We start from the raw sequence: 140,000 nt of genomic DNA, 5'->3' as shown, positions 1-140,000 counted from the left end.
CTTTCTTACCTTGCATATTTTCTGGGGTGTGATATGCCAGGCTTGAAGCAGCCTTCTGAGCAAGTCTCAAACTAATTTGATATGCAAGGGATCAAAACACTAGTGAGCATCCAAGAAAGAAAAACATTCATCTATTTTGATTTTTCCAAATAATGATCTTCGCTCAAATCCCAAAGGACGGTCGAGCCACAATTGCCTCTTTCAATCAAAAATTATACTTGAGTTTTTAATGACGTCAATAGCAAAGAAGTGGCAATAAATTGTTTTGTGTCACTATAAACAGCCATAAAAATCATAATTAATAAATAATAATGTTATACAGTTAAAAACTTGCTCTCAAACAAAGATTAATCATCAAATTTTAACATTTTCAGAAGAAGACGTCATTTTATTAGTAAAGTCAACAGCTCGCGTAAGAAATATTGTGTTCAGGGATCTCACCGTCATGTGAATTACGTGTTCAGGGTTTTCACCATCATGTGAATTAACCGTAAGTAGGGTTCATGCTCACTTTTAATCTAGTTCCATTGGCTTCGTTGATCAGCATTTTCTGTAAGCGGTCACTCACACACCAGTTAGAACATAAAGCGCCAGTTTTATATTATGTAATTGGACTTGCCGAAAATCCAGAAATACATCTACGAGTTATTTTAGATAATATTTTATGAAGCCTTTACCTGCCTTTACCTAGGCGTGATTTCTTTTTCTATTAACTGAAAGAATTACTGAACGCTCGTCTTCAATAGCTGTAAGGTGCTCTCCTAATGACCAGGTGAGATTGATTTGAGAGGGATGTGACAATGCAACATGTTGCATTTTCTGAAACTGTCAAGCTCTTGATGATGAAGGAACAATTGGTACCTATAATTAGTATTCTGTACCAGAGTGCAAACTTTCCTACAGCAAATGGTAAAACCATTACAGATTTTCAAAGGCTTCACCACTTTCAATGTTGCTGGGCATCCTTTGCATGATTTTTACAGGCTAGACTGCTTATCAGAATGTAAGATTAATGATTTAAAATTTTATATTTGAGTACTTAAGATTGAGCTTGAAATCTCACAGCCGTGGCCACAGCCGTAGCCGTGTTCTTGGAGATATTTGCAGCCGCCCCGGCCCACAGCCGTGGGGCTGCAGCCAGCCGCGGCTGCAGCCGGCCGGTGCAGACCTCTAATGGAGACCATGCTTGCACCGTCCTGAAGACCAGACTTGTAAACGACTCAAATTTTTTTGAGTCGATTCTTTGTTTGAGTCTGGAAATTTGAATCGATTCATCAAACGACTCATGATGTTAAATTTAATTGATTCGAATCAACTCATGACTCATCAAGTTCCTCGATAAAATGATTCGAATCAACTCATGACTCGAGCAACTAGCCAACGGAATGATTCGAATCAACTCATGACTCACATTTTGATGAATCGATTCAAATCAACTCATGACTCACACGACCTTTTTATTGAACTTATTTCATTCAACCCATGACTCACTATAGGCATTTGTTGATTATTTGACTCAAAGCTATGACAAAATGAATATGCCGCATACCACAATTGTATTAAGCAGCATAGTAGCCTTGACCAAAGATTCAAGCAGCTACCTAGTAGGACTAGGTAGAAGGTACATAGGTACCTACCTTACACCTACCTATCTTCAACACTCAACAGTCAACAGTGCAATATCAGATAAATTTGTAAGTAACTCTGAGAGACAATTATAATATAAGTGAGGACTAAGGAGTAGCATAGTAACCTATCTCTTATTATTACCTAGAAAGTCTTTTTGAAAATTCAAAAGCACAAGTTCCGAGAGGCATTCATGTTTTTTTTAATCAAACTTTTTCTACATGATAATGAAACAAATGTTACTACTTCTTACTTATCACATAAAATTATTCAAACAGTACAACCTCAAAAATAGGATTAATCCCACCTGTGACACATTCAGCATCAGCAGGGACTCCATGGGCCACGAGGAGCAAACGAGGAGGCCATGACCTTGCATGGGTGGCTCAGGCCTCAGAATCAGATATGATCTTGAGTTGAGACTCGAAAGTGGCGTCACCTTGGGCGTCACCGTCGCCTTCCCGCCGCGTATTTACAAATTGCAACCGAGCTCCGCCGTGGGGTAAGGTGGGCAGGGGTTTTCGCACTACGGCTGCGGTTGAACTACCGTCTGTGGTAGAAACTTCAGAACGATGGCGCGTTTCATACGAAATGTGGCGCAATGTTTGTTTGCTTCTGAACTTGTACTGTTATTGCTGTGAATTCTTGAAGTGGGAGTGTTTCAATAACAATTTGTGGATTATTTGAGTTTCTTTATATAAACATAGAATAGTATTATGAAACATTGTGTGGAAACTGCAAATACTGATATGATCAATTACTTAGTTTGGGAATTGATACACATTTTGTAGAGATTTGTCTGGCAAATGGTGTAACAAACCTCAAGCCTATCATGATCTGAAGCTGTTGTAACAAATCAAAATTGCTTTGATGTTACATAGTACCTTGTTGGAAAGACTGGAGCATGGTTCAAGATGATGTGTAAAAATTCAAGATTTGTGGGAAAGCTTGTGACTGAAGAACGAAAACAGTTCTATATGTTGGCTCAAACAAACATGGAAATGGACGACAAAAGTAGAGTTTCAACATTCCAGCATGTGAGAATAACTTCAGAAATTCATAATTCTTGTAGTATTGCATTCTTCTTATGTACAGTTATAGGTTTTGTTAGGGTATTTGAAATTCATTGTGTCAGTTGAGATAGATGGATTGCGGACAAATTTTAGAATCATTGCATGGTAGCTAGGTATAAGGTACTTGTTCGGTAAAAAGGTATGTGATGAATGCCAAGAGGAGTAGTAAAGTAATCTTGGCCATGAGAAGGTTTTTATGATTTAATATATGGTCGTTGTTGTACCTACAAAAATGCAAGCTTACTAGCAACTAGTTTCTGAATCAAATCGAAAGTGTTTGCCGTGAATGTAAATATGTACCTGCAAAGCATGTCAATAAATTTGTGTGATGTTGACCAGAGAGCTTTATCATCTGGGCATTTATGTCGCTTCTTACATTAGGTGTTAAGCATAGTAATTACGGATGAACTTTGTGCCAATATCTTCAATGCACAATGTATGTAGCATGTCTACAACCCTCACTGATCCTGCTATAGCTATAGGCATTTGACACCAGCAAGACCAAGGGCATGAACTTCACAGTTGCTCAACCTTTTGTCATGTACCACCAGTCACTTTTTTACTTAAGGTGCACATAGCAGTGCACACAACAATGTGCAGAGGGCCTACACAAAAACAACATGATTAGTGTGCACTGTGCACATGATTGTACCTTGATTATTTGAATATTTTGATCACTCAACAGTCAACAGTCAGGAGATAATTATTAAATATCACATTTATTATACATCACTTGTCAAACAAGAGCATGATGACACACATTTTGACAAGCAATCATGGTAGTATTCCAATAAGTTGGACAGCCATCTCCCTGGGCGTCATTTTTCCAGGAAGGTACCTCTGCAGGTGTTGTGGTAGGCCTAGGTTGAATTGGGTCAAGTTAGGCGAAGTAAGGTGGTTAGGACCCGGTCAGACCGTAGGTAAAGCCTGGTCAGGTTGATTTTAATCTTTCATTCTAATTTGACATAGATACCTATTACCTATGTTTTTGCTCCAGCCTGAATTTCATTAGGTAACTAGAGGGACAGCATTACGCGCAGCGTAATAAACCAAGTTTCATCAAAATCGGCCCAGTAGCGGCCGAGTTATGGCCATAATAAATTTGGCGTCTCCTCCTGGCCGGCGGTGCTCTGTTTCGGTATTCATTGCCAAAGGTCAGTGACCCCCAGCGATGTTTCCGCTCATGGTTTTGCAAGCGAAGAAACTGAGGATAATGCGCGTGCCGTCTGATCGGCGCCGGCCGCGGCCCAAAATGCCGCAAAGATGCGCCCACCACGTGCAAACCACCGAACCCACCCCCACCAAAATTTAATACGACAAACAGATGCACGCGTCCGACTTGCGCCCAAAATTTCACCCCCGTAGCCCGCACCGTTCCGGAGCAATAGCCCGCCAAGCGTGACGGACGCGTTACATACGTACAGACGTTTTGATTTTTATATATGTAAATGAGTTAATTTTGCTTTGTTTTTATCTGTCTTGTTTTGTGTTTTTGTCCCTTAAGGGTGGAGCTTTTCCAGGGAAGGTGGTGGAGCATGATTGGAGGCGCTCAACCAGACGGCATAGGAGGGCACGGTTGCTGAACGCGCACTGATGCCTGATTCAAGCCACGCTGTCTTCATGCGTGGCGGCGCGCTACTTTAAAGTCCCTAAAAGAACGGGAAGTGATGCCGATAGAACTTTCGATCATTCTGGGCTAACGCTTATGACTTGGAAAAAGTCGCGATCCCAATTCAATCGAAAACCTGTGGGCTCTTGTTTAGCAGGAGGTATATGAAGAGCCACCCGCCATAAGCACTGCTCAACCGCAGGCACAGGTTTAGACGGCGTTGGTCCGCATCAAAGCCAGTGTGCTGGAGAATCCATTGGCTGAAATGCTCCAGAACATTCGCCACTGTGTGGGTTCCTCATTTCCTCTCTGACTGTCCTTTGAAACCACTCCAAAGATATGCAGAAATCAACGAGGTGAGTAAACGAGGTGAGTAAACTGTGTTTTTTTTATGAAAGGTAGCTACAAGCTCAGTTAAAAGAAAAAAGTACCAGATTGTTTTGCTTTTACAGCGGGAAGAAAGGTGTCCGGATGATTTCGTTACACCCCCTGTGATGTTCAAATGGTTGCTAAATTCGAAATCAGCTCCAAAAACTAGCCTAGAAACATGTAAAACTCGAAAAAGTGAACCGAGGTCATCAAAGGTCATTGAGCTGACCTGACCTTCAGGTGACCTTGACACCCACCCTAATGCATAGGACCAGCATCATATCACATGTTTCAACGCTTGAAACCACTTGAAGACTGCAACCGCGCGGCTAATGCGAGCCGACATACGCCGAATCGCGATTCGGGCCAAACATGGTCTCGAGAAATAGGTCACAGGTCAAAGGTCATTTGGGTCAGGGTCATGAAATTTTCAGGGTAGGTGTAAAATTGATAAAATCAGGGGTATTGAAAGTTTCGTCGCAATCGGACGGTTTTTACGCGAGTTACTCACGAAAAACCGATAAAGCGCACCCAAAAAGGCAGAAATATGCACATGCGATATCCTATACTGCGAAAAAAGGTGCATCATTTTTTAACGTCGCGGACAAATTGTAATTACCCTAAGCTCAGGCAGATGTATGGTAGAAAATCCCCCAAGTGAAATACACTACGGCGGAAAAAAATACCCTACGGCGGAGCTCGGTTGCAATTTGTAAATACGCCTTCCCGCCAAGGTAGGCCATAATGACCAAGGTCACGTATGTCAAACTAGTGGCAGCTTCAGATCGCAGTTACCGTGCGATCGTACTAACTTACTGCAAATTTGTGCTAACCTGCTGCAGTGGAAAACAAGTAAGTATTATGTCCGTGAAGTTAGCGTCAGCAACAACAACGAATACAGCGTCGGATTCAGAATCACTAAAAAAACTCATATTCGGTCAATTGGGGGACGGGGAGCAAGAATATGACCTTTATTTGGCCCTAGCTTTTACCCCTTACCCCTTAATCGGCCCTTAAGGGAAGGGGCGCGTCAAAAGTGCCTCAAGGGTTCGTCTGATCGCCAAAATAAGGGTCGCAATCGATTCCCCGGGTTAATATCTAGCCGCAGCCTTGGGTTCCAGATGTGTGCAACTTACCCCTTACCCCTTAAAGGAAGGGGCGCGTCAAAAGTGCCTCAAGGGTTCGTCTGATCGCCAAAATAAGGGTCGCAATCGATTCTTCGGGTCAATATCTAGCCGCAGCCTCGGGTTCCAGATGTGTGCAACTTACCCCTTACCCCTTAATCGGCCATTAAAGGAAGGGGCGCGTCAAAAGTGCCTCAAGGGTTCGTCTGATCGCAAAAATAAGGGTCGCAATCGATTCCTCGGGTCAATATCTAGCCGCAGCCTCGGGTTCCAGATGTGTGCAACTTACCCCTTACCCCTTAATCGGCCCTTAAAGGAAGGGGCGCGTCAAAAGGGCCTCAAGGGTTCGTCTGATAGCATAAATAAGGGTCGCAATCGATTCCTCGGGTTAATATCTAGCCGCAGCCTCGGGTTCCAGATGTGAGCAACTTACCCCTTACCCCTTAATGGGCCCTTAAAGGAAGGGGCGCATCAAAAGTGCCTCAAGGGTTCGTCTGATCGCCAAAATATGGGTCGTAATCGATTCTTCGGGTCAATACCTAGCCGCAGCCTCGGGTTCCAGATGTGTGCAACTTACCCCTTACCCCTTAATCGGCCCTTAAAGGAAGGGGCGCGTCAAAAGTGCCTCAAGGGTTCCTCTGATCGCAAAAATAAGGGTCGCAATCGATTCCTCGGGTCAATATCTAGCCGCAGCCACGGGTTCCAGATGTGTGCAACTTACCCCTAACCCCTTGAGGCACTTTTGACGCGCCCCTTCCTTTAAGGGCCGATTAAGGGGTAAGGGGTAAGTTGCACACATCTGGAACCCGAGGCTGCGGCTAGATATTGACCCGAGGAATCGATTGCGACCCTGGATCAGACGAGCCCTTGAGGCACTTTTGACGCGCCCCTTCCTTTAAGGGCCGATTAAGGGGTAAGGGGTAAGTTGCACACATCTGGAACCCGAGGCTGCGGCTAGATATTGACCCGAAGAATCGATTGCGACCCTTATTTTGGCGATCAGACGAACCCTTGAGGCACTTTTGACGCGCCCCTTCCTTTAAGGGCCGATTAAGGGGTAAGGGGTAAGTTGCACACATCTGGAACCCAAGGCTGCGGCTAGATATTAACCCGGGGAATCGATTGCGACCCTTATTTTGGCGATCAGACGAACCCTTGAGGCACTTTTGACGCGCCCCTTCCTTTAAGGGCCGATTCAGGGGTAAGGGGTAAAAGCTAGGGCCAAATAAAGGTCATATTCTTGCTCCCCGTCCCCCAATTGACCGAATAAGAGTTTTTTGAGCGATTCTGAATCCGACGCTGTATTCGTTGTTGTTGCTGACGCTAACTTCACGGACATAATACTTACTTGTTTTCCACTGCAGCAGGTTAGCACAAATTTGCAGTAAGTTAGTACGATCGCACGGTAACTGCGATCTGAAGCTGTCACTAGTTTGACATACGTGACCTTGGTCATTACGGCCTACCTTGGCGGGAAGGCGACGGTGACGCAAGCTTTACCGACCTAGGTGAGTTTATTTATATTATAGCATAGCCTATAGGTAGTTTATAGGCTATAGGTAGTTTGGGCGTATTTGACTCTATAGACACCCGGCTAACTCTTATGCTGTTGATTGATTATTGGGACCAAATTGGGACTGGGAGAAGGGGAGGCAGCCGCAGGTGTCAATTCTGACTTCTGACATGTAAAATGTAGGTACCTACTACCTAGGTAGTGTAGCAGGCACTTGGCTTGGTAAGACTAAGTACCTACCAACTGCCAAATGCTTTTGGCTCATTAGGCGCCTGTGCCTGAGCCTCTGAGGCTCTTGTAAGTCTGAAATATGGAGTTAAGTGATGGCTAAAGCTGAGGGATTGATCTAGCATTGATTATTAGGGTGTTGATGGTGACTTGTAAACGACTCAAATTTTTTTTTGAGTCGATTCTTTGTTTGAGTCGGAAATTTTGAATCGATTCATCAAATGACTCATGATGCTAAATTTAATCGATTCGAATCAACTCATGACTCATCAAGTTCCTCAATGAAGTGATTCGAATCAACTCACGACTCATCGAAAAACGGTTTGATTCTGAGTCGATTCACGAATCAACTCAGAGTCGTTTACAAGTCTGCTGAAGACCATGCATTGTCTCAGAGAGTGGATGTGAAAAGTTTTCCTTGCATATTATACCAGTAAAACGCCTTTTGGGCGAAGAACGAGCGAGCGAGATAGTGAGCCCTGCACGTGCGGAAGGGCGAGAGGGTGCTTCCAACGGGCTTGCGCAAAGCACCCTTCTAACCGGTCGCTAGCGGTGTGCCAAATTTGAACGCAATTGGCCTAGCCGTTCCTGAGATCTGGAAGCGGCATTCTGCACGTGCGCACGTGCAAACGGGGTCCAAAATGACTTTTGCACGGCACCCTACTAACTGGTCCCCAACCGTGTACCAAATTTGAGCGCAATCGGCCCAGCCGTTCTCGAGATCTGGAAACGCCTCTGCACGTGCGCACGTGCAGTAGCACCCTAACCGCAACACATGGGAATACATTGCCTGGTGGGTGCCTACCTGTATGCCAAGTTTCAGCGAAATCGCCCCAGTAATTACCGAGTTACTGAAATGGGAACAAATTTGGCACCTCTTATTGTTATATTTTGCACGTGCACTGGGGGTGACCCACATGCTTCGAGAGTATCCTATTTTGGGTAGAAAGGATGCTGCTACCCTACAAAAATTACCGGAAGTCAATCGCCCAAGCGGCTGTTGAGATATGAGCCTCTCAAAATCACTACTTCTGCAAAACAGCTTGAACACCCTTGACTTTTCACGTGGCACGTGCCACGACGGTCACTGAGATGTATCAAAAGTAGTCAATTACGGGGTAGAAGAGATAGGGCTACCCAACAAAAAAGACCGCAGGCCAATCGGTCCAGCGGTTGCTGAGATATAAGCCTCTCAAAAGCGTTACAGGCCGGGCCGGGCCGGGCCGCTCATACTGAGATTTTTCCGTTATATTGAAAAGACTCACTTCGCTCGCTGCGCTCGCTCGCTCGTAATCAAAATTTGGACCGAATTTGGAGTGGGAAGGGCTAAAATTAGTCTGGGCTAAATCAGTCCGGGCCCAAAGCCACCCACTCAACCATTCGGACAAAATTTCTAAACAAAATAGGCTAACTTTTATTTCATGCCAAAACGGCACATTCGGAAACCGTGAATGCTGTTTTTGAGTCTACCAGCAGCAGATTCGCGAATATCAATCCACTGCTAGATTGACGAGCATGCACGTTTCTGCAATGTTTAGACATGGAGGAGAGAATACTGGAGTGGCAACTCCATGCCTTTAGCATGGGCCGTTAGCGACAGACACGGGCCACCTAGCGGGAGCGGGTCGAACTCGAAACGCCCCAGCTAGTATCGGCGGGTCGCGGCGGTCGGCTTATAATGGCGGGCTATGGCGTGCAGCGGTTTAGAGAAAAGGGCGTAGGAGGATTATTTTGGGCGCTACGTGTGATTTTTGTACATTAATGAGCAGGAAATTAAACGGAGAAGACAATGGTTACATTCAAGTTCTAGCGACTTTCACAGATTAATCTCAAATCCGGTGCGCGAAGGGCGGTACATCTACAGCTGGAGACGAGGACGGGAAGAACGGGCAGGCGCCGAGTCATTGAAATGACATTAAAACTCATAAATATTTTATATTATTTATATTATTATTATACTTATAATAATAAACTTATAAATATAAACTTATAAACTTATAAAATTAAATATTGCTCGATGTAGTCTGTTCATTTTATTCGTCAGCTGGTTACGAGCGCGCTCATTGGTTGAATTACGGACGGTTGGCAACGCTGATTGGCTGAATGGTGTAGTTCTGCTTTCGATAAGAACCTATGAACGGTACTAGCTGGAAGGTGTCTGTCGCAAAAAAGCGTGAAGTTGCCACTCCAGTACTCCTTCCTCCATGGTTTAGACAACAATATCTTCTAAATAAAAATTATTCAATTTTTAAATGTAATATATCACAAAAGGGCAAGTAAATAAAGTAAATGAAGCCACTGCCAGCTTTTACAAAAAAAACCAAATCCATGAAAATTGTCTTTTCCTGATGAAGGAAAACTTTTCTATGGCGGAAACAACAAATTAGGTATCATTGCGCTATTGCAACGATTATGGCGCAGGCCACTTATGCACATGTGCTACAGCCGTCAAACCAACAATACATCATTCTTATTTTTAAAAAATCGTAGAGCCAAAGCACATGGAGAAGGTAATTGTGCCCTGCTGAATGTGAGGTTTGTTCAAAAATTGCTAACTTATTCCCCACATCTCGTCGAATACTGCTGTTTTTCAGGCTGGGGATGACACCAGAGCGGGTAAAAAACCAGCATCTTGAGGCATAATTCTTTTACAAATAAAGACCAGGGCAGTTGGACAATGATAAAGGCTCTCTTGGTAACCTTAAGAGCAGTATAAAACTCACAAGCAAGTAAGTTACTGAGTTTGTCATAAACTATTATATCGTAAATGTTCGTTCATTCCAAACCGGTTTCGTTTCATACAAGAAACATCATCAGTGGTACACTTCACAAGTGTCAGTGGTAACGGACAAACAGCACAATAATAAATACACACATATACAGTTGGTGCACACGCTAAACATACATGTGGTCCTACAGGGCGCGATCGATAAAAGGTCAATAACATGAAGAGCTACACATTGTAAGCAAGGTTACCTGACAACAGACAGGGGATATGCCGATGTTGTGCCATTAAGCCTTGGCTTCAGTTGATGGATGAAAAGTGAATCCAAGATCCTAAGAGAATGTGATGGCTCGCTGCCTAAAATGGTGAAATCGTTGAAGGAGACAGGGGTGTCACATGTGTGACTGTGATCGCGAATGGACGATTGTTTTGGAGTTGTTAGAATATTACCAGTGCGGTCAGAAATGCCCTTATGTTCACATACCCTGGTGTACAAGCGTACATAGGTGGAACCTATGTACGATTCCTCGCACGAGGAACAACGAAACTGGTACACTACACCAGGGCGGATGCACATAGGGACATTGTCTTTGAATTTAAAGAGACTTCCAATGGTAAATCTATTCCTGAGAACTATCTTGGGGCTTAGGTATGGGTAAAACTTCTTAAACATCTCAGTTACCTCATTTTGCATATTGATCGAACCCTTACCTAGATATGGGAGGACAAAATACTTCTCCAACTTTGGAACTGTTGGTGCAGTCATACTGCGCTTATTGAACATCTTGTCGAGCACTGTCCGGATAATTGTTTCAATAAACTGCTTGGGGTAGCCGTTCTTTTGGAAGAAATCTCTGATGAAGTTCAGCTCTATATCAATCAATTTGTAATTGGAGCAAAGGGGGAAGGCACGAGTCACAGCCGAATAAACTATTGCCCTTTTGACGGTTTGTGGGATAAAACTGAAAAAGCTCAATCCCAAGCCTGTAAAAGTGGGCTTTCGGAAAACGGACATCTGAAGGCGGTTGTTTCGACGCACTACGTTCAGGTCAAGAAATGACAGACAGCCATTATTTTCGATCTCTTGTAAAACGGATTTTGGTGTGCTGACTGTTCAGGTAAGTAAGAAAATGATCTATATGAGTCTCGTCTCTGAAGATGATAAAGCAATCATCTACGTATCTTCTGTAGTGAACAGGTCGAAACGCCACGGGACAGTCGCGTAACCACTTCTGTTCATGAAAACAGAGGAAGATGTTGGCGAAGGTCGGTCCAAGCGGCAGGCCCATACCGACGCCGTCTGTCTGTTTGAACAGGTCACCATTGAAAAGAAAGTAAGAATTGAGGGTCGCTGTTTCTAACATAAGTCTAAAAAGGTTTTTGGTGAACTTGACAACAGAATCCTTTCCATTGAAGACATAATTGATACAGATATCGATAGTTTCACGAACAGGTATGTTGGTAAACAAGTTTTCTACATCGAAGCTAGCCATAACCATGTTGTCATCTAGAGTAACTTTAGACATGTCTTCAGCAAATTGGTAGCTGTTCTTCACAGTGAAGTCATTTTCAGTTCAAGTTCGACGACGTGAAAAGAAGGATTAGAACAATAAGTTACAAATACTATCACGATTTCAAGCCCAGCAAAGTATTTTCTATTTTTTTCCGTGATGACATCAAGACACTGAAAGAATTTGCCTCGGACAAGTCAATTGTGGTGACCAGACCGGACAAGGGCAAGGGTGTCGTGATTTTGGATCGAAACGATTACCTGGGTAAGCTCACCACTATTCTCTCTGATGCAACTAAGTTTGTTAAGATCAAGGAGCCACTGCATAAGGTATTACTCAAAGTGGAAGGAAAGGTGAACAGGCTTTTGGCTAAACTTAAAGAGACTGCAGCGATCTCAGAAACTGAGTAAGGCCATTTATATTGCTCAGGTTCCAATCCCGGCATACTTTATGGACTGCCGAAGGTTCATAAGGCTTTGGTTCCTCTCCGCCCTATCTTCTCGGCATGTAAAACACCCACATATAAACTGGCGAAGTTTCTTGTTCCTATACTTGCTCCTTACACTGAAAATGACTTCACTGTGAAGAACAGCTACCAATTTGCTGAAGACATGTCTAAAGTTACTCTAGATGACAACATGGTTATGGCTAGCTTCGATGTAGAAAACTTGTTTACCAACATACCTGTTCGTGAAACTATCGATATCTGTATCAATTATGTCTTCAATGGAAAGGATTCTGTTGTCAAGTTCACCAAAAACCTTTTTAGACTTATGTTAGAAACAGCGACCCTCAATTCTTACTTTCTTTTCAATGGTGACCTGTTCAAACAGACAGACGGCGTCGGTATGGGCCTGCCGCTTGGACCGACCTTCGCCAACATCTTCCTCTGTTTTCATGAACAGAAGTGGTTACGCGACTGTCCCGTGGCGTTTCGACCTGTTCACTACAGAAGATACGTAGATGATTGCTTTATCATCTTCAGAGACGAGACTCATATAGATCATTTTCTTACTTACCTGAACAGTCAGCACACCAAAATCCGTTTTACAAAAGAGATCGAAAATAATGGCTGTCTGTCATTTCTTGACCTGAACGTAGTGCGTCGAAACAACCGCCTTCAGATGTCCGTTTTCCGAAAGCCCACTTTTACAGGCTTGGGATTGAGCTTTTTCAGTTTTATCCCACAAACCGTCAAAAGGGCAATAGTTTATTCGGCTGTGACTCGTGCCTTCCGCCTTTGCTCCAATTACAAATTGATTGATATAGAGCTGAACTTCATCAGAGATTTCTTCCAAAAGAACGGCTACCCCAAGCAGTTTATTGAAACAATTATCCGGACAGTGCTCGACAAGATGTTCAATAAGCGCAGTATGACTGCACCAACAGTTCCAAAGTTGGAGAAGTATTTTGTCCTCCCATATCTAGGTAAGGGTTCGATCAATATGCAAAATGAGGTAACTGAGATGTTTAAGAAGTTTTACCCATACCTAAGCCCCAAGATAGTTCTCAGGAATAGATTTACCATTGGAAGTCTCTTTAAATTCAAAGACAATGTCCCTATGTGCATCCGCTCTGGTGTAGTGTACCAGTTTCGTTGTTCCTCGTGCGAGGAATCGTACATAGGTTCCACCTATGTACGCTTGTACACCAGGGTATGTGAACATAAGGGCATTTCTGACCGCACTGGTAATATTCTAACAACTCCAAAACAATCGTCCATTCGCGATCACAGTCACACATGTGACACCCCTGTCTCCTTCAACGATTTCACCATTTTAGGCAGCGAGCCATCACATTCTCTTAGGATCTTGGAATCACTTTTCATCCATCAACTGAAGCCAAGGCTTAATGGCACAACATCGGCATATCCCCTGTCTGTTGTCAGGTAACCTTGCTTACAATGTGTAGCTCTTCATGTTATTGACCTTTTATCGATCGCGCCCTGTAGGACCACATGTATGTTTAGCGTGTGCACCAACTGTATATGTGTGTATTTATTATTGTGCTGTTTGTCCGTTACCACTGACACTTGTGAAGTGTACCACTGATGATGTTTCTTGTATGAAACGAAACCGGTTTGGAATGAACGAACATTTACGATATGATAAAGGCTTGATTAATGATAATCATTTTCATCATGCATATTGTGTAACTGTGATATCTAGTGGGTGCATGCTTACATTAAATGCTTCATATTGCTTACTGCTGATTAGAAATGACATGCTTTTTGGATATTTTTCTTAAACTTAGAATGTGAAATATTTTTGTGTAGACTTGCAGATTTTGGGGTGCTTCTGCCAGTGAGGGGTGCATTTTTTTGGCTCAGGGGATGCTCGAGCATTCCCATACCCCTCCCCTCCCCCAATTATACGCCTTTGTGGACTATGAAGAACCCATACTGATTTCTTCTGGCCTTGAATCATATTTTGCTGGTTTTTTTTTTTACTCAAAAGTGCATGAGAAGTGTCACCACTTAAAGTTGGTGTGGAAAATCCACACCAACCTTCAAGTTGGTGTGGAGCTCTCCATACCAACCACATGCGAAGTTACGCCCATGTGCGCTGTTTTCCCGTCTTTAGGCTCCGTGCCCTGCTCTACCCTAGTTTGAGGCCCCGTGCCCTTCTCTGCCCTCAAGCCTTGTACACTTGTCCTGCCATCAGACCCCGTGCCCTGCCGTGCCCTCAGGTGCTGTGTCCTGCCCTGCCATCGAGCCTTGTGCCTTCCCATGCCCTCATTCCCCGGCCCCGCGCCCTTCCTCAAGCCTGATGCCTTGCCCTGCCTCAGCCTCTGTCCTGTCGTGTTCTGCTTCCAGGCCCCATGTGCATTGCCCTGCCCTCAGACTCTGTGCCCTATTCCTCCATTAAAGGTAGTGTGCCTGCCACCTTCCAATGATTTCCAATTTTATTTTTCCTTGGATAAGAAGCTTATGTTTTTACCTAATATTGCAAAAAAATCAAAAATGGGCCTAAAATAGTGGTTTTTTTTTCGCCTAAAAGTTTATCGGTTTTTAGATACGTATAACAACTGTAGTGGGCTGACCTGCAAACAGGCGTCGGCAACAATCGCGAATGCGGCGCACATGTGACAATAAGCAAAGGTCATTTTATAGAGTTACGAAATGAGTTATCAGCTGTCTAATCGTAGACAACACAATGTCGAATTTAAATTGTAAGCCTGTATTGGTATGCTATCTTTATTCCGTTTATGTCTGCATTACATTTTATCCTCCTTGCCAATACATCCATGACTAATATAAACAAGTAGCAGCTCATAGGTCACGCGTTGTACACAAGGCAGTAAGAAAAAAACGCTTCCATCTCCACTTCCCTACTTGCTCCCTTTGCCCCCACGAGACAGGTATCTCGCTAGTTCAGGGTCAGACATAGGGTCACGGTCCAGGCCCTGGGCAATAAACTGTGCCCGCATTTCCTGATAGAGCTCGCGATACTTTTTCAGGTCTGTCGACCTAGGAAACTGCTCCGTCTCTATCATCAGAGAAGGGGTTTCGGTGTCTGTTAGGATCGTGACGAGGTCGTTCACTGCAATATCGGAGCCTTTGTCGTCATGCGTATCGAGTAAGCATTCGTGGTCGTTAATGTTCCTCGATTCACACGATTTTTCACTGCCCCCAGCTTGCCAGTTGGTGTCGTCCTTGTCGTTGGGCTCGATGCTGCTACCAGTTGTGTGGGCTGCTCCCATGAGGAGTGACGTGGCGTTACCACGGAGCACGGCCAGCGACACTCGCTGAAAGAGGTACTCTGTAGCCCTCCTGTCGCCGCTTTCCCTTGCCATTCGCCGACCTAGGTCCTTCAAGAACTGGACGGTGGACTGCCCCAGTGAGCCACTCGTTTCGACGGCGATGGGCTGGAACTTGAAACGCCTTTCAAGCGCTCCATAGCGGCGTCTCTTCCGGCTTTCGGCGGCTTCTGCTGCAGCTCCTGCATGGGCCGCCGATTTAACGATGATGTAGCTGGCGTATGTATCCACGCAGGTGCTGTCCCATATAAGGCACTTGCCTTCGGTGAAGGGGAAGGTGGTCATCCCATCCGGGCGCCGGCCGTCGCCGCGATCAAGGCCTGTTGGTTCCAGCACTGATGGCATGCCTGCGCTGTGCATGGCGCGTTTAATGACATCATTCAGTGCGGAGTGTCGCGGCAGACGGCCCGCACTCAGTTGGCAAGACAGCGAGTGCAGCCCCAGGGTGTCGACGGTGGATCCGCACCGGCAGCGGTGAGGAGCACATACCGGAGCGCCGACTCGAAGAGCAACAGCTACTCTGAGAGTTTCATGGTCGAGAAGTGTTCCGAGGCTCGGCACTGGCAGTGCGTTCAGCCATGCACCGGAGTGCGACTGCGCTGCTGCGTGAAGTCGGGCACGGTGTCTGTCATCGGGACTAGCCTCGAGCAGCTTCGCAGCTTCAGCGGCTGCCGCGGTTAGATCCCAAACGCGCTGCCGTCCGTGTTCGGAGGCGTCCGGGAGCTCGAGCCCAGTCTCCATTTTCCACCGTTGGTGCAACGATGTCTCGAGCCGATCGATGCTCTCTGCCATGCTGGGGATGATGTCCATGATCAGGGGAGCGGAGGATCTTAGCGATGCAATATATGCTGGAAGAGCTAAATCAGAGACCCTCCGGATTCCAAGTCCACCCAGACTCACAGGTAGAGTAGCCTGTCGCCATGAGTCACCTTGCAGTGCCACGTTTGTGACGGCCGTGATGCCTTGCCGAACAAGCTCGTCAATCTCTGAGAGGATTGTTGCATTACGAAATGCAGGAGCGCTGCGGAGAAGGTACAGGAGACGTGGTGCGCACACATAATTTTTCAGGAGATAGAATGCTTGATGCGCTTCTTCGAGACACTGCACTCGGCTCACGAGTTTGTTGACGTGCTGCTTCCCGGTCAAAAGCTGTGCCTTCACGGCGGAGTATTATTTTTGTATAGTAAGTAGGTAGGGCTTTTCGAGAAGCACTACGGATCCAAAAGTTTGGACATTGAATTATTTTAAAAAGATACGCCCGCCCGCCGCCAACCGCAAACGCCGCACAAATAAAAAACGACCGCCTCCAACCGCCAAAAAAAAACACCGCAAACGCCGCAAAAAAATAATAAAAACCGCCCGCATCGCGCGCCCGCGGGCGCGCGATGCGTTGGCGTTTCATCCGGCAGGTGGGATGATTGCATCCAGAAGGCTTTCAAGAAAGCAATTAGAATTGCGGTTTACGGCGGAGTATTATTTTTGTATTGGTATTGTTTCTTTAATTTGGCTGTCGAACATTAACCCTCGCCCATGTAGGGGCGAGGTGCGAGGGTTGTTGGTGCACCCCCCTCCCCCCCCCTGAGGTTTTTCTTAGCTAGACGCCGAACCGTTTCAGATAGCCTGCTCAAATTTTCAGTACCCTTTGGGGCATCCTTTGCGCAATTTTTGGTATTTTTTTGTCAAGGTCATGTCAGGTCACGGAGTTATGACGTCATAAAGGGAACAACCTCCGGCCAGATTTACACTAAATTGGAGATTGCTTCACATTGGTATAAATGCCGACTGACCTGACACACTGATGGATTGTTTTAGAATCACAACTGGCTGATTTGACATTGGCACAATGTCCGTTGACATTTTGAAGGTTACTAAAGGTCAAGGTAAAGTCAGTGACCTCGGTTGACCTGTAATGACTTTTTGCACTTGTATGCCTTTCCGGGGTACTTTGATGCCCTGAATTCAAATTTGCTATCCATTTCAGGCATCGTCGGTTGTTTCTTGTAGTTCATTTTGGGCCAGGGTCAGGTCAGTGACGTCACACGCCTGACGTGACCCAATGCACAAATGACCTTGCAGACTTCCGATGCTCCCACCGCATCATTTTTAGTGTTATGACATCGAAATACACACCAAACGATAGAGAATTGATCAAGGATCACGATAGTGAAGGTTTCAAGTCGATATCTCTTGCCGTTTTGCCGCAATTGGCGCGGAAATCTGAAAAAGTTAGATTTTTCCGAAAATTTGACCTATGACCGGTCATACGTAGGTCAAATGTTGACCTAGGACCAAAAAATATACCACCAATCGCGAGATCTCGTTGAGAGCAATCCGTTGGTCTTTTCCGCTAAGCTCTACGACGCTCCGTTTTCAAACGCCAGGGGGGTCGCACCAACCCCCCCTCCCCCCTGCATGGGCGAAGGTGGCAAAACACCGTTTACGGGCGAGGGCTTATGGTTTGAAATATTATTTTATGTAAAATAATTGATATGAAACAGCCGTCTCTAAAGTTATGACCCCATCTCACCACATGAACGTGGCAGAAATGACAATGATCAGCTGACGCATTTTTCTTGGCCGAAGTCAGAGCGCGCGGCCCGACGCACCACCACCGCAACACAAAGTATGAGCAGAAGCCACCTAACAGGCGTGTTCGAAACCGCAGGAGATGATGATGAACGGGTTTATCGAAACTTGATTGGATGAGCCTATCGGTAATAGCGATTTCAGTGTGTGCATTTATTGTTCATAGTGGTGTGATATGTGGTTGGGGTACGACCGACAACCCGTCGGGGCGAATTTCGCACTGGGGTACTCAAAATTTGAAGAATTTAAGACGTTTGCATGAGTTTTGAAGGTATGGATAAGTTCTAAAAATCTGGTTCTCCTTATCCGGGCCATTAACTCCATACGGTCCAGGCCCCTCAGGCCCTGTGCACCTCCTCGCCCTAAGTTGCTGTGCTCTGCCCTGTCTTCAGGCCTTATGCCGCCCCACGCCATCAGACCCTGTGTCCTTAACCCGGCAGTTGCTGGGGTATTTCGCCACCCACCGTTTGCTGGGGGGGGGGGGCGTTAAACGCCCCCAGCCGATAACTCGAGAACCAATAGGCGCAGCGAAACGCACGAGGCGGCAAACGAAAGAGCGCGACGAGACGCTTCAGATGAGTACTTTAAATTTGAATTTTGAGGTCACAGGTCGGGTCAAGGTCAGGTCAAACACCTGAAATCGGGCTTTCAGTAGCATGGACTTCAGGACTTTGCAATGGGCGCCTCTCGCCATAAACTCTGTCAAAACGGTGCACAATCCATCTTTAAGGCCTACAAGAGTGTCAGCTCCATGTAGGGGTCAGTCAAGCATAGGTCAGGGTCAAGGTCAGGTCAACCGGGTAGGCACATATCCCCGAAAATCAAAACTGATATTCGCAGCCTGTGACACATGTTTTATAAGTAATTTGGGGCGTAGAACACGATGGTGACATTCATTTTATCATAGGTGTACGTGTTTGGCTCAAAACGTCCAATTTAATAAGTTCATGTATCATGGTCTTGAAGTAGTCACGAAAAATTGCCAAGATTCAGTTCAAGATTATGGAAAATGCGGAACGATAATCAATAATCGAAGATAGCCATTTGATTGATCATGGTATTGGCAGTCTAATGGCGTTTACAGCATGTCTGTATGTTTATTCTTTGATTTTATATGATTTTTTGAACATATGCCGTTTTTGGTCGAAAACTCAGAAATCATGACGTCACTAAAACCTCGATATCTCAAAAATTTTCCGACCGATTTTTTTGAAACTTTGTCACATAAACTTCAATCAATTCCGTACAGGTACCCAGAATTTGGCGCGCCTGCGGCGCGCCGTTTTTATGCTATGGCCCGGCGAAAAAAGTGGGGGCGTTTAACGCCCCCCCCCCCCAGCAACTCGCGGGTTAACTGCCTTCAAGCCTTGTACAGTACCTACGTCCTACACTGCATTGTCCTAAGGTCTCGTGTCCCATGCCCTGCTCTCAGGCGCTGTGCCCTGCCCACCATCAGGCCCCGTGGTGTCCCCCGCCCTCAGGTCCCGTGTCGTTTCCCGTCCTCATGCCCCGTGCCCTTATCTGTCCTCAGGATCCGTGCTTTGTTCTGCCCTCATGCCCTGAGCCTTGTCCTGCCCTCAGGCCCTATGCCCTGTCTTGTCATACCTTCAGGCATTGTGCCCTACCTGTGTCCTTATATCTTGCTCTGCCCTTATGCATTGTTTCCTGCCCTGCTCTAAGATCCTGCGTGCTGCCCTGCCATCAGGCGTGGTGTTCATCAGGTGTTCTAAGGCCCTGTGTCTTGCACTACTCTCCGGCCTTGTGTAATGACAGCCTTAGACCCGCGCCTTGCCTTGTCCCCGAACCCTGCTCCTACCCAGTCCTCAAGTACCTAATGTGTCTTATCCTAGCCTCATGGCCGGTGCCTGTCCGTATGGCTCAGACTCTGTACCCTGCCCTTCCCTGAGGTCCTGTTTATAGATGTCAAATTTGAGCCCACAGCCGGGCTCAAATCATGCCAGGCTCAGAATGAACAGCCTGATGCTGAAAGGATATGCCGCTGGGCCTGATGCCGGGGCTTTAATAGGAATGCTGGGCTTGATGCCGGGCCCAAACAAATTTTGTGCGGTACCGGTTCGGTGTTGGTCCCGGATTTCGGGGAAATTTTGACATAATATGTCAGATATATCTAGGCTGGGGATATCGACACCAAACTTTCAGACTTTTTCTTAATATTAACTCCGCACACTTCCCTAAGAAAGAATGTCCGGGCCATGTCAGGTCAGGTCAGACACAACCACGTGACCCAGGCTCAGAAACTTTGAGTTCAAGCCAGAGCTAGAGTTTTCTACCAATCAATTTCAAACGGGTGAGGTTAAATGCTTACTTCGAAATCTAAGATGCGTTGCGGCAATTGGCGATTATGTGCGGCGTGTATGCCGCATGATTAGTAAGCGGCGACCACTAAATTAAAGACTCAAACGCTCCGACCTGTTTTCAATGAATAACACTGCATACCAAAAATGCCAATCGCTTTCGTCATAACATGTTTATTTTTAAATAAGCAAGTTATTTACATTATTTTGAACACAATAAACTTTCAACTTTGAGTTACTCACTCATTCCTTCCTTCTTAGACTCCAAACAATCTTTCGATTGTCTGGAAATCGTATGCCAAATCCCGTACCTGTATGCGACTGGTGCATATAAAGACCGATGTAAGAATTTGAATAGGTTCTCGCATGCGATTTCCTGGCTACCCATCAAAAAGTATGTTTCAGTCATGCTATCAAAACATGGTATGTCAGCCCTGTCACCGGCTTATGGTGCTCTGCTTGTAGTGCCCCTGACCGTCACCGACTCCCTTCCCTCCTTAAAACCCGGCCGGGCCCGGGGGGTAATCCCAACCACCGCAGCCCGGGGGGGCGTTTTTTCGCCCCCCCCCCTGTCTAACTCCGTAAATAAGGGAGCTACGGAAACAAAAGCGATACCAATCGAAAGGTCCTTACAAGACGCAACTAAAATTTTTGACCTCAGGTCAATTTTTAAGGTCAGATGTCAAGGTCAAAGGCAAAAACCGGCACATGTGTAGTGATCTCAAAGTAAGCCTTCTAGAGGACCGCAAGCTGCATCAAACCGGCAAAATTGGATGTCAAACGAAAGAAGACAATCTGAGGATTCCGAAAATGTGCTCAAAATCAAAGGTCAAGGTCAAGGTCACGCTCAAAATTGACCTCAAACTTAGCACTTTTTCGCACATCTTGCGTGCTAACTTCCAAGATGTTTTGAAATGTTTTGAGGCGTATCAGTTCCCTATTTGTGGTTCATCTTACGATACAAGGCTGCTCAAAGGTCAAGGTCACAGAAGAGTATCCCTGCTAGAGGCTATTTCACTAATTCAAGTTAGTAATAATAAATAAGACAATTTTGCCATCCAGAAGCTCTAAATGAAGGCTTAGAGGAAATAGATGCCAGATTCGTGATCAGCGGGTACAAATCCATCATAAACGACCTTTCATGTGTCAAGGTCAACCAGAGGTCATTCGAGGTCACATGAGGTCAACATAAAATTTGACCTTTTCCGAACAAAATATTATCATTCGACGCGGCTTGACAAGGCGAATGCGATGGTACCACTGCCGTAGCTCCAGTACCATTTTTGTCGAGGTATTGCGAAAAACTAAAAACCACAATTCGGGGTCTTTGACTGACCTCTGACTCAGGTCACCAAAAAGTTTTTCTTTTTTTCTAGGTCAAAACGCTACACAACCGTGCTCGTAATTTGTCTTTATCTCTAAAACTCCATTTTTAGCAGCTATTGAAGTTTGCGTCTGTGACGCCGAAGTTTGCCGTTGCAGGGGTGTAGAAAAGGACTTGTGACGTCATCAAGGGGGTAGGTCCAAATTTTTTACTTGAGAGAGATGTCAAATTGTGGGAGAAAAGGTACTGAAAGTTTCGCTTTCCTATCCCAAAGCGTTCGGGAGCTATCGAATTCGCAGGGGGGCGAAAAAAACGCCCCCCCCCGGGCCCGCGAGGGTTTTAAAAAGCCTAGTTTCCTTCCATCATCTCTACTGCTCGTGATAGGAACGCCAGCAATGCTCCGCGGTTTGGCCCCTGTTACTGGATTTCTGTGCGACCACAATCACTGAGTCTAGAACGGTGAGGAACCTCGGAGTGACGATGGACCGTCATTTGAGTTTTGAGCCGCATGTCGACAGCGTTACACAGAATGTACGGCATGCTCATAGCACTGATGCATGTACGTCATGTTGTGCCGAGGTCTGCCTTGAAGTGCATCGTCCAGTCACTAGTGATCTCGGTATTGCGATACTGTTCGTCCGTCTACGGATCGTGCGGAGAGACGCAACTTCGGCGGCTCCAAAAAGTACTGAACTTCTGTGCCCGGGTCGTGTCGAACAAGCGGCGTCGCGACAGTGTGGATCTGTAATGCGCGAATTGAAATGGTTATCTGCCAAGCGACTAATTGACTACCACACCGTGTGCGCTGTACAGCGAGCTAGCGTGTCTTCCCAGCCTGAGCGAGACTGAGCAGCACCATAGGGACGCCAGGCGAGCAATCGCCACCAGCACGACACAAGGCGCGCCAATTTTGCTCACGCTCCCGTCCATTCGGACGGAGGCAGGCCGACGGCGGCTGTGCTACAGGGGAGTGGCACGACTCAACCAGCTCAAAGTTGACCCAATGGTGTCATTTCAGAGCTAACGCTATGAAGGTGCTGCGAGCAATGCCTGAACAAGATGCTTAGATTGTGTGTGTCTATGTTGAGCATACGTACTGTGATTTGTGAATGCGTGGATGTGTGCTCGATATACCCCCTCCCCATGATATCCCCATCGTATGACGTGAGCTTGTGAAAAGCCACTCCAATGTGGATCTGGCTCGAATATATCTGTATCTGTATCTGTATCTGTATCTAGATTAGGTGATAAAGGGAAACTAGGTTTTTTAAACCAAATGTGCCTGATAAAGCCAATTGAAGATCATATGAAAATTTATGTTTTGGACCGTCCACCACTTGAACGTCTACATCAATAGCACGAGAGGAAGGAAGGGAGTCGACAGTGGCGGATCCAAGAGGTCATATGGGTCATGCCCCCCCCTTGGGGGGGCACCACAGGCCAGCCAGGGCCACCAGGCCTATCAATGATCCCAGGGGCACCACAGGCCTGACAAGAGCACCACTGGCCCGCCAGGGGCACCACCGACCTAGGGGCCAGGGCACCCAGGCTTCAGGGGCACCATCGGCCTCGCAGGGGCACCACCGGCTTCGCAGGGCCCAGGGGCACCTTGGGCTTATCAGGGGCACTTCAGGTTTGTCAGGGGCACCACAGTCCTGCCAGGGCATAGGGGCACCAGCGGCCTAGCAGGGGCACCACAGGCCCGCTAGGGGTACCACAGGCCTAGCAAGGGCACGCGGGTTTGTCAGGGGCACCCACTGCCTGTCAGGGGCACCTCAGGCTTGTCAGGACCCAGGGCACCACAGTCCTTTCAGGGGCGCCACAGTCCTTTCAGGGGCACCACACAGGCCTGTCAGGGGCACCAGAGGTCTAGCAGGGACGGGCACACCGGCCTCGCAGGGGCAGCCTTGGCCGTCAGAGCCGCCAGTGCCTGTCAGGGACACTCTGCTTGTCAGGGGGCACCACAGACCGTCAGGGGCACCAGGTCTAGCAGGGGGCACCACCGGCCTCGCAGGGGCTCTTGGGCCGGTCAGAGGCGCACGTGCCTGTCAGGGACACTTCAGGCTTGTCAGGGGCACCACAGTCTGTCAGGGCCAGGGGCAGGAAAAAAAACAAGAAAAACTAAAATAGGGCCCCACCAAAATTAAGTGGCCGAAATCCGTTGCGTTTTAAGTTTGGGTATAGGTAGGGGCCCCACTTCGATTCATGACCCCCCCCCCCCTTGGAGTTTTTCTGGATCCGCCCTGGAGTCGGTGACGTCAGGGGCACTGCAAGCATAGTACCATAAGCCGGTGACAGGGCTGACATACCATGTTTTTGATAGCTGACTGAAACAGCCTTTTGGGTAGCAGGAAATCGCATGCGAGAGCGTACTCAAATTCTTACTCGGCAGTCCCATACAGGAACGGGATTTGGCAACGCTCCAGACAATCGAAAGACTGTTTGGAGCTAACGAAGGAAGGAATGAGTGAGTTAAGACTTAAGTGAAAGTATAATTTGTTCAAAATGATGATGTAAATAACTTGGTTATTTAAATCTAATTCTTATGACGAGAGCGAATTGGCATTTTTTGGTATGCAGTGTTATTCATTGAAATTATGTCGGAGCGTTTGAGTCTTTAATTTAGTGGTACCGCTTACTAATCATGCGCATACACGCATATAACGCCAATGCCGCAAACGCAGCTTAGATTCGAAGTAAGCATTTAGTCTCCCTTTCAAACTTGCCAGATGGCATGTAGATATGGTACCATTCCTATCTTTTGGATTTCTTATATCTGCGACTGAGGTCAGGTCAATCTCGTAACATTTCCATTAGCCTATGGGGAAATGCGAAATGTTACCGTCTCGCATAAGCAACCGAAACCAACCCAATTCATGTCGTCTTGTCCTTGTCATCTAATAATTCATATATATTTAATGTGCATTGGCAATAGTTCCCAATTCAAGCCCTATTTTGTTTCGATTGCTAGGGGTGAAAACGCATGAAGAGACGTACATATGCATTAGCATCATTATTAATCATGTGCATATTCATTTTAATTCCTTCAACTAACCCCGGTAAGTGCTAGCAGGTCTCGTGACCTTCCCAACCATCATAATACGAGAGAAGATGCACGCGCTGCAGCGGGCTACCGTCACCAAACAAAATAAGCTTACTACCCTGAACGGCCATTGGTTGAATCACGCATTGCGTCACAGCGCGTTTGCGGCAAGAAACACTGTGGTTATGAAACAAATAGGAAGGCATCTATCATTCATTTAAACGTGCTACAGCTCAAATGTGGCAATGCTTGGAAAGGCGCAACACATATCTGACTCCCCGTTCACAATGTACGTTTGGTCAATATGTACCAATTATGACCCCATTGAGCTACCTCTAAATATAATATTTTTTGGTAAAATTTCATGCAGAGTATTTTTCGTGAGGTAGAACAATATGGCTACCCGTCCCGGTCGAAATTAAAAAAGTCGAAATTAAGTGCCACCCTAATATGCATCATATTTTAATCATGTGCATATTCATTTTAATTCCTCAACATAGGTACAATTAGGTGCGTCAAGGGAGGTCAAACACGCCCAACGCCGTTCAGGAAAACGAATGACTAACAGCAATGGAAATGTCAATAAATCGCCGCTCCGTCCTTTGAATGCGGACATAGGCGTAGGAACAGGGGGGGCCGGGGGGGCCATGGCCCCCCCACTTTCGGAGGTGGGGGGGCCAGCAATGTTAACTGGCCCCCCCACTTTTTGCTGTCTGTACCTAACCTACCACCCGGTAACTTGACAACTATTCAGCTTGCCCTGAATTGCAGCTGAGGATTCCTTTTTGTTTCTACAGCGTTATTGGCCGCAATTTCCTTCACTCAATGAAGGAAACCATATCAGAGACAAGACTGTGAGTCCTGGTGACAACATTTTGTTGAATACGAGGCGCGGGACAGCGAGCACTAAAAAGGTATAGGCAATACAGAATACTAAGACAATACTAGCACGGTGCAGGAGAATGCGTATACAAACGACCAACGCTTGACCTTATCTGCTTGGGGTCGGCATAGTTCGTCAAAGGCGTACTAGCTGGGGGCCAGGGTGACCGTGCCTCAGCCTCGGTTCAAACAGCCTGGGGGCCAGCAATGTCTGTTTCTGCCCCTCCCCCTTCCACTTTCAGTGCAGTGGCGGTCGCAGAGGGGGATCAGGGCCATGCCCTTCCCCCCTCCAAAGGCTAATCAGGGGGCCATCATATCATTTGGCCCCCCCAAACAACCAATGGGCCCCCATGGGCGTATGGGGCTCTGGCCCTTATTCGATTGTCACGAGACTCAAGAATCCCACGCTAGCTATTAACAGCTCCCAAACCAGTCTTTGAGGGTCCTACACTGATCTCGGAGGGCCCTTCAGTGGCGGTCAAGCGCCCACATTGACCGCTGAGAACCCACATTGACCTCATTTGAGGGCCCCTAAACCGGCCTCAAGGGCCCAGCCGGCGTCTGAGGGCCTCACACCGGCCTCTGGTGGCCTCATTTCTGTCTCTGGGTCCCAAGACTAGCCTTTAGGTGCCTTTGAGGGCCCCGCACTGAATTCTGAAGACCCGATGCCGGCCTCTAAGGGTCCGCATCGGCCTCTGAGGGTCCACCTTGGCCTAAGGGGTCCAACGCCGGCCCATGCCGGTCTTTTAGGGCCCCACACTGACCTCTAAGGGCCCATGCTGACCTGTAAGGACACGCATTAGTCTCTGAGGGCCTTGCACGGGATTCTGAAGACCTGATGCCGGCCTCTGAGGCCCATCTTGGTTTTTGAGGGTCTTCTGCTGGCCTCTGGGGTCCAACACCGGCCCATGCCGGCATTTTAGGGTCCCACACTGACCTCTGAGGGCCCATACTGGCCTGTAAGGACCCACATTAGCCTCTGATGGCCCAAGTCGGCATCTTAAGGTCTCATCCTGCCCTTTGCAGGCCCTGTACTGGTCTCTGAGGGCCTTAACCCTCGCAGGCTGGGGGGGGGGGGGTGCTGCCCCTCCATAGGTTTTTTTTTCGATAGCTCCGAACACGCCGGCGATAGAGAGCTGAAGCTTGGCATACCTGACCTTTGAATCAAACGGGATCTTTCGACACCAACCGCATTTTCGGGTCAGATCAGGTCACTGACCCATGTGGTCATAAGTGAACCTCTGCACGGTCTTCAGATGTCGCAACTTCGCAACGCCCTCACTGCCAGAGGAGATTTCACAGGGAAATGAACCTTGGAGGACCTAGTATCCAATAGGAGTCTCTCAACTTGTATAATGTATATCTCGGATTTTTCCTAAAGTTCATATGAGGTCAGGTCATTTTCGTGACCTCACCATTAGGTATAAGTCAATGGGGATAAACTGAAAACTTTTTCTGGCGCCGGGAACGATCGATCTCCAACTATCTCAAGCACACCGAATCGTGATTTCATGCACTCCTTGCAAGGTTCGATGCGTCACTTTTGCAATGTTGACCTTGCGCGACGTCATTTATGAAGTTATAAGGGTCTTATTAGTTTTTCGTCAATAACTAGGTACCGATCAAATTGAGCTAGCGAGTCGGGAAAGCCACCTATGGACTCAAGAAGACCTGCCGAATCGAATGATATGCGACATGACCTCCTTCGACCAATTTCGTGACCTGGGGACGCCGACCTGACCGTGACCCGAGGTCAACACCCTAAGTTTACCTCACCCAAACAAAAAGCATATCATTCGACGCGCCTGAGAGAGGCGAACACGATGCTGGCAAAATCGCGGCTCTGCGGCCATTTTTTGCGAAGTTATTCACCAAAAACGGAACCGTGCCTTGAGGCACTTGACCTGACCTCAGAGGTCACCGGTTTTTGTTTGTTTTGTTGGGTTAGGCCCTTTCGGTCCAATGAGACCATTTCAGAGCCGGAAGGATGATAGGATATAGGGGGAGACATTGGTCTGGGCACTGGGCAGGCACCCTAGTGAGTCGCCGGGGCTGAGCCCGTCCAGAGGACAGGCCACCCAGCCCCAAGGCACTCACTGCACTCGGCTACGGGGTGCGCTCCCTCGGGAGCAGCGGTGCCGCTCCAAGGGAGCAGCCCGCATGAGATAAAGTTGCCTGTCCAGCCCGGAGGGGGGTGGCGGTGTGGAGGAGAAGGATTTCAGTATCCTGAGGATAGAAGCACGGAACGGTGTCAGAGGTCACCGGTTGACCTAGGACCATAAAATCGGGTATCGATCTCTGCGTCTCGTAACGGCGCACACGCTCGTTTTACCGCGACGCGCTAGCTCCACCTGGGGCGAAACAGCGAGGGGGGTCGTACCCGCCCCCCGCCCCCTCGGCCAGCGCGTATGTAGAAAACCTATAGGACCGGGCCGTGGAGGGTTAAACTGGCCTCTGAAGGCCCAGACCGTCTAAAAGTCCCACACCGGCCTCTGAAAAGTGATAGGCAATCAGCCCAGTTGCAGTGGTCGCTGATATAAAACCTCTTAAAAACGTTATAGGCCTGGCTGAGCCTAGCTGGGCCGTTCATGCTGATTTTTATAGGTATATTGAAAAGACTCGCTTTGCACGTTTCACGCTTGCTCGTAATGAAAAAGTTACTGGATGCCTCTGGAATTTGCATGGGTGCCAACGGCTGCGGAGGACAGGGGAACGCGTCCATCAGTTTGAGTTTATGGACGGGAGACTCCCTGAAATTTCAACCAATTTTTTTTTCTTTTTTTTGTCTCGATTTTTTTTTACCTCTGAGCATGTTTGCGAAAACAAAGTGGCCGAAATCCGAGGAGAAATCGGATTTTGGGGGTAGGTTAGGTTTTGGACCTCTGGGACCCTGGCCCCCCCACTTTTGAAAACGTTCCTACGCCTATGAATGCGGATACAGAGCGCGCCACGACTGGGCGAATTTCGAGACTGGCCAAAAGCAATCACAGCCCGCTCCCAATATCCTGCTTGCTGCCCCTCCACCGCACAGTACACAATGACACATGTATCTGCACCAGACATGTGCATGGATCCGAGAGCTGGATCTATGATCTCAGTGGATCTCTCGACAAAATAGAGGGGTTGGATCTATGATCCGAGTGGATCTCTCGACAAAATTCAGGGGTTGGATCTATGATCCGAACGGATCTCTCGACAAAATTTAGGGGTCGGATCTATGATCTCTGTGGATCCAGCGGGCAAAAATTTGTGGAGTACCTATGATCTGTATGGATCTCACAACATGTAGCCAATGAAACCCTTATCCTACATAATTGTACACCTTACAGTGCAATACAATTGAGAACCATGATTGCGATTGATGAGATCGAAGAGTCGTGACTTCGTTGGACTTAAGATGAGAATGAACCTGATCAAAAGGCACAGAGTTGTATTGATCATTTAGTAACATTTTCAAACGTTTCTTCTCTTAACAGAGACATCATCAGTGATTCAGTGATTCGTTACATTTCGATACATGGTAACAAGCAATCAGCGCGGTGAGCGAGTCGGCACAGTATCGCAAGTCTAATTCAAAAATTCACAAACACACTAAACAAATCATACGCATCATATCATAATGACCCCCTAGGTGACAATATTAAGTTTAACAGCGGAAATCTTATCATTGAGAGTCGGTTTTGTTTTGTGAATATATAAAGATTCCAAAATTCTCAACTGAAAACTAGACCTATCCATGTCAATAATTTGAAAGTCATCTAATGAGAAAGGAGTGTCACAAGCTAGGGAGTGGTCCCTTACTGAGGATGCGACGGGACAAGTTAAATGGGTTCCAGTTCTGTCGGACTTTCCTTGATGCTGGCATACTCTAGTGCATAATCTTACACAGGTGGATCCTATGTAGGTCCCCTCACACGAGGGGCAACTGAATTTATAAAAGACACTAGAGCGGCAGACTGATGTCATCACTGTCAACCGTGGAAGCCGTATGGCTACCCATCTACGCTGGAGTACGAAAAACATCATCTCGAGCCTATGCTTAGTTTGTTGCGTAGCACCAGCCTGGGGTTCATGTAGGGATAGTACTTTTTCAGAAGTGATTCTATTGCTTCTTTTAGTTTGAGCGACTGTTTCCCGAAATAGGGAAGTACAAAATATTTTTCAAGTTTTTCTACGTGGTACGTCGAGACCTTGGGCGTAAACCGTTTGTTCAAAAACCTGGAAATCGCTGAGTCAATAAGAGCCTTTGGGTAGCCATTTTCTGTAAAGAACTTACGGAGGAAGCTGATCTCCATATCAAAAAGTTTGAAAGACGAGCTAATGTTATAGGCGCGATAGATGGCAGTGTTTAGGATGGCTTTCTTAATAGAGAGAGGGATGTAGCTAAAAAAGCTAAGACCGAGGCCAGTGTATGATGGCTTGCGATAAACGGATGTTTCTAGCGAGTTTCCAGATCGTCTTATCCGGACATCTAAAAAAGGAAGTGAGCCGTCTAATTCGACCTCCTTGTTAAACTTCATTTTTGGATGCTGACCATTCAAAAAAATCGAGGAACTTATCCACATGTGAAATGTCATTGAAAATCAAAAAGCAATCATCCACATACCTCTTGTAGTATGATGGACGAAATTCTGACGGGCACGTACTTAACCATTTTTTCTCATGGAAACACAGGAAGATGTTAGCAAACGTTGGACGTAAGGGTAGACCCATACCCACACCATCAGTTTGTCTGTACAGTTTACTGTTGAACAGAAAGTAAGAGTTTGACACAGCTAAGTCAAGCATAGCACGGAAAAGCTTTTTAGGGATGCCACCTATGCTATCGCAACCACTCATCAAGGAATTGACAGCTATTTCTATGGTCTCCTGGACGGGTATGTTTGTAAATAGACTTTCAACATCAAAACTTGCCATAATCATGCTACTGGACAGCTTCATATCATTTATGTTTCGAGCGAATTCATGACTGTTCTTTACAGTGTACTCGTTTTCAGTGATAGGTGCCAAAAGTGGGACGAGAAACTTCGCCAGAGAGTATGTGGCGGTTCCACACGCTCTAAATATGGGACGAAAAGGCAGGTTTGGCTTATGGACTTTGGGAAGACCATAAAGAACACCAGGCGCTGATCCAGATACATGTAGTCTACTGTACGTTTCTTCTGAAATGATTGCATCTTTTTTAAGTTTGTTTAACAGTCTGTTTACTTTATCTTCCACTTTGAGCAAAAGCTTGTGAAGAGGTTCAGTTACAATAGAGAACTTAGAACGGTCTGCCAGAATTGTCTCGACTTTATCAACATATTGGTCTCGATCTACGATAACTACGCCCTTACCTTTATCAGGACGAGTTACAACAATTGATTGGTCAGAGGCAAACTTCTTCAATAACACTACATCTGACTTGGAGAAAATTGGAGAAAACACTTTGGAAGGTCTAAAACCATTGTAAAATCGAAAGGCTACCGATCGTAAGTTCTGTTTGACTTCTTGAAAGGTGAATCTTGCGGCGAGCGGGAGGTGAGCGATCGACTGAGCCAGAGTTTCAAAATGTAGAAAACATTTGTAGAAGCTCAGCCTCCAAACAGGCAGTCTGAAGTCCAGCCCAAACGCCAGCAGTGTCTTGATGCGCGAGGGAATGGATTTTGAAGAGAAGTTGAAGATAACCTTGTTTGGATCACAAGGCTGAAGCGAGTTCTCAATTCCGAGCCGAGCGAGCTTTCTTGCGTGGATTGATTCATGTTTTCTTTTGAAGGTGGCCAGAACATCTTTACTGTATGCCTGGCCTATTCAAATACATTAGCCAGAGGGGTGTGGTAATAACTGGTGTAAGCAAGTTGACCACGGTCAAAAACGAATTACCAAGTCAACATTTTGGGATGGCCTCGTTCAAAAAACGGCTAAGAGCTTCGGTCTAGACAATTATTTTATCGTTGGCATACAGTAAAATACATACCAAACTCGGCCGGTGATAAATTTTCAAGACCTCAGTCCTTACTGATTTTTGAACTCGGCCTTCGGCCTCGTTCAAAAATTCAGTAAGGACCTCGGTCTTGAAAATTTATTTACACCGGCCTCGTTCAGTATTATATATTACTGACGTTGATAAGCCAGTAAAACTTGAAAAAAGATAGAACTTGAGAAATGCTTTTCCGAGTTTCTGTACATTTCTTCTCAATATCGGCATGTCGTCGTTTCTTAAACTTGATTTCTTCGTCTAACAGTTTTTGCTGCCAGGACTTGTAGAGTTGTGTTGAATGAAGCGACTTTTTGTAAAGTTTAAATCGAAGGAATTTGGGGAAAATGTCATAGGTCTTGCAGGTAAGTAGAAACTTCAGGTCAAGGTTACATTTTTCTCTTTTCTTGATCAGGGCTAAGTAGCCCAAGACGTTTCTCAAAGTTGATCTACCATGATTGCGATTGATGAGATCGAAGAGTCGTGACTTCGTTGGACTTAAGATGAGAATGAACCTGATCAAAAGGCACAGAGTTGTATTGATCATTTAGCAACATTTTCAAACGTTTCTTCTCTTAACAGAGACATCATCAGTGATTCAGTGATTCGTTACATTTCGATACATGGTAACAAGCAATCAGCGCGGTGAGCGAGTCGGCACAGTATCGCAAGTCTAATTCAAAAATTCACAAACACACTAAACAAATCATACGCATCATATCATAATGACCCCCTAGGTGACAATATTAAGTTTAACAGCGGAAATCTTATCATTGAGAGTCGGTTTTGTTTGTGAATATATAAAGATTCCAAAATTCTCAACTGAAAACTAGACCTTTCCATGTCAATAATTTGAAAGTCATCTAATGAGAAAGGAACTGATGGTGTGGGTATGGGTCTACCCTTAGGTCCAACGTTTGCTAACATCTTCCTGTGTTTCCATGAGAAAAAATGGTTAAGTACGTGCCCGTCAGAATTTCGTCCATCATACTGCAAGAGGTATCGTTATGCGCCAAACTCCATATAGAAGCGGACATTGGGGTTCAGATTGTTATTATGAGTAAAATATAAGTCATTTTCTTCATTAAACGGTTGTTTCTCTATGCGGCGATCATTTATGAAGCACGCCACACTTAGTTACCAACGAGCGATATCATAATAGCTCCATTTTTGGCAGTATACTGGCTGCGGCCGAGTGCGACGGTGGCGCCGACTATCGGCTACTCGTGCAACTAGGCCTCGCGGTGGCTCCGGCGGCCAAACTTCAGATGAAAACGTCCCTGTGTGGAGACTTAACGATAAACTGAAAAATGCGATATAATGCAATTAAATTCAGTAATATGCGTTTACCCTGACGTATTTTTTACCAATATTCGGGGAGAATTGGCACCGGGATTTGGCAGGAGAAGATAAAATGTTTATGAACATTCCAAATTGTATTATACCTACATTGCATTGTCAAAATATGTCTCAATATATGCGAGACGTCATGCTGTTTGCCGTACTATAGCGAAATTGTTTCATGAAAGACTCAATACAAATATAACGGGAGTGATGTATCTTAATTTCATTTGGTGGTGCAAATATTTTTTCTTCCATGTCCCGATCCCGGGTCGAATTTTCTCTCCTATGGATAAAAAGTGCAGAGATGTGTTGCTCAGTTAGTGAGCTACAGCGTAGTATAGCGACATTTTTATGTAAGCTGCCTATTTTTTCATACTGTGCTAGTTTCCACGAAAATCCGTGCATACACTGACCAATATTTTTTTCTTCCATGGCCAGATCCCAGGTCCAATTTTTATCCGCTATGGATAAAAAATGCATAAATATGTTGCTCAGATGGTAATCTACAGCGTAGTATAGCGACATTTTTATGTAACTACCCTATTTTTTCATACTGTGCTCATTTCCACGAAAATCCGTGCTTACGCTGACCAACATTTTTCTCTTCCATGGCCAGATCCCAGGTCCAATTTTTATCCGTCATGGATAACAAATACATAGATATGTTGCTCAGATAGCGAACTACAACGTAGTATAGCGACATTTTTATGTAACTTCCCTATTTTCTCACACTGTGCTCATTTCCACGAAAATCCGTGCTTACACTGACCAACATTTTTTTCTTCCATGGCCAGATCCCGGGTCCAATTTTTATCCGCCATGGATACAAATACATAAATATGTCGCTCAGATGGTGAACTATACCGTAGTATAGCGACATTTCATGTAACTTTCCTATTTTTTCACACTGCGCTATCACCCATCAAAATCCGTGCTCTCACCGACCTTAGTTCTCTGGCGTTGCCGATAGGCGGCGCTGGCGTCGCGTCCCGCGCTATGGCCGCGCCTGGCGCATAACGTGTGGATGATTGCTTTTTGATTTTCAATGACATTTCACATGTGGATAAGTTCCTCGATTTTTTGAATGGTCAGCATCCAAAAATGAAGTTTACCAAGGAGGTCGAATCAGGCGGCTCACTTCCTTTTTTAGATGTCCGGATAAGACGATCTGGAAACTCGCTAGAAACATCCGTTTATCGCAAGCCATCATACACTGGCCTCGGTCTTAGCTTTTTTAGCTACATCCCTCTCTCTATTAAGAAAGCCATCCTAAACACTGCCATCTATCGCGCCTATAACATTAGCTCGTCTTTCAAACTTTTTGATATGGAGATCAGCTTCCTCCGTAAGTTCTTTACAGAAAATGGCTACCCAAAGGCTCTTATTGACTCAGCGATTTCCAGGTTTTTGAACAAACGGTTTACGCCCAAGGTCTCGACGTACCACGTAGAAAAACTTGAAAAATATTTTGTACTTCCCTATTTCGGGAAACAGTCGCTCAAACTAAAAGAAGCAATAGAATCATTTCTGAAAAAGTACTATCCCTACATGAACCCCAGGCTGGTGCTACGCAACAAACTAAGCATAGGCTCCCTGTTTCGGTTCAAAGACGTTGTCCCTAAGGCTTGCCGCTCTAGTGTCATTTATAAATTCAGTTGCCCCTCGTGTGAGGGGACCTACATAGGATCCACCTGTGTAAGATTATGCACTAGAGTATGCCAGCATCAAGGAAAGTCCGACAGAACTGGAACCCATTTAACTTGTCCCGTCGCATCCTCAGTAAGGGACCACTCCCTAGCTTGTGACACTCCTTTCTCATTAGATGACTTTCAAATTATTGACATGGATAGGTCTAGTTTTCAGTTGAGAATTTTGGAACCTTTATATATTCACAAAACAAAACCGACTCTCAATGATAAGATTTCCGCTGTTAAACTTAATATTGTCACCTAGGGGGTCATTATGATATGATGCGTATGATTTGTTTAGTGTGTTTGTGAATTTTTGAATTAGACTTGCGATACTGTGCCGACTCGCTCACCGCGCTGATTGCTTGTTACCATGTATCGAAATGTAACGAATCACTGAATCACTGATGATGTCTCTGTTAAGAGAAGAACGTTTGAAAATGTTACTAAATGATCAATACAACTCTGTGCCTTTTGATCAGGTTCATTCTCATCTTAAGTCCAACGAAGTCACGACTCTTCGATCTCATCAATCGCAATCATGGTAGATCAACTTTGAGAAACGTCTTGGGCTACTTAGCCCTGATCAAGAAAAGAGAAAAATGTAACCTTGACCTGAAGTTTCTACTTACCTGCAAGACCTATGACATTTTCCCCAAATTCCTTCGATTTAAACTTTACAAAAAGTCGCTTCATTCAACACAACTCTACAAGTCCTGGCAGCAAAAAACTGTTAGACGAAGAAATCAAGTTTAAGAAACGACGACATGCCGATATTGAGAAGAAATGTACAGAAACTCGGAAAAGCATTTATCAAGTTCTATCTTTTTTCAAGTTTTACTGGCTTATCAACGCCAGTAAAGATGTTCTGGCCACCTTCAAAAGAAAACATGAATCAATCCACGCAAGAAAGCTCGCTCGGCTCGGAATAGAGAACTCGCTTCAGCCTTGTGATCCAAACAAGGTTATAATGGAAATCAGATGGATTAGTAACCTTTTGCTCATAACTAATGTAAGCCAAAAACAAATCAAACAGGCAGTCTGATAATGGATTTGTTTTTGGCTTACATTAGTTATGAGCAAAAGGTTACTAATCCATCTGATTTCCATTATAATCATAATCATGCTCAAAAAAAACGTTTCACACCATTCAAACAAGGTTATCTTCAACTTCTCTTCAAAATCCATTCCCTCGCGCATCAAGACACTGCTGGCGTTTGGGCTGGACTTCAGACTGCCTGTTTGGAGGCTGAGCTTCTACAAATGTTTTCTACATTTTGAAACTCTGGCTCAGTCGATCGCTCACCTCCCGCTCGCCGCAAGATTCACCTTTCAAGAAGTCAAACAGAGCTTACGATCAGTAGCCTTTCGATTTTACAATGGTTTTAGAACTTCCAAAGTGTTTTCTCCAATTTTCTCCAAGTCAGATGTAGTGTTATTGAAGAAGTTTGCCTCTGACCAATCAATTGTTGTAACTCGTCCTGATAAAGGTAAGGGCGTAGTTATCGTAGATCGAGACCAATATGTTGATAAAGTCGAGACAATTCTGGCAGACCGTTCTAAGTTCTCTATTGTAACTGAACCTCTTCACAAGCTTTTGCTCAAAGTAGAAGATAAAGTAAACAGACTGTTAAACAAACTTAAAAAAGATGCAATCATTTCAGAAGAAACGTACAGTAGACTACATGTATCTGGATCAGCGCCTGGTGTTCTTTATGGTCTTCCCAAAGTCCATAAGCCAAACCTGCCTTTTCGTCCCATATTTAGAGCGTGTGGAACCGCCACATACTCTCTGGCGAAGTTTCTCGTCCCACTTTTGGCACCTATCACTGAAAACGAGTACACTGTAAAGAACAGTCATGAATTCGCTCGAAACATAAATGATATGAAGCTGTCCAGTAGCATGATCATGGTAAGTTTTGATGTTGAAAGTCTATTTACAAACATACCCGTCCAGGAGACCATAGATATAGCTGTCAATTCCTTGATGAGTGGTTGCGATAGCATAGGTGGCATCCCTAAAAAGCTTTTCCGTGCTATGCTTGACTTAGCTGTGTCAAACTCTTACTTTCTGTTCAACAGTAAACTGTACAGACAAACTGATGGTGTGGGTATGGGTCTACCCTTAGGTCCAACGTTTGCTAACATCTTCCTGTGTTTCCATGAGAAAAAATGGTTAAGTACGTGCCCGTCAGAATTTCGTCCATCATACTACAAGAGGTATGTGGATGATTGCTTTTTGATTTTCAATGACATTTCACATGTGGATAAGTTCCTCGATTTTTTGAATGGTCAGCATCCAAAAATGAAGTTTACCAAGGAGGTCGAATCAGACGGCTCACTTCCTTTTTTAGATGTCCGGATAAGACGATCTGGAAACTCGCTAGAAACATCCGTTTATCGCAAGCCATCATACACTGGCCTCGGTCTTAGCTTTTTTAGCTACATCCCTCTCTCTATTAAGAAAGCCATCCTAAACACTGCCATCTATCGCGCCTACAACATTAGCTCGTCTTTCAAACTTTTTGATATGGAGATCAGCTTCCTCCGTAAGTTCTTTACAGAAAATGGCTACCCAAAGGCTTTTATTGACTCAGCGATTTCCAGGTTTTTGAACAAACGGTTTACGCCCAAGGTCTCGACGTACCACGTAGAAAAACTTGAAAAATATTTTGTACTTCCCTATTTCGGGAAACAGTCGCTCAAACTAAAAGAAGCAATAGAATCACTTCTGAAAAAGTACTATCCCTACATGAACCCCAGGCTGGTGCTACGCAACAAACTAAGCATAGGCTCGAGATGATGTTTTTCGTACTCCAGCGTAGATGGGTAGCCATACGGCTTCCACGGTTGACAGTGATGACATCAGTCTGCCGCTCTAGTGTCTTTTATAAACTCAGTTGCCCCTCGTGTGAGGGGACCTACATAGGATCAACCTGTGTAAGATTATGCACTAGAGTATGCCAGCATCAAGGAAAGTCCGACAGAACTGGAACCCATTTAACTTGTCCCGTCGCATCCTCAGTAAGGGACCACTCCCTAGCTTGTGACACTCCTTTCTCATTAGATGACTTTCAAATTATTGACATGGATAGGTCTAGTTTTCAGTTGAGAATTTTGGAATCTTTATATATTCACAAAACAAAACCGACTCTCAATGATAAGATTTCCGCTGTTAAACTTAATATTGTCACCTAGGGGGTCATTATGATATGATGCGTATGATTTGTTTAGTGTGTTTGTGAATTTTTGAATTAGACTTGCGATACTGTGCCGACTCGCTCACCGCGCTGATTGCTTGTTACTAGAGATGTCAATCGGATACCAACTTTTTGGTATACCGATACCAAACCGATACCAACTTGGTATTTGGTATTTCAATCGTAATGTGTTTGGTATTTTGTTGGTATCATAAACCCTCACTAATGTATAAGAGGCTAAGAAATCGGTAAAAAGTTGGTATTTCCCTCAGTTTCCCAAGTTGGTTTGGTTTCGGTATTTTCCCATGGTTTTGGTTGGTATTTGGTTTGGTATCGGTATTCTGATTTTCCGTAATTGACATCACTACTTGTTACCATGTATCGAAATGTAACGAATCACTGAATCACTGATGATGTCTCTGTTAAGAGAAGAAACGTTTGAAAATGTTACTAAATGATCAATACAACTCTGTACAATTGAGAATTGTCACTTGGGGACATGGTTAAGACCAGTTGTACTCATTAGATATCATCATTAAATTTGAATTTAAATCAACAACATTTGTACTACATTTAAAATAAACCAAGAACATGCACATTGCTACATTTTGTGACCAATTGTAACTTTTTCATGACAGCACTGATGACAATCTTATCAACAAGCTACAGCCACTTTAATTCAATGAACAAACAGTACAGACAGATGCAGTGGCAGCAGGGCACTGCAGATTTTCATTTTGGTCCCATTCTTTCCATGCAGTGCCAGTAGGGCTAATGTTAAAATGCCAAAATCTATGGGGGGGGGGCACTGTACACTGGTGCCACCTATGGACCCTGTTCCGCCGCCTATGGACAGATGTTAGGAAATCAAACCTGGAAGCCAAATAGGTCAGTTTTGTTAAAAATAATCCAGCAATCCACTTCTGCCAGGTATGAAATCCCAATCCAGAATGTTCGTATGAGCTATTAGTACGTGCAACACAATTTCCAGTTAGTAAGAATTGCAACCAACCTCTTATACTTTCCTAACAAAATTACAAGTTCAAAAATGGCATCAACTTCTTCAGATTACCTACTTTTGGCATAGTGCCAAGGCCGTCGTGCCACGTGTGGTGCCATGCTGTGCTTTCGTTATGAGAGAGCCTCCCAAAAAAAGACAAACGAAATTCACAGCTCACGTTTTGGTAATGTTGTTTTATTACGTCATTATCGTTTGACCAATGAACAATCTTAATTTGACTAAAACTGTAATGATTCCAAAAGATTCCCCGTAATAGGCCCTTCGAACTAATGACGTAAGATATTGTGATTCTTTTGAAAAGTGAATAAAATAAAGATGCAAGGCGCACACCCGGCTCAGGGCCATGTAGTGTTTCAGCTTACGTTTACGTCTTCAAATTCAACGCTACAAAGATGATATTCACAAACAATCGTATCGTAAAATTATGTGCGGCAGAAAAAATGAACATTCTTTTGAAAAAAAAACTCCAGACTTATGAATTTCCAGTTTAATTTTTATTTATTTTCATTACACTCGAATGTGGAACGCTTAGCTCATTTGTTATTTGAAATGACGTCACGAGTTCTATTTAGGTACTGAATAATCATTTTACGGTAAATATCCAAGGCCATTACAATAGATATTTCGCTTCCCATCGTTTCCGCAGGCTGTTGACTATTTTTATACTTTTGTTTATATCTCAGTTTATTTTATCCAATATTTCTTTCAATAGATTGAAATACCTTTACCTAACCAAGCCACATGTGTCAGTATCATCTTTTATTGTTTATCAATCAATTGTGTTAGCTGGAAACTGGAAAGCCTCATGGGTTGTCTAATGCAAGATTGTCTTATCAATATCATTATGTAGATTCCAACATGAATTGTGATGTGGTAGGTACCTAGTAATGTATTGTTCTTTAGTCATTTCTTTGACTTACCTCTATGTTAATTGTTAATGCAAACTTTTCTGTTGGTATGTGAACAATCTTCATGTCACTCAATTCTCTCAAGTTGTGACCGTCATGAGCCTCCTTTATTTTGTATTCTGTATAATGTAAATTGTAACTGGATGCCTTTACTAAATACTAATATGGCCTTTGTATAAGATTGTTTGTTTCTAACCATACTTTGGCATTCATAACTTCTTATGAAAGAAAGTTGTTAACATTTTGAGCACCTATGAGCTATGATCCCAAATCCCAATGGATCTCACGACAAATTTGGGGAGCCAGATCTATGATTCGAGTGGATCTAGCGACAAAATTGAAGGGTCAGATCTATGATCCCAGTAGATCTCTCGACAAAATTGAGGGGTTGGATCTATGATCTGAATGGGTCTCGGATCGGGATCCATGGGATCGGATCTCAGATCCATTTTTCCGGATCCAAGCACATGTCTGATCTGCACATTATCTCACTTGCATTATATACTATTTCGCTTGCAATGTGCCCTTTCTGATCGAAGCATGTGCCATTGCCACCTTTGGGACGCAGTAAAAAAAATACTTAAAGTATCCCCTGCGGGCAATGCACCCACAGGTCACATCAACTACGCATGTTTACCTAGTACTGATCTGACGTGGCCTGAAGTAGTGATGTCAATCGGATACCAACTTTTTGGTATACCGATACCAAACCGATACCAAGCTGGTATTTGGTTTTTCAATCCGATTGTTTTTGGTATTTTGTTGGTATTATGAACCCTTGCTAATGTATACAAGGTTGAAAAATCGGTAAAAAGTTGGTATTTTTCCTCATCTTCTCAAGTTGGTTCGGTTTCGGTATTTCCTGATGGTTTTGGTTGGTATTTGGTTTGGTATCGGTATTACGATTTTCTGTAATTGACATCACTAGCCTGAAGTGCTGAGCACTTAATACTTATAGCAAAAAATAAAAATAAAATGCTCGACTTTTCAAGTGCTTCAAATGTGTCAATCAAAAATGCAGACAAAATCCTGCGTCACCCACTTTCATACCAATGTTTTCTGATGTGTGGCACCTGCACATCCTTTCTTGCATTTTGATTTTGTCAACTTACTGGAGGTCCATCATCATGAGCTGTATATTATGAGACGGACACAACACATTGCCCTTTCTGATCGAAGCATGTGCCATTTGCCACCTTTGGGACGCAGTAAAAAATACTTAAAGTATCCCCTGCGGGCAATGCACCCACAGGTCACATCAACTACGCATGTTTACCTAGTACTGATCTGACGTGGCCTGAAGTAGTGATGTCAATCGGATACCAACTTTTTGGTATACCGATACCAAACCGATACCAAGCTGGTATTTGGTATTTCAATCCGATTGTTTTTGGTATTTTGTTGGTATTATGAACCCTTGCTAATGTATACAAGGTTGAAAAATCGGTAAAAAGTTGGTATTTTTCCTCATCTTCTCAAGTTGGTTCGGTTTCGGTATTTCCTGATGGTTTTGGTTGGTATTTGGTTTGGTATCGGTATTACGATTTTCTGTAATTGACATCACTAGCCTGAAGTGCTGAGCACTTAATACTTACAGCAAAAAATAAAAATAAAATGCTCGACTATTCAAGTGCTTCAAATGTGTCAATCAAAAATGCAGACACAATCCTGCGTCACCCACTTTCATACCAATGTTTTCTGATGTGTGGCACCTGCACATCCTTTCTTGCATTTTGATTTTGTCAACTTACTGGAGGTCCATCATCATGAGCTGTATATTATGAGACGGACACAACACATTCGGGTGGACGCGTTTCGTCGAGAGACTTCTTCAACGCCCCTTCAGAAATGTAAGCAATACAAGCACACACAAGAATAAAACTCTATTCAAGTCTTATTCTTGTGTGTGCTTGTATTGCTTCCATTTCTTAACCCTCGCCCATGTAGGGGGGGGGGGTTGGTGCAACCCCCCCCCCCCCTGAGCCTTTTCGGAAATAGTGCAAAAACGGCGGCGCTGGCAAAATTTTGGGTACCTTATGGGGCAAACCTTGCGCATCTTTTGATAAAAAAATTTGACCGGGTCATGTCAGGTCACGGAGTTATGACGTCACAAAGGGAACAGCCTCCGGCCGGATTTTCACAAACTGAGTGCCAACGCCCGAGGTTTCCTGCCGGTGGTACGGACATCGGTTGGGAGCATCGGCCTGTCGGGAGCAAAATTCAAAAAAAAAAAAAAAAAACATCGGTTGATGGATCGTGATGAAACTTCCCATGCATGTTGGGGCAAGTATTGGCTATCATATGGTATAAGAAACTTGACCGGGTCAGGTCAGGTCACGGAGCTATGACGTCACAAGAGGAACAGCGTCCGGTACTATTTTTGAAAAGCGCCCGAACCACTATTTTGCTAATTCTTGTCACCTCAATGGGAATATGCAGCAATATTAGCTTCTATAGGGAGCAAATGGACCTCCCAAATCCAAAAATACAATCAGATTTCAAAAATTTAAATTTTGATTTTTCGAATTTCTGCCGCCGACTGTGACCTTGCCGACTTCCGGCGCTCCCAACGCGCCATTTTTAGAGCTAGGGAAACGAAATACATACCAAACGATAGAGAATTGATCAAGGAACACGATAGTGAAGGTTTCAAGTCGATATCTCCCACCGTTTTGCCGCAATCGCCGCGGAAATTGGAAAAAATCTATTTTTTCCGAAAAATTGACCTTTGACCGGTCAAAAGTAGGTCAAATGTTGACCTAGGACCAAAAAATATACCACCAATCGCGAGATCTCGGCGAGAGCAATCCGTTGGTCTTTTCCGCTAAGCTCTACGACGCTCCGTTTTCAAACGCCAAGGGGGGGGGGGGTCGCACCAACCCCCCCCCCCCCCCCTGCATGGGCGAAGGTGGCAGATCGCCGTTTACGGGCGAGGGTTAAGGAGCGTTGAAGGAAGTCTCTCGACGAAACGCGTCCACCCGAATGTGTTGTGTCCTTCTCATAATATATACTTGTCTCTTACTATTCAACTCATCGTGAGCTATGACTATTATGAGCTATCTTCATGGGCGTAACTTCGTATGTGGTTGGTATGGAGAGCTCCACACCAACTTGAAAGTTGGTGTGGATTTTCCACACCAACTTTAAGTGGTGACACTTCTCATGCACTTTTGAGTAAAAAAAAAAACACCAAAATATGATTCAAGGCCAGAAGAAATCAGTATGGGTTCTTCATAGTCCACAAAGGCGGATAATTGGGGGAGGGGAGGAGGGTATGGGAATGCTCGAGCATCCCCTGAGCCAAAAAAATGCACCCCTCACTGGCAGAAGCACCCCAAAATCTGCAAGTCTACACAAAAATATTTCACATTCTAAGTTTAAGAAAAATATCCAAAAAGCATGTCATTTTTAATCAGCAGTAAGCGATAACTGTATGGAGCATTTAATGTAAACATGCACCCACTAGATATCACAGTTACACAATATGCATGATGAAAATGATCATCATTAATCAAGCCTTTATCATTGTCCAACTGCCCTGGTTTTTATTTGTAAAAGAATTATGCCTCAAGATGCTGGTTTTTTACCCACTCTGGTGTCATCCCCAGCCTGAAAAACAGCAGTATTCGACGTCCGACGAGATGTGGGGAATAAGTTAGCAATTTTTTAACAAACCTCACATTTAGCAGGGCACAATTACCTTCTCTATGTGCTTTGGCTCTACGATTTTTTTTAAAATAAGAATGATGTATTGTTGGTTTGACGGCTGTAGCACATGTGCATAAGTGGCCTGCGCCATAATCGTTGCAATAGCGCAATGATACCTAATTTGTTGTTCCCGCCATAGAAAAGTTTTCCTTCATCAGGAAAAGACAATTTTCATGCATTTGGTTTTTTTTTTGTAAAAGCTGGCAGTGGCTTCATTTTGACTTTATTTACTTGCCTTTTTGTGATATATTACATTTAAAAAGTGAATAATTTTTATTTAGAAGATATTGTTGTCTAAACATTGCAGAAACGTGCATGCTCGTCAATCTAGCAGTGGATTGATATTCGCGAATCTGCTGCTGGTAGACACAAGACCAGCATTCACGGTTTCCGAATGTGCCGTTTTGGTATGAAATAAAAGTTAGCCTATTTTGTTTAGAAATTTTGTCCGAATGGTTGAATGGGTGGCTTTGGGCCCGGACTGATTTAGCCCAGACTAATTTTAGCCCTTCCCACTCCAAATTCGGTCCAAATTTTGATATAATATGCAAGGAAAACTTTTCACATCCACTCTCTGAGACAATGCATGGTCTTCAGGACGGTGCAAGCATGGTCTCCATCCTGCTGAAACCACTGCTGTTTGATGGTGTCGGCACAGCTGCGCTGCGGCGAGCGGAAGAACCATTAGAAAATACCATTAGAAAAAAAAAAACTGGAGGATCCTCGACCACCTCTCTTGGTTTATCGTCACAGAATTTCCGCTATCGTCCTCAGGACCTCAAAGGACAGGGAGCCAAGATATGCATGCCCTGTACGCATATTACACTTTTTCTGGCGTTTTGCCGGTTGTGACGAAACTATGAATGAGTTCAGAGATAGGGCAAGATGATAGGGTCTTCTTAGGGTCGAAAACTGAGCGGTATTTACGCTTTGTTCCAATGACGGACCCTCTCTTCGAGTCGAAATTCGACCACTTCAGTTTTCTGCTTACCTACTGTTCGGTGTAGTCATCATCAAAAAGAGGAAAGATCCTTCCTCGCTGCATGAATGTTGGGAGACGTCACCCCCTCGGCTCTTAAGTTGGGGACAATCGCCCTCGCTCCCCCCCCCCCCATATTCCCGGGTCTATGAGCTGATTGGCAAGGCGATAAACGAGCTGATTGGCGTTTCCACCCGAGCTTGAGCATGATAGGGTCTGTTCCAGTGGTTGCTCAAACCTCCTCTAAGCTCTTATAGCCAGTGAAGGCTTTCAACACCATTAGCGTCGCCACGGGGGGGAGGGCAAGCGGGGCAGTTTGCTTCCCCCAACCTCCGACCGAGTACCCCTGAGATGGATGCAGATCCCATGAGATTTTGGAGTTGGCAAAAAATGGGGGTAGTTTTCGAGAATGGCTGTAAACTCCACACCAACTTTGAAAACGTTTCTACACCCATGGCTATCTTAGCCTTTTTCTGAAACCAAAAAGACTTGCAATATAGATGTGTTCTTCAATCTTGTCCAAGAGCTCTGATGTTTACTTGCTTTCTGACAGTTAATCACACTTCTTCAGCACACAAGTAAGGTACCGTAAACGGGGGTGACTTTGCCATGTTTTCAACTTTAGACGCTTGTATTATTTAAACTTGTTAACTTATTTGGATGACGCTATGTTCAAAACACGGATGAAGATTACCTCTTTGGGTTTTGCTATTATTGTATTTATAGCTTGCCTAAGAGTCGTGGCAAAGTTAAACTGAAAAAGGGGTGTCTTTGCCACCATGCCAAATAATGTTTTTTAACACTAACAAATATTTTTTAAACATTTTTGTTCAATGTATGGGGAAGGGCCACCATCCCTAATTGTTTAATGGGAAGAAATAAAGCAATTCGAGGTTTTTTTGCTCTTAAATGATGTACAAAAAGGGAGAGATACATTACTTTTTATAATACATTACATTTGTTGAAAATAATTGACATCTGATAGTAAATAGAAATTGAGAAATGGTTCAGAACAGATAGATAAGCAAAAGTATTATTGTATCGGTACTCTAGGACCTTGCCGCTTTCTTCCAGTGGCATTGAGAGGAACAGAAAGTGGACGTTCTTGCGTCAACTCACCGGCACTTTTATTATTAGCGTTTTGATTTATAAAATGGTACATATTTCTTCAGCCAGTCTTATTAGCAAACTCAGTAGTTGTAGATGATCTTGGCTGTGCTGAAAAGTTGGGCCCAGCTTCATCCATTTTTTGATTTTGGTAATTTTTGCCGTTCTATACTCCCACTGCGCATTCCTGTGCTAATTTTCAACATATAAACTTTTAGTTTTTAAAAACCAGTTTGGAGATCAAAATGATGCTACATTAAAAAAAAATATTTTGAATTGCATCGCATAAGTATTTCATTTTTGCATTGATAATATGGTGGCAAAGTCACCCCATGTGGCCTGCAATTCACTTGGAAAAATCGCCACCAAAAATTTCAGCTAAATGAAGTGACAAATGGCAATTTTGTTGGATATGCCAATTTAACAATCTTGTCATGATCAACCATACCAAGTTTCAGCATCGGAGTTGGTCTAAAACATGGCTAGATAATGAAAAGTTTGGACATCTTCAAATTTGACCATTTCAATGGCTCCAATAAAATGAAGCCCAGTTAGGTATTTAGTGGTAACTTATCTCTCAGTGTTGGTTATATTGGAAGGCCCATCAATTATCTTTCATTTGTGCATACAAATTATTACATTCTTTGTAAAATATCACTGGAGATCTCCCTAGAGCATTTTTTCGAGAAGCATGGAAAAGTCACCCCGCAAGGCAAAGTCACCCCCGTTTACGGTAATGGATTGTGCCATGATTATTTCCGATTTCCATATAAAACGTTTAAGAATCAAGTAAATTAAGCCTAAAGCAAGCACAAACAATGCTTGCTAGCAGCTGCGCCAGACATTTAAAAATGCGCAAATTATCCGTATTTTTCGGGCTGCCGGCGTAAAGGGAATTATCCGTTCCTGAACGGATTTTTACGCTAAGTACACCGCGCTGCTCATGTACAGCCCTCAGCAGACTGCGTGGTAGGTATTCTTTTTTCGACAAAACCGACAATAACTCAAAGGCTATGCTATCAGTCGGTCGGAACTCACTACAAATAGATGCGTCTTGCTCCACTCTTTCGACTGGGTCTATCATTAAACGAATTATACGCCTTGTGTGGCAACAAAATGCAAAAGTTTGTTTTGGGGGCAAATATAAACTTTTGGGTTTTGTTGCCAAACTGGATGGAAAATGAATGCTATGATAATGCCAGTCTAAGGTGCGGAGTTTCGCGTCTTGCTGTTACAATTTCCGAGTGACCGATAGCATAGTATTCGCGCTATTCTCGGTTTTGTCGAAAAAAGAATACCTACCACGCAGTTTGCAGAGGGCTGTGCATGGAGCCACCGAAACGCATTTTTCCGTTTCCCGGCTAATCGGATATTTCCGTTTAGGCTGAACGCTCATGTAAACAGGGTAAGTGTGTGTGGTCGCGGTATAGTTCACTGCTGTGGACCGGCGCTCGTCTGCTCCCAGTGTGTGTGTCTGTGTGGTCGCTGGAGGTATGTGTCATTGACGGGATTGCTTTGTCGGCGGCAGGGCGGCAGCGGTGCCGAGGACGGCGCGGCCGACGAGCGCACGACGCCGGCCGACTCGCCGCAGCTCGCCGAGCCGGCCCAGGTATGGCGCGCGGTGGCTGCAACCGTGCCGCTCACTTGGCACGGGCTTCAGACGTGGCTAGGGAGAGGGGCTGGCCATCGGTAGCCGGCGGCTCTACGAACGAACCTAGCTAGCCGTTAGAAGAGATATTTTAGTACCTTTCGCGTAAATGGTACCACAGGGGGCTAGTCGTGTAAGGTACGTCTCTCGCGAGATTAAAGGTAGTGTGCCACCTTTGAAAGATTTCCCATTTTATTTTTCCTAGGATAAGAAGCTTCTGTTTTTACCTAATATCGCAAAAAAAATCAAAAATGGGCCTGGAATAGTGCCTTTTTCGCCTAAAAGTTTATCGGTTTTTCGATATGTATAACAACTAGAGGTGGCAAAACTGGAAAATTTTGGGACCCGGACCCGGACCCGGTCTGACTGGCACATTTCTGGAACCGGTCAGACCCGGTCTAAGTCAGCGTTGGAACCAGATGGACCCGTTCCCGAAATTCATTATGAAAATTGTGTACAGTTGTAGGTATAGCAAGAAGAAAATAGTTTCTATCCAATTGGGCAAACTTGTGTTGCAAAGTAAAAAACGCATGCCATGGTCATTTCACTTCGCTTCACAGTTTGTATTTTAGAACCAGATTCAGATCATATTTAAGAATATAAGAAGCAAGTAAACCAATGAATTTCATGCTAACCTAAGCCACTTTTACTACAGCTGCTAAAAATGATGTGAACTGGGGATCCATGGTGATGGAGCAGTGCTGGTGCCTTCACCAGGGTCAGAACTCAGAACCTGACATCAACATGGAACAGGATAACCATACTGATACATAACTTTTCTAATATTCTTGGTAAAAGATATTCGCTTTTAGAATTAAATTCATTAGTCCTTACAAATATTATCAACTATACTAGGCCCCAAACGAGAAAACATTCAAAATCAAAATAGAAACATCAAAACTTTGTGAGGTCCGCCAGAAATGTCGACACGATAGCAATGCAAGGACAAAACAGGCGTTAAATCACTGCAAAATTTTGTTGGGGTTAAAGTACTACAAAATCGTAATGGCAATAAACTTTTAAGCACTGCAACTGGCAAGGTTCCGATCATGACTTAAGTGCCAATTTATTAACGTAGAAAACAAACTACATTTTGTTGTTAGTACCTAGATATAGAATAAATACCAAGGGTTCTGAGACTTACCTGATTTCTTCCCAAACGTGTTCCAAAATTGTAACCTTTTTGCAGTAGATTAGCGTGCGTAAGGCATAGCATATATGACGCTCAAATGCGCCATTTTCACGTCAACACGGAATCATTGGCCTTGGAGAAGGGCATTGGTAATGACTCAGTTTTTTTTTTGCCAGCTGCTGCCGTATGGTGGCGCTAGTAAAGCGCTATATGTATAATGCACTCTGCTAGCGCCACCATGCGGCGCCAGTTGGCTAAAAATCTGATCAATACTACGGTTTCTGGAGAATGCCTTGGATTCATTTTTAGCTTTATGGATTTATGCAAGGGCATGTTGGTTTTATGAGTTGTCTTCTGGCCGTGATAGAAATCATTTCAAAGCTGTTTGAGTTATGAAATGCTTTTGAATATCAAACATGAACTCCGATTTCTGGTGGGCATAGTGACTTTGGTATGTCAATGTCATTGAAATGGCAGGTAAGAACTAAGAATGCCACTGGTCAGCCTTGCTTCAATTGGATTTGTGTCCATTTATAAATGGATTTCAATCATACCTACTTACCTACATATGTCATTGGTATTTGATTTCTACAGCTCAAAATATTGTTAGGTGTGGTACAGCAAACTGAATGGAAGTGATGCGTACAAACATTTGGTGAAATATTTTCTGGATTGCCAGCACTTAGAACTTGTATATTTTGTTGTAGGTGACAAGATAAGAAATTGAAGCAAGACTGACCAGTATGCTACAGAATAGGTAGCCCAATCTGCAGGAATATTAAAATTCAAAAGTGGAATTGGGACTTATGGACTGGAAACTGCATCAATTATGTTTTACAAAGCATAAAAGATATTAACATTTACCATAAAGCACAGGGGAATGATAGGACCCGGTTGGACCCGGCCAAAAATTTTGGGGGACCCGGTCTGGACCCATCCGGGTCCAGACCGGGTCCATAGACCGGGTCCCCGGGTCCACATTTTGCCACCTCTAATAACAACTGTAGTGGGCTGACCTGCAAACAGGCGTCGGCAACAATCGCGAATGCGGCGCACATGTGACAATAAGCAAAGGTCATTATAGAGTTACGGCGTACGGGAATGAGTTATCAGCTGTCTAATCGTAGACAACACAATGTCGAGCCTTAAACTGTAAGCCTGTATTGGTATTGTTTACTTATTTGGCTGTCGATCATTATTTATGGTTTGAAATATGATTTTATGTAAAATAATTGATATGAAAAAGCCGTCTCTTAAGTTATGACCTCATTTCACCACACGCAAGTGGCAGAAATGACAATGATCAGCTGACGCATTTTTCTTGGCCGAAGTCAGAGCGCGCGGCCCGACGCACCACCACCGCACCACAAAGTATGAGCAGAAGCCGCGCCCAAAGCCAGGGCCCCGGTAACGTGAGGTAGCCGAGTCGGGGCAGCGTGCGCTGACCCAAGCCGGGGCCGCAGCTTTGGGCGCGGTCTACCGCATCCCCGCGGGCAGCCCCGGGCTATCACATGACACCGGGAGGACGCGCGGCCCCGGCTTGGGTCAGCGCACGCTGCCCCGACTCGGCTACCTCACGTTACCGGGGCCCTGGCTTTGGGCGCGGTCTACCGCACCACCTAACAGGCGTGTTCGAAACCGCAGGAGATGATGATGAACGGGTTTATCGAAACTTGATTGGATGAGCATATCGGTAATAGCGATTTCAGTGTGTGCATTTATTGTTCATAGTGGTGTGAAATGTGGTTGGGGTACGACCGACAACCCGTCGGGGCGAATTTCGCACTGGGGTACTCAAAATTTGAAGAATTTAAGACGTTTCCATGAGTTTTGAAGGTATGGATAAGTTCTAAAAATCCGGTTCTCCTTATCTGGGCCATTAACTCCATACGGTCCAGGAAAGCTGGCACACTACCTTTAAGCGGTAGGTTTTGCACTTTAACATTTCCGGTTATATCTCAGAAACTAATCTATCTACGATGATGCCATTTTACACGATCATGGCCGCCTTGTTACCCAACAAGTCGATCGCATCCTCAACATTTAGAAGATATAGCCTGAAATATACTATTTTGTAGGTGCAAAACCTACCGCTAAAACCCGCGAGACCCGTACAGTCCTTCCTTTACCATTTAAGGCATTCAGTTTCGGAGATTATCTGGTTTAACCCTCCAATCGTTGTCTTTTCGAAAGTGTGGCCCTGTCTGTGCCTGTTCCTGTCCGGTGTCCACTCGGGTGTTTGTGCCAAGCATCGGGCCTTCAAAGTAGGACATAAAATCATGATTCCAGGTGCCAGTGGTAGGGTTAAATGACCACGGGCTCAGCCACAAAGGGGGGGGGGGGTCACGGGGCCCGCAGGACCCCCAGCCAATTTAGCTAGGGGTTTAGACCCCCACACCCCACCCAATATTCCGGATGCCTATAATCTTGTTTTGGCATGTAAATGATTTAATCATTAACAAAATGCATCTGACCGGTTCAAATACTTTTGAATCATGCTGAGTTAGGATATTATTGATGACACTGGTGCAGCTTTGCATCAGTGACCCGCTGAAAGGTCATCCGAGGTCAGCCATTGAACACACAACAATTTTTTTTTGCTGTACCTTTTGATCTAATAGAGAAAGAGACGTGGAACAGGCAACATTGTGTTTGTTTTGCCCTAGCGCCAGTTCGCTTTGAATTTCGATTTTGATGACCTAAGGTCAGTTCAATTTCTTGACCATTAAAAGTCAATTGGGAAAAAATCAGCTCCCTTATTTTTACACTAAAACGCATCGGAATCGCCTAATATACCATGAGTGACTTCATATAGATCAAATTTGACCACTTTGAGACCTTGTTTGCCCTTGGGCAATTGTAAGGGCATGTGACGTCATTATAGGTCACCAAAGGTTTTTGCTAATAATTACTTACAGGTTTAAGATACAGCGGCGCGGATAGACTCATTGTGTTCAGCTCGTCAAGGCGCATCGAATGATGTGTATGATGACCTTGAGGTCACATGACCTAAGGTCAACTTTGACCTTGACGTGTAAGGTCAACATACATATGTTTCGATGCGGATCGACGAGAGGATCACGATGGTGCTACATATCAGTTGGTTCTTAGCTAGGATACGTCGAAAGTTATCCGAGAAAAACATACAGGGTATCCCATAAGTTCGTTCTCACATTATATTTGCATCATGCATGTAAAACGGAGTAGGTACATTGCGTTTTGATATGTGTATGACCCCTCATTGTGCTCCAAATTTCATAGGCAAACACATGAATGCATGCTGCGGCATGCCAACCGGCATGTTTGGCAGCATAGCACCCCCAGCCTCATCAAAACATTCCCAGCTGACTCAAGGCCCTCAATAATCAGTATTTTCTTCTCCAGTAATCTCCAGTAATAATAATTTTCTTCTGTAATGAGCTCAGTGAATCATGCAAATACTATGCTTACTCAATTCAGTGACTAAGAGTGACATTGAATAAATTACCACAAATTAAGATGCATGATATTTGTGTTTATATTACATCTGATATTATGGTGCTTGGGACTAAGTAAGATATCCAATCTAACATAAATGAAGGTTGGCAAACAATGTCAATGGCTGTAAAATTTATCGACATTCACAACACCATACCATACCATACTTAGTTCCTCTGTTTGGGTAAAACATACAAGCATGTATAAGCAGCCGCCAACCTAACAATATCCAATTTTCTGTAATATTCTAAAAGTTCAGTACAACCTGGGCCAATGAATCAAGTAGGACATGGTGACAGAGAGATCCCATAGCTGCCCAGTGTTCGGGCGTACTGGAAAGCCTCACGCCGGAAGGACGTGGAAGGGTGGTAAAAGTCCACCGACGGACCTTGTGACAAAAATTGATTGCACAACCGAGGAATATGCACAGAAAGACAGTTCTTTACGGTGTTCACTCTCCCGAAGGAGACATGAAACAAGCCCGTGCGGCGGTTACGCCTCCCAGGCACATTGACCCTCGCCGGCACAGGCCAATTTGCGTCCTTCGACGGCACAAGGGGGGGTGGTACGACCCCCCCTCGCGTTTGGCCCCTGATCGAGCTAGAGCTTCGAGGAAAAAACGAGCGTGCTGCCCGTCACGAGAGGAAGCCGATGATATCCAATTTTTAGGTCCTAGATCATCGGCCGACCTTTCAGGTCAGGTCAAGTCAATGACCCAAAAGTCGGGAAAACCGGGACCTGTTAGCGTTAAGTGTGGCTGCTATGGGGTTTTCTGGGGTGCTGATCACGAATATCGTGTTAGTTTTGATCACAGATGATGTCTTTGGGCATTTAGACCAGGTCGGGTCAGGTCAGGTCAGGTCAACCGGTAGGGGTCGTGACGGGTATTCGTAGAACGTGTCAACCGCCTCTGACAGCTTCGTAGCATTTTACAAAGGCACCAAAACTTCTTCGTAAATGTTGAAATGGTTGATAAATTCGAGTTCAGCTAAAAAAAAAACTATCCTAGAAACATGTAAAACTCGAAAAAGTGAACCGAGGTCACCAAAGGTCAGTGACCTGACCTGACCATCAGGTGACCTTGACATCCACCATGCATGGGAGCAACATCAGATCACATGTTTGAAGGTTTGAAACCACGAATAGCTTGCAAACGCGCGGCTAAAGCGAGCCGACATACGCCGAACCGCGATTCCGGCCAAACATGGTCTCGGAAAGTAGGTCACAGGTCAAAGGTCATTTAGCTCAGGGTCATGAAATTTTTAGGAATGATGTAAAATTGATCAATGCGAGGGTACTTTAGGTTTCGTCGCGATCGGCCGCTTTTTACGCGGGTTATTCGCGAAAAACCGAGGGGGGAAGGTTGCATCAACCCCCCGTGCTGGCGAGGGTTAAGGCCAAACATCGATACCAGGTAAGCGCAGTCGTTACGGTGGTGAAGGAGTTGGTACAAGAACATGACATCGGTGTGAATGAGGCGGGCTTTGGTGGACTCAGTTTTAAAGGTTTGCAGTAGACTACGATAGTCCATAGGACAGTTCCTCTGCGTTTTAGCCCCTAGCCACATGAGAAAGCAGTGCTGTAGCCGCTCCAGCCGTACCAGGTGGGACTGGGCTGCACCGCTCCAAATGACACTTCCGTATTGGAGGACGGACCTAACATGAGCATTGAACGCGCATAGTATCGCCCTGTGCTCGAGACGCACTGGAGGTGGACAAGCTGGCATCTCCATGCTCCTCATGAGGAGCCCCAGCATCCGGCAGCAAATCTATGACTTTCGTTTATTGAAATCAATGTGCTATTTATAAATATTTTTAATCAAATTAAATCATTTTTGAGTAAATAAATGTAAATATAGCTCGGCAAGTATAGCGTTATTATTTAACCCTCGCCGGCACAGGAGTGGGGGGGGGGTTGATGCAACCCCCTAAGGTTTTTCGCGAATAACTCGCGTAAAAAGCGGCCGATCGCGACGAAACTTTCAGTACCCTCGCATTGATCAATTTTACACATACTCTAAAAATTTCATGACCCTGACCGAAATGACCTTTGACCTGTGACCTACTTTCCGAGACCATGTTTGGCCGGAATCGCGATTCGGCGTATGTCGGCTTGCCTTAGCCGCGCTTTTGCAAGTTTTTCGTGGTTTCAAACGTTCAAACATGTGATTTGATGTTGCTCCCATGCATTAGGGTGGATGTCAAGGTCACCTGAAGATCAGGTCAGGTCATTTACCTTTGGTGACCTCGGTTCACTTTTTCGAGTTTTACATGTTTCTAGGCTAGTTTTTCGAGCTGAATTCGAATTTAGCAACCATTTGAACATTTACGAAGTAGTTTTGGTGCCTTCGTAACATGTTACGAAGCTGTCAGAGGCGGTTGACACGTACTACAAATACCCGTCACGGCCCCTACCGGTTGACCTGACCTGACCTGACCCGACCTGGTCTAAATGCTTAAAGATATCATCTGTGATCAAAACTAACACGATATTCGTGATCAGCACCCCGGAAACCCCTAGCAGCCACACTTTACGACTTTCTAACAGGTCACGATTTTCCCGACTTTTGGGTCATTGACTTGACCTGGAAGGTCAACCGATGACCTAGGACCTTAAAATTGGGTATCATCGGCTTTCTCTCGTGACGGGCAACACGCTCGTTTTTTTCCGCGAAGCTCTAGCTCGATCAGAGGCCAAACGCGAGGGGGGTCCCCCCCTCCCTTGTGCCATCGAAGGACGCAGAATGGCCTGTGCCGGCGAGGTTTAAAGGGACTATCCCACCTTTAACATGGGGTTTGAGTTGAGATAGCCAAGTTTTCGGCGAGGTTCAGAAACCACTATCTATCTAGGTTGCAACCCCCGCGGCCTCTTGGTGTTGAAGAAATTCGTTCCCTTCATTTGAAAATGGGCCTTGTACGTACAAGGCCCTATCTTCAACATGGAGCGACCGTTAGTGTGACGTCACCTCGTTTAGTCATTCTGATTTAAATGGGTTTGTTCGTTGAAAAATCGCTTAAAACTTGGTCTGAACTTTGTTGTGGTGCCTACAGAGTAAAAAGAATCAGCTTTATGACAGTAATATGGCCTGGGGAAAGAGGTAATTTTGGGCTGTGACGTCACATATTTGAAAGTTTGTGTTTGGAATATGAGAAGCCTAAGATGTTTAATGAAAAATAAATGCCAGAACCGTGTTCCTGGTCATTCAATCCATAAAGTCGGGCACAATTTAACTGGTTTTAACAACATTTTAGAAGGTGGGATAGTCCCTTTAAGTTCCAGGAACAAAATGCAATATTTCACGAGAACCATGTCCGGAGAGTAACCATCGAGCCTGTCCCGTCAGGCGTCATGTTGGATAGCCCTCAATATAAGCTCATTCGTGCAGAGCTATGCAGACCAGGCTGCCTAAGCGCGGACCTACCAAAAGTCCGGTAGGGCCTGAATTTAAAATTTTAAACCCAGCGTGTTCTGTAATATGTTCAAAAATTTCCGTGATTATGAATGCATTGGGTGAGCCAAAATTGTTTTACAGTGGCGCTATTAACCCTCGCCCGCACATGGGGGTGGGGTGGTTGCCACCCCCCCCCCCCCCAGGTAGTCTTTCTGCTCTGCACTCAACATTTTTAGAGCTAAAAGGCTGATTTTTCGTATAGCTGCTCCTCTATCCTTTCTTGATGTCCACTGAAAATTTCAAGTTTCTCTGATTTTTGGTTTCGGAGATATGACCTTGTTTTTCAGGTCATGTCATGACCCAAATGGCCAATTCTCAACATCTTGCGCTTGCCATGGGCCTTGTGAGCTTTTGACACCCTGATTTCGGCCTTTTTTGCCAGTCTTACCTCCCACCGATCATGGAACATGTTGTTCGACGATGTACAGGGGTCAAGGTCAGGTTCAAGGTCAACCTAGGTCATCTAAGATAATTGCGTTTTAGGCAAGCTGAATTTACTTTTTGTGAAGTTTTTTGACTGCATTTTTGGTAAAAGCTTCTCAGACCATGATTTCATGTAATATGGACCCAAAAACAATCGGTGCACACATCAGTATACACACAGACACATACAGACATACAAACACATATAATTGACCTTGACCTAACTTGACCTGAAATGACCTCAGCAGCAAAATTATGGTCGGGTAGTGTGACAAAGAGGTTCTAGCTGGCTTGGCACCAGAAAACAGCATCGTCATCGGTATTTGATAAGCAGCGCACTTGATATCCAACGGTGACCCAAAACAGCAATATTTTTTAGTTTGACCTGACCTGGAAGGTCAATGACTGACCTGAGAAGGTAAAACTGGGTATCATTGGATTCGTCTCTTCCCAAAGAATCTTTTTGGTCTTTACTGCTAAGCTCTATCTCCAACAGGAACGAAATGGCGCGGGGGGTGGCAACCCCCCCCCCCATGTGCGTTCTAGGATGGGAAAATGGCATGTGCGGGCGAGGGTTAAAACAAGCTCTCGAATCGATTTAACATACCTAATTTCTTGCATGATGCCTGAATCCTGATACAGTAAAAAAGAACAGCTGAAAAAAGACCTACGAAAAATATGGCACGCCTTTCTGAAAGCTATTGAGCACCCCCAATGATTTTTGGAAAACTACACCCATGGTAGTGTAGGGTAGGTTAGGGTAGGGTAGGGTAGGGTAGGGTGGTGTAGGGGTAGGGTAGGGTAGGGTATGGTAGGGTAGTGTAGGGGTAGGGTAGGGTAGTGTAGGTTAGGTTAGGGTAGGGTAGGGTAGTGTAGGGGTAGAGTAGGGTAGGGTAGGGTATAGGGTAGGGGTAGGGTAGGGTAGGGGTAGGGTAGGGTAGGGGTAGGGTAGGGTAGGGTAGGGGTAGGGTTAAGTTCAAAAAGGGCCTAACATACAAAACACTTGAACACCCCGCACTATCACCAACCCTTACAGTTTAATTAAAAACAGCTACCCAAATCTATCCAAATAATACATCTAAAAATACAAGTCAATCACCCAAACAAATGCACCCGTAACATAACATAAATCAAAACATACAGTTATCGCGTAAACCTGTACCTCTAGTCTACTATTATAAATCTTAAAAAGTCCGCCGCCGTCGGGGTTACGCCGTCGGCGTGACGCCCAAAAACGGCTATTGCGGCGCCGTCGATTGACGCAGGAGGGTGAAATTTTCACGACTCGTGCACTGAGAGAAATTTTGACTCCCTTTAGGAGAGTTATCGAGAGTTACCAAAAACGACTCCCTAAAACTCCAGGCAGCTACTCCCCTTTACTCTCCCTCATAACTCTCACTGGAACTCTTCATCACTCTCCTCCATTACTCTTCATAACTCTCTCGACCCATCACTACTCCCCTCTACTACTCCCCCTAGAACTCTTCATTACTCCACATTACTCCCCCCACGTAACTCCCGATAACTCCTCATTACTCTCCCACGGAACTCTCGCGTGAACTCCCCATTACTCTCTCACGGAACTCTCCCGTGAACTCCCCATTACTCCCCCACGTAACTGCCCATTACACCCCTCGTAAACCCTTATTACTCTGCCTCTCTCGAAACTGATGCGAATAGAACGAACCATTTATTGACATTTTCATTTGTGAAGTTCAATCTTACACGTGTATCTTCGTCACAAAACGTGAACAATAATTCATCTAACTGACCAGTTGCGCCTCTTATCTATAATGTGATAAAGAACCAGCTGGGGCATTCCACGATAGATCGTACCTGGCCCGTCACCCTCATCTCTCAGATTTTAATGAAAATCGGTCCTAGGGGTAATCATAGGCCCCAAAGACGCCTGGCAAAATATCAGACTTCTCAGATCAAAACTTTTTGAGCTATATTGCATTACATTTTTTAACTTCGGTTTGTAACGGTGAGTTTGATGGCCTATAACTCAAGAACGGGTTAAGCAACCAACAAAAAGTAAACAACACTTAGCTTGCGATGAATCAAAAATTAATATTACTATTTAAAAATTCCAAAGAAAAAATTTCATTGTTGAGCAAAAACCCTAATCTTTTTTCATTTGCCTCTAATAACTTTTGGGACCAAAATTTTTCACATTTTTATTTTTTCAAAAGAAACTTTATCTCATTGCAAATCGACATGCAAAAAATTAGAAAGGTGTTCTTTCTATAAGTTCCTCATTTTCCCGCAAACAAAAAGGGTTTCGGAGGGGTTGATACGACCCCAGCACGCCGTTTCGCTTCTAATAGAGCTAGAGCCTCGCGGAAAAAAACGAGCGTGTGTGCCGTTACAAGTCGCAGCGATTGGTACCCGATTTTAAGGTTTCAGGTTAACCGGTAGCGTCTGAGGTCAGGTCAAGTGACTGAAGTTACGGGTTCGGTTTTTAGTAAATAACTTCGCAAAAAATGGCCGCAGAGCCGCGATTTTGGCATCATTGTGTTCGCCTAGCTCAGGTGCATCGAATGGTATACTTTTTGCTAGGGTGAGGTCAACTTAAGTAGTTGACCTCGGGTCAAGGTCAGGTCAGAGCCCCTCAGGTCACAAGCTGGGCAAAGGGTATCATATGGCATATCATTCGATTCGGAAGGTCTTCCCGAGTCCATTGGTGGCTTTCCCGACTCTCTAGCTCCATTTGATCGGGAGTTATTGACGAAAAACTCGTACGACCCTAATGACGTCATAAATGACGTCACGCAAGGTTAACAATGCAAAAGTGAAGCATTAGACTTTGCAAGGAGTGCATGAAATCATGATACCATGTACGTGAGATAGTTTTTGAATCATTCTCGGCGCCAAAATAACAGTTTTTATATTTTCCCATTGATTTATAACAATGATGTCACGTGACCGACCTGACCTCATGTAACCTTAAAAAATTCCCAAATATACAAGTTGTGAGACCTCTGGAGGACACCATGTATGCGTCCTGTAACTTTTATCTCGGACAGCTATGGTCATTGGCGTCCAAAACAATGTCAGAACCAAACAGCCTTTTTCACCCTCGCGCTAATAGGAAAGAGGGTTGGATTAACCCTCTTTTCACTTTTTTTTCAGATGAATCAGACTTCAATTGACATTTCAGTAACCTGTGATGTCACTAGGTAGCTTTACCACGCCATTTGTAAGCTCCCCTCCCGAAATCACTATTCGAAACCGTTATCGTGACGTAAAATAAATACATTTATAGAAAGAACACCTTCCTAATTTTTTGCATACTTCTTAACAATAAGCCAAATATTTTTTTAAAGAAATAAAAATTTAAAAAAAATTTGGTCCCAAAGTCCAAAAAATACAAATGAAAGAAAACTCGATATGTCATATATCAAAAAGAGCGTATTTTTCGAAATTTCAAAAATACATATTAATCTCTGTTTCATTGCAAGTTCAATGTTATATAACATTTGGCATTTGAATAATCTGTCTTAGAGTTACAGCCCGCCAAACTTAGCGCTGCAAAGCAAGATCCAAAAAATGTTATACACCATAACTAAAGAAATACTGACCAGTATAACGCCTTATGGGGCGACTAACGGAGCGAGCGAGAGGGTGGGCCTTGCACGTGCGAAATTGCGAGGGGGTACCTCCAACTGACTTGTGCACGGCACCCTACTAACCGGTCTCTAGCGATGTGCCAAATTTGGGCACAATCGGCCCAGCCGTTCTCGAGATCTGGAAGCGGCACCCTGCACGTGCGCACGTGCAAAATGGGTCCCAACTGACTTGTGCACGGCACCCTACTAACCGGTCCCAAACTGTGTACCAAATTTGAGCGCAATCGGTCGAGCCGTTCTCGAGATCTGGAAACGACCCCTGCACGTGCGCACGTGCAGCAGCACCCCAACTCTGGCACATGGATATGCAGTGCCAAGTGGGTGCCTACCTACATGCCAACTTTGAGCGCAATCGGCCAAGTAGTTACCGAGATATTGCAACAATTGCAAAACTGACACCTCTTCGTTTTGCACGTGGCACGTGCATAAGGGGTCACCCACATGCATCGGGAATAGTCCAATACTTGGTAGAAGGAATGAAGCTACCCTACAAAAATTACCGCATGTAAATCGGTCAAGTGGTTGCTGAGATATAAGCCTCGCAAAAGCGTCCGCACGGCCGGCCGGCCGGCCGCTCATACTCAGAAATTTCCGTTAATCTAAGGAAAGACTCCGCTCGCTTCGCTCGCTCCGTAATCAGATAAGCCTGAAAATGTTACAGGTGGATTCAGAGCCCCTGATTACCCCTGAGACCAATTCTCGTCAAATTCCGAGAGATGAGGGTGTCAAATTGGAAAAAAGTGGTACGATCTATCGTGGAATGCCCCAGCTGTTACGCTGTGCACAGCAAACTCTCACTCTTTATCAAAACATCATGTGAGGCTAAGGCATCCCTTCGACGAAACTCAGCGAATAATCATCGGGCAATGGTATGATTCCAGTACAGAAAAAAAGAAACCCAAAAGCCGGGTAAATCTAAAATGCACAGCACAATGCAGAAGTTGGATTGCTGCATTAAGAACACCGCTTATTTTACGATACCAATTATTTCGTCCGATGGATTATGGAAAGAAGTAGTTACATATCCGTGACATTAAAATAAAAACAGTAATTAACTTCTTAACCCTCGCGGCTCGCATGTGTAGGGGGGGGTCGGATGGACCCCCCTATGGTTTTTCGCGAATAACTCGCGTAAAAAGCGGCCGATCGCAACGAAACTTTCAGTACCCTCACATTGATCACTTTTACACCTACCCTGAAAATTTCATGACCCTGACCCAAATGACCTTTGACCTGTGACCTCTTTTCCGAGACCATGTTTGGCCGGAATCGCGATTCTGCGTATGTCGGCTCGCATTAGCCGCGCGTTTGCAAGCTTTTCGTGGTTTCAAACGTTCAAACATGTGATTTGATGTTGCTTCCATGCATTAGGGTGGGTGTCAAGGTCACCTGAAGGTCAGATCAGGTCATTGACCTTTGGTGACCTCGGGTGACCTCGGTTCACTTTTTCGAGCTGTACATGTTTCTAGGCTAGTTTTTTTTAGCTGAATTCGAATTTAGCAACCATTTGAACATTTACGAAGTAGTTTTGGTGCCTTCGTAACATGTTACGAAGCTGTCAGAGGCGGTTGACACGTACTTCGAATACCCGTCACGATGCCTACTGGTTGACCTGACCTGACCTGACCCGACCTGGTCTAAATGCTTAAAGACATCATCTGTGATCAAAACTAACACGATATTCGTGATCAGCACCCCGAAAAACCCCTTAGCAGCCACACTTTACGACTTTCTAACAGGTCCCGATTTCCCGACTTTAAGTCATTGATCTGACCTGGAAGGTCACCCAATGACCTAGGACCTTAAAATTAGGTATCATCGGCTTCCTCTCGTCACGGGCAACACGCTCGTTTTTTCCGCGAAGCTCTAGCTCGATCAGGGGCCAAACGGCAAGGGGGGGGTCCAACCGACCCCCCCCCCCCCACACACACACACACATTAGAAGCTGGCAAACGCCGCACACATGCGAGGGTTAAAACCCGGCCGTCAGCACGACTCACCACTCACCAGCGCAGAGAGCACCCTTCCTTCAGCTACTGGAGCGGTTGGCCTAGCTAATTTCAACCACACCATTCTATACACCCATTTTTACCAATACCACTGCTCGGTATTATAACGGTAATCACTCGGTCCATCGCTGTCATTGGTCAGTCCTCAGTCACTCACACCAGTTGCCAGTTGATTCATCCAATGTTCTGTTAGGTATTACCGACCTCTTGATGTACAAACAGTTTTAATCTTCCGCCACTGCCACGGGCACACACTTATTTCACCAATTCACTACCAAAACAATGTGGAAATTCAAATAAATTGCACAATAGTACCTACTGGAATACAAGCAGCAACGTGCACACTGCGCTGCGCCGGCAGCTGGACTGACGCTCGGCCAGCTAGCGCGCGCCGAAGCTTCTAGAACATTACTTTTCTCCAAAACCCTTCAAAACTCTCCCTTGAATAAACTCGATTACATGCTTCAAGCTGGAAATGAGGAGAGTAAACAGGCATCGCACGAGAGGGGGCAGCTGACACTCCGCGCGTTACACTCGGTAAACTCTACGATACACTCCCCGGACGCAGCCGAATTGGCAACTCTACCGGGAAACTCTCGGAAATACTCTTCGCTACGCTAGGCTTGCCGACATTTGAGGGAGTTGCGAAGAGTTATTAGGCGGGAGTTTCAGAGAATTCCGAGAGCCTAGAGTAAATTTTTCTCTCAGTGTGGGTCACGTAATTCAACAGGTCGTATTTAATTTTGGGCACGATGCGGCCGGGAGTGCGCCCGTGGCGTGTGCTCATGTGCGGCATGGGGTTAGCATTAGAATCGCGACCGGCGCCGAGCAGAGGGCACGTGCTTTAGGCTAAGTTGTTCGCTTAAAAAAAAAAACTGAGTGAAAAGCATCAGAGCCGGCAGGTCATTGACCTTTGACAACGAAGGCCAACACAAGGCACCGCTCGCCAAGGGGATTCGCCAGTAAATACAATTAATTTGTTTTTGCAATATCTCAGCCGTTTCTGGGCCGATTTAGCTGAAACTTGGATTGTCGGTGGCAGTGTAGGGTAGGGTAGGGTAGGGTAGGGTAGGGTAGGGTAGGGTAGGTTAGGTTAGGGTAGGGTGGGGTAGGGTAGGGTAGGGTAGGATAGGATAGGGTAGGGTAGGGTAGGATAGGGTAGGGTAGGGTAGGTTAGTGTAGGAGTAGGGTAGGGTAGGGTAGGGTAGGGTAGGGTAGGGTAGGGTAGGGTAGGGTAGGGTAGGGTAGGGTAAGGTAGGGTAGTGTAGGAGTAGGGTAGGGTAGGGTAGTGTAGGGGTAGGGTAGGGTAAGGTAGGGTAGTGTAAGGGTAGGGTAGGGTAGTGTAAGGGTAGGGAAAGGTAGGGTAGTGTAACGGTAGGGTAGGGTAGGGTAGGGTAGTGTAGGGGCAGGGTAGGGTAGGGTAGGGGTAGGGTAGGGTAGGGTAGTGTAAGGGTAGGGTATGGTAAGGTAGGGTAGGGTAGGGTAGGGGTAGGGTAGGGTAGGGTAGGGTAGTGTAAGGGTAGGGTAGGGTAAGGTAGGGTAGGGTAGGGTAGTAGGGTAGGGTAGGGTAGGGTAGGGTAGGGTAGGGTATGGGGTAGGGTAGGATAGGGTAGGGATAGGGTAGGGGTAGGGTTGAGTTAAAAAAGGGCCCAACATACAAAACACTTGAACACCCCGCAACTATCACCATCCCTTACAGTTCAATTAAAATCAGCTACCCAAATCTACCCAAATAATACAGCTAAAAATACAAGTTAATCACCCAAACTAATGCACCCGTAACATAACATAAATCAAAACATGCAGTTATCGCGTAAACCTGTACCTCTAGTCTATATTATAAATCCTAAAAAGTCCGCCGCCGTCGGGGTAACTCCCAAAATGGCTTATTACGGCGCCGTCGATTGACGCAAGAGGGTGAAATTTTTGCCACTCGTGGGTCGTGTCATTCAACAGGTCGTATTAAATTTTGGGCACGATGCGGCCGGGGGTGCGCCCGTACCGCGTGCTCACGTGGTGTGCCATAGGGTTAACACTAGAATCGGCAACAGGCTATCATGCTCTGGAACGGTAAGGGCTACGGGGGTGAAATTTTCGCTGTAAGTCGGACGCGTGCACTCAATTGTCGTATTAAATTTTCGAGGGTGTGGGTTCAGCGGTGTGCACGTGGTGGGGGCGCGACCGGTGCCGAGCAGAAGGCACGTGCTTTAGGTTCAGTTGTTCGCTTAAAACTGAGTGAAAAGCATCGGAGTCGGGAGGTCGTTGACCTTTGACAACGAAGGCCGACACAAGGCACCGCTCGCCAAGGGGATTCGCCAGTAAATACAATTTATTTGTTTTTGCGATATCTCAGCCGTTTCTGGGCCGATTTAGCTGAAACTTGGACTGTCGGTGGCAGTGTAGGGTAGGGTAGGGTAGGGTAGGGTAGGGTAGGGTAGTGTAGGGGTAGGGTAGGGGTATGGTAGGGTATGGTAGGGTAGGTTAGGGTAGTGTAGGGGTAGGGGTAGGAGTAGGGGTATGGTAGGGTAGGGTAGGGTAGGGTAGGGTAGGGTAGGGTAGGGTAGGGTAGGGTAGGGTAGGGTAGGGTAGGGTAGGTTAGGTTAGGGTAGTGTAGGGGTAGGGTAGGGTAGGTTAGTGTATAGGAGTGGGGTAGGGTAGGGTAGGGGTAGGGTAGGGTAAGGTAGGGTAGTGTTAGGGCAGAGTAGGGTAGGGTAGGGTAGGGTAGGGGTTGGGTAGGGTAGGGGTAGGGGTAGGGGTAGGGTTGGGTAGGGTAGTGTAGGGGTAGGGGTATGGTAGGGTAGGGGTAGGGTGGGGTACGGTAGGGTAGGGTAGGGTACGGTAGGGTAGGGTAGGGTAGTGTAAGGGTAGGGTAGGGTAGGGTAGTGTAAGGGTAGGGTAGGGTAGGGTAGGGTAGGGTAGGTTAGGGTAGTGTAGGGGTAGGGTAGGGTAGGTTAGTGTATAGGAGTGGGGTAGGGTAGGGTAGGGTAGGGGTAGGGTAGGGTAAGGTAGGGTAGTGTTGGGGTAGAGTAGGGTAGGGTAGGGTAGGGTTGGGTAGGGGTAGGGTAGGGGTTGGGTAGGGTAGGGTTAGGGGTAGGGGAGGGTAGGGGTAGGGTAGGGGTAGGGTAGGGTAGTGTAGGGGTAGGGGTATGGTAGGGTAGGGGTAGGGTGGGGTACGGTAGGGTAGGGTAGGGTACGGTAGGGTAGGGTAGGGTAGGGTAGGGTAGTGTAAGGGTAGGGTAGGGTAGGGTAGTGTAAGGGTAGGGTAGGGTAGGGTAGGGTAGGGTAGGGTAGGGTAGGGTAGTGTAAGGGTAGGGTAGGGTAAGGTAGGGTAGGGTAGGGTAGTAGGGTAGGGTAGGGTAGTAGGGTAGGGTATGGACTAGGGTAGGGTAGGGAATTGTAAGGTAGGGTAGGGTAGGGTAGGGTAGGGTAGGGTAGGGTAGAGTTAGGTAGGGTAGGGTAGGGTAGGGTAGGGTAGGGTAGGGTAGTAGGGTAGGGTAGAGTAGGGTAGGGTAGGGTAGGGTATGGTAGGGTAGGGTAGTAGGGTAGGGTAGGGTAGGGTAGGGTAGTAGGGTAGGGTAGTGTAGGGTAGGGTAGGGTAGGGTAGGGTAGGGTAGTGTAGGGTAGGGTAGGGTAGGATAGGGTAGGGGTAGGGTTGAGTTCAAAAAGGGCCCAACATACAAAACACTTGAACACCCCGCAACTATCACCATCCCTTACAGTTCAATTAAAAACAGCTACCCAAATCTACCCAAATAATACAGCTAAAAATACAAGTCAATCACCCAAAACTGATGCACCCGTAACATAACATAAATCAAAACATACAGTTATCGCGTAAACCTGTACCTCTAGTTCCACATAAAATGCTGGCAAGTTCATGATTTTATCTCTAACATATCTTAAGTTATGTAACGAAACATCTCAACACTCTTTTACAATGATGGGTTAATGGAGACTGATGTAGGTAAATGTGATGTCATCATAAAAAGGCTAAAACAAAGAGGGCAACATAATGACAAGTGACTAGCTTCAACATGGGTTTTTATTGATGACAGAAGGGTGCTTTTTGGTTCTGTTTACCTTATAATTAGCACTTTTTCCACAAGCGTAAACTGCATTACACGTAATTGGCTAAAAAGGTCATTAGTGGTGAATGAACCTGACTTGTTTTGTGACAGAATATGCAAAACATTTCAATAAATAAATTGTGTGCCCTTCCACACCCCAATTGTGGGCATTTGATGACCATTTCTTGGAAAAATATAGGTGTCCCTTAACACCCCACATTGGGGTGCTAAGGGACAGTGATGAAAAATAATAATAAATAATATGCAGGTATAAATCTTAAAAACTTTAACGTGGCAGGCATGTAAAGCATCAAATTCCACATAAAATGCTGACAATTTGATGCTTCTATCTCCAACCCTTCTTGAGTTTTATAACAAAACACCTCAAAACTGTCCCTTAACACCCCGTACGGTACTTCTGCTGTGGACTGTACCTATAGAGCCTTGAGATGCACAGGTGTGGTGGCCCACAGAGGCGCCGGTGTGGGGCCCCCAGAGCCACCGATATAGGGCCCTAAGAGACACTAGTATGACCCTCAAAGGCGCCGCTGTGTGGCGCTCATAAACACTGGTGTGGAGCCATCACAGGCGGGTGGAGCCGTTAGAGGCCGGAAAGGGCCCTTAGATGCCTACAGGGAGCCTTCAGAAGCCGGCGTGGCACCCTTATGGGGATAAGCGTGTCTACTTAGGAGCCCTTGAGGTGCTCTCATGAGCTCTGTGGGGCACTACCGGGCCGAAATATGGCCACGGCCAGTTGCCGCCGCATGGCTCTTCGGACTTTCATTCTCAGGGGCCTCATCTGCCTAGTTTGAATAGAAGGGCCTCTCAGACAATCAGTCTCATGGGCCTCCTCTGGCTAGTATAAATAGAAGGGCCTGTTAGACCATCAATCCTAGGGGCCTCTTCTGGTTAGTATAAATAGAAGAGCCTCTCAGACCATTAATCTCAGGGGGCTCCTGTGGACAGTATAAATAAAAGGGCCTCTCAGACCATCAGCCTCGGGGGCCTCCCTAGAAAAGTGTAAATATGGATAGAGGGCCCCCTCAGATTCATTAGGAGTGGACCTCTCTGACTATCAGTCTCAGGGGCCTCTTGCGGCCAGTATGAATATAAGAGCCTCTCACACCATCGGTCTCAGGAGCCTCTTCTGACTAGTTTGGATAGAGGGCCCTCCCAGACCACCGGTTTCAGGGGCCTCCAGTGGCCAGTTATATGAACAGAAGGGCCTCACAGCCATCAGCCTCGGGGGCCTCTTCTGACTGGTGTGAATATGAGGGTCTCTCATACCATCAGTCTCAGGGGCCTCCTCTGCCTAGTGTGAATATAAGGGCTTCCCGGGCCATCAGTCTCAGGGGACTCTTCTGACTGGTGCCGGATTGAGGGACCTCCCAGACCCGAAAGTTTTGGGGGTCTCCTGTGGCCAGTATGAATAGAAGGGCCTCTCAGTCCATCAGTCTCATGGGTCTCTTCTGCCTGGTGTGATTATAAGGGCCTCTCAGGTCATCAGTCTCAGGGGCCTCCTCTGACTACAGTGTAGATGGATAGGCCTCCCAGACCATCAGTCTCAGGGGCCTCTTCTGACTATTGAGGATAGAGGGGCCTCCTCTGACTAGTGAGGGTAGGGGGCCTCGGCTAGACCGCCAGTGTCAGGGGCCTATTCTGACTAGTGTGGATGGAGGGGCCTCCCAGACCACCAGTCTCAGACCTCTGACTAGTGTGGATAGAGGGGCCTCCCAGACCGCCAGTGTCAGGGGCCTCCCCAGACCAGTGTTTAAATCACAGATTGTAAGATACAAATATTACCTAAAACCACTCATGACCGAATTTCAACAGCTGGGCCGATTTCGCTCAAATTTTGTACACTGATAGGGATAATTTAGAAATGTGGCTGGCACAAGTCATCTGGAGTCTCAGTTCGCGCGTGCGCACGTGCAGCGGGCCGCTTTTATATCTCAAGAACGGCTGGGCCGATTGCGCTCAAATTTGGTACGTTACTTTAATCGAGTATGAGAAGGGTAACTATTTGTAGGTTATGAGTAAGGAAGGGTATGGGTAGGGTAAGGTAGGGTAGGGTAGGGTAGGGTAGGGTAGGGTAGGGTAGGGTAGGGTAGGGTAGGGTAGGGTAGGGTAGGGTAGGGTAGGGTAGTGTAGTGTAGTGTAGGGTAGGGTATGGGTAGGGTAGGGTAGAGTAAGGTAAGGGTATGGCTAGGGTATAGGTAGGGTAGGGTAGGGTAGGGCTTTTTTGCGGCGTTTCCGGTGGCATTTGCGGCGTTTCCGATTGGCGGCGGTTGGGCGTGCGATGCGGGTGGTTTTCTTTTTTGCGACGTTTGCGGTGCTGTTTGTGGTTTGCGGCGCTGTTTTTTGTTTTTTTCTTATTGCGACGTTTGCGTTGGTATTTTGAGCGTGCATTTTGTGCGTTTTTGCGGTGTTAGCATTTGGCGGCGGGCGGCCGTTTTGCGCCATAACGTTATTATATGTAGGGTATGAGTAGGGTAGGGTATGAGTAGGGTATGAGTAGGGGTGGGGTATGAGTAGGGTAGAGTGTGTATGGTAGGGTAGAGTGCATAAGGGCCTAACATGCGAAAGACTCAAAGAACCCGTAATCAGCACCAGCATACCATACTGTTCAATTAAAACAAATATTCAACTTCATTCAACTAATACAAATCTAAATATAACCTCATGCACCCAAACTAATGCCCCCTCAAACGCACCTATCAAAACGTACAGTTGTCGCGCAAACATGGCCATCTAGTTTAGGCATAATTTAAAAATGTAAATATAGGATTAGGTGCTAGCTAAAACCATATATACGCTCATTTTTTGATAAGGTAAATAAGGTTAGTTTCCGAGAAAAACGCACGTGAAATTTCGCTTAATCGATTTAGACGTGTCATGGAAACGTAGTGTATCAGTGTGCCTCTTAAGTAATTATTTATGAAGTTTTGTTTTGTTTAACATTTGTTTATGAAGAAAAATTGGCTGCGTCTGTATTGTCACCATCGCTTCTTGGCCTGAACTGTAGGTATCATGGATTTTGTTTACATTAATGCATAGACTTCTGTACACCTCTGTCTGGTGTACAGAGGTCTATGATTAATGGTATTGTCAATTGTCAATTGTCAATTGGGTCACCTTTTTTGGATCATGATAACACACTTAACCCTGCCTTGACCGGACTCGAATTGAAAGACTTTAATTGAAAGAACGATTGCTGGTTCAGGCATGGATGAGATTCAGGGTTCAAGTTATTGTCCTACTCATGCAGATGACTTGAATCCACATCCCAGTTAAAGGGATGTGTTACCCACCTTCAAAAAAGTTGATGAATTGGCATAAAAGTGATGTCCCGTGTTTCGCAAAGATAAAAAATGAACATCTACCAAATTTCACCGAAAAATATTTCCTGGTTTTCAAGATACTAGGCTTTAACTTTTGTTTACTTTTGGGATCTCCGCTGTTCCTAGCGACTTTATTTGAAAGTGCGGCACTTGTAGCGCGCAAAGCAGCATATACCGCCGCGTGCTACCAAACGTTTTAGTAAAACATTTAGGGGGATCCGTGCTATCGTAAGTTATATCGGACGTGGCTGCGAAACTTCTCTCGGTACGAAACTTCTCTTGATCGGAAGAAAATCGGAGGGATGAAAAAGAAAGAGCGGCAAATCGGAGCTACGTTGTACGTAAGTTGTTTCGCAGCGTTTAAATGCCAGTTTTACTACGATTTAAATGCCAAGCAGATCAGCTGACCTCGTAGTACCATGTCGATAAGGTCGAATTCCCCATACGTCTATAGTGTAAAAGTGACCCCTATTGCAAATGGGCTGTCAGGGACATCTCCTCCTCTGTAAATTTGGAGGGATCATGTGTCGGCATTCCCACGTTCGTTTCGGAGTCCATCTGTTCCATTTGGAGCCCGTCAGTTGGCGTCAAGAGTTGGCGCAGCGAGCGCCCCGAAGACTGCGTCTGCGCACGAGGCTTCGCGATGGAGGAGTATTTTGACGAAATCGCCCTCGCTGCAGAAGAAATAGAGGGACTTGTTGAGAAAGAGGAGGCCGCAGTGTGCCGACGACTTTAAACTGTACGCCAACGCCAAGACCAAGGCACTCAGGGGGCGCTCAGATGATCGAGAGGTTTCAATTGATCAGGGACCCACCAGGTGACCAGGGAACCCTCTGATAACCAGGGGTCCTTCCAGTAACCAGGGACTCCTTCAATAACCAGGGGCCCCTCAGTAAACGTGGGCCACTCAGGTTACTGCAAGAGATAGGAGTCCCTGATAACCAGGGACCGGCAAGGTCTCTCAGGTCCGTTTTTGACAAAGCTGTTATTGATGTCATATGCGAGCCCTTTGCCACCAGCAGAGGGCCCTTTCAAGCCTTTTTAGGGCCGTTTAACGTCTCTTGAGTTTCCTTTGAGGCTAAGGGCCTCTTCAGCAGCCGAGGGGTCTTTGAGGCCTTTTTGAGGGCCTCTTAACGTCAGCTGAGGACCGTTGGACGCCATCTGAGGACCGTTCGGGGCCTTCTGATGGCCAGTAGATGCCAACTGAGGGCTCTCTGACACCAGCTGAGGGCATGCTGACACCAACTGGGGGCCTCCTGACACCAGCTAAGGGCGCTTTTATATTTGACACGAGCACAGGGCCCTTTGACGCCCTTTGAGACCTTCTGAGGTCCGTTTGACGCCAGCAGAGGACCCTTTGGGGTCATATGAGGGCCCTTTGCTGCCTTCTAAGCGGCCTTTAAGGCTTTTTGAGGGCCGCTTGACGCCACCTGAGGACCGTTGCGGTTGGACTCCAGTTACGGACCGTTTGAGGCCTTCTGATGACCATTTTGCGCCAACTGAGGGCCCTCTGACACTAGCTGGGGGCCCTCTGACACCAGATAAGGGCCCTTTAAGGCCTTCTGAAGTCCGGTTAACGCTAGCGGAGGGCCTTTTGAGGCCAAATGAGGGCCCTTTGAGACCTTATAAGGGCTCCTTGAGGCTTTTGAGGGCCGCGTGACGGCATCTGAGGACCGTTGTACTCCAGCTGACGACCGTTTGAGGCCTTCAGATGGACTTTTGGCGCCAGCTGAGGAGGGCTCACTGACACCAGCTGGGGGCCCTCTGACACAAGCTAAGGACTCTTTAAGGCCTTCGGAGGGTCGTTTGACGCGAGCTCAGGGCCCTCTGACGCAGGTTTAGGGCCCTTTGACGCCCTTTAAGGTCTTCTGAGGTAGGTTTAACGTTGGCTGAGAGCCCTTTGAACCCATCTGAGGGCCCTTTGAGGCCATCTTGTGGCCCTTCATTTGGCCATCTGAGGGCCCTTTGACACCAGATGAGGGCCATTTGACGCTAACCGAGGGCCCTTCGAGACCATCTGAGGACCCGGTGAACCCATCTGTGGGCCCTTTGAGGTCTTTTGAGGGCCATTGAAACTTCACCACAATACCCCTGGCTGCGCTACTGGGCATTTATGGACTCGTATGGGCCTGCTGGGGAACGAGATGGGCCCTCCCGGTCTTTTTAATCATTATTTCAGTTCATTTTACATGGTCTTCGGCGGTCTAAAGATTAGGGGCCCCAACTCGAATGGGGGGAGGTCCGTGTGCCCTCTCCTGTGTGTGGCCTTGCCGACACTACACCGCTTCCCCTCCCTCTGCCATAAACGCACCGCTGCACTGCTAGGCGCCGACAAATACGGACCGGCGCCGCAACCGGCTCCCCCGCGGCCTGCCTCGCGTTGACATAGCCCTTCCCGAACACCAGTGTAACCCCCACGCGGCCCAGGTATCGCCGCGCCCACCTGTCCGCGGCGCGGCCTCTGATGGCGTATCGGATCATTGATGGTGCGATACATGTTTTGGTCAGATTTTCGCAATTAACGCGAAAAATTGCCCAAAACATTTTTTAAATTTCAAAATTGAAAAAAAAAATAATTACAAAAATGACGTGAAAGTGACCGTTTTCAACGTGTAAATTTAAAACGCTCTAGCGCAGCCATTTTTGAAGAAATCGACTTCAAATTTTGCACACGTGTTCATCAACCATATTTGTTTAACATATATTTCGGTTTTGTGAAAATTTTGAAAATTTCGAATATTTTTCTCTTGAGAAAGAGGTAAAGCTTCGCTACGATCGGCCTTCCGATCGACCGAGAAGATTCGTAAAGTTAGTTCGTATCTTCACCATTTGCGATACAACTTGCGTATCTACTTAGCCTACGACGTGATGGATCCCTCCAATATCTGTTCCGATTCAACTTACGTTTGATCGCAACTGCGAGGTGCCTTGCGATCACATGGATCCCCCCAGCCTTATTAAAATCGTTAGATCTCCGCTGAAGTCACAAATTCTAAGGGGGCATTCCAATACATTAGCCCCTTAGAATTCGAAAACTGCAAGTTTGAAATTCCATATCTCCGATTTAAAGCATTTTTCGATGTTGTGAGTGCCCAAACCGGTATTTGCAGGTCATGGCCACCAATTTGGCTATCTCAAACCAAAACTAATGTTAAGGTGGGATGGTCACTTTAAGTAACTGACCTGAATATTTGTTAATAGTTACACAATACAGTTATTAATGTTTTTTTCCAATATAAATAATTTAGAGATTCCCTGATCTGTTTTTGTTGCCTTATTTTAAAGTATTACCTTTCATTTTTCAATGTTTATTAATATCTGAGAAGGTTTGAAGCGTTTGTTTGATAATTCACTGAATTTGGTGTCTAGTTGGTATTTCCCCCTATTTCTGAAAATCGGTTCGGTTTCGGTATACTCTCAGTGGTTTTGGTCGGTATCGGTTTGGTATCGGTTTCCAAAATTCTGAAATTGACATCAATAGTCCATCCAACCAACCCCCCTACACAATTACACATGCGAGGGATAAGTTTAAGCGTTAAAAATTTTATATTTCAGTATTTAGGATTGAGCTTGAAATCTCACAGCCGTGGCCACAGCCGTAGCCGTGCTCTTGGAGATATTTGCAGCCACCCCGCCCCATAGCCATGGGGATGCAGCCAGTCGCGGCTGCAGCCGGCCGGTGCAGACCTCTAGAAGTTGCCCTTGGTAGCCAAAGTTGCATGAAACTACGGTATAGTGCGGCGAAAAATGTGGGGTCGTTTAACGCCCAGCAAGACATGGTCCCAACATGGTCCTATGAATTTCATCTTCCTGTGAAAGATGCCCTGGGATTGAGGACGCTGCGAAGCTGCGACATTTATGATCGCGCAGATATTCATTTATGAAGTCATAGGTTAGTGACTTTACATGACCCAAACATTTAGTTGGTGTCACAAGACCTGACTGAAATAAAATATCCGGCGTGCTGAGTCATCTGTATATGGCCAGCACGAAGCCGCCGTCAGGGGAGGAGGCGACACGCGCTCCCCTTTGTCGGCCGGAGACGATGCGCCGTCGGAGCACCGTGACCTGTGACCCTCCTTCTGCCGCAGGACGATTCGCTGCCGGAGCCGCAGGACGTCGACGACGACGATGATGTTTTCGCCTGTTCGGACGCCGAGCCGTCGACGCCCGTGGAGAAAACGCCGGGGCGGCCGGCGCTCGGCTCCGCCGGGAATGAGGACGCTGTCAAGACCAAATCGGTGCGTCTTTATGGTAGCAGTCAGGAAATATTCGACCAAAATTTTGCGTTAACCCGGCAGGCGGTGGGCCTACCAGCCACCTTCCGCGCGGTGGGGGGGGGGCACTTTTTTTGCCCCCCCCCCCGTATCTCCGAAACTACTGGACGGATCCGGAAAATTCAAACGGCGTTCGATAGCCCTGTCAAATTTGTCGAAGGAAACCAAATTTCATTGACCTCGGGGTCACCGATGACGTCACAGGTCAGGTCAAAGATAAAATGTTTCACCGTTCACGGGGCTTCTAGGGAAAGCGCTATAACACCGAGTAAAACGCATTTTGTCGAAAATCAGCGATAAGGCGTCAGTTGTCTAGTACATATGTTGCTATTAGAGGTCACTGGTCATACCAGGTCAGGTCACAGGTCAGGTCACCAAAGGTCACCAAGGGTCACCACATGAGCCCAACTTTACTAAGGTTATGCGATGCATGTTTTATGGCCAGTTTTTCATTTCCAACTCAATGGTGTTGGTTATAAGACCATCAGGTACGGTTTAGGTAACTTTCTGGTGGAGGTCAGGTCAAGGTAAGGTCAAAAAAGGTCAAATTTCAAAGTTGATATTTTTGCATAAAATGGGTATCGATTCGATGAAGCTCGTCACGGGAGTCTAATGGTGGTCTTTGTTTTGCGCTACGAGGTCTAGAATTGCTAAAAATTGAGTTTTAAAATTTGACGTCATCAATTTTGAACAGTTTTTTCGCTATAACTTGGCCAAAAAAAAGAGGTATCGATCTCAAATTTGGTATATAGATAGAAGGCGGTAGGGGCTATCACATAAATTCTGGTTTTTTCGAAATTCAAAAAAAAGGATTTTTTTGCTATTATATTCAAAAAATCTATTTTTTGATTTTTGGGGGTCAAAATTCAAACATTTCGAAAAACCGAAATAGCAGTTTTGTAGCCCTTTTAATTCCACACCTTTTATGTCTGAAACATTTTTCTGTATCTCTAAAGCTGTAGTCCTGACAGCTCTTCCCGCGAAACCTTTTTTTTTTTTGGGTCGAAAATGGCAAAAATGACGTCACTCTGACGTCATTAGCGGCCAACCTATCATAGCCTTTGGAAAAAAATTTTGGTCACCATGTGCGCTAGCTGCTCCCGGAAGGGTACTGAAAGTTTGGTGACAATCGGCGCAGCGGTTCTCGAGATATATCGAAAAAACTAAAGGGGGGCAAAAAATGCCCCCCCCCCCCACCGCCTGGAAGGTTAACATGCTCACGGTTGTATAGGGACGTCATGAAAAGTGGGTGGGCCTCCCCGTCAAGGGCCTGCTTTTCCAGAGGATCCTCCAACTTTTGTCTTGTCTTGCTTTAACCCGCGCCCTGATGGGGTATGTTGATAACGCGACCCTGGTGTGGGGATGGGGGGCTATTTTTGCCCCCCCCCTCGTATCTCCGAAACTAGCGGACGGATTCGCAAACTTCTAACGGTGTTCGGTAGTCCTGTCAAATCTGTTGAGGGAACTATAATTTCATTGACCTCGGGGTCACCGATAACGTCACAGCTAAGGTCAAAGATAAAATGTTTCACCGCTCACGGGTCTAAGGGTGCGTTTCACGCGTAACGCTATGAGAAACGCTTTTCGTAAATATCTAGAGCATTGTTGCTTCGATTGCCTTCGTTTTTGGATATGTTATGAAGGACGTTAACCTCGAGATATGACTTGAGTGTCATGATTAAAAACTTTTTCCTCAGGATATGTAATTATTGTTTATGTTTTTTCGGAGTTGTTCAAGAGGATAATTACAAATATTACATTTATTCAGATATTTCGGTAGTCGTTGTGGTACCTTCATGGGTGAAGGTACCACCAATGAAGGTACCACAACTAGTACCGAAATATCTGAATAAATGTAATATTTGTACTTATCCTCTTGAACAACTCCGAAAAAAACATAAACATTAATGACGTTAACCTCGTCATCACAGAGTGGTAACCTTTGTATTGTGTTGTATTATTGTATTACACATCATGACGCACTTCCACACAGTTATGTGGCTATTCCGTGCCCCGTTGTCAATATGATTTGCAGAACTTTGTTCTGCAATCCACATATACTGAGCAATTGGGCAAACATATTGCAAAATCAAAATTTCAAACGAATAGAACTCAATACCGGATTGTCGTAGGACTGTGATGTTTGCAGTTTTTGGACTGACGAAGTCAAGGAAAACATTTCCTAGCAAGCCTTTTTTTCAAATTTTGTACTATGTTTTGCATGATGCAATTTTCATCTTGCAGTGCATTGCATAAAAGCCGCGACAACAATTTCAAAAATGTGGCTTCTGGGAATCATACAGACATCGACACAATCCTGTATAGTGAATCATCATTGCATGCATCACTATGCAGTTCTATTCATTTGAGTCATTGCACAGCTAGTTCATAAAATCACCGAGAGATGTCTCTGGCTGTATGGCCCGCGCGTTTCGACGGTCCCCTCGGCTTGTCACTCAGCGGCGTTTGACACAGGCCCTCCCGGCTCCCGCCCGTCCGGGATGCGCTCCCCATCCGCAGGGCGTCGGCGGCGCCCGCCCAGAGACACAAGAATTACAGCGGTGCTGCGGGCGGCTTGTGGGGCAACGGTGCCGCGCTCGTTCCCCGGCCCTTCGCCGTCCGTCCCCCCTCCCCGGTGCTGTTTTCCTCCGGGGGAGGCGCCTCGGCCGCCGTGCCGGGGCGTAGCGCCGTCTGTGCTTTAAGTACAGCAAAATATCCACCCAGGCTAGATTAACCCGCGCCGGGCCGGTGCTCCGAGATTCCGCGCCGGGCCGGAGGGAGGTGTCTGAACACACCCCCCCCCCCCCTTCTAACTCGGCTCCTGGGCCACCTAGCGACACGCGGTAAGCGGCAATCGAAAGAACGTCCAAAATATGGACGAAAACACTACGGTCTTTTTTTGGGTCAGGTCAAAGGTCAGGTCAGCAGAGGTCACCAAAGGTAAAATCAATATTACTATTTGAGGAGGGTGCGTCTGTCCGTTACCGAGGTCCCGACTTGGTGGTGCTTTGCGTGGACTGCAGGCTAGACCGTTGCACCTAGCCCAGTGAAATTTGCACAACTTATAGATCAAGGATGCGCGACGTGCCTTTGAGGGGTCTCAGCTCGATCGGATTTATAGGGAGCGCGTGGCGCGTGCCCAAAAAGTGCAAATCCGCGTCATAGACTTTACATGTATAAATCGGCTTGCGAAATCGGGCGAAAACAGCCAAATTTGCTCGACACGGGTCCGGTTCCCGTGCAATATCTTGGTGACCAGGGGTGCGACCGGCACGGGGAAAACAGCATCGTGTAGATAATTAAGCGGGTTGTCGAATGGTGTACGATGCAGAGGGTCGCACGTGCCACGTGCACCCGTGAGGATACTTTTATTGGAAAAATTGCGGTTCTTGACGGATTTTGGAATAAATTTTATTTTTAGGTGTCCGTTAAACGGAGCGAGTTGGAACAACGCCTGTTGGCAAGAGAAATGTACCGCCTCTCATTGGAAAATTGTGAATAGCTAATTGATCGACGTCAAGGTGGTACAAATCGCTGGAGAAAATGTTTGTCGATGTTTCGCCACTTTATTATTCACACGGGTTTTGCTCAATGATCTGATATCTCTGGCAATTAAGAATGGCGCCGTTGGAAAGAGCATTCAATTCTGTCCAAGTTTCAGCCCTCATTTGTTATGACTTATGATGATCAACAGTACAACAGTATTCTTAAAAATGTAAATGTTCCAAACCATTACATTGTCATTTTTAGCGAAATTCATCGATGGCGCTCTAAAGACTTCACGCCAGTTTTCGAATCATTCTTAACACGCGCACCGACGGGGGTCTGCGCCAACTTAGTACCGACGGGGGGGGGCGGATGACCGCCCCCCTGAGATCTCGAGAACGAAGCAAGATAGCGACAAGCGGTAAACGGCATCGGATACGCACGGACAAGGTCTACAATTTTTACTCAGGTCATTTTCAGGTCAGGTTAAAGGTGACGTCACAGGGGTCAAAATGGCGGCGCTAGATATGGAGAGAGTTTTTCTCGAATTACTTTCGAATTAGTCGAGATATGAACAAACCAAGGGCATCATCGTGATCCTCTCGTCAATCCGCATCGAATGATATACAATATATGTTGACCTCAAAAGGTCAAGGTCAAAGGTTGACCTCAGGTCACGTGACCTCGAGGTCATCATGTATATATTCGATGCGTCTTGACGAGCTGAACACAATGAGACCATCCGCGCGGCTGTATCTTATTCCTGTACGGAGTTATTGGCAAAAAACCTTTGGTGACCTTTGATGACGTCACATGACCTTACAGCTGCCCAACAGCAAAACAGACCTCAAGGAAGTGAAGGTTGATCATATATGAAGTCATGTATGGTATATGGGGCCATTCCGACCCGTTTTAGTGGTAAAAACAGGGAGTTGATTTTCCCCCATTGACTTATAATGGGGAGGTCGAGAAATTGACCTGACCTTAGGTCACCGATATCAAAATTCCCGATTCCGAGATATAAAAATTGTAGGTACTAATGACTTAATAACATCCTGCGACTTTCAAAGGCCTCCGACATCTACTGTAGCTCTGGCACGGTGACAAAGTTGCAAAAAAGTGACTTGAGGTTGGGTCATTCAAAGTGACCTGGTGACCTGATTTTAAAAGGCAGGAGGTTCAAACTTTCACACTATGTGTAAAATTGATGAGAAAATAGCCGTACCAAATTTCGCGGCGCTACGCGCCGTGGTGTTTCCTTTATTCGCGAAAAACCTCAGGGGGGGGGCGGATATCCGCCCCCCCCCCTCCGTCGGTGCGCGTGTTAAGTAGAACGCATGATAATACGACACGGGCACCTCCTTGCAATGTATCTTTTTTGTTTTATTACAAAATGCCTGGCCGTCAAAAAGCAATCGAACGAAATGGATACCAACCAAATCGACACAGACCAACCCAATACCCAAGATCCCAATACCCACGGGTCAAAAATAACCCTTCTTCGCGTTGCGGAGCACGCGGGTAACCCTAGTGTTGACTATTTCAGCATTTTGGAAACAGCCGACGGCTATCTCGGGAACCGATAGAGCTACACCGCCGCGGAAAAGCGCATTCGATAGCCTTTCGATAAACCTTTCTGAGTATTGCTCTCAGATTTGACCTCAGGTCAACGGTTTAGCCTCCAGAGGGCAAAAAATCCAAAAATAGCCGCTTTTACAAAAAGCGTTTTTTTCGGCAATAACTTTTGACTGAAAAGAGCCATGACATTACTTTTACATACATCGTGTTCCTCTCGTCGAGACGCGTCGAATGAACTATTATTTGACCTTGAAAGGTCAACTTAAAAATTTGACCTCAGGTCAAGGTCATGGCCTGACCGGAAAAGGTCATGTTGCATATCAGTCGATCCGCAACGTCGAGTCGAACACATCTAAGGCGTTGTCAGCGCTCTAGCACGCCACTATCAGAAGTTATTAACGAAAAACTGTTAGATTCTGTTCGTGACCTGAGATGACCTCGGGGACATAACGAGGGGTCACAGTTGCCATTTTCCGGTTCATTGTGTCAATTTCTTACATCTCGATGTTTGAGAGTGTCTAGAATAGCGTTCATGCAAAACAGACGCTTGTGAAAAATTGATGTATGATAAGGTTTGCCTAAAACGCGCGGAGGCGCCGCCGTTGTTTGACATGTTTGCGAAAAAATACAGAAGGTTGGTGATCGAATTCCCCCCCCCCCCCCCCGCTCTCTCCCCAGCAGGCCGCGGGTTAACGGTGGCTGAATCGTCACAAAAAAAGAAAATACACCATAGTTTTGTTCTTTAATTGCAGCGGGAAGAAATTTGCTGGGATAATGTCGTTATCCCTGTATCAGTCGGGGGAGGTCTGGTCAATCGTTGTTATTTTTAGCACGTGCTATTTTTGTCACACGTGCAAAAATGGCAACGATTCTGCTATTTTTGAAAACGATGAAGCCGATTTCACTCCTCAGCAAGGAAATCACAATTTTGGAAAGATAAACACTGATTTTCGAAAAGAAGTGCTGCCATCTGGTGCAAGAAGAAGAAACCAGCTTTAATATGCCCGTTGTTTGTATGGTAGTTTGTTTTGTGGCCTGAAGCTGGAACTTAAAATTAAAACATCCGAAAATGATCGATATTGATCGAAAACATGATGTTAATGAAAAAAATGATATGTTAAGTTGAGAGAGGAGGTCATTTTATCCAGATGCGGTGATTTACTTCTTGAAATTATTTTTGCTAATTGACGGCCGCGCATCATCCGTCATTGCACTGAGAGAAATATTTACTCCCTTTGGGAGAGTTATCGAAAGTTACCAAAAATGACTCCCTAAAACTCCAGGGAACTACTCCCCTTTACTCTCCCGGAGAACTCTCACTGGAACTCTTCATTGCTCTCGTCTATATCTCTTCATAACTCTCTTGACCCATCACTACTCCCCCTACTACTCCCCCTAGAACTCTTCATTACTCCCCCACGTAACCCCTGTTAACTCCCTATTACTCTCCCACGGAACTCTCGCGTGAGCTCCCCATTACTCCCTCCACGGAACTCCCCATTACACCCCCGCGGAAACCTTCATTACTTTGCCTCTCTCGTAACTGTTATATTCGAATAGAAAAAAAAAACATTTATTGACATTCTCATTTCGTGCACAGCAAACTCTCACTCGGTATCAAAACATGTGAGCCTAAGACATCCCTTCGACGAAACCGAACGAAAAATCATCGAGCCATGGTATGATTTGCAGTACAGAAAAAAGAAACCGAAGGTCAAAGTAAACCTAAAATGCACAGCACAATGCAGAAGTCGGATTCCTGCATTAAGAACGCCGCTTATTTTACGATACCAATTATTTCCTCCGATGGATTATGGAACGAAGTAGGTATCTATTCGTGACATTAAAATGAAAAGAGTAATGAACATCTTAAAACCGAGCCTGGCACGTCTTACCACTCACCAGCGGAGAGCACCCTTCATTCAGCTCCGGAGCGGTTGGCTCAGCCAATCTCAACCACACCATTCTACACAGTACACACCCATTTTCACCGATACCACTGCCCGGTATTACCTATATAGGTCCATCACTTGGTCCACTTGGTCCATCACTGTCATTGGTCAGCCCTCAGTCACTCACACCGGTTGCCAGTTGGTTCATCCAATGTTCAGTAAGATATTACCAACCTTTTGATGTACGAGCAGTTTTAACCCTCGCATGTGTAGGGGGGGTCGGATGGACCCCCCCCCATAGTTTTTCGCGAATAACTCGCGTAAAAAGCGGCCGATCGCGACGAAACTTTCAGTACCCTCGCATTGATCAATTTTACACCTACCCTGAAAATTTCATGACCCTGACCCAAATGACCTTTGACCTGTGACCTCTTTTCCGAGACCATGTTTGGCCGGAATCGCGATTTCGCGTATGTCGGCTCGCACTAGCCGCGTGTTTGCAAGCTTTTCGTGGTTTCAAACGTTCAAACATGTGATTTGATGTTACTCCCGTGTGTGTCAAGGTCACCTGAAGGTCAGGTCAGGTCATTGACCTTTGGTGACCTCGGGTGACCTCGGGTCACTTTTTCGAGTTTTACATGTTTCTAGGCTAGTTTTTGGAGCTGAATTCGAATTTAGCAACCATTTGAACATTTACGAAGTAGTTTTGGTGACTTCGTAACATGTTACGAAGCTGTCAGAGGCGGTTGACACGTACTACGAATACCCGTCACGACGCCTACTGGTTGACCTGACCTGACCTGACCCGACCTGGTCTAAATGCTTCAAGACATCATCTGTGATCAAAACTAACACGATATTCGTGATCAGCACCCCGAAAAACCCCTTAGCAGCCACACTTTACGACTTTCTAACAGGTCCCGATTTTCCCGACTTTGGGTCATTGACCTGACCTGGAAGGTCAACCAATGACCTAGGACCTTAAAATTGGGTATCATCGGCTTCCTCTCGTCACGGGCAGCACGCTCGTTTTTTCCGCGAAGCTCTAGCTCGATCAGAGGCCAAACGGCAAGGGGGGGGGGTCCAACCGACCCCCCCCCCCCCCTACACATTAGAAGCTGGCAAACGCCGCACACATGCGAGGGTTAATCTTCCATGCTGCACTGCCACGGGCACACACTTATTTCACCAATTCACTACCACAGTAATGAAGAAATTCAAATAAATTGCAAAATAGTACTGGAATACAAGCAGCAACGTCCACACCGCGCGGCGCCGGCAGCCAAAACTGACGCTCGGACAGCTTCATAGAACATTACTTTTCTCCCAAACTCTTCAAAGTTCTCCCTTGAATAAACTCGATTATGCACTTCCAGCTGGAAATGAGGAGAGTAAACAGGCATCGCACGAGAGAGCTCAGCTGACAATCTGCACTGTTATTAGGCTTACCGACATTTGAGGGAGTTGCGAAGAGTTATTAGGCGGGAGTTTCAGAGAATTCCGAGAGCCTAGAGTAAATTTTTCTCTCAGTGTGCATGGCGGTCGTCATAAAACAAAAATAATTTCAAGAAGCAAACCACCGCATCTGGATGAAATCGCCTCCTCTTTCAACTTAAAATATTCTTTTTTACATAAAAATTATGTTTTCGATCAATATTTATCATTTTCGGATGCTGCAAATTGAAGTTCCAACTTCAGGCCACAAAAAAGGGTACGTCAACGTTGGACTACCATACAAACAACGGCCATATGAAAGCTGGTTTATTCATCTTGCACCAGGTGGCAGCACTTCTTTTCCAAAATCAGTGCTTGTATTTCCAAAATCGCGATTTCCTCGCTGAGGAGTGAAATCGGCTTCATCGCTGCCAAAAATAGCTGTTAGCTTTAAGTCATTTTTGGCACATGGTTGCCAAAAATGACATGTGCTAAAAATGACAACGATTGACCAAACCTCCCCCGACTAGTATTAACCGCCATTTGCTGCAGGGTGAATATGGGGCGACTGACGTGTCTCGGATTCCGCGGCAGGGCAAGGCGGCCATCCGCAGGCCGATGAACGCCTTCATGATCTTCTCGAAGCGGCATCGGGCGCTGGTGCACCAGTCGCACCCGAATCAGGATAATCGCACCGTCAGCAAGATTCTCGGCGAGTGGTGGTACGCCCTCCGCCCGGACGAGAAACAAAAGTACCAGGATCTCGCGCACCAGGTAGGAATTCCCCGTTTTGATTACGTGCCTAGCAAACCGATTGCGAAGTTGCGACATTCCACGGAAAAATGCAGGACTACTCCTTGTTGAACACTTACCTGGGCCCGATTAAAGCAAGTGAATATATTCATGGCGTACTTTGGAAAAGTACGCCGACATACTATGACCATAATGCTATTCGGTTTCCCCACAGGAATACATTTGCTACAGGGAGTATGGGAAATCTGTTAGTTTGCAACGACCTTAGGGTCGTTGCAAGCTAACTGACTGTCTAGGGAGTTTGCAACGACCCTAGGGTCGATGCTAAATAAAGACGTTAGGTGGCCTGCGATGATAGATTTATATTTACGTTTTAGTGCAGACTAGAGTACAGGTTTACGCGATAACTGTAAGCTTTGATAAAATCTATTTAGCGGATGCATTAATTTGGGTATATAAGTTAGTATATTTATTTCGTTATTTGGGTGTATTTGGACATTTGTCTTATTGAACTGTAATGCATAATGGCGATGGTCGCGGGGTGTTCGAAATTTTTTTGTTAAGCCCTTATTCAACTCAACCCTACCACTACTCTACTCCTACTTTACCCCTAGCCGAATCATACTCTACCCCTACCCTACTCCTATTCTACCCCTACCCTACCCCTACTCTACCCCTACCCTACTCCTACTCTACCCCTAGCCGAATCATACTCTACCCCTACCCTACTCCTACTCTTCCCCTACCCTACTCCTACACTCAGGTACAGTCTGTCTTGAAAGTACCGCAGCATGGGCTGCGGCGGCCCGGCGAACTGAAGGCCGGGAGCTCGGTGGTTTGAGAGCCCCAGAGCACGTGACGGCAGTGAGCCAGGAGAGAGTGACCGGGCAGGTCGCGTGGGGTGCCGCTCTCCCTTACTCTTTCCACCCCGCTGCGGCGCCTGTCGCCCAGGGGCACGGGCCGTCTGCGAGCACGAGTGGAGAACTTGACCGGCCCGGCCGATCCCCCGGTGGCTGGTTCACCCTTGGAACCGTTTTATTCTCGACGAAAAGACAGACGTAGCCAATCTAAAGGATGAGCGCGACTGCTTGCATTGTTCTCAGAACATGACGGATATTGAACAATGATTTACGATCATGGATCGGAACAGAATAAATGTAATAAAACTGAAGTAATGATGTGAATAACAACACATGAGAACAATGTCAATGCAGTAGTTTTGTCGAAAATCTCAGATTAACTATGGGTTTATATCTGATCGATTGACTCAGTAACTTAGGATAAAGCAATTTTGTTTCGTATTTATTTATGCGAGATAAAAAAGAAATCCCATTCTCACCACCCTTGTTGAGATTGAAACACAATCTACCTTTACTATTTGAACAGAATCCGTCTGTGAGTCTGTTTGTGTGTCCGCACATCGTGTAGTGGGTACAATTAACCCCGCCTACAGGACAGACGGTACGGCGTAGGGGGCTGAAATTTGCACACCTTCTAGGTGACAGAGCGGGTCAGCGCCTTTTCAAGGTTCCGACTCGCTGGGGTGCACGGTTGGCACGTGGCGGGCGCCGGAAGAACGCCAATGAAATTTTGATCGGTTCGTAGATCTTCATTAAGAGCCGGGGTCGACAAACTTTGTGAACTAAATGCATGCCGATCGGCGGCGGGTGCCTCGCATTGGCGGATGGGCAAGTTTTAATTTGAATAAAAATGGCGAGATAATGTGTTGATTTTCGTTCAATGGGAACAGTTTGTGATACGAGTTTACAAATGCACCGCGTTTGCCGTAATGCGCCACAATTATCTTAGGGCGTCATTTTTGCTGCAAATCGCACAGTTTTGTCAAATATGGTCCGATATGGGTGCAATTTGGTGCCAAGATGAATGCTCAACCAAAAGGTACAGATGCGCCACATTTGCCGCAATGCCCCACATTTGTCACAATTTGCCATTTCCGACAAATACGATTAAGCGTAATGGAATGGCAAGAATAGGAGCAGGGCTAGGAACACTTTTAAAGGTATGATTTTTTAGTACTTATTGGATCAAATTAGTCTGTGACCTGACATGACCCAGCGGTATTGGTAGGGGTAGTGGTAGGGGTAGGGGGTAGTGGTAGGGGTAGTAGTAGTGGTAGGGGTAGTGGTAGTGGTAGGGGTAGTGGTAGTGGTAGATGTAGTGGTAGGGGTAGTAGTAGTGGTAGGGGTAGTGGTAGTGGTAGGGGTAGTGGTAGGGGTAGTAGTAGTGGTAGGGGTAGTGGTAGGGGTAGGAGTATGGGCAGTGGTAGTGGTAGGTGTAGGGGTAGTGGTAGGGGTAGGGGTAGGGTAGTGGTGGAGGCGAAAGTAGAAGTGTGGCCCGGACTGATCCCATCGGACGGGAGGTGACCTATGTGACCTGGCCTGACCCAAAGTGACCGGGGCTGACCCCTTGACCCGTTTCGATCCCGTATCACCCAAGTTTCATCCAACAAAGCCCTTAGAACAGTTTTTTTAATTCTCTTCACATTTCCGTCCATATCTTTGTTTCTAGACGACACATCGATTTCAATCGAACACCATTCGAAAGCAAATTGGCTGGTGCCGCATTTTATGACCACGCAGCAAAGCAAGTGGCGCAGCCGCTTGTCGAACTTACTATTTGAGGAGGGTGCGTCTGTCCGTTACCGAGGTCCCAACTTGGTGCTGCTTTGCGTGGACTACAGGCCAGACCGTTGCACCTAGCCCGGTGAAATTTGCACAACTTATAGATCAAGGATGCGCGACGTGCCTTTGAGGGGTCTCAGCTCGATCGGATTGATAGGGAGCGCGTGGTGCGTGCTCAAAAAGTGCAAATTCGCGTCATAGACTTTACATGTATAAATCGGCGTGCGAAATCGGGCGAAAACGGCTAATTTTGGTCGACACGGGTCCGGTCCAGGTGCGATATCTTGGTGACCAGGGGTCCGATCGGCACTGGGAAAACGGTATCGTGTAAATAGTTGAACGGGCTATCGAATGGTGTGCGGTGCAGGGGATGGCACGCGCCACGTGCACCGGGGAGGGTAGTTTTGTTGAAAAAATGCGGTTTTTGAAGGATTTTGGAATTGATTTTATTTTTAGGTGACCGTTAAACGGAGCGAGTTGGAACAACGCCTGTTGGCAAGAGAAATGTACCGCCTCTCATATAAAAATTGTGAAAAGCTGATTGATCCAAATCAAGGTGGTACAAATCACGGGAGAAAATGGTGTTTGTCAATTTTGTGTCACTTCATTAATCACACGGGTTTTGCTCCATGATCTGATATCTCTGGCAATTAAAAATGGCACCGTTGGAAAGAGCATTCAATTATGTCCAATATTCACTCTTCATTTTTGCATGACGGGCAACAGTATTCTTAAAAATGTAAATGTTCCAAACCATTACATTGCCATTTTTAGCGAAATTCATCGATGGCCTCAAAAGACTTCACGCCAGTTTTCGAATCATTCTTAAGTAGAACGCATGATAATACGACACGGGCACCTCGATGCGATGGATCTTTTTTGTTTCACTGCAAAATGTTTGGCCGTCAAAAAGCAATCGAACGAAGTGGATACCAACCAAATCGACACAGACCAACCCAATACCCACGGGTCAAAAATAACCCTTCTTCGCGTTGCGGAGCACGCGGGTAACCCTAGTAGTACCTATTTAAAGCGGAAGCCACTGGAAGTAAGATGGAATGGTAACCTTTTGCTAATAACTTAAGGAAGCCAAAGCAAATCCTACACTTGGATGTTTTTCGTCTTCCTTTTATTCCATCTTATTTCAAGTATAATCATCAGCATGCAAAAAAAAACAGCGTTTCGAACCATTCTAACTATAGACGGCCAATGGCTGCTACATAAAAAAACATAAAATTACTAACACATTATGCTCCTTTGTTTCCTATCCATAAAAGTTACAGGCATAATATTTTCATTTTACGATCGAATCGAATGGCCAAGCAATTGTTCGTAGCGCCTACTTCCAGGTAGAGGATACGATCACTTTGATAATCGTATACCAAACACGAATTATGCGTATTTGTGCGGAAGGTCACTGATATTATGGGTATTAACAGCTAGCGGCATGCGCACGCGCACCGACGGGGGTCTGCGCCAACTTAGTACCGACGGGGGGGGGGGGGGGCGGATGACCGCCCCCTGAGATCTCGAGAACGAAGCAAGATAGCGACAAGCGGTAAACGGCATCGGATACGCACGGACAAGGTCTACAATTTTTACTCAGGTTATTTTCAGGTCAGGTCAAAGATGACGTCACAGGGGTCGAAAAGCCAAAATGGCGGCGCTAGATATGGAGAGAGTTTTTCTCGAATAACTTTCGAATTAGTCAAGATAGGAACAAACTAAGGGCATCATCGTGATCCTCTTGTCAATCCGCATCGAATGATATATATATATATATATATATATATATATATATATATATATATATATATATATATATATATATATATATATATATATATATATATATATATATATATATATATACGTTGCAAACTAACTGATCGTCCAGTTAGTTTGCAAACTAACTAGTTAGGATGCAAACTACCTAGGTACGTTGCAAACTACCTAGTTACTTTGCAACGGAACTAGGTGTGTTGCAACGGAACTAGGTGTGTTGCAACGGAACTAGGTGTGTTGCAACGGAACTAGTTGTAATGCGAAATCGACGAGGCAGTGGCTCTATTTGTCGGTTATATTCATCTTTTATGTAAATTTTAACAACGGTTGTTAAAAAAGCTGTGTTTTTCTGACGGGTCACACTAGACATGCGTGAGTAGGTCGGGCATGGTCACATTTATGGATGAAACAGTGAATAACCAGATTCGACTACATAATGTGACGATCACTGGCGGTCGCGTCACAGACTGATCGGTTGTGAAGGTAGGAGCTCGCAAGGCCTCGTCTAACATGTTAACTGGGGGGGCCAAACCCCCGCAGTCATCGGCCTGGCCCCCCCAGTCAGGGCAAAAAGTCACTACTGGGGGGGCCGGCAATAGCCAAAAGGCAAACGAATTTTTAGGTCGAGGCGTCAGTGCACATAAAAGCAAATGTGTAAACGAAACATGGATGCAATGTGAGCACATTGATACCTAGCCGATTACTTAGGCCTGTTATCAAGTGTTTATTTTGTTTACCTGACCTTAACCATTTTTTTCCGCTCAGCAATACGTTACATTTCGTCTTGGCGCCCAACTCCGTGTCTCGGATATTCTTTTTTTATAGATTTAGTCCCAACCTTTTGAATGGAAGGATTCACAAGGACAGAGCCCCCGCTAAGCCGATCTTGTTGCGTTGGCCCTGCCCTCTACCCTCCAATCGCGCAATTCCTGATCTATGGCAGAATTTAGAGCCCAAAGTTTTACGTATGCACATAGCCGCGCACGGCCGGTCCCCTCACTGACTTCGACTGGTTACGGCCTGCCACCAACCGTAACCATACTCGCCAGGAGGCTCATAAACATCAAGCGACTCTGTCGCGCTTCGAACCCGGACTGTTATAACCGGGACGCATGCCCTCACCACGCGGAGTCCAACGCTCTACCGACAAAAAATTCTCCTTTACGTATCAATCTGTTGTTTCTGTCCTCGGGGCGTCAATCTCTTGTTTTTGCCTATCGTCGTCCTCACTATGCGGCGTCCAGCTTCTGGCTGGACGGTCACCGGTGTGCGGCTAGAGTAGCTCCTAGTCGTAATGAAGCAGGATCCCGTGGTGGTCGTAGGGGAGAGCGGGGCCAGTTGAAACACGGGGTCAGATGAAACATGGCTTTATTTTCAACAGTATGCAACATATGGCGTTGCCGACACCACTGCACATCCGCGCTCGACCACTTCATTTGTCAACGGCGTTTGGGCGGCAAACGGACGGTAATTTTGATTTGACACTTGTTTTTGTGTTTTTGAGGGGCGTTTGGGAGAAATCGTTCTTATGAATATTTTGTGATATCTCATATACCTTTGTTTGCTGAAAGAAGAACTCCTGGCTCCGGAATAACACCTTATTTGGCCCTTCATTCAGCATGATGCCGTCCCTCCAGCTCGTTTGACATGTGCTTTACGGCGCGTGCGAGATGGCGGGAGCGGATGGGGTCAATTGAAACGCTTTTCTGAGGGTCAGTTGAAACAGGGCCACAGGCCGTTTCAATGGACCCCGGTGACCTTTGCAACGGTTATTGTTCAGGGGCTGTAAACATTAAAGGAAATAGTCCACCTTTGAAATGAGCTTTTAAGCTGAAATAGTAGTTCAATAGAGCTCAACTTTTGACCCCTTTTTCTCCAGCCTTTTGCTTGAAAGCACACTATAGCCTGAGATATTTCTCATTTTTCTCATCCGCCCATTTTACCATAGTCTATGTACTTTATGTCACCTATTATGAGGAACTTTGCACTTTTAGCTTTCCAATGACCTATTGAATGTAGCATTTGGAAAAGTAAACCGGACAAAATATCTCCTTAAGAAAGTGGCCTTACAGAGGAAAACATCCCATTGTTAAGGATAGGTGCAATTGACCCCATGGGCTGGTTCAATTGACCCTCGCATCGGGGTCATTTGAAACAGGCGTAGAGCTGTTTTATAAGCATGCGTTTGGCAGCAAAATATGTTTGAAACATAATTTTACATATCTTGAAATAAAGCCAAAAGAGCATATTTTTTCATGGCATTGTGCATTTTTCGATATGACAACTAGATCTCGCTGTGCATGTCAATATATAAAAAGTGGTTCAACTGGCCCCGCTCTCCCCTACGTAGGCGCAGATTGGTGGTCTGTCGCTGGATTATCTAAAGAAGTCGGCGTGGAGTCCCGGTGGGCAAATGCCAGCCAAATACCAGCCTGTAGGGTCCCAGCGGGCCTCAAATTGCACTACAACACGGGGAAATCTTCATTTTTTGTTTAATCTATAGCCTCTGACAACCTTAAGGTTGTGTCGGAGATCCACGGCGATTACGACTTACGGAGAATCCACCTGAGAAGCCATCAGTCTCCAAGTTGATACGTACGCATTACACTCGTCTGAGGGGGCCCTAGTGGGAAAATACTGTCTCCACTCAGCTTGATCCTTAAAGCCTGGTATGGATCATATAAAGCCAGTGTGGGGTACCATAGAGGCCGGCGTGGGCCCAGAAGCTGGTGTTAGCCCTCAGAACTCGGCAGAGCTCAGAGTCAAGCGCTCAGTCTATGCGTGTGGGCCCCCGACATAAGGCTCGGCATGTAAATTCCTTAGACAAGGCACTGCCACTCAAAAACGCTCAACACCATGGGTCGGATGCCCTATTATTTTTTCCTTTAGTTAAAAAAAATCATGGTGTCAGGGCTGTGATGAAAAACAAGTGGTCTAAATCCGGTGAGAAAACAGGATTTGGGGGTACCTTAGGTTTGGCTCCTTCAGGCTCTGGCCCCCCCAGTGAAAATTCCTTAGACGAGGCCCTGGGAGCTCGTCAGCGGCCTGGTTCTTGAATATTCCGAAATCGGCAGCAGAACCTTTACTTTCCGCTTAGGTCTACGCATTTATGGTGATCAATGGCGGTTCCAGAAAGATGGTCTTAATAACCCGCGCATGACTGGGATATTTTCCATAATGCAAGTGACTGCATGGGGGGCTCTCCAGATACCCCCTCTCCTATCTCCGAAAGTACTGGGCCGATCGTCAAAATTCAAACGGTGTCTGATAGCCCTGGAAAAACTGTCGAAGGAAACCTATTTTCATTGACCTCGAGGTCACCGATGACGTCACAGGTTGGGTCAAAATAAAAAATATCGGCGTTTTTTGCTTGTTCACAAGTTAGGCTCTGGCCGCCGACTGACAAGTCCGATCAGGCTGATTTTTGGTTTACGAACTCCTTGATATATGCCTTAGATACCCTGAGGGTACCAAACTTTTACTTCGATTTTTTCAGGTCAAGGCCAGGTCATCCTAGGTCACGAAAATTTTATATCATGTATCGGTCACGTAACGCATGTTTTATGGTCCATTTTACATGTAAATTTCGAAAATAATGTCGTATGTGTCATTTGAGGTCATTTTCAGCTGAATGTACCGGAGGTCAGGTCAATTTCAGGTCAGAAAATGTCAAATTTTGAAAATGAAATTGTTCAACAAAAAAGGTGCCTATCAGATGCAGTTTGAGCTCAGGAACACGATGGTGCCATTTTTTTACTGTACGATGTAAAACGTACTGAAAAATGGTTTTGAAAAATATATAATTGTAAACTTTTGACAATAATGCAAATAACTTGGCTATTTTTGAAGATATTGGATCCAGCTTTAAAACTAAGCTCTTGAGAGCGTTTGCCGTAATTCAATATGTTGCATCAAAATCGGCCGACATGACGTCACTCTGACGTCATTTCCGGCCAAACTGTGGTAGCTAGAAAGTTGAAATTTTTAACACAAGGTGTCAAATTGATGCCGCTGAGGGTACTGCAAGTTTCGTGTTGATCCGTAAAACGGCTTAGAACATATTGCCGAAAAACGGGAGGGGTGCTCTGTAGAGCCCCCCCCCCCAGTCATGCGCGGGTTAAACGTTGCGGGAGACATAATCCCAAAAAATCTCCAAATTCCAAAAACCTTTCGGATTTTGATTCCAATCCTTACACACGGCTGTGCAGTCTTAAACAAGTATTTGATTATAAAAGTTGTAAGGTTTTCGTTTCATTCTCATAATAAGTAAATATTTGTCGCTTTCGGGCGCTGCGTGGATGGCGGAGCGATTTCGGGCGCCCTTCCCCCCCCCCCCTCGGGATCCGCCAGTGATAGATAACGTTATGTAGTCGAATCCGGTTACTTCACTGTTTCTATCCTAAATGTTACCACCCGTCTTATGTCTAGTGTCACCCGTTAGAAAAACACAGCTTTGTTTTAAAGACCGTTGTTAAAATTACAAAAAAGTTGAATATAACCGACAAATAGAGCCACTGCTTCGTCGATTTCGCATTACAACTAGTTCCGTTGCAGCACACCTAGTTCCGTTGCAAAGTAACTAGGTAGTTTGCAACGTAACTAGGTAGTTTGCATCCTAACTAATTAGTTTGCAAACTAACTGGACGGTCAGTTAGTTTGCAACGGAACTAGTTTCGTTGCAAACTACCTGGCCGGTCAGGTAGTTTGCAACGAAACTAGTTGCGTTGCAAACTAACGGATTTCGCATACTAACTGTAACATATATATATATATATATATATATATATATATATATATATATATATATATATATATATATATATATATATATATATATATATATATATATATATATATATATATATATATATATATATATATATATATATATATATATATATATATATATATATATATATATATATATATATATATACGTTTGGTTAAAGACCAAGGCATATTTGCATTTCGTTATCTTCTTGTTGTTCTGTTCGATTGATCGTAATGTTCGTTTTGTCGCATCAGGTAAAGAAAATATCAAAGTCGAGAAGTTCGACATTCACTACATTATATGTATTGGTCACTTTCAACGTTTCGGAATAATTCCTATTCCATTTTCAAGAAATTAAACATGTTCGATCGTATCCATCGCTTCAACAAACAAAACAATGCAGTAATGAATGATGAGGTACAGTAAACATACATGTTTGTATGTTTACTGTACCTCATAAGTTGAGCTCCATCGACCGGACAAGGGCGGCACTGTCATTGGGTCGTCCAAACACTGCCACCTGACAGTCATCGGCGTATAGGACAAGACACTGTGAGGAAGCGAGTATCTTATTCGTTTAACGATCTATCAAAACTCCTCTCTTCCTCTCTGTCTCTCTCTCTCTCCCTCTCCCTCCATAAGATCTGCTGAAAATTTTAGCAGACCAACAAATGTTGCAGAGTCTAGCTACGAAAGCAGTCCGGGAGAGTTGCGTCCATCCCCGTACCGGCAAGTGATACGTTTACCTTATGGCAGTGCACTGGTCCGGAGTCAGAGTCGGAGTCGGAGCCGATCAGCGGCCGAAGTCAGATTAAGGGTCGCAGTCGGAACAGCGCCGTCGCGACTCAGAACCCTTTTTCTTTATATCTTCGGCTTCAAAGTAGCTGGCTAGATTTATTGCTTAGCAAAGCAGGCTCTCTACACACTGCTGCGTTTGGGGGGGGGGGGGGCTGCAACATCCCTCCACGCATGCCTGATAAGTGATATTACATCTTTTCTTAACACTTGTGATGGCGGAATGAATCAGTCCCAGATCTTTCAAGGTCGGGTCACTTAGGTTACGTTATAGTGTCCTAGCCTCAGGAAAAGTTATAATGCTCACCGGCACTGAATAATGCTCGAGTTGTCACCGGTTGACATGATATCTTAACCTTCACACTTACAGGTGAGCTCAAACCGATGTGTCCTTCACGGCTTTTTCACGAATAACTCGCGTAAAAAGCGACTGACCTACAGACCACGACAAAACTTTCAATATCCTCGAATTGATCAATGTTATATCTTCCCTAAAAATATGGCCCTGAACCCAATGGCCTTTGACCTGTAGCCTCTTTCTCGATACCATGTCAGGCCAAAGTGCCGATTCCATGCATGTCAGCACATATTATCTACGCGTTTCTAGGCATTTTGTGATTGGAAACATCAGGTCCCAGCAGGTGAAATGATCAGGGCCGACCTGATCATTTCACATATCCGATCAGAAGCAGAACGGCTGTAAGGCAGGCTCCTACGGACCATTTCCATCAGTAGACGCTATAAAGCGGCCAATGCTGGAAATGTTAGAAGTAGTTACCAGTCACTGTGTCTCGTAACCACGCACACAATTTTTTTGGAAGCCCTAGCTTAATCTGAGCGAAACGACGGAGGCCGCACCCGCTGCCCTCTGGCCGGATTACATGTGTAACACGTAAATGGCTGGCGAGGCTCGAAAGGGAAGCATCACTTTCCATTTATCAAAACTTTCGTGTCAGGACGAGAATTACTACGCTTAGCTGGTGTCTCTGTATAAGTATTCATAAAACAGCGCCTTGTCTGCCGCACTGGCAGCACCGAGAGCCCGCTCACTCGCGCCCAGCCCTCTTCTCCCTCCTCCTCCCCCCCCCCCTCCAGGGTCAGGCGATCCAGTGGCCAGCTCAAACCTGACCGCCCTCCGCTGCGCCGGCCCACCAGCGCCATCCTGCCATGCTGCGGTACTTTCAAGACAGACTTTACACTTAGGTACAGGTGATAGATTCGAGGTATTCAAGCCTTTTGCATATTAGGCTCTTCTTGAACTCACCCTACCCTTACCCTACCCTACCCTACTCTACTCTACCCTACCCCTACCCTACCTCCCGATCCTACCCTACCCCAGCTCTACTCCTACTCCTACCCTACCACTACCTCTACCCCTACCCCTACACTGTAAAAAATATTTAGAACCTAAGGTGGTTGTAGGGTGGCTGGATCTACACCTAGTATTAATATATTTCTAATATAAGTCGATATTTTAAATAGATGGATAACAAGCGGCTGCGCCACTTGCTTCGCGGCGTCGCCAGAAAATGCGGCAGCAGCCAATTTGCTTTCGGATGGTGTTTGAGTTAAATTGATGTGTCGTCTGGAAGCAGAGATATGGACGGAAACGTGCAGAGGAAAATTTTGAACTAAACCCTTCATTTGAACGTGAAGGATTTCCTCTGATAACCTCACCACGGCGTCTTTATTTCCCTAGTGAACCAACCTGAGTAGTAAAGGAATCTTGACTTAACACATGAACGTACTGTTAGATGAGCCTATCCAAGTACTTGATGTGGTAGGGTAACCGGCCAATGGATACAGCATGCAGCGATCGAGGAAATCGGCATAAAATCAAAACCGTTTAAAATGTTTCTGTTATTTCTTCGCATGGAGATGTACAGTAGGTCTACTAAAAAAGTCCCCCGCTCCAGAGGCGGCCGGCCGGCCGAACCCCCGGATTCCAGCCCCGACTCTATTGCGCAGGCCGCGGCAGCGACACGGGTCAGGTCGCGGCGCCCGGCGAGTGGGTCAGTTGGCGGCGGCCGGCCGTGGAGTGAGGACGCCGTGTGTGGGGCGCAGAGATGACGCAGTGCAGAGGAGGGGAAGATAATGACTCTGCACGATGCCGGAAATGATGCCTTTGTGATCTAAATTAAACACCTGTGTATATCCTCCCTTGCCCCAAGTATCATAATCCTTCAATAATCCGTAATGGCCATTCAACGCAAGCAAGCAAACAAAACAACCCATTTAGCGGCGGACATCATCTCGGATAAAAAAGCGACAGTGATGATTAGAATAGACTTAGCGCGAGGGCAAATCGAGGGGTATAACTATATGTATCACATACCGAGTATTTTATTCCCATCTAGCGAATTAAGATTGGGGATCTTGTCCAACAAGTCAGCGGCCGTTCTAGACACAGATAATTGATAAATGCCTTGTTTTCGGTCGCATCATTATCTGCAATGATTCGAAGCGAGGTTTAACCCGCGCACCGACGGGGAGGGGCGGATATCCGCCCCCCTGAGGTTTTTCGCAAATAGCGGGAAGCGCCGCGAAATTTGGTACGACTATTCCCTCAGCAATTTTACACATGGTGTGCAAGTTTGAACCTCCTACCTTTCAAGGTCAGGTCACCAGGTCACTTTGAATGACCCAACCTCAAGTCACTTTTTGCAACTTTGTCACCGTGCCAGAGCTACAGTAAATGTCGGAGGCCTTTGAAAGTCGCAGGATGTTATTAGGTCATTAGTAGCTACAATTTGTTTATCTCGGAATTTTGATATCGGTGACCTAAGGTCAGGTCAATTTCGCGACCTCCCCATTATAAGTCAATGGGGGAAAAATCAACTCCCTGTTTTTACCACTAAAACGGGTCGGAATGACCCCATATACCATACATGACTTCATATACGATCAACCTTCACTACCTTGAGGTCTGTTTTGCTGTTGGGCAGCTGTGAGGTCATGTGACGTCATCAAAGGTCACCAAAGGGTTTTGGCCAATAACTCCGTACAGGAACAAGATACAGACGCGTGGATGGTCTCATTGTGTTCAGCTCGTCAAGACGCATCGAATGATATACATGATGACCTCGAGGTCACGTGACCTGAGGTCAACCTTTGACCTTGACCTTTCGCGGTCAACATAAACATATATATCATTCGATGCGGATTGACGAGAGGATCACGATGATGCCCTTAGTTTGTTCCTATCTTGACTAGTTCGAAAGTTATTCGAGAAAAACTCTCTCCATATCTAGCGCCGCCATTTTGACTTTTTCGACCCCTGTGACGTCACCTTTGACCTGACCTGAAAATGACCTTTATAAAAATTGTAGACCTTGTCCGTGCGTATCCGATGCCGTTTACCGCTTGTCGCTATCTTGCTTCGTTCTCGAGATCTCAGGGGGGGCGGTCATCCGCCCCCCCCCCCGTCGCGTCGGTGCGAAGTTGGCGCAGACCCCCGTCGGTGCGCGGGTTAACCCTCGCCGGCCGAGAAGAAGGGGTGGATGCCGCCACCATGTATTTTTTTTTGCGGTAGCTCAAAGCACAATGATGATAGAAGGCTGACATTTCACATGCCTTACATTTCATTCAATACCGGATCACTTGACAACAACCACGTTTTCAGGTCAGGTCACTTAACTATGACGTCTTAATTAGGTAAACCTCTGCACGGTTGTCGGTTATAAAATGATGCAATCCGCAATGCACTTAGTGACATATACGCATAATGGGGAATTATGGAAACTGTTAATTTGGCGTCGGAAATTATCTGAAACTATACCTCAAGCACATGAAATCGTGACTTCATACATTCTTGGCAAGGGCTAATGCTTCACTTTTGCATTGTTCACCTTGCGTGACGTCATTTATGACGTCACTAGGGTCATACGAGTGCTTCGTCAATAACTCCCGATCAAAATGAGCTAGCCAGTCGGGACAGCCGTCAATGGACTTTGCAAGACTTGCCGAATCAAATGTTATGCAACATGTCCTCCTTTCAACAGCTTCGTGACCTGCGTTGCTCAAACATGACATTGATCTGAGGTAAACATCCTAAATTGCTTCACCTAAACAAAAAAGCATATAAATCGACGCGTCTGAGAACAGAAAACACGATTGTATCGAAATGACGATAATGCGCTTAGTTTTTTTTTTTTTTACCAAAACCGATCAAATGCCTTGGGGCCCTTGACCTGCCCTAAGAGGTCAATGATATTTTAAAATGGGGTAATAGTCGCTGCGTCACGTAACGACGCAAGCGCTCGTTTTTTTCCGCGAGGCTCTAGCAGCTAGCTCAATTATAGGAGCTAAACATGGGGTCGGGGAATCGCTCCCTTCTCACTCACTATTTGGCCGGGATAGTGTTTGCAATTATTGTTAAAATCTAGCATTTTAAGATTTCAAATGACCCATTTTTTCCCGCAAAAGTCTTTCAATTCAAGGTCAAAACACCAGGTCACGTCAAGTGACCTTACCTCAAGGAAAGTGCCTGTGCTCATCATATCTAAATACACCAACTAACCGATCGCTTCAGAACTTTCAGCGATTTTAATGGGCAACAGTATACCTATGTATTTGAAACGTTTACTTTGAAACGTTTATTGTTGACAGAAAGGCCGGGTCAATTTTGAGATCACTCAAGTCAATGGGAGAAAATTGAACTGCGCTTTTTTGGACGGAACGCATAATAAACACTCTGAAAACATGTGGTGCTGAGATACAATACTGAATGAGAAAATTGTTTGTTTTGTTGGGGGCCATCTTTTTCGGTCTGAAAAGGCCCTTGCAGAGCTATGACATAACTATGTTCTGGTGTAGTTGTAATGAGATTACATTTTTTTCACCAGACTATGCATAAAATTTTGAACGCAGGCTGAGTTCACTGGTGCACATTCGTCAGCAGCAGGTGTTCCTGTCCCGACCTTCCTTTCCCTCTCCCACGCTACGCGCGAAAACAGCGAGGCATTCCGCCCCAAAATGACGCAGCGAATGGAGCAGGCACACACGCCGCCGCCGACAGATTGGAGGCGATCGGCGCGGCAGAAACGATTGTAACGAGTGTCTATGACCAGACTAACGGCCATTCAGGATGCTCCCAGTAGCAGAGGCGGATCGGCCAAACCTTCCCGAAGTCACGTACTAGAAAGAGGACGCCAACAAATGGCGCGGCCCACCTCCGGCTTCAGTAATTAAGGAGGCAGGTGGCACGCCAAACGGGAAAACAAGGGAAGAGTGAGCAGCAAACACATTGCAACAGCAATCAGCGGGCCAAATCAACAACGACAATTGCACGACTGAAACCACCATTCGAAGGCGAATCCGTAGATACCCGACAACCCACAATCAAATCCAACCCTTGCATAGAAAAGCCATCAGGAGGAGACAGGGATCATTGCAAGACATAAAGCAATGCGGGGAAATTGTCGGTGCTGCAAACCAAAGCTCCGAAGCTAAATGAGAACGGTATACTATTCTCTGGTTCAGGATGTTTATAAACTCAACGGAAGAAAGACAACCGGCAAGGAAGAACAGATGAATGTACAGTTGACCCAATGTACAGTTGACCCGGTTGCACGACCGCCGGCAAACAGGCTGGAAAAAAAGATGTTTCATGATACCGGCTCGGCAGTACACAGAAAATACGCAAAACATCGGCGGAAGAGTGGTAGTATGAACGGAACCAAATTGTCTGAGTTGATGAGAGGCTTAGTAAATTACATGCAAAATAGCGAATTCGCAATCAAGAACCACTAAAAGAAGAGAAATCGCCCGTGTAGCTCAAAACAGCTAAATCAACAGAGAAGGAATTCGCTGCAATTGAGTCCTCGCACAAAAGCTCACCAAATCTGAAGAAAAGTTAACCGAAAATGAAACCAAGACGCTGCAGAAATTCACTCAACCTGCAAAAAGGGAACCGGTTAATTGCACATTGGAAGGATCCGCCGAATATAAAGAGCGGGTCAGGTCACCAGAAGATAAACGTGGAACATATCTTTTTACACAGCTGAAACAAATTCAGAAGGGGCCGGCTTTTCACGGAATGGATCGAGAACTGGAGATGAAATCGTTGCGCGGCAGAAAATCACCCAACCCCAGTGCTGCAACATGTCACTTGTAAATTGCAAGGACCTGCTGTTTACCGAATGGATCAAGTTACCAGAAGATGAACGTAAAACCCAGCGAGTGGCCGCATTCCGGACTTCTCGAAATCATCCACTTCAGAAGCCGGAACGAATAGCCACGCTAACAGTTTTCCGTTTAAACCAGCAAAGATAAAACATCTGTGAGAGATGAACATCCAGGGAGCTTGACTATGCGTCAAATTGAAGATGAGGCAAATATTGAATTTCGCCGTGCCGAGACACGTAAGAACAGCAATTTTTCATCATGGAATCTGGAACGGTTTCTGAAGAGAAGGCCAAAACCAGAAAAGATGAGAAGTGAGGACAAATTTAAAATCAATCCGAGCTGAAGTAAAATTAACGGATTACAGCACAAGTAAAACCCGTTAAAGAATGGGAAAACCACAGATACAGCAATACTGTCAGGTCATCCGCCTACAAAACCAAACAAACGCCTCCAGAAAGGATTTGCAACCGCAACTTTCGTGAAATGGAACAAGAAAATTGTATAACTAAGGCCAGAATCAAGCGAAGGAAATTCACAAAGAACAGAATATCTGAGCACAAGGCCCCTCGAAATCGCGAGAAGCCAGCAAAATGGCGTCGGTGAAAGGCGAAAGATCGAGAGAAAGGACGGAAAGCATAAAAAGGGGAGGAGAGACGGCGCTCCCTCTCACTGCTCCCCGGACGTCACTCGCACACAGTGCTCCTCCGGGCGTCACCACGCAGCCGAGATCCAGTCAGCGCTACACTTCGCAGCAGCCTCTTCGGCGACCACAGTTGCAAGTGAGTCTGAAGCGGACACATCAGAACGCATCTCCCTTCACCATGTAACCACGCCTCATATCCACCCCTAGCCGCCAGTCGCAATTATGATATCTGCTGGTCGTTCCGTTTGTGCGGGTGCCACCCCGGGTATGGTCCAACCCTTAGTAGACATTCACCGGTCGGGGGAGGGAGTACGTTTATTTAGTCAACATCGCCCACCCGGTCTAGATCATACCGTGGCGCAATAATGGCGATGTTCGACGAACTATACGTCGATCCGAGATTGTAAATACGTTGGGTCAAATGTTTTTTTTTTTTTTTTGCGAGCGAGGTGAGCCCGCCCGGCTTCTCAGGCCCGGCAGGATATGTGTGCGGTGAATTTGCGCTTCAGGATTATCCTTTTTTGGGGGGGCATCAATTATGCATCAGGCATCTAAAGTGTGCCTACTCCGGTTTTTCAGTTAGTGGGGAGGGGTAGATTTTAAGCCTAAGCGGTTTCATCCGATACAAGGGGTCAATGAGTTTGAGTGCAGGAAAGATTTTGTAGCCGCTTGGGGGCTCGCTCCGCCCCAAAACTGTGTGAATAACTTGTTAGGTTACCGGTCGATTTAGTTTTTTTCCGTCCCTTTTTTTGGAATCATTTGCTTTTGTATTGCGAGTTTCATATCTTCTTGTTTGATTGAATATATCTTGGAAAAGTACTCATATCTGTTGGGGATATTAGGGAGGGAATGGTGAACGAGCAGACCCAGCGAGAGCGTTTTGGCCGTCGATACTTGAAAAACCAAGCGAAACATCACCCTTCACACTGCTCTCACCCGTGAGCATGCCGTTTCTTCGCGGAACACAAACACGGGGGAAAACGCACGCAGTATCACGCCGAGTCGTTGTTGTACTAGTGACCGTCGTTAAAGCTCCAACTCGTAATAATGAGAGTGAAATAGATATTTGCCTCAGTGTTACTTTTAAACTTGATAATGATGAGTCACAGTTACCTCGATTTAGCGTGTTTTTTTTTGTAAGTTATCGTAAGTACATTAAAATCTATGTCTGTTCGCGTTCTCTTCCGAATGTACAAGGATAGGTAGGGTCCACTCTCGCTTAACATGGGCGGAGTCAGCCGGCACGGCCGTCGGTGATTGGCGCAGTTTTTTTCGGGGGGAGAGGTACCGCGTAAGGGACGTGCCCAGCTACACTAATTTCGGAGAGCGCGGGAGTGACCAGGCTGACCCCGAAGCACCTGAACTGATTCCACATCCTCGTCGTCTGGCCAACTCGCGGCCGAGTTATTATCCTGCCTTAAGACACTGCAGCGCTCGAACGGGAGCTGTTTGATTGTCGTCCGGTCAGAACGGACCGGGTTATGATCCTGCCCTAAGACAATGCAGCGCTCGAACGGGAGCTGTTTGATTGTCGCCCGGTCAGAACGGACCGGGTTATGATCCTGCCTTAAGACACTGCAGCGCTCGAACGGGAGCTGTTTGATTGTCGCCCGGTCAGAACGGACCGGGTTATTATCCTGCCTTAAGACACTGCAGCGCTCGAACGGGAGCTGTTTGATTGTCGCCCGGTCAGAACGGACCGGGTTATGATCCTGCCTTAAGACACTGCAGCGCTCGAACGGGAGCTGTTTGATTGTCGCCCGGTCAGAACGGACCGGGTTATGATCCTGCCTTAAGACACTGCAGCGCTCGAACGGGAGCTGTTCGATTGTCGCCCGGTCAGAACGGACCGGGTTATTATCCTGCCTTAAGACACTGCAGCGCTCGAACGGGAGCTGTTTGTTGTCGTCCGGTCAGAACGGACCGGGTTATTATCCTGCCTTAAGACAATGCAGCGCTCGAACGGGAGCTGTTTGATTGTTGTCCGGTCAGAACGGACCGGGTTATTATCCTGCCTTAAGACACTGCAGCGCTCGAACGGGAGCTGTTTGATTGTCGCCCGGTCAGAACAGACCGGGATATTATCCTGCCTTAAGACAATGCAGCGCTCGAACGGGAGCTGTTTGATTGTCGTCCGGTCAGAACGGACCGGGTTATTACCCTCCTTAGACAACGCAGCGCTCGCACGGGAGCTGTTCGATTGTCGCCTGGTCAGCACTGACCGGGTTATCATCCGTCCACATTTTCCAGCCCATAATAATCTCAGCACAAGGAATGCTTGCCGCTCCGCCTGGTCCGTACGGGTCGATGACTCAAATAGGGGGCGGGGACTCCGCCCGGTAGCCCGGCCGGTGGGGCCGAGCGGCGCAATTAACCCGGGGGAGGGACGCTTGGGCGGCCCGCCGCCCTGTCATGCGAGTGAACGCTTATGCCATCTAGGGAGTGAATCAGAAACGATAAGCCGAGCCCTCCTCGGTTACCGGCGTGACACGCGACCGTAGTGCCGTCTGCAGGACAGACACGACACTTTCAAGGGGGCCGAGCCGACCACGATTACGCTCAGACACTGACAGGTAGGGGAGAGCGGGGTCATTTGGCCGCCCGGGTCACTTTGGCCGCCCCATGCCTACGCGTTTGGACGGTCCCGAGCGATTATTTTTTAATATGGCATCATCCGCCGTCATAAGAACTACTTTGGAAAGAAACTAAGGAAACTCGGCGACGCCCAGTTTTTTGTAAAGCCAACGATATTTGAATTTTGGCTAAAAAACGTAACTTTTTCTTCTTTATGAAAAGTTGCATGGTGTCCCTTATTTGGGTGACATCAAAATTTTAACTCTATTGGTAGAACAATCTGGTAATTCAGGGAGCTGTCTGACCCTTTTGCAAGTTTAAGTAACAATTTTTGCTTGTCTGCGGACCCCTTTTCCTAAAAATGTCATATTGGGGTAAATTGGCCGCCCCATACGGGGCGAATTGGCCGCCCAGCGACTCAGTTGATTTTTTGCCTAGTCTGCGAGCGACGCGCTGCGCTGGCTAAGTTCTGCCACTGAGGATGGTAATGCGGCGGAGTCTAAATGCAAGGGACGACCTAACCAAGGTGTCCGCTGATTGGCTTTCGGCACCCAGCGGCAGATGGTGAACCCGGGACGTCACATCGACCTCTACCAGGTGGCGCCGATTTTTCGTCGTGCCTAAGACGCTGCACCTTCACGCGGAAGAACATCCTTAAGGGATTCGAAGCAGCCGGGATATCGCCGCTCAACCGGGATATCTCCGACGACGAAGACTGCGCCGACGGCGGTCTTCGCACCGGTCGTCGCCCCAGCGACGGCAGATCAGCACGCCGCGGCCCCGGCCGTGCTCCAGCCACCAGCCTCGGCCGTGCTCCAGCCGCCAGTCTCGGTTGTGCTCCAGCCGCCAGCCCCGGGGCCGGCCGTGCTCCAGCTGCCTGCCGCGGCCGTGCTCCAGCCGCCTGCTGTCGCCGTGTCTTAGTTGCTTGTCGGAAGCCCAGAGTCCATCCGACCACTTCCGCAGCTGCGCATCAACGTTCAAAAAGCCGGTCGGAGGAAAGGGCGTTCTAAAATCATGACTAACAGCCCGGAGCGGATGACTTTGGAGGGCGAGCAACAGGCACGTATGGCGAGGAGCAAAAAGCGGGTTCCACAAGCTGGACCGTCGAACCATCGAACGTCGGGAGCTGGACGTCGAACCATCGAACGTCGGGAGCTGGACCGTCGAAGAAACAGGGGCGCAAAGGTGAAAAACAGTGAAGCGCAGTGATGACTGGACATCCATGCCGTTGGGACCGTATTTTACAGTGGATGTGTTTAAGTGCTGGGTCGAAGACGGGGCCTGCTGGAATCGTTTTTATTTCATGTTTACGACAGAGTTTGAAATAAACAAACAACTCGTACACAAAGGACTTTTTTTGCAGTGTGATTGTCGTCTAAAGCAATCTACGATTTGGCAGCCATTACAGTTGGCTGTTGTTATCACTGGGCAGTGCTCAACTCATGAGTCGTAAGTTCGTAAATCAAATGTGGATCCTCACTTGCACTGATTCAAATGAATCGAGTGTAAGCCTAGTCTTTTGAAAAATTTGATTTCAGGCGAATCAAAGATGAGTCACGATGCTCATCATTTGTGTCAGCATTAGGGCATCTGGATCGTCACATCAGTCATGCGTCGAGTCAATCCAGAATTCATGAGTTAAGCACAATCTTGGGCGTCAATATTTCAGGTTGTCTCAGCTCTGTAATGGGTATATCTCTGAATCTCATGCCCGGCCAAATGACCCCACTCACCCGGCCAAATGACCCCGGTACCGGGGTCATTTGGCCGCCGTGCAGTCTTTGAAAGAACGGTTAATTACTACCGAAACGAGATGTCCCGGCATGATGCAAGTAATATGCCGGAACAACAATTGAACGCCCCACACCCCTCCATGGAGAAATCGACCAAACGCGCACTGGTTTTCTCAAAATATCGTTTTTACAAAAGGGCGGCCAAATCGCCCCGTTCTCCCCTAGAGAATATGTATGTGAGATGCCTGATCGACGTTAAGACAAGCCGACAGGGTTAATAGTCAAGTAACATAACTTACAGAGTCTTCTATTCCCGGTTTCGCTCCATGATAGGCAGAAGGTATCATTTAGAGAATCATTTAGACAAGGGGATGCTGAATTTAAGTCTTGATTTCGCAGCCGGCAATAAATTCCCATCTAGGACATTAAAGATACGGACAGGTTTTGCATAGCTAATAATTGGTGATATCTTCAATTGAGCACGACCCGATCAACAACTAATTAGACCGCTCTTGGCCACAAGGATCTCAGTAATAGAACACTTGTTTAGAACTGATCACCGTCAACCCGGCTTGTGTAGATGACCGATGGCCTCAGGGTAACGTGATGATGGAAAGTCATTGAAACAGAAGCCGGTTTCGCTAACACTTAGAGTTTGCAATTACGAGAATTAGCTCGAGTCTAAGGGAAAGACTGGCCATCAACTTATATTTGGGTTTCGCGAAATCTCCGTGCATAAATTTGAGTTTCACAGTAAACAACAAGGATAGTTTTTGCATGATTTATCACCCGGCACCTTAAGGCATTCGACAGTTCTCGGCCGTGAATCGTTTTGCGGGCTAATCTCCTGGCGAGACCTACCAGCTATGTAACATTGCTAGAGCGTCATTAATTAAGTTTTTTTTTTTTTGGGAAATCGTCGATATGAAAACGAGACGTAAATTGGGAAAAATATGCAAACTCGATAATGTGCTATTGATTGAATAAAACCAGTTTTCTTGTATTCAGGTTTATTGTTAAACTTTGCGTACCGGAGTTGCCGTAAAAGTGAAGTCCAGTGAAATTGAAATCAACGTAGTAGGCAAAGGTGCTTATCAATTGTTAAGTGCAAACGCTTGCAATTATCACTATTTTCCAGGCCAAAGCCTTTAGCGGAGGGACTTTATAAGCCCCGCTACGGTTCTATCTTTTGAATCAGCGTTCCCTCGGTCGTTAGGATTTTGCTACGATGAATATTGGGGATGTAATTGCAACTCATTAAAGTCAATTAGCAGCAATTTCGGCATAAGGTTGGTGATCCTTGTTTTATGTGGCTTCGGTAATTTCGTGATTAGGCATTTCATTCGGTATCGGCATGATAATTATGGTTTCGTAGTGTGACGGAAAAGGGTTTCGTAGTGAACAACATAATAGATATCTATCGGGCTGGAGGCCGTTCCATTCGTAACAAAGGGCCTTTACTCGTGACGTTCACCAGGAGGGGCCGTGCACGGTAAAGCACCGCTGACGCTGATTATTCCTCCGCTGCCAATAGTGTTCTGATTTGATCCTCTACACTCTCTCCCTCTCTCTCTCTCTCTCTCTCTCTCTCTCTCTTTCTCTCTCTCTCTCTCTCTCTCTCCCTCTCTCTCTCTCTCTCTCTCCCCTTCGTTATCTCTCTCTCTCTTCCTCCTTCGTTATCTCTCGCTTCCTCTCTCTTTCTCCCTTTTCTCTCTCTTTTCTCTATCTGTCTCTCTCTCTCTCTCTCTCTCTCTCTCTCTCTCTCTCTCTCTCTCTCTCTCTCTCTCTCTCTCTCTCTCTCTCTTTCTCTTACCCTTACGATGAACACGCAGCTACACGTACGTACAGTCACTCAGGCGGGAACGGGAGACAAGTTTCGGAGGCTGGAGGATTCACGATTCGCCCACCGCGTAGGCATGATATTCTCGCACATATAACCAGGAACCTAGGATTAGAAACGAGACCCCTGACAGGAATGGAACGTATGACATAATAGGACGTGTTTAGCCCGGGCGGAAGAGAGGAAGGAGCATGCGACCACGCCCCTGCGCGTTAAGTTCTGCCGGTAAGGACGCATCATTGGGGAGAAGGGACCTGAAAAACGTCCAAGTCTAGTTACATGGGAGCAAACGGGAACGGGACACTAAGACACCTAGGAGCACGCAGTAAAGCGCGAACATACGCTTGTGACCGGAGGGCGGCACTGTAAGACGCGATATACGCTGGTAGTCGGGGAGACACCGTAAGACGCGATATACGCTGGTTGTTGGGGAGACACCGTAAGACGCGATACGCTGGTGGTCGGGGAGACACCGTAAGGCGCGATATACGCTGGCGGTCGGGGAGACGCCGTAAGACGCGATACGCTGGTGGTCGGGGAGACACCGTAAGACGCGATACGCAGGTGATCGGGGAGACACCGTAAGTCGCGAACATAGGTCCCTCACTGGTACTTACACCTCGATAGGTTCGGGAATAACTCCAGTAGAGTTCGGGTAAAATTTAAATATAGGAAGGGCCTGCGTCAAGCTCGGACGTATCCATCACTGGCAGGGTGGATGCCATCGGCAGAGCGGCAGAGAACGTTATATGCGATACAATGGTAACCCAGTGACCGCAGTTAGTCGATGAACGGATCCACATCGCGGTGAGTCGGGTAATTTGGGGGACATTGTGCATTTGTTTATTTAGGTAGGCTGCGACGGCAGTTTAATACGAGGTGCCTCGGAAAGTTACGCCGTAAGACGCTAGTCCCGGTTCCAGGACGGTACGCGCCGTAAGTCGCGAATACGCAATAAAGCGGTGCCAGCCGTAATAAGGCGCGAAATATACGCTGTAAGTCGTCACGTCGTCATCATAGGGCAAGGACGCGGTAAGACGCGAATAACCGCAGGTGATCGGATAGAGATACCGTAAGTCACGATTATACGCCGGTTATCGGGGGACGATACCGTAAGACGCGAATTATACGCTGTAAGTCGTCACTTAGTCGTTATAGGGCAAGGACGCTGTAAGACGCGAGTTATACGCCGTAAGTCGTCGGTAGATGCAGTAAGACGCGAGATAATACGTAGTAAGACGTGCTTTGTGATCCCAAATGTAGACCATCGATGAGTAGAAAGGGCCCATTAGGCGAAACGTGTAGAATTAATTGATGTGTTTCGATTAACTCCGATAGGCAGAGTGGAAGTTCAAAGGTTCCAAGGGTACTCCAGAGCCGAGGTAATTTAGGACGTAGGATCGACTGCAGGGATAGGAAAAGGGGGAGGGAAGCGAGACGTCGCAGTTTGGTAATACGGACAAGTTTGAGTCAGATGAGTGAAAGTGTGTGAGACTGGATGAGTGTCTGCGGGAGCAATTGCGCTTAGGTTAATCAGTTCGACCACCTAGCACCCTTTTATTATTCTCAGGGATGGACCATGCCCGAGGGATCCAGAACAAACGCTTAACTGCCCCCCTGTGTTTTTTTTGTGGCGGTGAAACCCAATGATGCAGTGCCTGTGTGTTCGCCAAAGACTGACTTGCCTCAAATGGCCTCGCTAAATGCACTCCTCACCGAGGGCGGACGGCAGAGGTCAAAGTCCGCACAGAGCCGACCTGCTACCGGGGCGAACCAAACAGAGCCCAGGACGAATGAGGAGAGAGGCCCCCCTACATAGTAATTGGGTTGTGCGAGCCAGCGACAGTGATCTGAGGAAGCGAGACTGTTCCCGTGGGACGATTGCCCTGTCGGGACGGTCCAGCCGTCTCCCAAACAGTCACCCGAAGAGGATTATGTGTCCTGGAATGAATCCGACATCAACTACTGGTTGACTGGTGGGGTGACCTCCAGTCCAGAGAGGGAAGCATGAAGACTAGGGGCGATGCGGATTGGTTTTTCTTGAGGATAGCGAAGAAGGAAGGAATCTATGTAGCATCCTTGAACCTTCTTTATACTGAATGTATCTCAAGCTGTTAAATCTCCTAAGCGTTTTTTCTCGACATCGTCACGGTGTCATTAACAAAAATATGAAATCCGGGGGATAAATTAAATATAGAAATTGTGGCCAACAGAACATTACCAGTTGCGTTCAACATACTCGTAAGCATGTTCACACACCCAGCTTACATATGAGCCATGTAATAATTATTTTTGATAGACATGCTGAAGTTATGAAATCATCTGAAGAGTTAATAAAGTTCCACGATACGGATCTAATATCTTGCTATGCATTATGACCATTTCTGGTCAGGTCATGTCTTTGAACATAGGCCAAATTTTTCAAATGACCTTTAAAGATCAACTTTTGATTCATTCGAAGCGTTTTGATAAGAGGAACACGAGGCTGGTAAAATTAATTTCATGCAAGTTTTAAGCTAAAAACTTTTAAGTATTTGTGGAAAAGCAATTGGTTTTCTCATAATACCGATGGTGGCAGTTGTTATTTACTTTACTTTTTATTTACTTTACTTTACATTTTTTTACAGTTGTTGTTAATTACATGCAAGCCGTTAACCTTAATTAAATCTGACAATATTATTCAGACATAGCGGTAAACGAGCTGCTTGTTGTGTTAGGTTAGGCTCTTTCGGTCAATTTCAGAGTGGGAAGGATGACAGGAATTAGGGGGAGACAGGGGGCCTGGGCGGGAGTCCTGGACCTCATGCTCCGCTGGGGCCGAGCCCATCACGTGGGTTGGATTGCCCTGACACATGGATAGCCCTGGGCGGTGTTTCACGGCCCCGCGCTGCAGCACGTTGCGCTGCGCTGCTGCATTGTTGCGGCGGTTGATATGAATTCGGCTCCACGCTAGCGTTGCGAGCTTCCGAGTCTGTTGATGTTTCCATGGAAATTGGAAACCCAATGCACCGGTGCGCGCAACGCACCCTGTCTAAGCAAAATTTTACCATCGATGACCTCTAGTGACATGACCTCTGGCTGTGACCCGATCCAAAATTGGCTGAAGTATTTTTTCTTTTTGCTTCTTTTGACGCTACTTCGAATACCAGTTAAATGCCCAAAGCTGAGTTAAAAGAATGATGCTCAATCCCCATTTCCCCTCCAACAGGGCGTGAGAGTCTAGGCATTCCTGTGGGGCACGGGCTAACAATGACTATCTCATAATCATTGTGGCCATGAACATCTACTGCCATTCTTTAACACCGGTTTCGCTGCGCTGAGCGGTGGCCGTCCCGTTTGTTGGATTCTACAGCTGGCTGGCGGAAAGCGTTACCGGCCGCCCGTCCACCGCCCGCGGGCCGGACCGAGCGGTCCCGCTGACCCTACCTGACCTGAGCCCGGCGCGATATGGGACAGGCAGACGGGGGTTCGGCTCAGCGAATGCAGCGCCCACTGGTGCTGGGGACTTTTTTAATAGACCTACTGTACAATGGAACAACCAATCATGCGGACTGTTCTGTCTGAACAAGGTGTATGTCAAAGCGATAGCGCGAGAGTAACAGCGCATGAAAAATGAAATGTGTTACATTCATGAAAAAGCATAGAAATGTAGAACTTTTGGAAAGGAATTTGAAATTTGGCTCAAAACTTGGTTCATTATGGTATTGTAATTGTTTTGGCTCGACGAATGAATGAAATGTTTGCTTGCATTTCCGTTTTTTCTTGATTGGAAAGATCCGGCACTTTTGTGTTGCAGACACAACACGGACCATTCACTTAAATGTTTTGGGAAATCTTTTGCCTTATTTCATTCATTACGGTGTGCTTCGTAAGCTAGCAAGCCTGTCTCAAATAGCCCCACCGATTTTCGGTATATCTGTTTTCACGTCATACAAAAACTTTCTTTCAAAATTTTACTGTCGTTGACTTTAAAATAGTCCTTGATGATGATCCTGTCATTTTGAAAGTTTAGGTTCACATCATATTATGATAACCTTAGCATAAAGTGATGCAATTTTATAACCTACCGAAATGAAGTGTTCTACGAAAAAGGATAAGGTTGAATATAAAGGACATGTAACAGTCTTTGCAAAACTATTTTTTGCGACAGTGATCAAAATTTAATTTCCAGTTGTATGGCGTTTAAAAAATTATCTCTAGCGTGACCGATTTTCTTCACTTTCTTTGCAACTAAACCTGTCTCAAATAGCCCCACCCTATGGGGCTATTTGAGACAGGCTTTAGCTAAACAAATAGCCTTAAGCATTATTACTAGCTGAACCAAAATGCACCTATGTATATGAAAGAGTTCACAGAGAACTACATTTTTGCAATTTACATGCTATAAGAAATATGAACGGTCTTAAAGGGAGAGGTCAAAAACTGATCGCTGTATCACTATAGCACTTCGTCACTATCGCTAGCCATGGCAGGCATTGAGGCTTTAGGAGGTGAGGTCGCTGGACGTGACCTGATGACCTGACCTGGAGTGGCCTTGAGCTAAATTTTTCATAGCATGCGCGAAAAAAGTATGATGAGATGTGCCAAAAGGCAAAAGAAAGGAATGGCACATTTCTAATACTGTTTATAAAAGTGCCGTTTGGCTTGTCGTTGTGTTACCCTCAGTTTGCGTGCCGTGGATCCACGGGATGCTGCTAACTCCGAGCACGCCTTTCAGGTAAAGGAGGCACACTTCAAGGCCCACCCAGAGTGGAAATGGTGCAGCAAGGACCGGCGCAAGTCGTCGAGTAGCTCTTTGAAGACGGAGCCGGGCACGTCGGCCGCCGCCGGCGCGGCGACCGAGCGGCGCCGGCGGCGCGACTCGCCGCAGCCCGAGTCGGATGACGAGCGCATGGTCATATGTGAAGAGTCCACCGACCTGGATCTGCTCTGCAAGGAGAACGTGGCCGACTCGGACGAGAGCGACTGGGAGCGGCGCGCCGGCCCGGCGGCGCCGGCCGCCGTCCGTCCGCGGCCCATCAAGGCGCGCCCGGCGCCCGGCGGCGGCGAGCGGCACCCGTACAGCCCCGGACCGGTGGGCCGCTTCCAGCCGACCGGCGGCGCGTTCAAGTCCATGTCGCCCGGACCGCGGCCCAGCAGTCCTGCAGCCCAGGAGGCCAAGCCGCCGGCCACGTTTGCTATTCTGAACACGGTGCCCCGTCTAGGCGGCGCGGCGCCCGCCAGCGGCCCGCCGAGCGGCCTGCTCACCAGCCTGGTGCTGAAGACGACTGCTGGGCAGAGCGGTGCCGCTGCTGGCCAGGTAATCCTGTCGCCTCAGCAGGGTTCCCAGGTGAGTAACAGGACGGCTGTGGCCGTCACGGAACCGTACCGTCTGTCACGGGAGGGGGCGGGGGTGGGGTGGCTAGACGATTCCCGGATGAAAAGTCAAAACGTTAAAAGTAAACGGATAAAAAGTCAAAGGACATTAAGTCAACAGACAGAAAGTCAACATCGCAAGAAGTCAAAGGACAAAATGTCAAATGAACAAAAAGTCAACCTGCCAAAAAGTCAACACGCTAAAAGTCAACACGCATAAAGTCAACACGCAAAATGTCAACGCGCAAAAAGTCAACACGCAAAAAGTCAAGACGCTAAAAGTCAACACGCCTAAAGGCTAAAAGTCAACACGCTAAAAGTCAACACGCGAAAGGTCAACATGCTAAAAGTCGTTTTAAAGTCATTTTTCCCAGGAAATTAGTTATGTATGGTCACTTTTCGGATTATTCTCTGGGATAATAATATCTAACTCACAAGTCCATATATTTCGGATGATATTGCTCACCCTTGGTCACTGGACAAAATAAAAACAATTACATGTATGAAAAACCACACACCAAAATTATTCCCTAGACGGGTGACATTTTATTTTTAAGTATAGGTATACACATTTTTAAGTATAGGTAGTAGGTATCCATAGGTATATGTAGAACTTAGAAGATTGGTTGCACTACTTGTTATGTAGAGGAACATGCAAGCTAAAAGACCGTGTCAGTTTTTTGGCAAGTGATATATTTTTTGAAAAATGTCACCCGTCTAGGGAATAATTTTGGTGTGTGGTTTTTCATACATGTAATTGTTTTTATTTTGTCCAGTGACCAAGGGTGAGCAATATCATCCGAAATATATGGACTTGTGAGTTAGATATTATTATCCCAGAGAATAATCCGAAAAGTGACCATACATGCTAAAAGTCAACACGCTAAAAGTCAACTTGCTTAAAAGTCAACACGCTAAAAAAAAAAACACAAAAAGTCAACAAGCAAAAAGTTAATAGGTGCGCGAAAAAATGATGCGCAAAATGTAGTCAACAGCAAAAAGTAGTCTTTAACAGCAGTCGTTAACTAAGTCGGTACAAGTACGCCGCAGCCCGCGTCTCCTCCGGTCGGCGACTGACCCGCGCCGGGCCACCTGATCCCCGGCCGCCGCCCGCTGGGCGCCGGCTGCACCGCATAGTGCGTCTCGGCGCGTCCCCGTGCGTGCCCCGACACTACCGATAAGAACGCTCCTACCTATTTTTACTTTGCTTTAAAAAGTATATTGGGAATGTGAACTTATCTATATAAAGTTGGCGTACTGTGCCTGCTGATGGCGGGGGGGGGGGGGGGGCAGTTCCGATAAGGAGACGTAGGGCGGAGGCGAAGATGAAGGAGAGGGACAGTAACTGGTGGCCACAATGCGCTATACATACTTGTCACCTCTCTTTGGACGTCACAGCTCCGAGGTCCTAAAAATTGTGTTTTTAGCAATTGCATCTCGATAACTTAATTGACCTATACATTTCGATGAAAATTGGTCACCTTAATTGTATGCAGTCCGTGAATATTAACAGGTTGTTGTCTGTTGATGCTGATGTGAGCGTTCCTTTCAAGGCAGGACAATCCGACAATCACACAATTGCCTCTCGTTCCAACTTCCACCTATCTAAAAGAAACGACGCGCTTTACTATTGTACCAATTGTACCATACAATACGCTTGAACTATAATAAAAGTGTGAAATCGCTAATAGAACACGTGACGGAATCAATTGATGAGAAACGTCTCCCTACACAATATAGGAAATTTGAACAAGCGAACCTTTCGTATCGATAACATTCCGGGTTACTATATTTGTTGAAATAATTGCAGTAAACTGCGCCTGGGACAGCCAGTTGTCTCGAAGGATCATGTAACGCTGCCTCATGACAACCTTACGATGCGAGCGAGCTCCCACCTCACCTAGCACGTGTCAACGGATGTGTGTCAGATTTCAGCCAAGCATGCCCGTGTGACCAGCTGAGTCGCGGTTGCGGGCCATGGGAATCCCCATCAGTTGCGCAATGGAGGCAGTCTCGCTTCAATGTCCAATGATGCATGCTTGTGCAGCATCCTGCTTAATTGTGTAGAGCTGTTTGTTAACCCGCGCGGGGCTGGGGTCTCCAGCCGAACGCGCGGGGCTGGGGGGGGGGGTAAATTTTACCCCCCCCCCTGTTATCTCCCGAACTAATGGTCCGATTTGGAAAATTCGAACGCCAATCGAAAGATCTCATCACGAACAACTAAAAACATGTACTTAATTTTAAGTTTGAGGTCAAGGTCAAGGTCAGGTCAAGGGTACAAATTGAAAGTTTCTACAGTATCGGCCTTGCACCGTAGTTGCCGAAGAATGGAGTCATGGACTGAGACTGATTGCCCAAAACGTGTTTTTAGGCTACCAAGACAATGTTCGTTGCATACAATATCATTCAGAGGTCAAGGTCAAGGTCAGGTCAGGTCAGGTCAGGTCACCAAAAACAAAATATAGAAAAGGGCATGTGCGACACATGTTTTATGGGTCATTTTACTCATAGAATTCAATAGGCACACTCAATAAGTGATATGGACCACCTCTGGATGAATTTCAGGTCGAGGTCAGGTCAAGGTCAGGTCAAGTGAGGTCAAATTTTGAAGTTGGTTGTTAAGGCCTAAAAAGGTGTCTATCTGATGCAGCTTTTCACGGCGAATCGAATGGTGCTATTTTTGTTTCCGTACGAGGTCTAGAACTTCCAAAAAAAATTATTTTTCAATTTTTTTTGTGTGTCGTGACGTCATAAAATTTTGAATAACTCCCACATTTTTGAACCGATTCTTCTAAAAATTGGTATGTAGGTGCACATAAACCACTTCTCTGACATATATTCCGGTTTTTTCGATACACTCAAAATTTTGGATTTTATAACTATTTTCCCAAAAAAGTCAGTTTATTGAAAAAATTTGGGCCAAAATCCAAAATTTTCAAAAAACTGAGATAGCCATTTGATAGACAAAGTAGAAAGGCGTATAACCTTTTTTGTTACGTCTTGATTCCTTTAAAAATGAAGATGTTAGCGGCGTTTGAAATTTTGCCGTTTTTTAGGCGAAAATGGCGAACATGACGTCACTAAAACGTCAATTTCTCAAAAATTTTCCGACGGATTTCGCTCAAATTTTCAGGGAAGGTGTCAAATTGATGCAAGAAAAGGTACTGAAGCGCCGCCGTTTTTGAGATATTGCCAAAATTCGCGAGGGGGGTAAAATTTACCCCCCCCCCAGCCCCGCGCGGGTTAATGTTATCTCATGTATGTAATGACTGGTGATCCAGGTGTCATTGACTTTGTCTCTTTGACTTGTCCTTTTGAATTTTTGGATTTTGGCTTTATTTCCTTTGGATTTTTCGTAATTTGACTTTATGTCCTGTTGACTTTTCGTCTTTTGACCTTTGTCCTCTTCACTTTTTGTCCTTTTGACTTTTTGGACTTTGACTTTATGTGACTTTTTGACCTTTTGACTTTTTATTTTGACTTCATGCCCGGTTGACTTGTTGTTTTTTTACTTTTTGTCCTTTTGACTTTCTGTCCTTTTGGTTTCTTGGATTTTGAATTTATGTCCTGTTCACTTTTTGTCTTTCGACTTTTGTCCTTTTTACTTTTTGGCAATTTGACTTTTTGCCGTTTTTACTTTTTGTCTTTTGACCTTATGTCCATTTGACTTTTTGTCTTTTGACTTCTATGCTAGTTGACTTTTTGTTCATTGACTTTTTGGCAAGTTCACTTTTTATCTTTTGACGTTTTATCCTTTTTGACTTTTTGACTTTTGACTTTCCTCTTTGTTGACCTTTTACCTGTTGACTTTTAAGATTTTTGACTTCTTGCTTTTGACGTAATGTCTGTTGACTAATCATCCTTTTACCTTTTATCATTTGACTTTTTGTCCGGAACCCTGGCTAGACACCCGCCGATCACTGCCAGTCGAGTAGGGTGGAAATGAGCAGCAGCAGGACACGGCCGTGGCCACTGAGTGGCCGCACGGTGCCGGGCCTGTGTGAGTGACGTGTCGGGTGACGGTGACGGGCCTGTGTGAGTGACGTGTCTCGGGTGGCGGTGTCGGCAGGCGGCCGGGAGCTCGTCCGTTCAGTACCTGGTCTCGTCGCTGGCCGTTCAGACCGCCGACGGCAAGCTGCACCCGCTGAGTCTGGCAGCGTCGGCTCCGGCGCCGGCGTCAGCGGCGGCGGCCGTCACCACACCGGCCACCATTCTGGTGACGTCATCGTCGGCCAGCGCCGGCCCGCGGCCGGCGCGGTAAGCAGCACGACCACTACCGATATCCAGCTCCCAGAGTCAGGGGCGGATCCAGGAGTTTTTGCAAAAAAAAAACTGAGGGGGGAGCATGTCAACGTACCCCAGCACGGCGCGGGTTTCACGACTCTCGATTTTGACGACGGTTTGACGCCACTTCGTATGAAGCGCCCCCGGATTGCCAGGTCGCCCCTATTTTGAGTTGCCGCCCCCTCCCCCTCCCGTCCCCCCCCCCAGCACGGCGCGGGTTAACCCTCGCATGTGTGCGGTGTTTGCCAGCTTCTAATGTGTAGGGGGGGGGGGGGGGTCGGTTGGACCCCCCCTTGCCGTTTGGCCCCTGATCGAGCTAGAGCTTCGCGGAAAAAACGAGCGTGTTGCCCGTGACGAGAGGAAGCCGATGATACACAATTTTAAGGTCCTAGGTCATTGGTTGACCTTCCAGGTCAGGTCAATGACCCAAAGTCGGGAAAATCGGGACCTGTTAGAAAGTCGTAAAGTGTGGCTGCTAAGGGGTTTTTCGGGGTGCTGATCACGAATATCGTGTTAGTTTTGATCACAGATGATGTCCTTAAGCATTTACACCAGGTCGGGTCAGGTCAGGTCAGGTCAACCAGTAGGCGTCGTGACGGGTATTCGTAGTACGTGTCAACAGCCTCTGACAGCTTCGTAACATGTTACGAAGGCACCAAAACTACTTCGTAAATGTTCAAATGGTTGCTAAATTCGAATTCAGCTCCAAAAACTTGCCTAGAAACATGTACAGCTCGAAAAAGTGAACCGAGGTCACCCGAGGTCACCAAAGGTCAATGACCTGACCTGACCTTCAGGTGACCTTGACACCCACCCTAATGCATGGAAGCAACATCAAATCACATGTTTGAACGTTTGAAACCACGAAAAGCTTGCAAACGCGCGGCTAATGCGAGCCGACATACGCCGTCGCAGAATCGCGATTCCGGCCAAACATGGTCTCGGAAAAGAGGTCACAGGTCAAAGGTCATTTGGGTCAGGGTCATGAAATTTTCAGGGTAGGTGTAAAATTGATCAATGTGAGGGTACTGAAAGTTTCGTTGCGATCGGCCGCTTTTTACGCGAGTTATTCGCGAAAAACTATGGGGGGGTCCATCCGACCCCCCCTACACATGTGAGGGTTAAAAGAGCTATCGAATGCGCTTTTCCGCGGCGCTGTAGCTCTATTGGTTCCCGAGATAGCCGTCGGGAGTTGAAAATCGTTGAAATCGACAAAATTTGACCTTTAATGAACTCGGGTGACCTGACCTTTGTCCTGACCTTAAAATGACCGAGTGTTTTCCTCCTTATTTTTGACGCTCTTTGGATTGCCGCTTACCGCGTGTCGCTACGTGGCCCCGGAGCCGAGTTAGGCGGAGGGGCGTGAAACGCCCCCCCCCCCCCCCCAGCACTCGACGGAAAGCTCATGCCACCAACACGGCGCGGGTTAATTGTTATGTTAGCTAGTCCCTGTGGCCCGTTGTAAGTTGTTGAGTCGTGGACCTCATCTTGAAGGAATAGGCCTAACATTTTCATAGCAAACGTTAAAAAAAAATGTTTAATAGGTTATGCAAAAAATAGCATCTTTTTGATGAAATATTTGCGAAACCCTCAACATCATCCCCATTAGTGCCGAGCTCCCGACGACGACCATAAATACGTCCCCATCCCGTCAGCGTGGGTTTATCTGGGTTTATCATAAGGATGCTAAGATTGAAGTTCCAATCCGAAGCTGAAATCATGGAAAGCAAATTTACATTTTACACGCGAAACAAGCTGACAACTAAATATTTCCTCTCTCGCTCCATCTCACTGTTTTGCCCATTACCCTCTTTCTCATTTTACCCTCTCTGGTTTTCCTTTTCTGTCTCTCTTTTCTCTCCTCTCGTCCTTATCCCTCCCCTCCACTCTCTCTCTCTCTCTCTCTCTCTCTCTCTCTCTCTCTCTCTCTCTCTCTCTCTCTCTCTCTCTCTCTCTCTCTCTCTCTCTCTCTCTCTCTCTCTCTCTCTCTCTCTCTCTCTCTCTCTCTCTCTCTCTCTCTCTCTCTCTCTCTCTCTCTCTCTCTCTCTCTCTCTCTCTCTCTCTCTCTCTCTCTCTCTCTCTCTCTCTCTCTCTCTCTCTCTCTCTCTCCCTCCTCCCTGTCTGACTCTTCCTCCCTGTCTCTCCCTGTCTCTCTCTTACTCTTTCTCTCTCTTCTCTCTCTCCCTCTCTGTCTCTCCTCTCTCTCTCCCTCTCTCTCTCTCTCTTTGTCTGTCTCTCTTTCTCTCTCTCTTTCTCTCTCTTTCTCTCTCCCTCTCTCTCTCTCTCTCTCTCTCTCTCTTTCCTCACAATACTCTCGACTGCCACAGCGTTGTAGGACTTGTTTCCAGACAGGTCCTGGCGCTCCCCGCTCCGCAGGCCCCAGCCCACACGGCCCAACCGCTCAAACACCCTCCGGCGGGTGACCTCTGACCTCGGCGACCTGACCCCAGCCGACCGATCGCGTCCCTCTCCACGCCTCCGCCCCGCTTCCCCCACTACAGCTGCGTAGTAATTGTAGCGTGTGCAAAGGTCACATGACATTATTTACTTCTGCGGTTTGTTCGGCTGAGAAGAGATGGCACTAGTGGTCTGTGGATCAGAGGCGGGGCTAGGTTCTACGACTTCTTGGGGCACACTTAAGGGCAGAAAAGAGGTTTTTTGGCTCCCCATCCCAAAGTGCTTCGAAAATACAAAAACAACTTAGATACTCGAAAATCGGAGGACCAAACGGATCGTTTGACGTATCTTGCTCGACTGAGAATTGATCGGTCTTCAAACTACTGAACAAAAACGAGGTGATTAGTAGCAAGTGCTGGTGACTGTACCTACCAGGCTGCGTTGGATCCAGATGCTCCAACCCTGCATGCCACGCACAGCTTTCTATCGCGATGGATCGATACAGCCTCTCATCCCAGTTGTTCCAGTGAGCGCCTTCACTTTGAATACAATGTTACAAACACTCCTTAGATATATAATCTCAACCACCCTTCCACAATAATCTGAATCGCCACTAACACCAGTCGAAACACAACAAAGCGGTGGCACACGAGGCCAAAGAACACGACGTATTTTGCTCTGTCACACGTACCACGGTATCCATACCCATTTGTTGCTTTAACATGGTGTGACACGAGAAATATGCGAGTTTTTGCGTACTCCAGCTCAGAATACAAATAATAGCGCAGATAAGACAGTACCAATGTGTTCTGTCAGCAGCATAAGATGCTAGCGTTTCTGGGTAGCCAATAAACGGCAAGCATTTCAAAAGCGTATGTGCGTGTGACAGTTTAAGAGCTGCAGAATTTGAAGACCAGCACCTGATAGACAAGCAGAAGGTAATGCAATTTGGGAGTTTTTTCTCTCTGAACCACTACAGACTGCTCTCTTCTGTCACATATCCTGATATGCAAGTATGTCACTTTTTGCACCTCTGATTACGTCATTTGTGGGATAATTGACCATGACAACTCGGCCGTCCCAGCATGGTGACCCTGAGCGCACCAGCCAAGTTGCCACGCCAGTCCCGAGTTAACCCGCGCATCACTTATAGAACCCCCTCCCGTTTTTCGGCAATATCTTCTAAACCCTTTGACGGATCAGCACGAAACTTGCGGTACTCTCAGCGTCATCAATTTGACACCTTGTGTTTAAATTTCAACTTTATAGCTACCATAGTTTGGCCGGAAATGACGTCAGAGTGACGTCATGTCGGCCGATTTTGATGCAATATATGGCATTACGGCAACGTTCTCAAGAGCTCAGTTTTAAAGTGACCATCCCACCTTAACATTAGTTTTGAGTTGAGATAGCCAAATTGGTGGCCATGGCCTGCAAATACCGGTTTGGACACTCACAACATCGAAAAATGCTTTAATTCGGAGATATAGAATTTCAAACTTGCAGTTTTCGGATTCTAAGGGGCTAATGCAATGGAATACCCCCTTAGAATTTGTGACGTCAGCGGTGATCTAACGATTTTAAAACCTTATGCTTACATCTTTGTGAAGCAGTGGTGGTATATGCTATTTGCGCGCAACATCTGCCGCAAACGCCGCACTTCCAAAATGAAGTCGCTAGGAACAGCGGAGATCTCAAAAAAGTAAACAAAAGTAAAAGTCTCATATCTTGAAAACTGGTGAATATTTTTCGGTGAAATTTGGTAGATATTCGTTTTTGCTCTTTGTGAACCGAGTGACATCAATTTCATGCCAATTCATTAACTTTTTTTGAAGGTGGGAGGGTCCCTTTAACCCTATTATTAGTGGGGGGGGGGGCGATTCGGCCCCCACCTGTAGTTTTCTTGCTCTCGACGGAATATGACTTAAGGTAGGGGAGTTTCTAGCTTGCGCAGAGGTGTCTCCACTTCTAGGATGTATTTCTCGGGGGTAGTTTTGGCCCAGATTTCACTGTTTCGACATTTGCCGCTAAGCAGCGACTTACTCAGGTTTATACCTACTGGTGACCAGTGGCACCACCCGTCATATGTATGCGCCTAAAGACTATATGACGTCATTTTACAATGAAAATATTGGAATAGGCGGATCCAGGTACCTGAGAAAAGGGGGGTAATATCAATCTACTGCCCCCTGTCTTAGCGTGCCTGAATCCGCCTATGCGTAACGAAAACGTGTGTTTTGTGCTCACGTTCCATATTTTACATGATATATGACACATTATGTCATAAGACACATGATATGCCAAGACAAAAACTCAAAACATCATCCCAAGTTAGCTTCCCTGAATCCGCCTATGATTTTTTGAAATATCCAAAAGTACCGGAATATATGAAGGCCCAGTTCATGAAGAAGGGTTCCCTGAAGTTTCATCAATATCGGTCAAAAAAGAAAGAAGTTATAGCATACGTGTGTTTGCTATAACTTCCAGAGAAAAGAGGAAGATGAGACTTCCAGAGAAAGAGGAAGATGAGGATGTCTTGCGACATTTTCACCGTACTGCGTGCAGTCGCCTGCCAGATGGGCATTATGAAACACGCGGGCCCTGGAAGGAAGAGGAGCAGAAACAGCTACCAGTTAACGAACGCCACGCACTCACCCAGCTGGAAACTTGCCAAGCATCCCGCAAAGGAAACAAGCGACTGAAAGAATACGACGAGACAATCCAAGATTACATTGAGCTGGGCCACGCTGAGAAGGCCCCTGATGTACCGGACGGGGCCGTTCGCATACTACCGCATCACACCGTGTACAAGGAACCTGCGAGACTTCCAGAGCGCCAAGCGAACTAACGAAGCGAGTGTCGTCGATATGGTCCTCATCGAGGGCGACCGGTCCCGGAACAGGCTGCTGTGGAAAACCGGTATCTTCACACACTACACCCGGGCCGAGACGGGAGAGCACGGGCGGCGGCTCTGCGCACAGTAGATTTACACCTGAAGTACACTAAATTTTCGAGGTGCAAAACCTACCGCTAAAACCCGCGAGACCGTACAATCTAGGTTCAATCTAGGATCGTTTTCCACCCCAGTCATTTTCTTTTTCCCCTGGTTCCACACATTCCGTATCAAAACTAAGGCTTCAAAAATACAACGCTCGCGATTTGAAGCATGACTAAAGGAAATCGGTCTTCCATTTTATAATCTGCAATACCCTCCCCCGGGTGACCTGCAGCGCTCTCAACTATTTGATTCTGCACAGGTTAAGTCTCTGAACGGGGCACTGCAGGTCACAATCTAAATCTGCTGTGCGCAGAGCCGCCGCCCGTGCTCTCCCGTCTCGGCCCGGGTGTAGTGCTGTGAAGATACCGGTTTTCCACAGCAGCCTGTTCCGGGACCGGTCGCCCTCGATGAGGACCATATCGACGACACTCGCTTCGGTAGTTCGCTTGGCGCTCTGGAAGTCTCGCAGGTTCCTTGTACGCGGTGTGATCATGCGGTAGTATGCGAACGGCCCCGTCCGGTACATCAGGGGCCTTCTCAGCGTGGCCCAGCTCAATGTAATCTTGAATTGTCTCGTCGTATTCTTTCAGTCGCTTGTTTCCTTTGCGGGATGCTTGGCAAGTTTCCAGCTGGGTGAGTGCGTGGCGTTCGTTAACTGGTAGCTGTTTCTGCTCCTCTTCCTTCCAGGGCCCGCGTGTTTCATAATGCCCATCTGGTAGGTGGACTGCACGCAGTACGGTGAAAATGTCGCAAGACATCCTCATCTTCCTCTTTCTCTGGAAGTCTCATCTTCCTCTTTTCTCTGGAAGTTATAGCAAACACACGTATGCTATAACTTCTTTCTTTTTGACCGATATTGATGAAACTTCAGGGAATCCTTCTTCATGAACTGGGCCTTCATATATATTCCGGTATTTTGGATATTTCAAAAATTCATAGGCGGATTCAGGGAAGCTAACTTGGGATGATGGTTTGAGTTTTTGTCATGGCATAGGTGGCCTATCATGTGTCTTATGACATGATGTGTCATATATCATGTAAAATATGCAACGTGAGCACAAAACACACGTTTTCGTTACGCATAGGCGGATTCAGGCACGCTAAGACGGGGGGCAGTACATTGATATTACCCACCCCCTTTCTCAGGTACCTGGATCCGCCTATTCCAATATTTTCATTGTAAAATGACGTCATATAGTCTTTAGGCGCATACATATGACGGGTGGTGCCACTGGTCACCAGCATAAACCTAAGTAAGTCGCTGCTTAGCGGCAAATGTCGAAACAGTGAAATCTGGGCCAAAACTACCCCCGAGAAATTCATTCTGGAGACACCTCTGCGCAAGCTAGAAACTTCCCTAGCTTAAGTCGTTTTCCTTCGAGAGCAAAAAAAAAACTACAGGTGGGGGCCGATCCGGCCCCCCGCCAGTAATAGGGGGGGGGGGGCATTCCACGATAGATCGTACCACTTTTTTCCAAGTTGACACCCTCATCTCTCGGAATTTGACGAGAATTGGTCTCAGGGGTAATCAGGGGCTCTGAATCCACCTGTAACAATTTTAGGCTTATCAGATAAGTATTTTTTTGAGTTATGGTGTATAACATTTTTTGGATCTTGCTTTGCAGCGCTAAGTTTGGCGGGCTGTAACACTAAGACGGATTATTCAAATGCCAAATGTTATATAACATTGAACTTGCAATGAAACAGAGATTAATATGTATTTTTGAAATTTCGAAAAATATGCTATTTTTGATATATGACATATCGAGTTTTCTTTCATTTGTATTTTTTGGACTTTGGGACCAAATTTTTTTGAATTTTTATTTCTTTAAAAAATATTTGGCTCATTGTTAAGAAGCATGCAAAAAATTAGGAAGGTGTTCTTTCTATAAATGTATTTATTTTACGTCACGATAACGGTTTCGAATAGTGATTTCGGGAGGGCAGCTTACAAATGGCGTGGTAAAGCTGCCTAGTGACATCACGGGTTACTGAAATTTCAATTCAAGTCTGAGTCATCTGAAAAAGTGAAAAGAGTGAAAAGTGATTCAACCCTCTTTCCTATAAGCGCGAGGGTGAAAAAGGTTGTTTGGTTCTGACATTGTTTTGGACGCCAATGACCATAGCTGTCCGAGATGAAAGTTACAGGACGCATACATGGTGTCCTCCAGAGGTCTCACAACTTGTATATCTGGGAATTTTTCAAGGTTACATGAGGTCAGGTCGGTCACGTGACATCACTGTTATAAATCAATGGGGAAATATAAAAACTGTTATTTTGGCGCCGAGAATGATCTAAAACTATCCCACGTAAATGGTATCGTGATTTCATGCACTCCTTGCAAAGTCCAATGCTTTACTTTTGCATTGTTAACCTTGCGTGACGTCATTTATGACGTCACTAGGGTCGTACGAGTTTTTCGTCAATAACTCCCGATCAAATCGAGCTAGAGAGTCGGGAAAGCCACCAATGGACTCGGGACGACCTTCCGAATCGAATGCTATGCCATATGATACCCTTTGCCCAGCTTCGTGACCTGAGGGGCTCTGACCTGACCTTGACCCGAGGTCAACTACTTTAAGTTGACCTCACCCTAGCAAAAGTATACCATTCGATGCACCTGAGCTAGGCGAACACAATGATGCCAAAATCGCGGCTCTGCGGCCATTTTTTGCGAAGTTATTTATTAAAAACCGAACCCGTAACTTCAGTCATGTGACCTGACCTCAGACGCTACCGGTTAACCTGAGACCTTAAAATTGGGTACCAATCACTGCGACTTGTAACGGCACACACGCTTGTTTTTTCCGCGAGGCTCTAGCTCTATTAGAAGCGAAACCGCGTGCTGGGGTCGTATCAACCCCTCCGAAGCCCATTTTGTTTGCGGGAAAATGAGGATTTTATAGAAAGAACACCTTTCTAATTTTTTGCATGTTGATTTGCAATGACATGAAGATTATTTTGAAAAAATAAAAATGTGAAAAATTTTGGTCCCAAAAGTCATTAGAGATAAATGAAAAAAGATTAAGGTTTTTGCTCAAAAATGAAATTTTTTCTTTGGAATTTCTTAATAGTAATATTAATTTTAGATTCATTGCAAGCTTAGTGTTGTTTACTTTTTGTTGGTTGCTTAACCCGTTCTTGAGTTATAGGCCATCAAACTCACCGTACATACCGAAGTTAAAAAAATGTAATGCAATATAACTCAAAAAGTTTTGATCTGAGAAGTCTGATATTTTGCCAGGCGTCTTTGGGGCCTATGATTACCCCTAGGACCGATTTTCATTAAAATCTGAGAGATGAGGGTGACGGGCCTGGTACGATCTATCGTGGAATGCCCCAGGGTTAACCCGCGCACCGACGGGGGTCTGCGCCAACTTCGCACCGACGGAGGGGGGGGGCGGATGACCGCCCCCCCCCCCGAGATCTCGAGAACGAAGCAAGATAGCGACAAGCGGTAAACGGCATCGGATACGCACGGTCAAGATCTACAATTTTTACTAAGGTCATTTTCAGGTCAGGTCAAAGATGACGTCACAGGGGTCGAAAAAGTCAAAATGGCGGCGCTGGATATGGAGTTTTTCTCGAATAACTTTCGAATTAGTCAAGATAGGAACAAACTAAGGGCAGCATCGTGATTCTCTCGTCAATCCGCATCGAATGATATATATGTTGACCTCGAAAGGTCAAGGTCAAAGATTGACCTCAGGTCACGTGACCTCGAGGTCATCATGTATATCATTCGATGCGTCTTGACGAGCTGAACACAATGAGACCATCCACGCGTCTGTATCTTGTTCCTGTACGGAGTTATTGGCCAAAAACCTTTGGTGACCTTTGATGACGTCACATGACCTCACAGCTGCCCAGCAGCAAAACAGACCTCAAGGTAGTGAAGGTTGATCGTATATGAAGTCATGTATGGTATATGGGGCCATTCCGACCCGTTTTAGTGGTAAAAACAGGGAGTTGATTTTTCCCCCATTGACTTATAATGGGGAGGTCGCGAAATTGACCTGACCTTAGGTCACCGATATCAAAATTCCGAGATATACAAATTGTAGTTACTAATGACCTAATAACATCCTGCGACTTTCAAAGGCCTCCGACATCTACTGTAGCTCTGGCACGGTGACAAAGTTGCAAAAAAGTGACTTGAGGTTGGGTCATTCAAAGTGACCTGGTGACCTGACCTTGAAAGGTAGGAGGTTCAAACTTGCACACCATGTGTAAAATTGATGAGGGAATAGGCATACCAAATTTCGCGGCGCTACGCGGCGCGGTTTTTACGCTATTCGCGAAAAACCTCAGGGGGGGGGGCGGATATCCGCCCCCCCCCGTCGGTGCGCGGGTTAAAGGGACCCTCCCACCTTCAAAAAAGTTAATGAATTGGCATGAAAGTGATGTCGCTCGGTTCAGAAAGGGCAAAAAACGAATATCTACCAAATTTCACCGAAACATAGTCGCCGGTTTTCAAGGTGAGGTGACTTTTACTTTTGTTTACCTTTTTGGGATCTCCGCTGTTCCTAGCGACTTCATTTTGGAAGTGCGGCGTTTGCGGCAGATGTTGCGCGCAACTAGCATATACACCACTGCTTCACAAAGATGTTAGTATAAGGTTTTAAAATCGTTAGATCACCGCTGACGTCACAAATTCTAAGGGGGCATTCCATTGCATTAGCCCCTTAGGCTGGGGGGATCCATGTGATCGCAAGGCACCTCGCAGTTTGCGATCAAACGTAAGTTGAATCGGAACAGATATTGGAGGGATCCATCACGTCGTAGGCTAAGTAGATACGCAAGTGTATCGCAAATGGTGAAGATACGAACTAACTTTACGAATCTTCTCGGTCGATCGGAAGGCCGATCGTAGCGAAGCTTTACCTCTTTCTCAAGAGAAAAATATTCGAAATTTTCAAAATTTTCACAAAACCGAAATATATGTTAAACAAATATGGTTGATGAACGCGTGTGCAAAATTTGAAGTCGATTTCTTCAAAAATGGCTGCGCTAGAGCGTTTTTAAATTTACACGTTGAAACGGTCACTTTCACGTCATTTTTGTAATTATTTTTTTTTTTTCAATTTTGAAATTTAAAAAATGTTTTGGGCAATTTTTCGCGTTAATTGCGAAAATCTGACCAAAACATGTATCGCACCATCAATGATCCGATACGCCATCAGAGGCCGCGCCGCGGACAGGTGGGCGCGGCGATACCTGGGCCGCGTGGGGGTTACACTGGTGTTCGGGAAGGGCTATGTCAACGCGAGGCAGGCCGCGGGGGAGCCGGTTGCGGCGCCGCACACTGGTCGGAAACGCTCCAGCGAGAGGCCAGCGGCCTTTCCGCAAAAGTTTTTTGCTTGTTATTCCACAACTAGTGAAGCAAACTTCATAAAACTTTGCATACCTTCTCTGTCATATGTAAGCTATCATTTGGATGTCAAGCACTAAATATATGACGTAAATCTGTTAAGTTATGACGTCATAATTGAGTATAATACAGGATCTAGCACCACTTTAAGTGAACAAGGAAATTGGAAGCTGCTATTCGGGCACCGGGAATGGTTTCATGCACTCCTTGCAAGGTCCGGTGATTCACTTTAGCATTGTTGACTTTGCGTGACGTCATTTATGACGTCACTAAGGCCATATAAGTTTTTCGTCAATAACTCCTGAGTCCTGATCAGATGGAGCTAGAGAGTCGGGAAAGCCACCATTGGACTCGGAAAGACCTGCCGAATCGAGTGATATGCGATATGTCCTCCTTCAACTATTTTCGTGACCTGAGGGGCTCCGACCTGACCTTGACCCGAGGTTAACGCCTTAAGTTGACTTCACCCGAACACCAAGTATAGCATTCGACGCTCCTGAGCTAGACAAGCACGATGATGCCAAAATCGCGGCAGTGCAACCATTTTTGGCAAAGTAATTAACCAAAAACCGAGCCCGTGCCTTGTGGCACTTACCTGACCTAAGAGGTCACTGGCTGACCTAAGACCTTAAATCTTGTAGTACTTGCTGCGTCTTATAACGGCACACAAGCTCGTTTTTTTCCGCGAGGCTCTAGCTCAATTAGAGGCGAAACGGCGAGGGAGTTGTATCAACCCTCCTCGGTCAATATAGAAAACCAATCGGTCCGGCCAGGGCTAAATACCGGAATTGTGATCTAATGTAAAAAGACGGCCCAAGGTAACCTGACGCCATTGACAGGTGTCCTATATTCGCAGCGTCTTATATTCACGAAGGTCTCAATTTCCACTTTCTTCAGCCGAGTGATGGTTACTAATAGCAAGGCTCTCTAAATGCAAGCCGTAATCGCCACGCAATATGTGGAAGGCTTTTGATGTCAATACATACACCAGTATAACGCCTTTTGGGGCGACTAACGGAGCGAGCGAGAGGGTGGGCCTTGCACGTGCGAAATTGCGAGGGGGTACCTCCAACTGACTTGTGCACGGCACCTACTAACTGGTCTCTAGCGATGTGCCAAATTTGGGCACAATCGGCCCAGCCGTTCTCGAGATCTGGAAGCGGCACCCTGCACGTGCGCACGTGCAAAATGGGTCCCAACTGACTTGTGCACGGCACCCTACTAACCGGCCCCTAACCGTGTACCAAATTTGAGCGCAATCGGTCCAGCCGTTCTCGAGATCTGGAAACGACCCCTGCACGTGCGCACGTGCAGCAGCACCCCAACTCTGGCACATGTATATGCAGTGCCTAGTGGGTGCCTACTACATGCCAACTTTCAGCGCAATCGGCCAAGTAGTTACCGAGATATTGCAACAATTACAAAAGTGACACCTCTTCGTTTTGCACGTGGCACGTGCATAAGGGGTCACCCACATGCATCGGGAATAGTCCAATACTTGGTAGAAGGAATGAAGCTACCCTACAAAAATTACCGCGTGTAAATCGGTCAAGTGGTTGCTGAGATATAAGCGTCGCAGAAACGTGACCACGGCCGGCCGGCCGGCCGCTCATACTCAGAAATTTCCGTTAATCTAAGGAAAGACTACGCTCGCTTCGCTCGCTCCGTAATAAATGCAATAACCAGTATAGCGCCTTATGGGGCGACTAACGGAGCGAGCGAGAGGGTGGGCCTTGCACGTGCGAAATTGCGAGGGGGTACCTCCAACTGACTTGTGCACGGCACCTACTAACCGGTCTCTAGCGATGTGCCGAATTTGAGCACAATCGGCCCAGCCGTTCTCGAGATCTGGAAGCGGCACCCTGCACGTGCGCACGTGCAAAATGGGTCCCAACTGACTTGTGCACGGCACCCTACTAACTGCTACGTAACCGTGTACCAAATTTGAGCGCAATCGGTCCAGCCGTTCTCGAGATCTGGAATCGACCCCTGCACGTGCGCACGTGCAGCAGCACCCCAACTCTGGCACATGGATATGCATTGCCTAGTGGGTGCCTACCTACATGCCAACTTTCAGCGCAATCGGCCAAGTAGTTACCGAGATATTGCAACAATTACAAAAGTGACCCTCTTCGTTTTGCACGTGGCACGTGCATAAGGGGTCACCTACATGCATCGGGAATAGTCCAATACTTGGTAGAAGGAATGAAGCTACCCTACAAAAATTACCGCGTGTAAATCGGTCAAGTGGTTGCTGAGATATAAGCGTCGCAAAACCGTGACCACGGCCGGCCGGCCGCTCATACTCAGAAATTTCCGTTAATCTAAGGAAAGACTCCGCTCGCTTCGCTCGCTCCGTAATAATACCATATTGTATGCGCTTTCCACAAAATTCATAAACTCAAGCGCGTCTGTTTTTAATGACCAGTCAACTACGCATGGATGCGTGCAGGCCACACAGGTCAGCGTAAGCCGGGCGCGGCGGCCGAGCCGAAACTGGGGCGGGGCGGGCGGTAGTTGGGTAGGAATAGCGGCTCCTGCAAATTTTGCGCAAATATGCGCAGTTAGCTTTTATGTTGCCCTGGTGTAAATTTAAATCCTGCTTCATCTCACAAAAAATCAGAGTGGGACTAGATGGGACTACCTGTTGTTTCCTTACCTAAACTTTGCAGTTATATTCCAGAATCACTCTAGGAGAGCCCTCATAAAAAAGCTACAGTAGATCTTAGTTGGGGAAAAAGTATACCAAAAAATTTGCACTGACCAGTCGGCAACTTCATAACAAACATTTTGATGCATAATATGTGGGATTTCAATTTGGTGTCTATCAGCAATAAGACTCTGAATATCCGGCTCAAGAAACCTCTTGCTCCGCGTCAGTTTCCGAGTTCTGGGATACCCCATCTTCGGGGGCTGATTACAGTTATTTTGGTCACCCGGATTAGTTTTTTTGGCCTAATTATAATAATTTGATCAATTTCAAATCGATCTATATAAAAAATAATCCGAAACTCCGGAATCGCCCGTGGCCTCTCGTGAGGGCGTTTCCGACCAGTGTGCGCCGGTCCGTATTTGTCGGCGCCTAGCAGTGCAGCGGTGCGTTTATGGCAGAGGGAGGGGAAGCGGTGTAGTGTCGGCAAGGCCACACACAGGAGAGGGCACACGGACCTCCCCCCCATTCGAGTTGGGGCCCTAATCTTTAGACCGCCGAAGACCATGTAAAATGAACTGAAATAATGATTAAAAAGACCGGGAGGGCCCATCTCGTTCCCCAGCAGGCCCATACGAGTCCATAAATGCCCAGTAGCGCAGCCAGGGGTATTGTGGTGAAGTTTCAATGGCCCTCAAAAGACCTCAAAGGGCCCACAGATGGGTTCACCGGGTCCTCAGATGGTCTCGAAGGGCCCTCGGTTAGCGTCAAATGGCCCTCATCTGGTGTCAAAGGGCCCTCAGATGGCCAAATGAAGGGCCACAAGATGGCCTCAAAGGGCCCTCAGATGGGTTCAAAGGGCTCTCAGCCAACGTTAAACCTACCTCAGAAGACCTTAAAGGGCGTCAAAGGGCCCTAAACCTGCGTCAGAGGGCCCTGAGCTCGCGTCAAACGACCCTCCGAAGGCCTTAAAGAGTCCTTAGCTTGTGTCAGAGGGCCCCCAGCTGGTGTCAGTGAGCCCCCTCAGCTGGCGCCAAAAGTCCATCTGAAGGCCTCAAACGGTCGTCAGCTGGAGTACAACGGTCCTCAGATGCCGTCACGCGGCCCTCAAAAGCCTCAAGGAGCCCTTATAAGGTCTCAAAGGGCCCTCATTTGGCCTCAAAAGGCCCTCCGCTAGCGTTAACCGGACTTCAGAAGGCCTTAAAGGGCCCTTATCTGGTGTCAGAGGGCCCCCAGCTAGTGTCAGAGGGCCCTCAGTTGGCGCAAAATGGTCATCAGAAGGCCTCAAACGGTCCGTAACTGGAGTCCAACCGCAACGGTCCTCAGGTGGCGTCAAGCGGCCCTCAAAAAGCCTTAAAGGCCGCGCTTAGAAGGCAGCAAAGGGCCCTCATGACCCCAAAGGGTCCTCTGCTGGCGTCAAACGGACCTCAGAAGGTCTCAAAGGGCGTCAAAGGGCCCTGTGCTCGTGTCAAATATAAAAGCGCCCTAGCTGGTGTCAGGAGGCCCCCAGTTGGTGTCAGCATGCCCTCAGCTGGTGTCAGAGAGCCCTCAGTTGGCATCTACTGGCCATCAGAAGGCCCCGAACGGTCCTCAGATGGCGTCCAACGGTCCTCAGCTGACGTTAAGAGGCCCTCAAAAAGGCCTCAAAGACCCCTCGGCTGCTGAAGAGGCCCTTAGCCTCAAAGGAAACTCAAGAGACGTTAAACGGCCCTAAAAAGGCTTGAAAGGGCCCTCTGCTGGTGGCAAAGGGCTCGCATATGACATCAATAACAGCTTTGTCAAAAACGGACCTGAGAGACCTTGCCGGTCCCTGGTTATCAGGGACTCCTATCTCTTGCAGTAACCTGAGTGGCCCACGTTTACTGAGGGGCCCCTGGTTATTGAAGGAGTCCCTGGTTACTGGAAGGACCCCTGGTTATCAGAGGGTTCCCTGGTCACCTGGTGGGTCCCTGATCAATTGAAACTCTCGATCATCTGAGCGCCCCCTGAGTGCCTTGGTCTTGGCGTTGGCGTACAGTTTAAAGTCGTCGGCACACTGCGGCCTCCTCTTTCTCAACAAGTCCCTCTATTTTCTGCAGCGAGGGCGATTTCGTCAAAATACTCCTCCATCGCGAAGCCTCGTGCGCAGACGCAGTCTTCGGGGCGCTCGCTGCGCCAACTCTTGACGCCAACTGACGGGCTCCAAATGGAACAGATGGACTCCGAAACGAACGTGGGAATGCCGACACATGATCCCTCCAAATTTACAGAGGAGGAGATGTCCCTGACAGCCCATTGCAATAGGGGTCACTTTTACACTATAGACGTATGGGGAATCGACCTTATCGACATGGTACTACGAGGTCAGCTGATCTGCTTGGCATTTAAATCGTAGTAAAACTGGCATTTAAACGCTGCGAAACAACTTACGTACAACGTAGCTCCGATTTGCCGCTCTTTTAATCATCCCTCCGATTTTCTTCCGATCAAGAGAAGTTTCGTACCGAGAGAAGTTTCGCAGCCACGTCCGATATAACTTACGATAGCACGGATCCCCCAGCTTAGAATCCGAAAACTGCTAGTTTGAAATTCCATATCTCCGAATTATAGCATTTTTCGATGTTGTGAGTGCCCAAACCGGTATTTGCAGGCACGGCCACCAATTTGACTATCTAAACTCAAAACTAATGTTAAGGTGGGATGATCACTTTAAAACTGAGCTCTGAGAACGTTTGCCGTAATTCCATATTTGCATCAAAATCGGCCGACATGACGTTACTCGACGTCATTTCCGGCCAAACTATGGTAGCTATAAAGTTGAAATTTTAGCACAAGGTGTCAAATGGATGACGCTGAGAGCCTGAGAGTAACCGCAGGTGTTTGAAAAGAAAACACTATTCGTTAGAATTGTGTTTTTCTTACCGCAAGTTTCGTGCTGATCCGTCAAAGGGTTTAGAAGATAACTATTGCCGAAAAACGGGAGGGGGGCTCTGTAAGTGCCACCCCCCCCCCCCCAGTCATGCGCGGTGTTGTGGCCATCTAACTGTGATTTGCCAGGAATTGAATCAGCAAAATTCATGCTTAAAATCTTCCTTTGTATTCAGCTGACTCATCGTTCAGCGGCTCATCGACCAGTTCTCTTGACATATCGTCAGCCAATCGGTTACTGCGAAAGTAACATGCAATTACCAAATCTGATATATGCACGGACATGTTTGGGTGGGGGAAAGCATCCATTAGATCCAATGCCTGACCTCACAAAACACATAGAAAGTTTCTACATGACTGATAGTCTGATAGTGACATTTCATGACATACGAGGGTAACTAAACATGATCAGTGCAATACAGTCACTCACCAAATCTTGCCCGTCAATTGGCCACAAAAATGTCGACAAAAAAGGACCCAGCTCGGTCTCAAAACTGTGCCACGCCGTGTCGATCAGCTGTCGCCCAGGTGATCCAGCTGACCTAGTGGTGGCGGCCTTTCGTGACACATCAGCACGCAACAACAATTACAAACAAGCAAACTTAACCCGCGCGGCTGGGGGTCCTGGATTTCCACGCCCTGCTGGGGGGGCGTTTGAACACCCCTCCTTGTAAACTCGGCTCCTGGGCCACGTAGCGATACGCGGAAGGCGGCGTTCGAAAGAGCGTCAAAAATAATGACGAAATCACTTCGGTCAATTTTTTGGTCAGGTCAAAGGTCAGGTCACCAGAGGTCATTGAAGGCAAAATTTCGCCGATTTCCACGTCGAATGTCGAAAATTTCCAAGAAGCCAAACGCATAACTCGAGAACCAATAGAGCTACAGCGCCGCGGAAAAGCGCATTCGATAGCCCTATTAAAAGCCCTTTCTGAATATTCTCTCAGATTTGACCTAACGTCAACGGTTTTTGCCTGCAGGGGGCAAAAACTGCAAAAATAGCAGATTTTTTCGGAAACAGTTTTTCTGCAATAACTTTTGACCAAGCCTTGTACGAGCTTACTTTTACCGGCATTGTGTTCCTCTCGTCAAGACGCATCGAATGAACTATAAGTTGACCTTGAAAGGTCAACTTGAAAATTTGACCTCAGGTCAGGTCATGACCTGACCGGAAAGGGTCATTGCATATCAGTCGATCCGTATCGTCGAGCTGAACACATCTAAGGCGTTTCATCGCTCTAGCATGCCTCTATCAAAAGTTATTTGCGAAAAACTGTTAGATACCATTTGTGACTAAGATGACCTCAGGGCATAAACAAGGGTCAGGACACCATTTTCATGTTCAGTGTGTCTAAACCACTTGTAATTCGGTGTTTGGGAGTGTTTATAATGTCTTTCGTCCATGTAGTGTATTGCACCACCCACGCGATATATACAGTCCGGTTTAAAGGAAGAACTCAAAACGCGCACGGCACAGACCGTCACCATCCGTGACCACCGTCGCCAACCGACTGCCCCGCCGGCCGGCCTACGGACACGTCACTCGCCTCAGCGCCACCCCACAACCTGCAGTTAACAGAACTGCCGCTAGGTGACACGGCACACTCGTACGGTACGGAACGAAAGAGGGACACCAGTCCGTAACAGAAACACACATTCTTCCCCCTGGAAAAAGTTAGAGTCTATTTGGCGCACGTCTCGTACGCTGGGACCTCCTCACCGGCTGCGTCCCGGAGTTCACTCTCGCGCCCGGCTGGAGAGCAGGTTCGACCGCCACCAGCCCGGCACCGCTCGCTGCTTCGCGCGGCGACAGCAGTACGCCAGCGTCTTGTTGCTCTGCCTGCCGCTCCGTCGCCGGAGGTGGTGACGCCTCCCGCTCCCGAACGTCCTCTGCGTCTTCCGGTGACACAGCCACGCCGTCCTCCGCGGGACCCCGGCTGGCCTCGGTGTGCCGCCGGTCGACCCCCAGTGATACAGCCTGTCCGTCCTCCAGTGGCACGCGTCCTCCGCGTGCCGCCAGTCGTCGGCCTCCAGCCGCTCCCCGGGCGAGGCACAGACGTCGGAGACACCGCACTCCGCTGACAGCCCCCGGCTGGCCGCTCTGATCCACGTGCAGCTCAGCCTGAGACTGCTGCGGCGCCCGAGCTGTCGTCAGCCGCTCTGCGTGGATTCGGGAGCCGTCATCTAGCTGTAGCTGACGGTCCCAGGCGAGACTCCACCCGTCTCGGCTCGGAGTACCGTGGCCGTCCCTTTTGGGACGCGGCACAGCCGGCACCGGACCCAGTCGCCGACCTGGAACCGTGGGTCTCAGCTGCACGCCGCTCGTCAGCGTACCTCTTCTGCTTCTTCTGCCTCTTCTGCACTCTGTCTCGCAGCTCACGATCTTGCGGTCTTCCGTGGGAAGAGCCGCCGCGTGCAGACGTGTCCTCAGCTTCCGTCCGTGCAGAAGCTCGGTGGACTCAGCCCCGTCGTGGCGTGAGGCGTGCTCCTGTACGTCTGCAGAAACTTCTGCAGATAACACGCGCGATCTTCGCCGCTCCGGTCCGCCGCCTGAGAGCACTTTTCACTGTGCGATTCGCACGCTCCACCGCACCTGACCGCAGGGTGGTACGGCGTGACCCGGATGTGGCGCGTGCCGACACTCCTCAGGTAGTCTGCGAACGCTGTTGAGGTGAAGTGTGTCCCGTTGTCGGACACCAGCTCCTTCGGGTAACCTTCTCGAGATGCTAGCGTCTCCAGAAACTGCACCACCGCCTCCGTGCTGGGTTCTGTGCAGAAGCCGACTTCTAATCCATTTGGAAAAGTAGTCTACCAGCACTACCCGCGTATCGTGCTGGCGGCGCACTTCCATTGGGCCGATAAAATCCACGCCCACCTTTTCCCATGCCGCTCCTGGCAGCGGCACAGGGTGTAGCGGCGCACTGCGAGTCCGAGCCGACTTGTCCACGTCAGCACACACGTCGCAGTTTCTAACCGCCTCTTCTATGTCCGTGTCCATCTTGGGCCACCAGTAGATGTCACGAGCCCGCTGCTTAGTCGGACGATCCCTTGATGTCCTTCGTGGGCCAGGGACACCATCCTCGTCCGCAGCGCCGCCGGCACGATCACCCGCTGACCGCGGACGACCAGGTTCCCACTAGCTGAGCTCCTCTCGGCAGTTGTAGAAGGCTGCAGCTCTGCCGGGCAGTCGCGGCGCCGTCGCGGCCACACGCCGTGGGATCTGCTGCACCAGCTGGACATCATGGGTCAGTCTGTGTCGCTTCCAGCAGCTCGTCCCGCTGCACTGCTCCGAGTGGGCAGTCACCGCCGCCCTCACGCCGTACGGTAGAGTCTCAGCCGCAGCTGTACTGGGTTGGCCTCCGTCTTCAGTTTCACGCTGTGCACGAGCCCAGGAACTCGGCAGCTCCTCTGGCATCTGCTCCTGGATAGCACACCAGTCGCCCCGTGAATCACGGACAACTTCAGCTTCTCCTGCAGATCTCTGCCCAGCAGGGCACGCCAGCGTCTAACCACGTACAGTGAAACTGGGAGCTGTTGCCGTCTCTGCCTGCACTGTCACCTGCACCACCCTGCACCAGCAGCGATGACCCTCCGTAGGCCTCCAGGCGCACTGCAGTGGGCAGGAGGGGCAGATGCGGAACTGCTTCCTGTAGACGGACAACGGTAGGATGCTCACGGCCGAGCCAGTGTCGCCAGCATCCGCAGTGGCTGCTGGCCCACCCGCAGCTCGGTCACAGGTTCTTCCGGTCGTCATCCGTCAGGCCAGCACTTCAACAGTCCTCACTGGCTTCCCTTGGTCTGCTTCGTCTTCTGAGGTGGTTCCTTGCAGAACTGGCGTAGTGGCCCTTCTGCTGGCCAGTTGTGACACCTTCTCCAACGAGCTGGACAGCAGGGATCAGCAGCCCGGTGGGGACCGCACAGCTGGAGCACGGCGAGACCCCTTCCTGGGAGCAGTCACTGCGGCTATCTCCAGCTGAGCCGGGAAGAGTTGGTGCCCGCGTAGCTCCACCTCCACCCACCAGCCGCTGTCGCTCAGCAGCCACCTCCAGCTCCTCAGCCACCTCGAGGATGCGCGACACAGTCAGAGCTGGCTCCCGACACAGCCGCTCTCTCAACCTGTCATCCCTGCAGCCCTCGATGAACTGCTCACAGATCAGCTGCTCCTGGAGTTCGCCGAAGGCGCATCTGGAACTCAGGTCCTGCAGCTCAGTAAGGTACACCGCTGGAGACCTGTCCAGCTGGTAACACCGCCGGAACAGCATTCTCCGAATGAGTCGCTCGTGTCTCCGGAAACAGCCGCTAAACACTGCAGAGATCGCAGCCACCGGGTCGACTGCTGCAGTCGGTTGTCCTTCCTCCTTGACACCAGCTTCCTCCTGCGCCGGAATCGCCGCCTCCTGCGCTCCCGGTGCCACGCCCTGCGCCGGTTTCGCCGCCGGAAATAGAGACGCCGCGCCTCCTGTCCCACCAGGTAATAGGAGGGCCTCTCGTCGCTGCACAGTCCACTCGTCCCAACCACTCGCCACGGCGAAAATCCTGAACTCGCCCAGCCACTGGGACCAGGGCGTGGTCGGCCGTCCTGGCGCCACTAGAAATAGCGCTGGCGCACGCAACAGTCCATCGCGGCGATCACTGTTATCACTTAGCGCAGAAGGATCTCATCCTTGTCGCCACTGTAGTGTATTGCACCACCCACGCGATATATAGTCGGTTAAAGAAGAAAGAACTCAAAACGCGCACGGCACAGACCGTCACCATCCGTGACCACCGTCGCCAACCGACTGCCCCGCCGGCCGGCCTACGGATACGTCACTCGCCACCCTCAGCGCCACCCCCACAACCTGCAGTTAACAGAACTGCCGCTAGGTGACACTGGCACACTCGTACGGTACGGAACGAAGAGGGACACCAGTCCGTAACAGAACACCACAGTCCAAAAAGAGGCGCAATTTCAATTTTCTCCCATTGACTTATAATGGGGAGGTCGCAAATTGACCTGACCTTAGGTCATCGATAGCAAAATTCTGAGGTATACATTTTGTACATGCTATTGCTCTTAGCAATCGCTTAAAGTTTCAAAACGATCGGTCACTCCGTGTAGCTATGACAGACATTGAAACTTTTATGAGGTGAGGTCACTTCAAGTGACCTGGTGACCTGACCTTGAATGACCTTGGTCTGAAATTTTCACAACATGTGTAGAATTGAGGTATGATAAGGTGTACCAAAAACGGCGGCGCTCCGCGCCGCCGTTTTTGAGATATTCCCGAAAAACCACAGGGGGGGTGGTGTTCAAACACCCCCCCCCCAGCAGGGCGCGGGTTAAATCGCATTTGCATCAAATTCGAAAAACTCGTAAGCAATTGGCTAGAGCAAATAGTTGGTTGAAGATGATACAAAAAACGGTAAGGAAAATGGGATAAGACCGAAGAGAGATTCAGCTCTAACGCATAACTGAGGTAAGGCGTACTTCTGTTTCGTAGACGTCTGCATAGATGGCGCAGGTGACGAGCCTGAAGTTAGGCTGTCCGCAATAACCGAACTTGTATCGCCGTCAACAGATGGCGGTAGTTGTACACGCCCGACGCAATACTGTGTGCAGGGGGTTCAGCTCTAACACGCGGGTAACTCGGGACTGGGGGGCAACTTGGCCGGTGCGCTCAGGGACGGCCGAGTTGTCATGGTCAATTATCCCACAAATGACGTAAATTCAGAGGTGCAAAAGTGACATGCTTGCATACCAGATATGTGACAGAAGAAAGCAGTCTGTAGTTCTTCTGAATGCTTGAGACGAGGTGTTAGTATCACTGATGTTAGTTGTCGGACTCTCGTCCCGTCTTGAGTTGAGATGTTAGTTTCACAACGTTTCGGCCAGTTACGAACGGGCTATCCGGCGAAGCACCTGATTTGACCAAATCTGCACCTAATTTCTTTTACAGCAAATATCTTCATTTTATGAATTTATTTCGTGTTTAATCGATGATGCTCTGATAATATGACAAAGCAGGCATATAAGAAATTAGTGCAACCCTAGCTGATAGCTGCTAAGAGACACACTGAACCTGATTTGACCAAATATGCACCTAATCGTACCAGATGGCACCAATGTGTACCAGATGGCCGTCGTGAAACGGCTAATATCAACCATCCTTCCACAATAATTTGAATCGCCACTAACACCAGTCGAAAGCAACAAAGCAGTGGCACACGAGGCCAAAGAACACGATGTATTTTGCTCTGTCACACGTACCACGGTATCCATACCCATTTGCGGCTTAACATGGTGTGACACGAGAAGTATGCGAGTTTTGCGTACTCCAGCTCAGAATACAAATAATAGAGCAGCTAAGACAGTACCAAAAAGCCCCAATTAAACTAACAAAAAAAAAAGACATACCAATGTGTTCTGTCAGCATCATAAGATGCTAGTATGTGTGTTGTGATTTTAGCGCTGCAGAATTTGAAGACCAAGACACCTGATAGACAAGCAGTAGTATTAGGTAATGCAATTTGGGAGTTTTTTCTCTCTGAAGCACTACAGACTGCTTTCAATGATGTTAGTTGTCGGACTTTCGTCCCGTTCTTGAGTTGAGATGTTAGTTTCACACGGTTCCGGCCAGTTACTTCTCCGGACCGTCGTCAGGTGTTCTTTGGCCTTAGAAGGACCTGGATGTTGGTAGCGCTGCGCAGTACGCGTCATACCGTTCGAAGCTTCTGTAGTCAGCGAGAATCGAACTCGGTTCCCCCGGTGATAGTCCAGAGTGAGAACCGTGGACTATCACTGGGAAACCCGAGTTCGATTCCCCTGGACTACAGGAACTTTCGAAACGGTATGACGCGTACGGCGCAGACGCCACCAACATCCAGGTCCTTCTAAGAAAACAAAGACACCTGACGACGGCCGGAGACGTGAAAACGGCTATTATACCGGGTGCCCCCAAAAAAAAAACGTTTCCGAACTTCGGAGGCCTATATTTAAATTTGAGTGCAAATAACGTACTCAAATTCTCATCAAGTTGCGTCACTTCTTTGTGCATGGTATGCCAAATATAACACTCTATCTCATTTCAAGCAGCAATATATTGAATTAAGTAAGACGTTTTTGCTTTTTTTGCCGATGTTGGACGGTAGTGATGATTAAAGTACCATGCTAGGAAAAAATAGAAAAATGGAACACACGTGAATGAAACCAGCACGTGTGTTATTTTAAATGTTTTGTCCCACTAAGTGGCCGAATATTCAATACTGAGCCAAAATGGTGTTAATGGATGCCAATTCGTTTCAATAGAGTTGTTTCGAGAGGGAGCGGGTACATGGGTTACTGCTGATCGCCATCCCTTCAAGAAGATCAAACAGAATCGACGAATAAGGAAAAAAAACTAGAGAGAATGTGCACCTAAGGCCATGAACCATCAGGGAGGCTAGTTGCAGTAGCAGTCACGGCTGCAGGCCGTGGTGCCGAAATGGAAGTGGCCCGTTCACTCACTTTTTTTAGTAAACATCTGAGCATAAAAGTAATTTTTACATGGCATGCTAGAAACACGAACCATTTCAAGGTAGTTGCCCGAATAACAAAAAATAATACAATTTGCTGAAAAATATGCCGCATTGACTATTGGAGTTTCAATGTTGTATTTATCGTTTTCTGAGAAATGTTGATTTAACAGTTGGAACGTTTTTCGGGCCACCGGTATACTAAGGAGTGTTTGTAACATTGTATCAAAGTGAAGGCGCTACTGGAAACAACTGGGATGAGAGGCTGTATCGATCCATCGCGATAGAAAGCTGTGCGTGGCATGCAGGGTGGGTCATCTGGACAACGCAGCCTGGTAGGTATGTCTACTAGTGGTGTCAATCGGTTACCAAAATATCGGTATACCGATACCGAAACAATACGATTCGGTATTCGGTATTTATATACCAAAAGCATTTGGTATTTTGTCGGTATTATGAAAATTCAACTACTGCCATAAAAGATTTGAAAGCATTTTTGATAAACCTTATGAACGCAAATTTGATTTGCTAATGAACTGGATGAAGAAAAAATGGCATCATGACACATTTCTCCCAAATGCATGATGTCCTAACAAATGGGCAAACACATGACTTGTACTGGGCATTCCACGATAGATCGACCAAAGCCGTACACCCTCATATGTTATTTTTTGCTTAAAATTGGTGTAATGGGTGTGATGGCTCATGGACTGGCGCCCCTCGTCCAGGTTGGCGCTCCTCCAGTCGATAGCGGCGCGCTTATAGTTGATGGCGAAGCCTCTGTGCAGTATTGGCGCTCCTAGGTGATAGTGGCGCCCTCCTAGACGATATGGTGGGCCGGTGGCGCCCCTTTGTCCAGTATTGGCGCCCCTCCAATCGTAGCGTCGCGCTCCTAGATGATGGTGGGTGGCGCCCTCTGTCCAGTATGTCAGTTATGTTCGTTCCGCACGTGTACGAACATAACTGAACACATTCAAGTTTCAGATATTGTGGGCGCCCTCCTTGTTGTTGGCGCCCTCCTTGATTGGCGCCCTCTCGTCAATGCCCTGGTCCTCGCAAATTCCTGGGTACGCCACTGGTCCTCCCCGGTGCATGTGGCGCGTGCCAACCCCTGCACCGCACACCATTCGATAGCCCGTTCGATTCTCTAACGATGCTGTTTTGCCACGTACCGGTCGGGCCCACGGTTACCGAGATATTGCACCGGGACCGGACCGTGTCGGGCAAGTTTTCGCCCGTTTTTGCCAGCCGATTAATACATGTAAAGTCAATGACGCGAATTGCACTTTTTGGGCACGCGCCACGAGCTCGCTATCGATCCGATCGAGCTGAGACATCAAAGGCACGTTGTCCATCCTTGTTCTATGAGTTGCGCAAACTTCAGCGCGGTTAGGTGCAACGGTGTGACCTGTAACCCGCGCTACGTAGCACCATGTCGC

The 140,000-nt window shown here is 46.7% G+C and overlaps 1 protein-coding gene across 1 annotated transcript; it reads left to right on the top strand.

The window, feature by feature from the left end:
* The first annotated feature begins 30,646 nt into the window (after positions 1 to 30,646).
* On the top strand, positions 30,647 to 114,794 carry LOC122373991. Its single transcript, XM_043352481.1, has 9 exons — positions 30,647 to 30,811; positions 35,487 to 35,639; positions 35,835 to 37,224; positions 47,064 to 47,089; positions 47,127 to 47,207; positions 72,870 to 73,019; positions 82,040 to 82,219; positions 109,825 to 110,436; positions 114,532 to 114,794. Exons 1-9 carry the CDS (start codon positions 30,653 to 30,655, stop codon positions 114,721 to 114,723), a joined length of 2,943 nt encoding a protein of 980 aa, XP_043208416.1. The 5' UTR covers positions 30,647 to 30,652; the 3' UTR covers positions 114,724 to 114,794.
* Positions 114,795 to 140,000: the final 25,206 nt, after the last annotated feature.

The sequence above is a fragment of the Amphibalanus amphitrite genome, unplaced genomic scaffold (assembly GCF_019059575.1).
Source record: "Amphibalanus amphitrite isolate SeventyFive unplaced genomic scaffold, NRLGWU_Aamphi_draft 001584F_arrow, whole genome shotgun sequence".
NCBI classification, from domain to species: Eukaryota; Metazoa; Arthropoda; class Thecostraca; order Balanomorpha; family Balanidae; genus Amphibalanus; species Amphibalanus amphitrite.
The sequence above is the reverse complement of the archived record's forward strand: the minus strand, read 5'-3'. Positions and strand labels throughout refer to the sequence as shown.

Bases quoted from the DNA above. Each gene is read 5' to 3' on its own strand.
- LOC122373991 (XM_043352481.1), top strand. From the start codon at position 30,653: ATGACTGTTCTTTACAGTGTACTCGTTTTCAGTGATAGGTGCCAAAAG. The intron at 37,225-47,063 runs GTAAGTTCTTTA...GTCTGCTCCCAG, and splicing joins TATGGAGATCAGCTTCCTCC to TGTGTGTGTCTGTGTGGTCG. The intron at 110,437-114,531 runs GTGAGTAACAGG...CGGTGTCGGCAG, and splicing joins CGCCTCAGCAGGGTTCCCAG to GCGGCCGGGAGCTCGTCCGT.